The sequence below is a fragment of the Colias philodice genome, chromosome 1 (genome assembly GCF_061535455.1).
Source record: "Colias philodice isolate Cphi_HAF_F1 chromosome 1, ilColPhil1 Martin Lab GWU primary, whole genome shotgun sequence".
NCBI classification, from domain to species: domain Eukaryota; kingdom Metazoa; phylum Arthropoda; class Insecta; order Lepidoptera; family Pieridae; genus Colias; species Colias philodice.
The window spans coordinates 11,926,591-12,051,042 of record NC_143086.1 but is presented as its reverse complement, the minus strand read 5'-3'; the positions used below and the strand labels follow the sequence as shown (position 1 = coordinate 12,051,042).

At 32.9% G+C, this 124,452-nt stretch overlaps 2 protein-coding genes across 3 annotated transcripts; one reads left to right on the top strand and one right to left on the bottom strand.

Moving 5' to 3' along the window:
• Positions 1 to 6,550: 6,550 nt before the first annotated feature.
• LOC149491381 (uncharacterized) lies at positions 6,551 to 124,203 on the bottom strand. 2 transcript variants are annotated; one of them, XM_089697226.1, is made up of 17 exons: positions 123,458 to 124,203; positions 77,830 to 77,976; positions 48,385 to 48,447; positions 46,660 to 46,796; positions 44,745 to 44,923; positions 39,016 to 39,144; positions 37,295 to 37,415; positions 30,979 to 31,281; positions 30,091 to 30,271; positions 26,667 to 26,792; positions 24,723 to 24,957; positions 18,522 to 18,707; positions 17,629 to 17,819; positions 15,008 to 15,123; positions 12,538 to 12,624; positions 10,716 to 10,871; positions 6,551 to 9,839 (listed from the first exon to the last, which is right to left on the bottom strand). In XM_089697226.1, exons 1-16 carry the CDS (start codon positions 123,933 to 123,935, stop codon positions 10,725 to 10,727), a joined length of 2,826 nt encoding a protein of 941 aa, XP_089553352.1. In that variant the 5' UTR covers positions 123,936 to 124,203; the 3' UTR covers positions 6,551 to 9,839; positions 10,716 to 10,724. The 2 variants fall into 2 exon arrangements, with proteins under 2 accessions (XP_089553352.1, XP_089553360.1); XM_089697234.1 differs by having other exon boundaries at positions 10,797 to 10,871.
• Positions 106,352 to 107,569, top strand: LOC149491382 (lipase 1-like). Its single transcript, XM_089699513.1, has one exon. The coding sequence runs from the start codon at positions 106,352 to 106,354 to the stop codon at positions 107,567 to 107,569; it is 1,218 nt and encodes a 405-aa protein (XP_089555639.1).
• Positions 124,204 to 124,452: the final 249 nt, after the last annotated feature.

The following is a 124,452-nucleotide window of genomic DNA, read 5'->3' as shown; positions in this document are numbered from 1 at the left end:
TAACATGATCTCGCCCACGTGTTGGTGTTTTAAAAAATTCAATCAAAAACTGAGGTTAACTTTAAATACAATTTTAGAAAAATAAATACCACAATCAACATTCAAGTATTAGAAAAAAATGATACCATAATTCCACCCACGTGTTAGTGTATTGAAAAATACAATCAAAAAGTGAGGTTACTCATAAATAACTTAGAAAAATAAATACCATTATTACACCTAAGTATTAGAAAAATAGATATAATTACTTATTTACTTTTTTTAGAAATTCACTGGAATTAGAATTAAAACAAACCCTTTGATTTTGCTGATCACTTTAATATAACATGTATATAGTCACGAGTACGGCGTAACGCAAAAATGTCACGCGCGCGGCGTAACGTAACGCAAAAATGTTACACAAAATTTTTGTCCACCCCCGATAAAGAAGTTTCACTTCAATAAGTAAGATAAATAAGTTCTACTTTTTAACATAATATTGACATTTTGGGGAAAAAGATATGCTTTAAATGCACTTAATATATTCTAATAAGTGGAATACTTATATATTTCGACGTAGATTACGTAAAATTTGTTAGAATTAATAATATTATCTTGGGAATTTTTATCAAATATATTAATTAAGTTTTTATTCCTCGGCAATACAATGAAATATCATTCTAGTTCAAGTATTATAGGAGTATTCAATCAAAATATATCAATTCTTTGTAATAGAGTTTTATATATCGATTTTTCAATCGAATAAAAAATCGAAAGGTTTGATTCACTTGTACGGTACGTCACTAACGTTCACGCTCAGGCACACGTGAGAGCGAGTGCGGAAAGGGACACACGTATAACTCCCTCTCTATTTGAACTGATCTATGCACATGGCACGAGAACGTGTAGTACGTTTGAATGGCGATCAAGATCCAATAGACTGTACCATGACTGTACTATTTTATTTGTATCATTTTATAGATTTACTATTTTTACGGATAGATAGGTAATTTGTATGAAAATATATAAACTGAATCAGTTATAAAAAATCCCAAAAAGCCCCCAATAAAGAATAATAATATGCCTAAAGTAGGTATAGGTACACGAATAAAGTAGATATTAACTATCGTGTTAATTAATTATTAATGAATACTAGGTATACAATATACATACTATGCTGAGTTTATAACTTTCAAATTTTCGAAATATGTTTTCTCCAGGCGAAAACAAATATGTACCTACAACACACCAAAAAATATAGCTATCATTCTACCACAAATTCTACCGTCACAGATTAAATAATATCTAATTAATAGGTACCTAGTTACATCACTGGCCGTTTTTTCTTGAATCTAACTTGACTTTCTTGTTTCGATTAAATTATATTTATTACATAATAATCTCAAATCTGTAAGTATCCTTAGAATATAATCCTTCTTAACATTATAAAATAAAATTTTGTAAAATGCCTAGGTACCTATTTATCCTACCTCTTTTCAAAATCCAAAAACTTATTTGAATTATTGACTAAATAGTAGGTAAGTACCTCAATGCTATTATTAATTATCACCTTATTTTAATTACCCATTAAACAATAATACATATTTTATTAACGTAGAAGCCTAGCATAAAATCCCAAGATGGTAGGTACCTACTCGATAATCCAACGGAAAATAAACTGGCTGAATCGTTATTGAAAAATGAAATTGATCAAATTGTAGAGAAAGTACCTACAATATGTAGGTAGACTTCTTAGAGTACATATTATGTTTATTCTAATCATACAAAAAGTTTTTAAAATATTTTTAATTAATCATTCATAAAAAGAAACTAGTAAAAAGTAACTATTTATAAGTAGGTGACTATTAACCTACTTTTAAATATCACAACAGGAATAAAGTAATAAATTTTAATTAGGCTAGGTAATTAATTTCCCCAATAATGTTTGACATATAAAAGTTCTAGTCAAGTAAATTCTAGACTTTCAAGCTTGTAGTTATTATAGGCATTTAGGTAATCGCCACGTGGATGACGCCTTCGCAGTATCTAGATTAATGGTAGTCACGTTTTGCCTGTGTAATCGATAAGTGGTGGCTACGTAGTTTCATCGCTCTTACCTATCTTACGAATTATATTGTAACACTAGCGGTCCGCCCCGGCTTCGCCCGTGGTACCTACATGTTTAAACTATCCTATCTCTCAAGTTGGATCGAACTGCACATGGTGTGCGAATTTTATTATAATCGGTTAAGTGGTTTAGGAGTCCATTGAGGACAAACATTGTGACACGAGATTTATATAATATATTAAGATAATTTACAATCATCACAACATATAATCGGTAAATTAGCATGAATGAACACCTAAATAATAGTAGGTTGTAAGTTATGTTTATTGTCTCCATAACATAAAAAATAGTTACTTTACAGATAAAAAGTTTATTAAAAGGTCCCTTTGCCATGCACGATCTAAGGCGCACACATCGCTAAAGCCCAACGGAACTTTTCAAAGTTAGATGACCCCAAACGTCGCCCTTATAATATCAATGGGTACAAAAAATAGTTGACAACGTATTCTCACTTCTCAGATCTACCGAATATAATATATACCTATACAAAAAATATAATAAAAATTAATTTGAAAGAATTTGGTTACAAACGCTGTAACACGAAAATTCTTTAAAATTAGATTTTTAATAACAATTTTATCTATTAGGAATAAGGAGTATAATTTCCTAAATGCTGGTCTAGAAAATTCGTAAATATTAAAGGATAGTAGCTTGGTACCTACTGACCAATGGTAACGATGAATATTCGTTTACGTAACACTGGATTACTTAAGACCTAATTAGATAGGTAGTGTGGATAGCTAGGTACTTGAAATGTAAACAGACTAGGTACCTACCTACGTAATAGTTTAATAGATAGTAGCGCAGAATTCATAAAACAATAATTCAAGGAACGCGAACGCAACGAAACTCCAAATTTTTTTAAGACTTTTCAATTTTTTCTAATAACTTTTATTGTTGTAAAATTTTAAGTAGTATGTAATAGTATAATAAATATTTTAAAAATATATAATGTCTACGTATTTTCTATAGGTAGGTGTAGCTCTCAGGAATCACGTAGGTACCTATGCAACCATTAACTTTTCAATTTGGTCCAGTTGTTCCCGATGATAGTGTGTTCAAACAAACAATCAAACTTAAAGCTAGTTATACCTATCTAGGCTATTATCAAGAATATTAGTAAAAATATATTACTTTTTATTTAAAATCATTAATCATAACTACCAAAGGAATGTGTCTGTAGATTTCAATAGCATATTCGTAACTAAGTGTTATCGTATAGTATATTATTATTAGTCTGTGGTATTATGTATGAACCTTTTTAGTTATTCAATGGTTTTCCAAATAACGTAAGATGATGAGTACCTAGTGGTGCGTTAGTGACTCGGAACTTACACTTAAAAAATGTGTTCTTAAATTTTAATCAATCCCAATAATTCATGTACCTTATTCATCACAGCTGTTCCAACCAGTGAAAGAAAACATTTCGAGTAAATCGAAGTACTTAGTTATCTATCAAAATGTTCAAAACATGTGACATAATTTAAGCTACACGTGACCACTCCTAATGCATAATATCCCCTGATCGCTTACAAGTGGTCTTCGTCCCCTTAAAAGGTATATAATACATGATTATATGTGGTAACTGGTGCTGATATGAATTCTTTACATATTCTTGAAGGCAAGAAGAATCAAGCAAGGGAGCTAGGTAAATAAAACATAGTGTTACAATGGTATCTTTATTTAAAATGCTCTATCTGCTTACAGAAAGTATAACATAAAACATAATATCGAGTCTGTTGTATGGTCACGCATCACTACTAAACAAACATAACAAATACAGTAAATTGTTTTCAACATTCACTATAATGGTCACATTAAGTCCGTGTACCTTATTTCATTACATAATAGGTATATCTGTTTATACTTAATTAGCTAAAGCAAATAAGATAAATATTCACAATAGTAATTCTGAAATTTTTCAAAAAATTTAATACTTTTTTTCGACCTACAGGCATTTTAATTTACACGGCATTTTTGCCCACTATGCATTAAATATATAATGTAAACATATATCATATATTCCTATGGTATGAAAACTATGGAAATATTTTAAATTTTGACAAAATGTATCCCTGTCTAACACGCATCAGTCGTCCCGGCATCCACTCAGCGCTCTTGCGGCGATTACACCTAACGAGTACAGTGGCGAGTCAGTGTCCTCGGCCGAGTGCTCGGTTGGTATAAACACTTCAACGAGTGCTCGGCCGAGTACTCGGCCGAGAAGAGCGGCGAGACAGTCACTAGAATCCCAATTTGTTTACTCGGCCGAGTACCTACTCGCTATCCCGCTCGGCAGGTATAAACACGCACTCGTCGCGTCACTCGGCCACTCGCCACTCGTTCGTTTCGTCATTGTATTTTTTCAAAGAATTATTATTTTTATTTATTATTTCTAATAAATCCCACAATTCGTTAATAATATCTGGTAACAGCCGATTTAAAACCCGTTTAAATTCTTTTTTTTTTTCGATCCATTGCAGACGTCCGCGTCGTGATCAAAACTGAACTGACTCGCCACTAGTGAAATACGTGTAAACACCCACTCGGTTCGGCAACTGTCTCGGCCGAGAGCGTATTTACTGACTCGCCACTGTACTCGTTAGGTGTAATCAGCGCATCTCCTACACACTGCTAGCGTCAACTTTGCAATTGACCTTCTCTGTACATATTCGTTGCAAATATGATTTTTTTTAATGAGTGAAATTTAACAATAACTATAATTACATGTAATAAGTAGTGCCCGTATATTTATGGGGATAAATAAAATTTAACGCATCCATCAAAATTAGAGATGTATTTCAACAATAATGCAATACTGATCTGTTGCCGAGATGACGACAACGTGGCATTATGTATATCTGAAAAACTCTATTTATTGGTCAAGATGGTAAAAATTTTAACGTCAATCTAAACTTTCTGAAAGTTACAAATTCAATGGATTATGTCCATTTATTAAATTCACAAGTACTTCAAAATCGCTACTTACAATGATTTTTTTTATTATTTTTAACGTTCTTTTTTATGTGGATGTTTACAAACTTTTATTAGAAATGCGTTAATAGACAGTTAAATATCTTACACTATTAAATTATCTACTACTCACAACATCCTTGTATGCTTAATAATTCACAGGCTTAATTAGTAGGTATGGTTAAGTCGAAAATATTTTGGAATGTGTCTTTATTAACGAGTTTCCACAAAAATATTGAGACAAATCCGGGTTACCGAACGACATAGACCAGTAAATAGCATACGTCATACAATATATTGGAAACATGTTTACGCAACGACGCTATTTCTGGAATCCGATCTGAAGGGCAGCCTTGTCTGTCTGTCCATGCAACCAACCGTACAAGCCATACGTAATACGTTACCGAATATTAATGCCCATATTCCATAATCGTGTGGTTGACATTTGAAAACATCAATTCACAATAGGTAGTCAGATTCTTTGATCAATAAAAACGATTGTACCTACAAGTAATAAAGTTATTTCACAGACAAGATATTGTTTTTAACACAGAAGTATTATTTGGTTTGTGTCTGAAGCTTTATTGCTCATATATTCTACATTTGTGGAAATTCTATTAACGTATTAATATTAACAACTGCGACATCTGTAAATATCTCAACAGCGCATCCATCTTACTAACATAAATGATATTTATCATTGCAATGTAAGTTTAACATTGATACGATTTCTTTGAACTAATAAATATCAACGATTCAACGGATTGTGTTTAAAATATGACACATAGTTTACTGGAAACAATTTACATAGGTATTCCTATTAAATACATATTGTTTTATTTAAAACTAGCGGTCCGCCCCGGCTTCGCCCGTGGTACATGTTTACGTTTTCTCTACATAAGAACCATCCTCGTACTTCAAGGAATAGGTATAATAAAAAAAGAATTATCGAAATCGGTTCAGCCGTTCTCGAGTTATGCGCTTACCAACACATTTTGCGATTCATTTTTATATATGTACTAGCGGTCCGCCCCGGCTTCGCCCGTGGTACATATTTTCGTTTTCTCTACATAAAAACCATCCTCGTACTTCAAGGAATATAATAAAAAAAGAATTATCGAAATCGGTTCAGCCATTCTCGAGTTATGCGCTTACCAACACATTTTGCGATTCATTTTTATATATAAGATTATAAACATATAATCAACTAAAACTGCCACGCAGCAAAACAATATCACAAGTTTATAAATAAGACATGTATGTATAGATAATTAGATATTTAAATCATACGATATAGGTACTTAAAAAACGAATAATAGTTAGTTAATTATTATTATGGCATAATTTTTCATAATCGTTTTATGTATGTACACACGTGTGTTATAGCGACGTTATGATACAAAAATAACAACAAAACTTACAACATGAAAAAGTTTTATAAAAACCAAAAAAAAAATCAACAGAGAGACACTAAAACTTATGAGGATATTTATTTAAAAAAAAGGGCGCCACAACTGTACCTACTTAATTTTTAATTTTCTCTCCGTTAGTACCTAGATAGTCCGTATCGTGGCGCTATTCGCTTACAAGTCGAGCATTACCGTAGCTACAGGCTTCAATTCAACAAGCTCAGTCTTATCAAACATCGAGATTCAAGTGCTGGGAAGAAGCCGTGTTGAAGAACGAACAGATGGACGGACGCCTGTCCTAGTAGCTACGGCATGTAACTGAACACGTTAAAATCCCTTATTTACCCTTACTAATACTGTTCCATTACACGTAGGTACACCGCTTATTCTAATATTTGGTTTCTATCGACGCACAAAATACATTATCGATTACAAATACGTATGTTAACCTGTCCTCTATTCGTTTATTTACAGACCTTTTCTAAATATTTACAGCATTTACAAAATAAAATATCTAATCGCTTAATTGCACATTTATGAAAACGTAACATGCGTATTTTGACTAATAACTCTATGGAATTCATCATGCATGTTGGTAACATACATAACAGGCTAATATAATATATATAGACATATATGTACTAACATTTCTGGACTAGAGTATATAACATAGCTGAAAAACTCGCTTTACATTTCCAGTTTTCATTTTGCAGAATTGGCCTATATCCTTAGTGTAGTTGCACACTGAAAATGCTTCGATGTAAAATTTCAAGGGCAAAAAATGAACAGCTTTTAAAAAACCCCTGTCAGTTCCTCGTGTAAGATGATCGATAAATTGTCTAATATGTTTGAAAATAATCTAATCAATAGAAGAAGAAATCTTAAAATTCGTTACAGTAACGATAAATTTAAAATTTTGATATTGCCTCTGGCTATAAAATTTAAAACATTTTTTTAGATTTTAGATACAGCATAAATCACATTGACCAATTTTATTTTTCTAACACGTAACATTTTTAAAATTTACGTTATAATAAATAATTTTATTATTAGATTTGCGGATATGAATAGATATCGTAAAGTAAATTTATTATTCTTTGAGCCATAGGCGATAATAAATAGTATTTAGTATTTTTTAAGACTGTGAGCCTCAATTTAAATGATACCTAATAATTGTGCGAATAATATAGTAAATCACATTTTGAATTACTTATATATGTATTTTTGATCAGCCCAATTTATATAAAGTAAGAGTATGCGTTGCTAATAATTATTATGAACACGAGAATATATTTTTTCTTAAATTTTACAGAAATTATTATCAGCCGAATTATTATTCATACTAGGAATTTTTGCAACTATTCGATGGTATTGTGATTTGCGCAAAAGATGTTACAAAAACACAACTTCGCAATATGCAAATTGCTCCGAAACAAAATATTCATTCTGCATTATAGACTATGATTTTTATTATTCATTAATTAAGTTATAAATTAGACCAAACATTGAAAAACATAGAAATTAGAAACCAATATTGAAAATAATACAAATAATCGAAACATAGGATCCAACAATTAAAGCTATCCTATCCGAAAAATAATATTTCCGAAAAGTCTGACTCATAGTATTTCTATCTATTCCGACTTATTGATTGGAACACTTTTACTTATCATAATTCATAACTACAATATCAAACAATTCAGTCTGTACCACTGTTATAACCGAAAACCAATTGACCGATAATTCACTATGTGCGTTTTTCCTTTTAATGTATTTAATATTTAATTAAAATCATTTTCTAGTTTGTTCTAGGCCGTTTGAAGCACGAACTATGAATACTTTGGCACTATACAATATTTGGTATAAAATATTTGGCTCAATGAACGAATGAGCTGATCACAATATACTTAAGTACTAAACGATATTTATAATACTAATATAATTTTATAATTAATATTAATATTCAATTAATTAACACAATATTAATATTAATTAACAATAGATAGATATTATCTATATAGGCCTGATTATAGCTCTATTAACGGAAGGGTTGTGAGGTATAGAAATGAATTAGTTATGGAAGATTTTCAATAAGCGTGGGTGAGAAAAAATATTCAGATATATGTGTTTTTTCCTATGAAAAAACCAGTATAAGTGAAGTCCCTCTATGGTTTTTAAAATCAAATGCATTTCACGACTATTTCACAGATCAATTTTCTTTAAGTAGGCGATAAGCCTTCAGTGTTCTGTCTGATCGAGACATTTTTAAACTCTTGCAGGAAACGAACCCATGCCCTGTCAACTCTATGCCCATGCGTTAACCACTGGGCCTAGGAAACCATTATAATATTATAACATACACACAATACAATAACAAATAAAATAAATTATAAACATCACGTTCCCAGATATTTGATACAACGCCATCTAGTTTATAAACTAGTAAACCTTGTACATAATATGGGACTAGAACACTGGTAAATATATATATTTTATCTTAAACACATACAAATTATAATAATATATAAACCCAAAAGGGAGGAAAACAAATTTACAGTACTTTGACAATAATACTGATCAAATATCATCTTTAATTACCGCCCCAAACATTATTTCGGGTTTAAAATGGTAATTTTTACCATTTACTCCAAAATAGCCTTTTTATCCTTGAAAATGCTTGTTAACAAATAATACACTCTTACATTTTTTCTTTACATTACCGGGAAGAACTTGAACCGCGCCTGAATCGAAATTTTTAACTTAAAGAAATGGTTCTGATCAAGATTCGTACGCTCATATGAACGTTTTTATCGAGGCAATATACATATTTATTTATTGTGACAAATCTACAACGCTAACATCTATAATTGGAAGAACCGGCAAAGATGATAAATATTTACAAAAAATATTTATCATTTAGTATCTACATCTTTGGCTATAAAATATGGAACAATACTTTTGATCACGACATTAGTTAAAAATTTCGAAGTGGGGAATGAACCTCAATAAACCAACATATATTCATCCTAATGACAATGTTTAGAACGAAGCTAAATATATTGAGACAATAATTTCTTAGAATAACAGACCACAATTTCTAAAAGGGAGTATTTTAAGTGTGTTATCGCTCATCCAGTTGCAGTAATTCTTTCAATTTCAGAGCAAAATAGTTTCTAGTCAAGTCCTGTATAGTTTTGTATAGTTTAGTCCTGGGTTTTGCAATTTTGAGTATATAAAATAATTTCCAGCTTAGGCGTTGTAGAAACACAATTATATGAGATTCTTCTTGACTTGTTCTTCAGCTTGAGGCTTCTGGTTTAGTTCCTGAGGTTCAGATTCGACCCAGTTATCTGAAACATATAAATATTTTATGTAAAATCAGTTAGGAATAAAAATAAAATATTAAAGAAGCGATAGGGTATTTCCCGGCTACTAAGGGACATACAATGCATTAGAGGCTTTTAAAGGGTTTTATCGGGTTGCCACCTTTCTTTTAATGCTGTTAACACTATTAAAATATTATACTGAATAATAAAGAGTTTATTATAAGTAATTTACTATTTGTCATAAACATATTTTTACAATTTATCACAGCGACTTTCAATTGATGAATTTGCTAAGCAAAAATATTAGACGCTATGGAAATAATACTACATAATTTTTATCTAACTGTCATTTTCTAGGCTCTAATAAAATTGATTTAAATCACTAAACTAACCCCCCTGAACTAAACTTAAACATTTTATATTGCTCTGTCATTTTCCACAATTGAAATAAACTGCTTTATTACATCATGGTCCCCCCTTAACTGAACTATACTTTTTATCTAACTGTGTCATTTTCCAGATAAGGTTTAAAAGACATTTATTCCCATTAAGACAATAAGTCACTTACATGAGAAACTTAATTTTAAACATAGTTATGTATAAAAAATAACATTCGTTAGTTAAATAATATTATTCTGAATAATACTGATTAAGTCACCAAAGTAAACCACCTAAACTTGAACTAAATTATAATTAATCGCTGTCATATTCCACACTGGAAATTATACTGCTTTATGTCACCAAAGTGGCCCTGAACTAACCTATACTTTATATGTATATAGCTGTTCGAAAAAATACTGCTAAAATATCATTATAATATATTCTAGCCCTGAACTATACCCAAAGCCGTGAGCGTCCATCCACGGCGTAGGTGGCAACCGTAGAACAAATGCGCCTCACCTATTCCTATCAGACATTCATGGCATAATATATAGGGTTTGGTGGTACGGCCATTGGCGAAGTAGCACTGGGGGCATTTACCGATGGCGCGCCCTCCGGGGCGGTGCGCGCGCGGGACGGGGACCCCGGCGCCGGCTGGTACAGCGGCGGCGGCACCTACACCCGGGAACCAAGTTGTCTTAACCCACTCATAATTTGCGCAATTATGAATTAACACATAAAATAAAAGAGAGCATGTGTGCTGATCAAAGGTCAGAATTGAAACTTATTTGGCAAGATTAAAAAATACCAAAATCGTCGCCTAACTCCATGATGTGACTGTATTGCCATGCGACCTTGAATTTTTCTATCAACACGCATAAAGAAGTTTCACTTCTTAAACTATGAAATTTCACTTGAATATTATCGCCATATAAAAACTATTACATATATTCAATAAGGAATAGGATTGTCATAATATTATGTCGAAGCCAAGCACAATAATGATAAAAGATCGTTTAATATCATATACCATAAAACAAAAACAGAAACAAGCAAAGAAATCCTAAAATTTTGGTAACTGAATTAGACATAGGTGCAATTAGTTTAATAATTCTATGTGATTTTTATTTAGGTACCTATATATTTTAACCTTATGATTGTTTAATATTGCATCGATAATTAATCATTGTTATTATAATTGCCTTTTAATTAGAAGGTTTGTAATTTGAATAACTTCTAAATTTAATTTCTGTACATTTTATTGATAGAATAAACGGTTAACATTCAATACGATTGATTTCTTACCATATTATTAGCTAGATATTAAAAAACTCATTAATAATATTTATAATTAATTATAAATTATATTTAATATTTTGTCAAAAGATCATAAACCTAAAAGTATCAGATTGATTTGAGTGCATTCTATGTTTTAAAGTATGTAATACGTAGTGGCGATATTTGCATCGAGGACCAAACAGAACGCCATCTAGGCGGCTCGTAGTAAAGTGCATCCTAGGATACAGTTTGCAAGGACTGAAGGCTGTGCTAGGTTCGCTGAAAATTTTCTCTCTCAGTCAATATAGATGACGTTAGTTGCACCAGTAAATATATTGAGGGGGTGATGGGTGGTGCTATAAATAGTGGGCTATAAATAGACCCACGTGCTCGGGAAGTTAGTGCGCCGTCGCAACACGTGGTGAAAGTTTTGAGTTCATTGAACTTTACGATAATAGTAAACTTTTAAAGTTGTAAACACTTCGCGGAAAAAAAATATTTTGCGAGTTATATCGTCATTTTTGGGTTGTTTATGAGTGGAATACATGGAATGTGATGGAAATTAATAAGTTTTGAGCGTTTTACGAACTTTTGCGCGATCTTTTTTGCGATGTTTACAAAGTTTTGCGATTTGTTGTTTGGTGAAAATTTTACACTTTTTTGGTCATGTTTGGGTTAAATTAGAATTGTTAGGACATTTTGACTACATTCGAGTATATGTTATGATTTTTTATTGTTTGTTAAGTTATGTACATGGTAATCGAGTACCAACTGGGATACTTAATTCTGTTTTTATTATAATTTTGAAGTAGAATAAAGAACATATTTTTTTTTAGTTAAACAGAAAAAGTTTTACAGCAGTTGTACGAAAACTAACGAATTGGACAAATTGTTGCCGATAGCGATTTGCAAATTTTTACAAGTTTTTACTTTTACATATTAATTGTAAACTTTTTACGATCGTATTAAATCAGTATTAAATTAAAAAAAATACACAACACACAAAAATTACCAAAAAAAAAACATGAACGAAAAAAAGAAATAATTATCACATAGAAAATACCTTCTCAGAATAGCAGATCATTTGTTTTCCACCGCCAGGCTGCGGCGCGGGCACTGTCCGGTATCTAGCGGGCGCTGGGCAGAGAGTCTGGAATAATATACGCACAACATTTTTGGAAGTTGTTTTAAGTATTTTTGGAGGGAATAAGAAGAAGCACTTAATCATTATGTGTAACAGTTAAATTTGCAACATTTCTGGAAAATGTGTAGCTGGTAGGACAGAGAGTATGAATACGATACGCACATTTTTGAAAGTTGTTATAGGTAGGTAGGTAATGTTTTGGTGAAGGTCTATTAACTTCAGATTAGTAAGAAGACACACTTGGTTATTTTTAAAAGTATATTGAAGATATAGATATGTTACTAAAATGAAGACAGAAGAATTTGGAAATACTACGAACTTTTTTACGGGAGAAAAAGTTGTAGAGCAATGCTCTCTATAATTATGATAATTAAAATAACTTTTTTATATTTTTTATAATAATAATCGACGTTTTCTAGTCGAATGCAATAATTATTGTTAAATTTCTTAAAAAGTTTTACCGTAGATTTCCTGAAAAAAGTTTTGGTCAAGTTTTTGGAAATTCCACAAACTTTTTAGTGGTGTAATTTGTAATGTAATTTGTAATTATTCATTATAATCTGTGAATTATGTGCAAAACTCGACACGCGTAAAAGTTTGTACGTAGTTTAGAACTTCAATTTCTAAAAAGTGTTTCCTGAATAGAGCGTCTGAAATGCGAAATGGATAGGTAAGATTTTTGAAAATTCTACGAACTTTTTTGAGGAAAAGGATCAATGTGTACTTTGAAACATTATAAGTAAAAGCTTTTAGTTATGCGTAATGTCGATGTTTGTGTAGAACTCAGGCTAGAATTATATTTGAAACTTTAAAATATTTTCTTGGTCGGAAAATATTTTAAACGTGAAATGGACAAGTTTTTGAATTTCTTCAAAGATTTACGCGGGAATGGTTATTGTGCATTGAAATATGAGAAGTTCAAGCATTTAAGTAGGTATGCGTAAAATTTTTGGGCAGAGTGCCTTCTTTAAATTTTATGAAGATTTGTACGCTGAACGAAAGTAAAAGTTATGGTAGAAACGCAATCGTTATAGCTAAACTTTACGAGTAGATACGTATAGTAACAAAAATAGAGAGATGTGTATTCTACAGTCAGATTGGAAACTTTATACACATATTTTCATACTTACAATATGTAATTACGTGTGATGTTTTGTACCTACAATTTTCGACACTCCCGCTGTTGGATCGTTATTAAAATTGGACCAATTATGTCCGCAGTGGCGAAAATTTCGGGTAAAACTACTGTTCTCAATTTTTTAAATTAAAAATTGTAGCTTTCTGGATATCGGGAAATTTTTAATATGCTCTGTTGGCTTATGCGTTTTAAATACTTTTATAGATGAGTAGTTAACTTTTAAGATGTAGTGAACTTTTTGAAACTCTTCAGGTTTAGTTCCTTATGTATTGCTACTGAGAATACTTTTACTGCATACCTACCTATTTTAACTCCACACTGCGTTATAATGAAATTGAGGATTTTAGTGAGATCGGTAACAATAATAATGAAAAGCAAAGATTTCGTTTTGCAATTTTTTAATAATTATGTACTAGCTTCCGCCCACGACTTTGTACGTGCATCCCCGTTTTTCCCCGTTCCCGCAAGAATTTCGGGAAATCCTTTCTTAGCGGATGCCTAAGTCCTAACATCTACCTGCATGCCAAATTTCATCCCGATACGTCCAGTGGTTTAGGCTGTGCGTTGATAGATCACTATATCAGTCACCTATGAGTTTTATATATACAATATACATATAGATTTTGGAGTATTGCATTGCATTTTTCATTGCTATAGGTACCGGTCTACGTAACATGGAGTAGGTACTTACACCGAGTCGATGATCATTTTTTTTAGTAGTTAGTTACTATAAAGTGGAGTTAAAGTTTGTCTAACTTTATTAAATATAATATACCTATCCTAAGACACGAATAAAACAAATTTTCAACCTTGGCCACCTTATTCCCACAAAAACTAGTAAAACAAAAAAGCTATTACAAGTTATCCCTATTTCCCTTGGTCACGGCATCACGTGTGAAAAAGTCCACCCAAACCAATTTCGCACATTATTTTTTGTTCCGTTCCTGTCATGAGATTATTCTCTCACTAGCTGTGCTCCGCGGTTTTACCCGCAGTGCTCCGCTCCTGTTGGTCTTAGCGAGATGATATTAAAAAGAGATGATATTATTAGAAATTTATGCCACAAATTGAAGAAAAAAAATAAAATAGCTTACGTATAAAATACATAAAGCCTAAACTTCACGCGCTTTTAACAGTTCGTTCGAAACGTCGGTCGAATCATCAAAAAATTGCTTCAAGAATCCATTACCTAAAAAAGTCAAACTAAAAATAAAAACCTAAGTATAAAAAATGTTAAATATGTATACTTACTTGTAATTGCAAGGGGTGCGTATAATGAGCGCGTTGCGGTTGCGGCGCCGCGGGCTGCGGCGTGCTGGCCCCGCTTCGACTCTGCTGTTGGTAGTATGGTTGCTGCATGCGACCGTCTATAGCGTCAACATTTTATTACACGAAAAAAAGAATAAATTTGACTTTTTTTTTAAATACCATATATGTTTATCGCTACAAAAAAAACACAGTTTTTAGTATAAAAAAATAGTTTTCATAAAGATAACTATGTACAATTTAAAGATATACCTATATATTCGTAAAAGAATTAATACCTATTATAGTAGAGCCATTTTAATAGGCAACATTTGACAGTTCAACAAAATTCAACAACGTAACCTAGTAACCACGACATAGAATAACATGATAGTTCGTTTTGTTAGAACTGCACATTTGTTTAACTTTTTTTCAATTACGATTACATATTTATAATAATAATGACCGATACAAGTAATTTTAGGATTTGATTTTACCGATAAACCATTCTAATTCTAAACATAATAAACAATTTCTGATTTAAAGAACTGACGTCGCTACAATTTTGTGTCAATAAACCTTTTTTCTTTTTAAATACCAGAGACGTTACTCTAAAAATCGAAATCTGACATCTAGAATCGAATGCATTGATTACTTGGGAATAAAAGTTATCATAAATTATTGACATGTGTTTCAAGTTCGATTGACAAATGTTTCAAGTCCGTATCGATTAATTCACTTTAATCGATGTTTTTAAGCAGGTTACCACCCTATGAAGATAAAATTGATAGACGTCAAATGTTGCCTATTAAATTGGCTCTACTATAAATAATGACATTGTGAATTGGTAGAGAAAAATTGATCTTTTGTTTTTCAAATTTATTATCAGTTAAAAATAAAGTAATTTTTGGTCGCATATTTTATATGGTCATTCTTGGGTCGTTTTATCAATTTCTTACTTAGATAGTACACCACCACAAAGGAGTTAATGCGTCGATTTTTCAATGAATATTTTAAAGCACAATATATCACTGTCCGTTCAAAATTTATGAAATAAAAACATGGCGCAATTTTTATCATCGTTATCTAAAAATATAGCCTGCGTATAATTTATTTAAGCAAGGGTCGGTTTCTAAACTACACAATAAATATTCGACCGCCCCGCCGCGCTTTTCTAATAGGAGATAGAAATAATTTCAAATTTAAAAAATTACAACCTGCAAAAACAATAAATGTATTTATTACCAAGCAAAGAAATTAATTAGTTAATTGTGACAAATCACATACTAAACTTATGGTTTACATTGGGGAATAATAAGAAACGATTACGAGTATATTACACGTGCGTACACACGTATTAGTAAGAATATATTATTTTAATGAAACCACAAGGGACAATAAATAAATTAATTGGTTAAAATAAATCACTATTTTTCTTCTTATAATAATCACTAAGTTAATTTCAATAATAATATATAATTAATTTCATAAAACCTGATATTTCTATTGTATCATAACGTCGTGTAAGTTATAATTAGGTATCTGAAAAAAATATAAATTTCAAGCGATTCTTTACTTAATTATTCTCTTATTAAGTTAAAAGATAATGAAACTTAAATGCTCTTTTTGCCATTTACCAAAGAACTTTTCAAAAGTTTCACTACTTTAACTTCTAAAGTAATTAATTACTAAATTCGTACATCTAGTTCGGAGTTAAATAGTGAATATATAATTTTATAATGGAACGCGAGAAAACTTTAAATTAATTAAAAAACGTAAGAATTATTAATGAAAGCGAAACCTGATATACATATATAGTCAGTCATCAGTCTATTATTTTCAATAGCTTCATCAATCTGCAATTTTTTAGGTCAGGTCAGGCTAGTTGATTATTTATATTTATTAGTATTATGATTGAAAAAATGAGGAAATATTAATCAGCGGTATACTTTAAATAATGAGTATAAAATCATTTGAGTTGATACAAGTTTAATTTAATTTGTGTTTTAACGAAATCTAATGGCATTTTACCAATCTTCTGGATTTTTTGGATTTACACTTTTTTAAGTTAATTACTTTTTCAAAATAGATTTAAAAAATATCCGATACTTAACTTTTGATGTTTTCGAAATAACACTTAACCATTTATGTCAAACAAAATGAAATTTTAAAAACTTGATAGACTGTTGTAATTACAAGCCGCGTTAAAGCGGTGATAATAATAATATAATATCTACATACACTTAAGAGGGGGTAAAATTACCAATCTTCTATTAAATGACACGTGTAATATTCAAAAACCAAATCTAAAAAATAAAATATATATCAAACTAGATGATATTTTCCAGGATTCTGTTTGATCAAAAACAAAATATTAAAATTAACTCGATAAAAAAAATCACGAAGTTACCTCTAATTTTTACACTTTTACAATTTCTACTTGACATGGTAATTAATACCTATTATGATTTTTTTTTTCATAAACAATTATATTAAAACATTTGCGAGGACTTTGTCAAATTATTTTGTGTACTTATTTTTAGTTGGTTTTATCACGAGAAATCACTTTTATAAAACCAAACGTTTTATCACGCGAAAAAAAGAAAGCCAAAAGTGTTTTCACTCACAGTCATTCCCCGTCCAGTGCTGGTTGTACTCGTGCTGGTAGTGGTAGTGCGTGCTATACGGCACGTACAGCAGCTGGTGGTGGCTGCGGATCGGCGGCGGTGACTCCGGCCGCCGGCACCGGGACCGCACCGGTGACGTTTGTTCGGAACTCGTTTGCGAACTGTACAGCTCTTGGCTACTGTCCGAACAACTGGAAGTGTCCCAAATATACGTCATGTGCGAGTTGGATTCATAATGGTTAAGGGTTCCGTATGTATGATAATGTACAACAATGTAAAATGTGTGAGGATGTAAAATATATGATTGTCGTAGAATTTTATTATTATTTTTTTAATTTTTTTAAGTCCGAGATCTTCACCACTGAGCCACCATTGCAATAATATAATAATTATACCCTTTAGGTACGGAGCCTTAAGAACAACAATGTTAACTAACTGAAAAAGTTTCTCCATAACGGCCGGTGCAAAATTCACCGCCGCACCATTAAGCGGAAACTCGCGTTATATTAGCAGGAAATTTATTTGACGCGAGCTAAATGCGTTCAACACGATGTCAGTAATTAACGATTTACATGGTAATTTTAGAACAGTTATTGGTTTAACTTCTGCAAATTGCTACGCTGTGTTTGTGGTTTATTTGCTCTCGTTGCATTGACATTTGGGATTCACTTTTAATCTCGATTTATGTTCGTCTTTTGGAATGTTTTATTCTTTTCTATTTTTAGGAAATACGTTTCTAAATAGAGTTCCTTTTATACACTTTAGAATTTGTATAACTAGAACGCATCACGTTATGTGTGTCGAACTTTTTGACCCACATTTAGAAACGTTCTGAAGAGGTGGATCGTTTTACTCTTCGCTAGCGAGGCCCCTAAGCATGGAGAAAAACTCACCCAATGTTTGCGTAGAGAGAACAATTTCTGTACATATTTTCCTGTTGCTGTTGTTGCCGGTGTTGTTGATAGTGTGTGTACGTGGCCATGTTTTGAGCGTGTGCGTAACATGCGTCCGTGTGTTGTTGGGGTACCGGCGTAGTGCTGCATTGTCGACCTGTGACGTAATCTGAAGATTTCGTAGACCTGAAAGGAATGAAATGTGAGACATCTACGCAAGTTATGGCTGTGTTTTTTGAGCAGTTACCGTAAAATATCGTCATAATAATGGACAAAGTACGCTATTACTTACATACGAGGATTTCTGTATCTCTATAGTACGGATAAAATAAAAAGAGACAGGTTACAATGGACCTTGAAGATATTATGAATATATGCTTATAACTTATATACATTATTACCTTAATAATATTACGTTTCGAAATCGTAGCCAAAACTACTTTCTTCTTTACCTTAACAAAGTATTACATCGTTAACATTGAATTAGGTGTAGCAAAAATTTTAGCATGATTTGATTTCATAAAACGAAAGATAACATCGTATATTTTTATCCAGTACAATTCCGTCGGGAAAAAGGATGAAAGGCTAAGAGTATACTTAGATTAAATCCATTAAGGCCTAGTCTGATTTTATTAATAAATTTATAGTATTTATTATACATATAAAAATAATCAATTATTTTATTATTCACAAATTACAGACGTCTCGACAATTCTAATTGCCAACCTGTAAATAATAGGTACTAAGGCAACCCATTTAACTTGAAACCCGGAATGTACGGGATCCTTTGAAGAGCTTATCGTAAGCGCATTTAGTGAATTAATATAGGCCTAATGGACATTGGAAAGGTAAGTCTCGACGTCCGTCTGTAGACTGTAACGTTTACACTTGAAATAACTAATTACTAGCAGACTGGAATAGTCATCGATATAGGCTTACCTTTTTTATTTATTTCGCATCAAAACAAAAATACAGTATGGAAACGAAAAATGTTGACAAAATAGTATAAAAGTTCCCCACATCTATATGTATAAGTTACTAGGAACTTTATAGAAATTGAAGTGACAGCTGATATTATAATAAAGGTTATGTTTTTCCCAAAAACAAACACAAAAAATGTTTAATCGTGTTGAAATTGCTAACTGATAATAGAAAGAAATTCACGTGGAGCAGCGTGGAAATATCTAGCTTAACAATAATTATACAAGTAACTTTCAACGCAGCGTTTGGCAGATTTTACGAATGCTTAAAAGTTCAGGCAATATTGGCGAAAGATAGCCTTTTTTGACAGAGTTTTTGAGTTGTTTTGCAGTAAATTTAATATATTATGAAATATGAATGTTGTATTATGAATTTTCCGAAATCTGTAACGTCTCAAATATTATACGGTTTAGTGAATCAATATACAAATATCACACTTACTGCCTGAAAACTTTTCATGAATCTTATTAGGACGAGACAAAGCTCCACAGTCTGTGCAAAGCTCATAGCGACTGTGAACAAAATGTGTGGTTTAAAAAGTAATAAACGTGGCACTTTTATCTCGCATTAAAAGATAAGCTAGTTTTTTGAACCGTATTATCGAATTAATTGGAGACAACGACCTACGCATTTCAAACTGTCTAGACGCTATGATCAAAACTTTATTATACTTACCTTTATATTTATTTAAGTTAAACAAACCTATTATTTTCTCATCTTTTGTTTATCCTTATGATCTTTGTATTAAGATAAAATAATAAAAAAGGTTCTTTGTATAATCACGTTTATTTTTGTGTAAAAAATCTAGATTCCGATTAAGATTCACAATAATAATGTAATTACCGCTTTTAACGGATTATGTCAGATAAATACATTATAACAACGCATGGACTGAATTAATTTTCATCTCAAGAGATAATATCGCTAATATGAACTCATCTAAGTGCGTAAGTTATATGCAAATTATAATTTGCGAATACATACATTCAAATATATTTTATTAAGACAATTCATATTAAATGAAAAAAGGCTCATGTTTCAGCCATAGTAATAGCTAAATTGAGTACTTTGCTCGAAGTTACCCATGGCTTCGAAATATTACCCAAGTATTTCATATAAACCTTTAAAATCAGATTCTCAAAGAGCCCAAAACAATTTTCTCAAGCTCTTGAATTTCACTAATAAAACCTCAAAATGTGTCAAAGAAAATGTTAATCAAAATCGATTGCAAGTTATTGTAACTTTGGAGTTTGAACTATCATTTTCAATAAAACACATTTATATTTTTGATTTTCAGAGAATCTTGTTATATTTATTAATGAAAGCTTAAATATAATATTTATTCATTTCCGATAAAATTGTTAAAAGTGTTAAGAGCAAATAAAAGAGCCGTTTTTCCATACATCCTCTGTTTCCTCCCTGTATTGTGCCACTATTAGAGCAATATATTTTTTACTATTAATCTATGGTAACTTTAGCCATGTTCCTACGTTTTCCTTTTTGTCATATCTTAATTATTAAAAAAGATATGAATCTTTCAAAACGTAAGAAATAGGACAGATTTTCTGTCATGTTCCGTCTTCCATAAAACTTATTTTTGAACATTATATAAAAAAAAGCAAAACGTAGGAACATATAGCCTATACTTTTCTCTACTAAATTATAAAAAAAGTAATTAAATCGGTATAGTATTGGAGGAAGTAACAGGGGATTACGGAACGACGAATTTGCGTAATTTTCCTAGGTATTTTCAGCCCGAGCTGCAGTTGTCCCTTTCGCGCTCTACGGGGGAAATACGGGAGGCTTGAGGCATAGCGCGACAGCAATAGATAATAGGAAAACTTAATTTTGAATTCTCTCACTCGTTTTGTTCCGATATTTCCATGAACTGATAATTATCGTTTACACGTATTTTATTTTACAAAATAATTAACAAAATAGCTGTCGGTATAATAAAAACATTTACAGGAAAACCGCACGTACAACCCTAACCGGTTTATTTAATTGAAGTTAAACGCCTGTATTGTAAACAACTTTTTGATTCGTAGAAAACGTTGCAATAAATAAAATATCGGCACATATTTGTGGACTTTTCTTCGTTTACATTTTAAAAATGTTCGCTTATTTATTGGTTTTTAAGTGAACGTAGCTAAAGTAGATTGATATGTGTAAAACAAATAATACAAAGTGTTTCACTCGAGTCTAATGGATTACTTCACGTAGTTGCTGCAAAACTGGTTTTTCTATTTTGTCAAGTCTAGTTTCATATACGCCGGCTCAGCGTTGCTTTTAATTGAATAACGTAGGAGTTTTCTATCTGTATATCAGGGTTTTAACTGTATTAAGAGCGTAAGGTAAATTTTCCGGCGCAAGCTTGACACAATCCGTGGCGAAGCTCTCCACCTCTGTAAGTATTTGTCGCTTTTTAGCCCAGCAGCGCTTTTTACGGGACTTAATTATAAGGTTAAAATATATCTCGTAATAAAAAATATTCATTAAATTCTTGCCTCTGAGTTGAAAATCAACAAAATCTTAATTACAAATTGATGTTATTCTGGACGAGGGGAAAAACGATTTGGAAGTTTGTTTTCACAAAATATTTTGCTATCTCATTTATTTATTTCACACTAAAACAACTCGTAAACTGAAAGTCATTACGAAAATATTCGGTATGTATGTACGGAATGACTCTACATTTTTTTTAAAAACCGTGTCTAAGTAATCCCGGTATACTTGTCAAGTGCAAGTCATTCAATCCCATTGTGCCGGGGTGTGTCCCTTTTTAGGTGAACAAAAATGACTCGTTTTACTATAGGGCGATAATATCAAAGCACCTGCTATAAAACGTTTATTCTATTCTACTTTACGTAAATGAATACTTACTTAAAAATGCGCAAATTAAAGTGCTCTTTAATATCCAAAGCAAACTTTGCTGTATACTGCTTAAATTTAACATTAAAACTATTACCATGGACGTATAAAAAAAGACGGACGCCGTATTACGAACAAACAACGTGAAGCCACCATAGTAAGCTAGCGATCGTGTAAAGACAATAAACACGCACACACTCTCACCATAGTAAGCTAGTCGGCCACCATTACGTCGTGAACTACCGACTGATTAACTGCGTCACTGTTTCACAAAAAATATTTAAAATGCCGTCTTGCGTGGTTAAATGGTGTCGCAACAGTACAATTTTAAATAACAAAACACAAGGGATTACATTCCACAGGGAAGCAAGTTATTTCTTTTATGTTTTAATGACAAAATTATTACGGCAAAATTTATAGAAAAAAATACAGCCGCCATTGTCATCAGGACAGCTGTTGCCATGGCAACATGGCACACACACATGGATGTTTCGCCGCCATTACTAGGCTTCACTCAATGTTTAGGCGATATACCGTCCGTCTTTTTTTATACGTCCATGACTATTACAAAGTAATAATAAGAGCACATGTAGGTACATTAACGCAGCAGCTAATAACACACAAAAATCATAAAGCTTAAAACTTGTTAGTTTGTATTCAGTGGAGATTTACATCGGACTAAGGCAAAATTTATTTAAGGTTACATTGTTTGGCGCACAAGTAAAGCATTTAGTAATTGTTTAAATTGGTTTAAACACAGCGCCCAGTTCGAACGTCGAAGTGTACTCTTAAGCTTAAACTACGGACACAGGTTGTTTGGTCTACATGTAACTTTATATCGGCAAGCTGTACACTTTCAATATTTAATTACTTTAACCCAATTATATTAAATCGGTGTATTAAATATATCAAAAGTATAACTTATATCGAGTTTAGAATAATAATTCTTCCTTGAAGCATATACGCAGAATAAAAATAACATACTATTTTCGCAATTCCACTAGCTACTACGCTTCTAATACCCGTTTAACCCATATTTTTTCTCGCATTGGCCATATGCGTGGGCGATATAAAACGAGCCAGTTTTATTGTGACGGAACGTTTTCAGTTTTCAGCCCTAGCGCGGATCCGGAAGGTTTCACACGCGGATTGACTCTGATTACGTATTTGACAGCGCAACTGCGGATGTTCACTTTTTACTAAAAAACGTTTTGTTACGAAAAAAATACGTGCATCCAGCGACGTAAATATATCCGAGCATAGTTCAAGGCTTTGTGAAGCAAAAAACATATACATGCGATAAAATTTTACATTTTGTATTAATTTTAGTCAAAAGCTAGTGAAAAACCACTTAAGCGATTATGAAAATTCCTTTACCAGTGTAGTACAGCGTCATTATTCTCGAATGACAGGCTAATTTATTTAGCCTTTGTCCCGGTTCAACTAACAGCGCTTGTTAATAATAATGCATCCAATATGTTTGACTTGGCTTAACGACTGCCGACAGCCATCGAATTTTAGCTCGAGCACGAAGACGCTTTGTTCAAACATGCATAGACTTTGTATCAATATTTGCGTCATTATAATGTAGTGATCATTAAAGTAGCTGCCCGTATAATAACTAATAGTTAACCAGTTAGTTACTTTTTATAACAAAATCATATAAAAACATTTTATTTATGTTCGGTACACCATAAAAAGAGCAAACAATTTATAAACATATAAAATAGAATGTGTTTTCATTGCAAAACAAACAAATCTATTTATTTTTTACTAGCTGACTCGGCGCACTTCCTACCGACTCATGAATTTTTATCAAAATATTTGTCGATGTTTTATTGATAGTAAAATCGCGTTTTGGATCAAAGTCGAATTCAGCACACAAGAAAGCATAGAGCACAGTAGTTTAGTTTGTAGGTTTTGCTTAGATAGTAGGCGCTAGTATGGGGATATTGCCGCGCTTCGCCATTATAATACATAAAATATGCTAAGTATGTAAAAAATTACAAAGAAAAATATTTTTTTTATTTTTCTAAAGAATTTAGAAATAAATTCGAAATTAAAATTATGAGGTTAAAAGCTTATTTAATGTGGTTTATTTTTCAGTCATCAATTTATTTAAATATTCCTTTTCTTGAACTGATAATTACATTCGAAGTCGCGCATGCCTCGCGCTTACTGACATCTTCAAAGTCCTGTATTTTGAAAACTAAGCTTCTAAAAGCAAAAATATTTCGTATACATACAGAGGATATATACAGGTGTAACATACTAAAATATAACCGAAATCTGAAACCTGAACTTGAAATCTGTGTCCGCTTCGCGTGAAATGCCCCATATAAAACTTACCAATTAGTATTAACACTGGCTCTGCTCTGCGGTCGCGAGTTCAAGTTCGCCTCCGAGTAGTACGGCCACGCGTAGTTCGCGCTAGTGGTCCGCTGGCAAGCGTGCGCCGGCATCTGCATGGGCGTCGAACTGGGCGTGGGCTGCAGTTCGTTCTGCATCTGCTGCAGGATGTCGTCAGAGGCTCCCAGCTGTTGCTTCACCGCTATACCGCGGACAGCTGGCCGCCGGTGGAAACCTATACGTAGTTTAAAAGTATTAAGACTTTCTCCTGTTTCTTGTATGTACAAAAAAAAATCCTAATCCATATTTGTTAACTTTGTTAGTAAGTTACGCTGAGAAAAGAACTATAAAAGTTGTGTCAAACAGGTTTTCTTGAATTCGACCTCTGTATAGTGTGTTATAAGTTTAAATCAGTTCGGAACGCGATGGAGAACAGCGGATAAAACAGGGCAAAGTAAAGTTGGAATCGAACTAACGAATTTTGATATGGAATAATGTGAATATAGTTGTTGACGACAATACGCCAAGTAAAGTTCGGGGAATTGAGATGAGTAAAACTCAATAAATCTTTAATTAATATTTACTACATTCGAACCTGTTAACTCTTTGGTAAATATGTGAATTAGTAGAAATTGATTAAAAATGGATTAACTAGCTTTTTACCTTAGAAAAGTAATTATATCGAATACTTAATTAATTCTGTGAATTTGAACTCGATCCTAAAAATGAAACATTTAATAAAAACGTTTGAAAACTTTTCTAATTTCTTACCTTTGCGGCCAAGAAGTTTGCGGCAAACATTCAAGTTACAAAAGAGTTCCTATAAAATTAGATTGAGTTGTATCCGTAAGTCACCATTAGATTGGACTCGATCGAGTATCGGACGATGAAAAGACATCCATTTGATCTGTTCAAAAGTTCAGCTTGCACAAAGAAGGTTTTTGTAACGTCGAAAGAGAAATCTTATCTCGTCTAGAACTGGAACACAAAAACAACAAAGAGTCGATTCTAAAGGATGATCAGGGTCACCGAGAAGTTAATTAGTTAGTTGACTTCGAGAGAGTTGTAAAGTAAATTATTCGATTGTCCTTTTGCCCGATCACTTTTCCTACGACTCGAAGTAAGAAATACATTTCCTGAATGGATAGTGCAAAAGAAAGACGAGTGGAAGACGAGTCGACCCTCCGTGATCGGTCCGCATTACATCATTGTAGGTGATCAATTATGTTCCGACGTATTGTATATCGAAGAAGATTGAACGTGAAGTATTCGATCTGTATTATGTTATACGATACGTGTTACATTGACATAAGGCTAATTATTCCGAGATCAAGTATATTATTGGCACTTTTATAAATGTAGCATTATATTTTATATTGTACAGTCGTATTGTGAAACGTGCGTTGGTTGGTTGCTAAGAGACGCGCCGGAAATGAGGATTGATTAGAAAAAGCCTTTGAACATTCAGCACAGAATTCCCTGCGTATACGTAAAAATATACAATGATAAAAGAAATACATGAAAGCAAGATGAAAGCTTATTATAACCAAAGAATATTTAGTTCATACGTAACATACATGATACACAATTACACAATACATCCAACCTACATTTTGCTCATTATATCAAAAATGTATCTCGAAATATTCCAATGCTATATTGGGCGTAAAGTTGTGCGTAATAAGTACTTTTAATAAAGATTGGAATAACTTTCATATACTACGATAAGGTACGTAAGCAAGAAGAAAAATAGAACACAATTTTGATTATATATTTTGGTAAGGTAAGGCAAATCTTAAATTAGAACCAACCATACTTATGTATTAATTACTGCACACAAACCAGGAGTGCCAATTTATAATTTATTGGTAATTCATTCAAAAGTATGATAATATTAAATAAACAGATACGTCCTAACTATTTATCTACTGCAAAACAACTTACCATAGTCATCATGTTCATCGTCACTACTAACAGGCTGCGACTCTTGCCCGTACCGCTGCCGTAGCCTTTCAGTCCGCGGCGCCGATGCCCGCGCAAACGCTGCTAAACTATCATCGTCTGTAGCACCTAGTGAATAAAATTCAATTTCCAATATCATTCTGTCACCAATAAGTCTAAGACGTCAGAACCTTTTCAGAACCCATTATACCAAATATTATACTACAAAATAAAACATGGCCCTTTATTTATTTAATAGAATCAATGATATGACATTTCAAATTCAATGCCAAAATAAGGCGGTACGCCTACGGCCAACCTACGGCGTATTATTGCGGAAAGTATTTATTCACATCAAACGAACCAAAATAATTATATATTATATCTAGTGTTATCTTCTTATGATTGACATTATTATATTTGAGGTAAAATTATTATAATAGAGAGTAGGTAGATGAGAAGCTATATAATAGGTTGTATTTCAATTTCGTTTAGAATTGTTACCATTGTTTAGATAAGAAATACGAATTATATGAATTTTAATCGGATGAAAACGGGAACTGGACTGGAATAGTCTTTTTGTAGTAGATCGATTTAATAATTAAATACACGCATAAATCGCATTCATCCAATAATTACTAATTGAAGAGCTTCACGTCGGAATTTGGTCGGATTATATCATTTCAAACGAGTCCATCGAGTATAACAGATCCTTGTATCGAGCAGTAATTAAACGGATCGCTCCACGGTTGCGCTTCAATGCAATAGATTAGTGGTTCGTTACATTTGCTGCGAATTCAATAGCAAATTATTAATTCGCTTCATCACCCTTCATTTATCTATTGCTATCTTATACCACATTACGTATTTATCATACAAAATAGAAGTTAATGTTAAAAGAATATTTATTAGAACTTTCTTTTCAAACTTTTTTATGCATACATTTATTGCAAGGTTCTGTTTCACTGTTCTTTGTAAAACATAAAAAAGACATTAAGCAATATAGCACAGGTCTAGTACCTAGTTTAGTCGATTGTCGTGTCTCATTCATGTAAACTTTTTATAATGTGGGTCCAAATAAATATTTTTTCATTTCATTTTTCATTTCAATTACCAAAAGCAAAGTGGCGCAAATCTTAAAATACATACAATTTACATTCTTAGAATAGAGATTCTAAGAGGGGTAGAGACCCGCATTTATGTTCAAGTTGCACCTTCGAACGTTCAGGTTGTAATTAAAAAGTGAAGCTTACAAAGGAAATATTAAATCACTAGATGTAGCCGCAGAGCCTGAACGAATAAGACTAGTTTTAAATTAATCCCGCGCGTTCCAGGTCTAGTATTTACCGCACACCGTGAAGTATTTTCTTCGGTTTAAACTTCGACGCATACTTTGATCTTTGAATTAAATACAGAAAAGCGAATGCTTTTGTCGAGAATAAACAATTTAAATGGAATAAACACAATTGTAAATTTCAAATTAACTTACAACGCAAAGGTTGGATTATTTTACAACAATTGTTTTCAACAAAATGACTGTCTCAGTTTATAAATGTAGATACACAGTGTTAAAAATATTATTTCGAGTTTATCAATGAACGTTCAGAATTCATCTTAATCATCATCATGAGCCCATAATTATTATAATATGCTCCCATTGCAAAGACACATATTCCACTAAGAGGATACAATACGTTCAGTATAATTGTTAAAAATTTATCGAGAATACTTCAAAATGTTCGAAATAATCAAATATTCAAGCTTTATAAATATATCGCAATATTGATACCGGCGTCTGAAATTGAAATAAAGAAATACTGGACTGCATCAGCGTACTTTATACATATTTGAAGACGTACTGACATAATACTCTTTTCCTTTATATTTTGGAATTCGTTCGGCGCATTGGGCTCAATACGAGTTATGACCAAGTTCCCAATAATTGATTTCGACAAAGCTCATCAAAATCCTAATGAATCAAGCAGCTTTGTCCCCGAAACGGAATCCAAAACGTTATAGAATTTGCTAGGCCGTAATTTTACATTTGCAAATTCCGACTAAATGGATTACTGTTATTACGTAATCAGATTTTATTCCAATGTAATGCACAATGCATTAATAAATAAAATATTATATAAATTCCTCGATGGCTTTAGAAATATAGCCAAAAAATAAAATTAATCACACCATTTAAAACACAATTAGGCTTTTTTAAAATTCTTAATAGTTTTCCATATCTATTTTTTAAAGTCCATCGAAAAACTATAATATTTTATCGACGTTATGTTTACCGTTTTATTGAAGTTTCACGTGTTAAAATTGGTTATAGCTGTCAGAGGAACAAAGGTTACTAAAATATATTTTTTTAATATGTTCGCATTGAAATATGAATCACGTTCATAGATACTTAGTTGATAAACAGTTGATATATTTTATCGATTAATAAAACAAACATTTCCCAGGGTAAATATTACCCCTACCTTGTATTTATTAGACCTTTCATTACGTAGTATATTATTATTAGTCTGTGCTTTCATTATTCGATTATCCAATAGAGATATATTTCTGAGAATCGATTTAGTAGGAGTATATATATACAGACGTGATAGTAATTCAGTATTTGTTTTAATAAACGAAATCCCCTTGCAAGACGTAATAAACTAAAAACATTTGTCTCCAGTCGGGAGTAATACACGCATTATACGGTCTTTGTCCGTAAGTCGAGACAATTGTAGCATCGCGATAGAACATCGTACGTGAAGAATAACCACTATTTGTCTGCACTCCTACGTGTTTCACGCTATTTTAAATAGAATCTACTATCACATAATATTTTTATATAACACGAAAATGTCAAATGAATTTTCTTTGTATTTATAGCAATAGTGCCTTTCAAACGCCTACTCATAAACGCGTGCTCTCTATACAAGTACTTTAGCAAAATTCAATAACATAACAGACATAATTTAATATCGTTATTGATACAAACAAACCCACTGAATAACACTTCAAAGAAATTTATTTACTCGAGAGAATTACAACAAATATTTGAACATCAAATTATATATATTTTTGTAAGTCATTGATGTAGATATAGTAGATACAGTTGATACGAAAACAAATGGAGATTGGAGAGGTATATTAAAATTTGCTTTTTATGAATCTCTGAATAGCTTTACATATATGTATCCTTATCATATACCTACTTATTATAGTAATGTGAAATTGTATTTGTTTTCTTTCACGTCGCAACGGATCAAGTTTATGTTTTGATATATTTTATGGTTGGAGTATGGTACTCGCGACTTTTGTGTTTGGTGATTAATGATTATTAAGAAGCTTCTAAAGAATTCGAAGGTTGGCTATTCTTACCGCGATAAGACGAATTTCCTTAGCAAGTAAGAACATCTAGTCTAGTATTACCCACCTGGTGTCCCAGCGACCACATCGGGTGCTGGGGCGTCATTAGTCTCGTGTATGTCCAGTTCAGTGTTGGATGTTGTGTTCCCAGGAGGCACGTAGTAGAAGCCCTCGTAGTGAGCGTTGCCCACACACGCTGTGAGAGGCGCTAGTGTTGAGAGGAACTGACGACGAGGCTCTGGCCGCGGCTGCGGACAATTATATTGTATTACCACAAAACAATTTAAACACAGGCTAACTTTATACCAGGGATCTGTCACTTTAATAGTTGTTTATGTGAAATACAATAAAACTAGATTAAAGAGAACACGCGCTTAAAGCTAAAACCTGTCTTAAGTTTTTTGTGGTAAGACAGATAATGTTCAGGATATCGATTTGGAAATTTGTTTCGAAATAGAGTTGAAATAAAGTGAATGTGGATAATCAAGTAATTATCGAGTTGTAAGATATTATTTTTATGATGATAAATTTTTAGTTGTAGTGTATAAAAACAACTCATAGAGTCGCACACTGTAGAAATGCTCGGTGAAAAATTTAGATTCAGTTATATTTTACTGTTGTTTTTGTTGTATCTTTTAAGACACTGTAGGTACCTACGGTCGAAAGCATCTATGTTTTTGACGTGACAACGTCTTATAATTCGATAGAGCCGGTTGCACGCACGAAAAAACATGACTCATGCGGCGTTACCTCGCTCTGAGGCGTTCCATGTAAGGCTTGAAGTGCAAGCGAGAGCGCGGAACGAGCGACAAAGAAGCACAATCGGACGTTGTCACGTTCAACTATCGTCAGTAAACCGACTTTACAGACAACCAATTTTTTCAGTATATTATAATTAAATGAAGTAAGATCATCTTTTAAATGACTCATACAAATAAATCATAAAACAACCCACCTTATGCGGCTCTTGATGTACATCTCCCAAATCAGGGCGTCGCGTCGGCACCGGCGCCGACAGCGTCGATGACGACGAGCTCGACGACCCGCTGCCGAACGCCTTCTCGTTACTCTTGTCGACTCCGTTGAACGACTTGTCGAACGACTTGTCGAACGACTTGTCGCTCGACTTGTCGCTCGACTTGTCGCTGTTCGAGAACTTGTCCACGCTCGAGCCAGCGGGCGACGATCGTTCCTCCGGCTCGTCCTCTACGTCACACGTTAGCAAGCGTATTCGCTCAGCTAGCGACGCTCCTTCTTGCTGTTGTAGCGAAATAACGGTATGTTATTGAGCAAGAGTCATTTGTAACAGGATGGCGGTTCTACAGGGGTCTTAGTACGCAATGACAAAAAGAAAAATGATGGTGTGAACGCTGGTACCGGCGGCTTAGTCGCGTGGGCGTAAGTCGAACTTGTCGGAAAAATAGCGAAAGTCAAACGATTTGTAACACAAAAATTTTAGAATTTACCGATAGCCCATAAAAAAGAAGTAGGCGGTAGTGTCATGCCATACTTTTCCGGTGTGACTTACAGCCCGCCATACCGACGCGAATGTGTTGATTTAAATAAAACAATTATTCAACCATTTGTACCAGGCTAACTTTTGCACAGGTAACCATCGTCGTGCAGCCATTTACGAAAATCGCCATGCCATACTTTTCGGACGATTCCAAATGGTCGCCATACCGCCAAAAAACAACGACAAAGCCGCCGGTACCAGCGTTCACACCATCATTTTTCTTTTTGTCATTGCGTACTAAGAACCCTGTAGAACCGCCATCCTGTTACAAATGACTCGAAATTTTGTGTCAATATCTCCCGGTCTATATAGCAAAATAACTGAAAACGTTATTTAGAACAGAACAGGAACGTAATAGGAATTTTTAATTGAAAACAGAGCCATTGTCTTTGGTTAAAAAATTAATAATCTATCAGGTGCATTGAATTTGAAAGGTTTCGTAGCGCTGAAAGAAACTTGTAATTCCTGTGCAAAAACCTTTAACATTCTTTCTTTACCGGCACGTGTACGCGTGGTTTTAAAAAATAAAAAACGTTAAACTTTTCTGATCAAAATTGAAGTATCTCGTGTAGCTAGAAGAGCAACTTATAACTTTTAATTGGGGACATATTGCATAATTGTTTCTTAACAAGTTTGATATTTTATATTACAAATAATTTTTTTATATTGAAAACATTATCGCATCTAAAACTGTTATTTTTGCGTAACTGTATCTTCATTGGTATTTTACAGAGTTAAAAGCATTCGCCTGTAGGATCGCACGCCTATATATTTCAACAGTGGTTTAAAATTCAACGCGGTTTATTGCGCGATTTTAGTAGGTAGTTACATTAATAAACAGAGGATTATAAAGATTCCTTTTTCAAAAAGTTGGATGAAATTTTTATTAATTCTGCACAAGCTCGAATCTTAAAAATAATATTTAGCCACGAGTAAAAACGTCAAGGGATTTTGAGATCAACATTTATTGTGTTCATAAAAATAAAGATGAAAATTCTGGGGAAAGCTTTTAAAGAATTTCAATAAATATGACTGAAAAATGGAGCACCAAACTATTGTTTGTGGTGGAATTTTATTTTTCGTTCCTCACCTGCGTCGTCTCAATTGCATTAAATATTCGAAAATGAACGTTTGCTCTATAGCGAGATCATCCAACCGATTGTTTTCAGCTCTTCAGCTCGCAAATGTTTTATCGGAGTTTTTTCACGTTTAAAAGTGTCCCATAACAATAGTTAGGTATGTAAAGTTAATCCAAAAATAACAATAGGTACTATCATAGTTTCGAGTGAAAAGGCAAAAACACAGAATACAAAGTTAACAAGGCAGCTTTAATTGTTCCCTTTACATGCATCGCTGCCAGGTATTACGTATGTAGCTCGTTAGACCCTTTTCATGTAAGTGAAATTTCTCAAGTCCCTGAGGAATAATAATTTAAAATAGTGAGCAAAGTTGCCCTTGTAGAATGCTGGAATATTTTCTGTAAATTGAATAAACCGCTATCGTCTTCAACGCCTTGAGGCAACTTGTGTTATTTAGAAAGAAAAATACTCTCTTATTTTATTCTTTTACATGTAACTAGTTGTGATATTTCATGGAAAAACGCTGACCTTAATTTCGAGAACACGAACAATGTTAAAACATGTATTCGTCGAGAAATGGAAATTTATTCCGTGGAATATGTTTGATTTTCGTATTTGTAGATGTGTCATCCATAAAATTTATTCTTTTATAAACAAACACAAATCCCACTTGATAAAAAAGAAACTAACCGCGTATTTTTCTGATATATTCCTTGAAGAAACTTTATACTATAACTAGCTTCCGCCCACGACTTTGTACGTGCATCCCCGTTTTTCCCCGTTCCCGCAAGAATTTCGGGAAATCCTTTCTTAGCGGATGCCTACGTCCTAACATCTACCTGCATGCCAAATTTCAGCCCGATCCGTCCAGTGGTTTGGGCTGTGCGTTGTAGATCACTATATCAGTCACCTTTGAGTTTTATATTTATAGATACATTAGCTCACTTTCCGAATATTAATCATATTGTACTATAAAATAAAACGTGAAATGTGTTTCAACACAAACGCTAGCGCTTATACTTCCTTTAGTATATAATCTAAAAGATCGTATGTTAGGAACGATTTTCGTTTGAACCTGGAAAATGTTTAGAAATCGCATTGTAGAGCTATCAATATTGATTTCCTGCACAGAGAATACTCGAAGACTCGATAACATATTTCCGAGACTCAAGGATGCACTTTCTTACGAAGTTACGACAAGATACCTTTCATTTTATTCATTCACAAAGAGTATGCAAACGATAAAATGGTTTCATTTAAATTAATACTTATTTCACCAATAGAGAAGTCAATAATGTTTTTTTTTTAATGTGTTTAAGGTATAATCGACTGAATTAAAAGTAAAAACACCATAAACCTTGTAAATAACAGCGGATGTATAAAATAAAATAAAACAATGAACGTTTTTAAATAAAAAGTTGCACGGCGTTAAATACAATTCAAATAAAAAAGAAATAACAAATGGAATGTAACTGTTTTTATTGTGAGGTTTTTTGTTGGGTGGTTGATTAAATACAAACGAAGAACAATCAAGTGCCGTTAAAGTGTAAAAAAGGATTTACAATTGTAAATAAAACAAAAAAGAAAGAAAAAATGTTGACAAACAAATGCCTACGCGTTTTATTGAGATCAGTTTATATAGCAATTATTGGGAGAATAATCCGCTTATTCACAGTTACCGGTCGCACCTTTCACTCTCGATTTCTGTCGGAAAATAAATTTACTCGCAATGGAACAATTTCAAGCGAGAAAATGTCACATATTTCTGATGAAAACTTACAAGAGTATAAATCCGATACTGAGCTCTCTTTGCTCAATACAATTTGGTAATGTAATGCTCATTTTGTATTTAATAATAATATTCATTTTACGTGATTCAAAGGCAGCGAAAATACGCACAAATGTGAATAACTTATAAAAAGAACTTTTATATTATTTTCCAGTGATACAGGTTTGAATTTGAGATGTAACAATAGGACTTAAAAAGTAAGTTGTAGTACTTTCTTTATACCGGCAGCTAAAGTTTGACTTTAAATACTCTCGAATACGTAGTTCTTTTGCAGCCCCGTAGAGCAATATTTATAATTATTCTGTAAAACTTTGCGACGTAATAAAAATAATTTTCTTCCTAGACGCTATATGGCATGTTAATGTATATTATGTGTGAGGTTAATCAATTATAATTTAAAAGCTAAATGTTGAGTTATGGTTAAAACCTTTATTTAGTCGGAGAATATATTAAAGTCGGTAATGGTTAATCTGAGTAGCTTTTCATCGCGTCAAACTTTAAGGCTGAAACTAATAACGAACGTCAATGCTTTCGAAGTTTGTTTAGGGTGTTTGAGATTAAGTCCAAACATTTGACCATTCTACATTTTAATTGCAGTCAATAGGATTTTAAAACTAAGCCGCTTAAGCCTTTATAAAGTAGAGCGTGTATGCACGCGATAACTGTAGGTATATTACTATGTAATGGCTTTTCATTCGGGAGTATTGTTGAACAATTTTCAGGAAATATGTGTGTCTCCCGGGTACATTTTTATTGCACGCCTCATAAGCGAAGCGTTGAGGTGGGTACTACTGTCACTTCGCGCAAAACATCTGATTTTTCAAACTTAAAATGTCTTTATGTATCATACATTGCACTCGTAAGATAATACATACACACACATATTAAGAAAAAACACTATTTTTAACGTTCATGATATTTTTGATGTAATTTTTGTTATTTAAACTAGTTAAAAAACAGTTTAAAAAAGTTCTGTCTTGGACGTCCGTGTGTCTGTATGTGCGGATCCTTTTTCTTGTTAACACGATAGCGACCGAAATACTTTACTAATCGAGTCTTTTTTTTTCTCTTACGCTTGAGTATGCTCAGGAATAGAACCCTTTCATTTTTCAGGGTCTGATTCGATGTGGTTTAATTGTTATTAAATAAACAAAAATAATAATTAATAAATATTTATTAAAAAAAAATTATGAGGCGTGCACTTTTGGATTTTCCAAATTATTTTTAATATATAAAAGAAAATTCTTCTCTACTTGTAATGAATTATGAATTTCCTAATATAACTTTGTACAACAGATTTTATTTTAAGCAGATTTCATTATATCGCCCTACGGGCTACGGACTCCTGAATATTAAGAAAGATTTCCTTAAAGCCTTCTGTCAATAAATGTAAAATTATAAATGAAACGCGTATTTCGACTTAATCGAAATTTAATATCAGCCCATTAGGAAGGTTATAAAAGAAATACTCGAAACCATAAACTTTTAGTAATGTTGTAAAATAATTAATTTTCTTTGTTGTACTTCGCAAAGACGGATTCCATTTTGTTAAATATTGATGTCTGAAAGACTTAATTACGAGTAAGTTAAATTAATATTGCGATACGATTGCATAAGTCTCTTGTAGTGTGTATGTTAAGAACAAAACTTAATAATAAATATGACATAGACTTGCTTTCATGTGCTCATCCAATTAACGGAATGACGCTGAAGGTCGCTGTGGAGCATCTGAATATCAAAGCCTTCTGTTGCCAACAGCTGTAAACTTCATTCGCAAACGTCCACGTTTGCGAATGAAGTTTATTTTGTAAACATTACTACGATGTTATATTAATTTTTTCGTGCATCGTTTATTAACTTGTACCTACATTTTAAATCTTATATAATTACAGTAATATTGCAATTTCTCGATGCCGGAATAATTCAAAATTGACTTCAATAGAAATGGAAAAATTAGCAAATCGGTAAGCAGTAGTTTAGTTTCCGAATTTACGATATAATACCTTTGACAGAAATAGGCAGACGGCGCCGCGGAGCTGACGGCACTTTATATAAATAAAATCAATAAATGCATTAAAAATTACGGCACTTTATATAAATAAATTCATGCATTAAAATGCATTTTAGTTTGACCCAGACCAGACATCACTGTTACAAATTTAACTCAGACAGGAACCATGTACGAATATATTTGTTTCAATAATATTTGGTAGATATTTAAGTAAGATTAAATTAATAAATTCAATGTATATGAAAATGTACATCTCAGGAATATTGTGTGTTTGTTCCTCGGCAATTACCTAAAAGAAATTTTGCTATGCTCTTCCAAGTTCCCGTTTCAGTAACAATCGGTAAATTAATAAAGTTCACTGATTTCCATTTAAAATCCATTCGTCGGTCAAACGCTAATGAAAAGAAAATAAACAAACAATAAAAGGACAGAACAAGTCGAATAAATAAAATTAATAAAGTACGTCAATAGAATCGACTTCTAATGGATGCAAAAATGGAATAAAAACTATCTGTTACTTATGGAAGGCGGTGTTCGTTAAATGTGCAAATAATGTTTGCGGTTCATATTGGAAATGTTATAAAGCGAAATGAAAACTAAACTGAATTTGTGCAGTATATCAAAACTTTATAACTGTTTCGCTGAAGGTTAAGGGTTAAGGCTAAGATACATTGCATCATATTTCCGGGTTTGTACTTGATCTTTATTAAATAGCGTCTGATTAACTTTTCTTATAGACGTGGCTTTTTATATTACATTATTATCGAATGAATATAATTAAAGTATTTAAGCGACGCTGTAAAATAAAAACACAGGATATTAATAAAACGGCTTATTTAAATTACATTGAACCGGGTTATTATTTATAAAATTTACCTTTGGTTGTTGTTTCTTCCTTGCTTCGCTCCGAAGTAGGGAACACCTCAGAGCGTTTCGTTCCGCGACCCGCCGCACCGCTGTTTCTTCGCTTTTTGGCCTGACTCCGGCGTCCCATGCACTAGTATAATCATTTTCATACAATAATTAATAAAAGCAAAACATGAAAATAAATACTATTATAATTTACACAAGTTTTGGAAACGGATTTTAAATTAAATAATGACTTTTCCTATAAAATGATTTAACATGTTAAAATCATATTAATTTTAATCGGCCTTCATAAACGGGGATAAGGTTACAAAAAAACTACCTATGGGCTTTTAAGTCATTATCAACAACGTGCTACAAATGCATGTTGCGATTTAATCATTATATTTTCTGACACGTTTTTTACTAATGTAACATAAAAGTTGAAATATTCATATTTTTTATAAGCAGATTAACTATTGATTTAATTGAGTATTTGAATGAAATTTTTTTTTGTGATAAATGGAAAGATTATATATTAGTTTTATAACAAAACTGTTTTTATTTTTATTTTTTTTGCAATAATTCAAAAGTTATTTCAAAATAAAAATTAGTCTTTGAATCCAGTACCGAAGACACGCCGACAACTCCCGAAGCGTCACCTGACCGCGTGTGACGTCATAATGTTAGTTTTCACTTTTCACTCATTGCAGTTGATAGAAAAATAAATATAGTTTGAAAAACTAAACAGGATAATAAGATAAATTCATGAAATTATTGTATTGTTACCGGGTTTTTATAAGTACTATACAAAATTTAAATTAAATCCGTCTGTTTATAGTGGGTCTAAATAGAATCGAAAGGAGAATTGGTTACATACAAACATATGTTTTAAGCTGATCCTGGCGATCCTTATCAGGATAAATTTATGATATTATTGTATTGTCATCGGACCTTGATAAGTGTTCAAAATTTGAACAAAATCCGTCGGTTTTAAGTGGGTCAAAATCGAGTCGAAACTTCGAAGGAGTCGGTTACATACAAACATACAGGTGAAGCTAATAAAAGCGTGTTAATAATAAATACAGTGTTTTGATCTATTTAATTTTTTTGTCATTATTAAATTACATATTAATTATATTAATTGTTAATTATATTATTTAAATTTATATTAAAAATGGCGAACCTCAAAAGTTATCGTTTTGTACCATTATGTATGAATACTACAAAGGCAACTCCTGACAAAAATCGGTGATCATAAATATATCAACATCAAGAATATTATTCGTAACTAACTAACTAATTCGGAACCAACTAACAAATCGTATGTAAACGCTATGTACTGCAGTTAATAATAGCTATAACATTATGACGTCACAACTGTGGTGACCAGTCATGGCGCGTTTTTAGTCACGTGATTCTAACTTAAATTTCATCAATTTTTAATTGCTTATAATTAACGGAAAAATTGTTTTTTGTAAGTTATTTGCATTAAATATCAATATTATTAATAATAAAGTTTCAAAATACATAAAAAAAATCAATAATTTTTTTTTATTCAAATACTCAATTGCAAACCAAATCCTTCAAAAGTTATAAGTAATCGAGTTACTTATAACTTCGAAGAAATATACTTTTACAAAAGGATCTATGAAACCGCACTGCCATTGCTAATTATAACGAACGAGCGCGCAACGTTAGCCACTTTCGTCCTCGAGTAACCGAGGGCAATTGCACAAAAGTGTACTTACCGTAAAGTTTCCGAGGTGATTAATTGCGGCTCAATGGCCGGCGGCGGTGGCCGGTTGCTGTTAAACAGCTGTTGGACCGCCGAATTACTTTTCGGCGCGTTTAACGTGAGTATCAAGGGCGTTTCCAATCTGCAACCAAACCCCATCTTAGTTCGGACAATGTATACTAATATTATAAAGCTAAATAGTTTGTTTGTTTGTTTGAACGTGCTAATCTCAAGAACTATACAGGTCTGATTTGAAAAATTATTTCGGTGTAAGATAGCCCATTTATCGAGGAAGGCTGTAGGCTATATAATATCATCACGCTAAGACCATCAAGAGGGGAGTTATGCGGGTAAAGCTGCGGCACACAGCTAGTGGTTCATTAAAAGTTCGGTAGCGTGTGCGAGACGGCGCGGCGTCTTTGTAAAATATCGCACTTCGTTACGAATAAGAATGGGACCAAGTAAACAATTAGTGCTCTGCGCTAAGAATTCATGATTTATACGCTACTTTTGACCCCATATTTTTAAGTTTTTTCAGATATATTGTTGGTGGTGTTTTCTGTATTTTGTTTTATGTTAAACCGCTATCGATCAATTAAAATAAAATATTTATATAATTAGAGAAAAGATTAAAAATAGAATGTAGAGCTATAAAAGCTTATACAGATATACAATATTGAACCTAGCAATTAAAACTGGATACACATACACTATAAAGTACCTATCCATACTAATATTATAAATGCGAAAGTAACTCTGTCTGTCTGTTACTCAATCACGCCTTAACTACTGAACCAATTTGCATGAAATTTGGTATAGAGATATTTTGATACCCGAGAAAGGACATAGGATAGGTTTTATCCCGGAAATCCCACGGGAACGGGAACTATGCGGGTTCTTCTTTGACTGCGCGGGCGATGCCGCGGGTGGAAAGCTAGTTAAGAATAAATGGCAACTACATATACGAGTTTACGGTGACAATGACCTTTTGACATCAGTTAATCCAGCTTAGAATTTGCTAGAACTGAAATTGAAAACCGTGTGGTAGCCAGACGATACGTCTAGATCTAACGTCGGCTAATCCGATGCAAATATTATATTATTACATCGATCGCATTTTATGGTGATAAAGTATAGATAAACATGTAAGATATACTTATATTTAAGAATTTATAATACATATAAAAGGTCTGTAGGCTAAGTGTAGGTCCAGCGCGGTCGCGCGGCTAGCGGTGATAACTGATAACAAACCATTTCAATCCTGTCGCTCGACTTCTTATATTATATTCTTTATTGTTTTTCGTAAAATAGCGGTAAATACTTAATTGTTTATACGTGCGATTCAATCTAAAACACCTATATACACCACAGTAATTTTGTAGGGTATAATCTCAATTCTTCATATTATAAGATCACCCGTTATTCCTCTGTTGAAGTAAAACTTCTTTAGGCGCGACTAGGGAGTAACTCAGATTTTTTTTCTGACGGAAGTAACGCTTACTATAGTCTGTGTAGTTTCCGCCATTTAAAAATAATAATTCTGATTGGTTGTAAGTATATGTCATATACTACACGCTTCTTGACTTATACGCCAGCTAGTGGCAAATATCATAATCAATTAGGATTATTTATTTTCAAATTTTCAAACGGATCAATTGTGAATAGCAAAGTGAATGAAAAATTCAACAGTTTTAAAAACATTATTTTAAATTGCAAAATTTTTTGAAAATCTCTAAATATACTTGTTTATTTATTACTTTTAAAATAAGTAAATTAAAAATAAAAATAAACATGTTGCGGATTATAATCAATCTATTTTAAATATTGCTGAAGACAAAGTAGTATCCATAGCAACAGATATGTATATAGGTTGTCATTCAGTTGAACAAGAAGCATATGTACGCCAACAATTTCATAAAATGTCAGTTATTGATACAGGAGGATCGCCTTATGAAATCATATTAGTTCTTAACAAATTTTACATTATTACAACCAATATTGATGTATCTGATGGCTTAGCCAACGGTTGTGTTGGAAAGTTAGTGTATATTGAACGTGATGACAGTGATAACATCATACGCTTATGGCTTGAGTTTCCTGGTAAGATAGGAGAGAAAATTAGGAAAAAAGCTGCCCATCATATTCAAACTCTAAACATTAGTAGAACAGCAGTCCCAATTTTACGAAGATCGTCATCTGTACCAATGAATAGAAATAAGACAATATTTGCAAAGAGAAATCACTTTCCATTAGTATCTGCTTGTGCGCTTACAATACATAAGTCTCAAGGTGGTACTTTTGATCAAATCGTTTATGAATACAATAAAAGTCACAGTCAGCAGCTGTTATATGTAGCATTATCACGAGTAACTGATATAAATGGATTGTTCATTGTCTCAAACACCGATGACAACAAATTTTATCATGGAAGAAAGCGTCCAGGGGGAATAGTTGATTTACAGTGTGAATTTGAAAGACTTTCAAATTCTCGCCTAATAACACAACAGGAAGAATTATATAACCTTGTAAATGAGAGTAACATTACACTATTTTCCTTCAACTGCCAAAGTTTACGTGCTCATGTTTCTGATCTGAATGATAAAGTATTAAAAAGGTCCACATTGCTGTTATTTTCCGAAACTTGGATGAAAAATGACGAACAAATTCTTATTGAAAATTTTTATTGCGTTACCCAATACAAACGACCCAACTCAACTGCTGGTGGAGTAGCTGTATATCATTCATCTACAGATACACTGAACAATGTAACACCAATTCAAAATATTTCACCAACTATATTATCACAAATTTCCGATGAGGTTTCACAAATTGGTGACATCGCCTTGGTTCGATGTGTTAATACGAATGACCAACCTGTGATTATCGTTGTTATTTATATTTCTACAAATACTAGCCTGACAAATATCATAAAATTTATTCATCAGCAATTACTTCACTTCACAATTGAAGGTTCTCGACTTTTAAATAGTAATTATCATGAATTACCGATGATTCTAACTGGAGATTTTAATGTTAATTTTCGCTCTCAGGAATCTCAGCCGTTAATTGATTTTTTAGAAGAAAAATTTGATTTATCTATGAATACTTCTCGACTTCATTCAACAACGCGTTTCGGTACAACGATAGATGCTGTATTTTCAAGAAAAGTAGCAAATTTAGAGAGTAAAATTTATGTTTCACATTATAGTTACCACAAACCTATAATTTCGTACGTAAGAAATTATTATGACATTCAATTACCTGTTTCGAATGAATAATATTAATATAACATTTAAATAATCTTTGTAAAGCACATGAATAATAAATATAATTAAATTATAATATAATATTTATTTATTTAAGTTAATATTTAATCATTTCAGTGATATATGTCGTCAACGCCAAAGAAGTTTTACTTCAATCGCGCGTAAAGGTTACACGCACACACTTTTTTTTTTATTTATTTCGTGCACAACATCTATAATGTACAATACCTCCCATCTCAAAATCGGACTGTTCAGTAAAAATAGCAAATCGTCCAAAGTTTGCAACACCCGATATACGTCGAATCGCTACATGAGCTCGCGCGTCGGTGTGGCCACCGCGAGCGCCCGCTCGTCGGGCCGCCACAGGCTCTAGCCACTGCGCATTCAGTGTGGACGCACATAATATGTTCTATCCATATACTATCTAATACGCTAGTTGCATCAATTTTGATGACATGTCTACCATTGGGCCACCTATCTCTTTACAAATGCAGGTCATATTTTAACGTTTCCGTCCAGAATATTCTGGGCAAAAGGAGACCGTCTCTCCAATTTCGGAGATTAAAAATTTATATTTCACAAAATGAACAATTTATTATGTATTGGGTTTCGATATTATCTCTTTTATAAATATTTAAGGTATTCGATGTAAGAGTATCATAAATCCAGAAGGTAAATAGCTCCACAGAGAACCTAGTTACTAACAATGCAAAATTAAAAGCAAGATCTAAGATACAACGCTAAATTACTCGTAGAAGAAACTGTAAACATACACAAGTTAATGTTTATACAGTCTGGCCACGGGAAAAAATCACTACAATTTATTTCCCCCGCTATATTTCACTGAAGCACAAAAGAAACAACGCTGTGCAACCTCTCCCCGGCTTGCGGCCAATTAGTTCGATCAAGCAAATCACAGCAAATACAATGGAGTTGACTCAATTAAACGCTGCTCATTTCCGATACGTTGTATGTTCATAACACTCGTTTAATAACATATTGGAAAAATCCCGAACAATTACTGTCCTTGACCATGCACGATTCAATATTGCTCAAATGAAAAGTTTCCGCTGAAAGAACTGTTTCAACATTCATTCCGTTTTCAGGAAAAAATTCATACATCAATTATTATTTTTGTTGGATAGTGCCTCGACCGTTTAAATATAAACGAGTAACAATTCTTTGTAATAATATTTTTGAATGTTTTATTGTGCATAAAGACCGATATATTTTATATCAACATCAACATAGTGTCACATCTATTCAGAACTTCAATACGAGTTCTTGATTCATACTCTTAATATAATGAGTCGGTCGCGTTTTTATTATAGTACAAATATAGAGATTTAATATTAAACGCAATTTAAAAATAATCTTAAAACCAAGAATATATAAAATTAAGGAATGAAAACCTATCTGTTGCTTGATTTAGCCAAAGCCTTGTTATTACCAACAATCTATTTTTAGGTGAGTAATCGAGTACTGAATTAAAAAAGACATTTTTAGCGTTATATTTCCGTTAGTCTGATATGATTTTTAAAAATAATATTCTATTATACAGAGAGGGAAACCATGAATGAGTAATCGAATTTAGAGTTACATATTAATAATTATCCACGGTATGTAGGTATAACAATAACATGGTGTTGTATTGAAATCTATACTAATATTATAAAGCTGAAGTGTTTGTTTGTTTGTTTGAACGCGCTAATCTCAAGAACTATTGGTCCGATTTGAAAAATTCTTTCGGTGTTAGATAGCCCATTTATCGAGGAAGGTTATAGGCTATAATATATCATCACTGATCACGCTAAGACCAACAGAAGCGGGGCCACGCGGGTGAATCCGCGGAGCGCAGCTAGTATATAATATTATTTAGCTTATAATTTACAGTATTAAATTAGATTCACGTCATCTTTGCTTGCGGCATAAAATTAACCATTAAATTTCATGTAAATAGCAGCAGAGGTTTTAGAGCGGCGTTGATAAATCAGTTCAGTTAGGACCCATGTGTATGAATAATGTATATATAACATATTGCTCAGTTATCTGGGTTTGCAACTTTGCAATTATAAGCAAGCAATTAAAGTTGCAATGCAAGTTTTACGGGACGATAAAGTAGACACGTACCGGCGAGAGCGAAGGAGCTAGAACTTCGCTTCGACTTAAACATTATTCCAGAGTTGAATCTGTAACTCGGATTGAGTTAATATTGCCAACTTAACTTATATAAAGTTGGCACATGGGACGTATGTACGTAACTTTGCTATTTCTTCTGGGCGAGCGAGCGTGAACAGTGTTGGGGTTTAGTTATACCAAACACGCTGAGTTTATTGGAGATATCGATATCGAGCTATGAATACCGTCGTGTTAAGTTGTTGAGCCGTCTCTGTTTACCCGACTCCGAGGGAAGCAATAACAATATATTGGTTTGATATCGGTCAATTCGAAGCTGGCAATGTGAGCTAATACTCACCGGTGTGCGGCGGTCGTGTTGTCCTTCTGCATCGTCTCGTCCATTGTTTGCGTTTGTTCCGTTGCAGTCTTCTGTTTGTCTTCATCCTCTTGTTCCTTGGCTCGTTCCACAAATCGCACCGACCTTGGTGTGACGGAGCCGTCTTCGTCGCTCGCTGTTGTTGAGCGTTGGTCATCGTTCTGAGAACATAGTTTCTTTTTAGCATAATGTAAGAACTTTATTAACAATATGTATGCTGAAAGTATTGTGTAGGTATCGTGTATACTTCAGTGCTACGCATAACTTAGTAACGCAAATGCATAGTAGCAATAGTTAGATAATAACATTATAGGGAAATTGTTTAATACGTAGAATTAGTACGTATTAACGTGGTATTAACTCTTACTAGTTAGTTTCCTTTGAAACCTTTCATAATAATAAGCTGAGTTCATGTAAAATATGACGTTAAATTTGCATAATATTCAGAAATTATCTTGACAAGTTTGATCAGAGTTTCCTGTATGTTGTGTGAGTCACGTAACTATGTGTACGGAATAATAAAATATTTCTTATTGTAGAGACAAGCAAATATGACAATACGTACATAAACAATTTAACGATGATGGGCTTTAGAGATAGAAGACAAATATTTTGAGGATAACTACATTTATATAAGGGTTTGTTTTATCCTTGTTACCTCTGTTAGCTACCACAATCGAGAGTTTCGTACAGGAAATTATTGGGCGTCTCATCAAAATAAAGCTACTCACGGAAAATTGAACTAACGACATCTTGCTATTTGAATGAAACAGAGTTTAGAAATACGCACACGCTGTCTGCGTCATTTATAGTGTTAATGTGTGAGTTTTTAAATTTAATCATGTTGCTTTTTTCTTTTATCATGATCTTTGAACCGCAATATATATTTAGAAATTTTTATTTTTAACCCATATGGATAAAATAATCATCACAAAAAAACTTAACAAGCTTGAAGCTAATTCATTAAGCTATGACATTTTTCATTGTAAATACACTTCTTTTCTTATAAAATAATAGTTTATTACTTTATAATTTTATAATGAGGTACGCAAGAGGTCATTCGCAACGCGGTTAAGAAGGCTAATCTGCTAATTTTAATACCCTGCATACAATAAGAGCGGCTCAGTAGGTCGTCAACTCTTGTTCTATAGACATAGCGCGTATAATCCATGCGAGATCTAAAGAAACTTTAAGTAACCTAAAAAGCGGGTTCAACGAAGCTTTATAGGACACTTTTGAAATATACAAAATTTAAAAATGTTCTATGAGAACGAATGAAAAATACGAAAGAATTTAGCATCTGAGAAACAGATTTGAAGTCACAGAGTCAGAATTCAAAAGCGAAAAATATCCCTCGGAATATCGGTATCCCACAGTGGCCTTAGAGTCTATCCACAATTGTATTATTGTACACAGAAATGTGATATCTCATTCTTATTCAAGGGAACGAGAAGTTTGATAAAATATACAATTGCAGCCATAAAACGTGTATTGAGGTTTTATATCTTGCATAAGTCGATGTGAAAACATTTTATACGCACATTACAAAAATGTAGAGGCTAGAAAAATGAAGGCAGAATTTATACTCGCGTCTTCGTATCGACGTCTAAACCAATTTAGCCACTTACGTCGCTTCATTCAACCGATCTGCCACTTTACATATGTAGCTTGGCATTTTAACATCAAAACAGATTTGTTCAATCGTTTGTGAGAGATAAATAGAACTATAATGTATCCTTTAATAAAAATATACTAATAGCCTGAAAAATACAATACAAGCAAAAGCCCAGAATCGACTCGACTGGAAATAGTTTACTGAGGCTCTATGCTTCTCGAGGAGTTAAAGGAACAATCATCATCAATAGCATGGAAGGAGTTTTAAAATAGTGGTAATTACCTGTTCACTACTATCTTTATCGTTGTCCAAAGATTTCCACAATCTGCCGCCCTTCAGGATGCCGGCACGTCGTTGTCGTAAAGGCGAGCTCTCTGACGATATTCGACCTTCCGTGTCACCTGTGTCGCTCTCTTCACCTGGTATCGACATAAAAACAATATTATTAAAACAATCAACTTATAAAGAAAATATTTCTTAAGTATATTTAATGATACAATATATTATTTTGCGGCCTACGTGATTAATTACTGTTTATTAAACAATTACTTATTACACCCGTGTAACCAGGTAATGATCTAATTAATGAAGAAACAATATTGGAGCAAATATTTTTCTATATATTCGCCCGAAAATGATATCAAATAATAATTTATTTATGAAGGTCTTTAGGTAATAATTTTATATTATAGCTTTATCAGAAATACAATAGTAATGGGAATAATGCACATGTATTTTTCTAAGTAAAAGCTGTGAATGAAAACTAAGATGACAAAAAATTCAAATTTTAAAGGAACTTTAACACATCGTGTTTTACAATCAATCTTTGTTCAGAAATGATTACTCTATTTGTTTCAGCCTATTCAAAACATTCTTTATAGCTCTCAATATGTTCGTAACACATCCAGTAACAAAGAAACTATTGCTAACTTTATTACAACAGTTGCTCGTACAACGGTTCTATTTAAAATGGAAAAACATTTCTATTTTTATGCGAATAAAGCCTGCATTCCTGGATTTATAAATATGTGGAAATGTCGAAGATCTTTACGCTATTTACTGGAAGAACCCTCTCATATCTACACCCGTCTGGGCCGACAGCAGCTTTAAATGTAATAATCTGAGGGCTTCTCAGGGAGACATCAGACGGCTGTCTGGGGCTTATGAGAAATGAAAATATTACAATATTATGGTTTTCATTTGGCACCGCTTGAATTTGAACCCAAATATTCAAAGTCAAGTAAATAAAGTCAAAGGTTACTTTAAATAAGACGAGCTGCATAGTTATTACAATATCTCATGGAAAATATATTGGAGAAAGTCGCACATGCTCGCATACAGCCAAGCCGCTCGGACATAATGCAATTATCTACTATATTTAATTATATTCTAATAGATACTAGCTCGTTATTATTCAATCTTCAAATGGAAGGACACAATCTAGTTAATTTAAGACTAAAAATAGAACGAAGCATTAGTAATATTAAAGCCTCGTAGATGTGCATCTAGATAATTAAGTAGACATTCATTAGTTAAGACTTTGCGTGGGTAGACTAGACATTAGTGCATTACTAAACACCTGGTAATGTGTGACAGAGAAAACAAAGAGGAGGATGGGTTACCGCAAACTTTTAGGTGGAAATATTATTTATGTTATAGACCTTACAAAAAGGTATTTAATTTACATGTTGAATGATTATTGTATTAATGGTGCAGGATAATCTATTGCAACCGCGACGTGGTTCGCTGCGGCCTGCGAATGGTAATGTTTTGTGTATTTTAATTAAGTTTTAACCACACTGTTAGATGTTAAATTCATTTTGCATACTTTATTAATCCCGATGTGTTAAAATGAGGGATTGAAAAACATTTTTAAATCACGGTTTTATAAACACAATCCAATACAATAGCTTTGTTTTACCACTACGGATAATTGAAATGTGAAATACGTAACATAGACGTTTATATCGCAAATTCTGTTTGTAGATGTAAAAATAAAATACTGACTCGTTAGTGGCGCCGTCCCCAACTCGGCTCTGATCTCCTCGATGCATATATCTGGGGGACAATCTGTAACAAACAAAAATATAAAAATTTGTTGCGCAAATAAACACCCAGTTATACATTCCTGACTTGTATGAACGACTCGCAATAACATCAAATTAGAGCGACTGAGTCGCCAGCGACTGGTCGACAGTGCGTAATAGCTCTTACTAGTGTCACTACTATTTTACCACTAGTTTGATTTTACTTATATATTTGGCAATCGTATTAGGGGGTATTATTCGGTTATTGTAGTTTAAGAATTGTAGAATACGATGCAGAATAAAATTCAATTTTCATAATGTATTCGTTAACAATAGATAAGATTTTGCGCGAAGTGACGCCGCGACCATTAGTTAAATTGTATGCAAAATAAATTCGATTCTACGACCTGATTTTTAGTAGCGGAATTTCCGACAACTCGCGACAACGGCACTACCGCGCGGCGCTTATGTAAACCTCTATCAGTCAACTGGGACTTCGCGTAAATATACAATGCGGCAAACTCAAAATATCATCAAAAATCGTGTTTTAAGATACACAAGAGAAATATAAACATTGTCATAATTAAAAAAGCGTATGTTCCGTTTAACTTCATTTCGTTGAAAAATATGCTAATGTTCGAGCGCAAAGTAAAGATAAGTTGAGTAAAGTTGTGAAACCAGCTGTTACCCTGCAACAGAATGCACTGCTAAAATAATGATGGAAGTGTAAAAATTTTCCGCAACATTTGAGGCTATACAACATGTATCCATCATTCTTCAGACTGCGCAAAATAGGAAACATTTTCCAGTGACATCACGGAATAAATAATGGTTATATAGATGCAGTGCAATTCGCGACATGAGCGATACAACATTGGAAATGATGTTCCTATTACTCTTCCTGCATTCTATATGTAAGGGAAATTTTCCGTGAAACAATTTCACGTGTGAAAAGAAATAAATACTAAGCGAGTGGTTCGTGCATTTTGCCACAGTGAACGAGATACGAGTAAAAAGTCTGTGGGGCCAGTTTGAATGCAATTTGTCTTATAGGAAAGAACTCACATATTATTCTAATGGACTTCGTACGTTTTTTCCTTTTATATTTACTTATTTTGCATTTTACTTTACACGGATGATAAAAAGCTTCATTTTCACTAAATTAAACGGATTAAAGAGAAAATAATATAAAATTGTGCGACAAATAAGAAGTGCATTTTATTTCACATGTTTTCAAAGTACAGTTTTTCTCATTTTACTTTTGTGCAAGAATAAAACGATACAAACTGTCAACATTAGGTTAATGGTTAGTTATTAACATATTAGACTTTATTTAATAACAGACCAAATAATTACACAATAGTGGATAATTGTAAACGCAACCAAAATCCACGTGTCAAATAAAATTGCTTTAATGTTAAATCAGAAGCAAACATACTGAAATCCTCTTTAACAAAGGGGTAATATATTGTTTGCAAATTATTTGGTCAATAGCGGCTCACGCATTATACGTTCAATCCGTTGATTGCAAACTGTAAACAAAGTTTTATTCAACAAATAAATTTCAATCAGTGTGACCTGAGTTTAAAAATAAAAATGCATATTACAATTTCCTTAGTATAAAAAGAGTTTATAATTAGATGAAATTGTCCGCTTTCTTCTTTGCGATATATTTACGTCATACTAATTTCATTAATCATTCCTTTCTTCTTTATTACCCCGTTTAATGAGTGATATTATTCTCTTGTATGAAAGAGAGTAAGGTTAATTTTAACCAGCGCTTGAGCGTCTGTGCAATTTGTTGGTTATCACTTATCACTGTGTCAGCCAATTAACCTTTGTTCCGTACAAAATATAATTTCCACCTTATACTATTACATATTAATAATTGTAATATCTTCTGTCTCTGTACAATCCGTGCACAAATGTCTTCAAACTGAATCTCTACGTATTACAAAATTACGTATTGATTCTCTTATTTTACAGTTCCAAATAACATCGATTTTAACTAAGTACTCAGTCTCAGTGTATTGCCCCTTACCACACAATAAGGAAGTATAGCTTTACTAAAAACCTTTAAAAACATTTATCTTCTACGAGATTCAAAAAAGTTAAAGATAAAGTAAAGAAACTCCTCCGACGAAAAAGCTGGGCTTATTTTTCAATGAATATTCGGAACATTTTCGGTGTGAAAATATGTCGCTAACTATTTTACCCCAAAATTGTTTTGAAATAACTTACATAACAAACAACGCTTACCGGGTCAGCGATTAAATAATATTTAAAATCTCTTGGTTATGAAACATTATGTTTTATCTGTAGAAGACATGTATGTATGCTTCTGGCTTTCTAACAAAACTAGGAAACTCTCGTGTGGAATGTGTATTATTTTAACTACGCGATACAAATGCAGATACGCTACGTTGAAAAAAAATTGTCTTGAGAATACGTACCAATATAAAAACTGTTTACAATGCGATTCGAAATATATTTTACACTATAATTTCGATACACCAGTAAATTAAAAAAAAATCAAACCGTTTTATAAGCTCTTAAATTTATTCAAAAGCCTACGAATATTCGTAAATGTAGTTACAAATTACACCGCATGCATAATCCAAGTTCTTAGCATGCGCACTTATTTCGTACCCTAGTAAAAAGATTAAATTTTCACAATACATAAGTATTTCGACTGCAATCATCATTGAAATAAAAGCTTTAAGTTTAGGCATTTTGCCAAGCGGCGTATCGACCCATCGCAATGTTTGTTGAAACTTCATATCAACAGAAAGGCGTGAATTAGCAATAAACCAATATAGCTGTTTTATTGAACGTCAATTCCCCTCAACAATAGTGAGCCGTGAGCGAACGGTTTCCGGGAATAAACCCGATATTCCTTCGTCATTTTGGAGAGCATGGAGTGGAATCATTTTGTCTCAAACGGCTATAAACCAAATATTGAGATTCGCATGGAATATAACCTTTAATTGGATGTTATGAACATTCTCATGCACAATATAATTTTGATGTTACTTACCTACATCATTCTGAATAAATAGTATCATTTAAATGCTCAAAAAATGGGTGCACTGTAAATAAAAACCTAGTTAAGAAGATTCAACCTTTTTCATATACGGTATTTTAATCGGATTTTAAAGTATATTGGGGCGTAATTAACTTACTATATAAATGAAAAATGCAAATTATTGTCGGTTCCCAATATAATTAACGCTGTTTATCTTGCGTATTATAATTTACTGTATGGTAATTAATGGATAGTCTGGCTCTTCAGCAAATTACAAAATATTGTTAAAATCCCGATAACTAATTATTATTGTATTTTTATTTTTAAAACGATTGCTTGTATACTGCAACGGAGTTAAATTACAGTGCATAATTAGACTGTACTAGGTATATTTAATAATTGAAGTGGGTGGTTGTTTCATGTTTTGTACAAAATCTCGATCGTGGACGGGAATTATTTATTTATGTAATACGACTTATACAAATACATTTTCTCGTTTTTTTGGATTCCTATACAACGATAGGCGATTTTCTTTTGCCAGGACTAGCACTCTTAATGTTCAAAGTTTTCATTGAAAATTCTTTAATAGACCCCTTCTAAAATGTAAAAACACCTAGCCTTACGTAATTAGTTAAAAATGATGAAAAAAATGAAATCATTTTATTTATTTATTTTTCAGGAACGCTGAAAAGTGGATGTTTCAACAGAGGAACGATGGATTTGGAGACTTAAGCCATGAAACATGAAGCATTTGTTTTGTACAAACATAAATATATTCATATGTTTATGAATAATATTGATTCACCATGACCCAACTTCCAGAAACAAAAATGAGTGTTCTAGTACCACAAGTCCCATTGCAATATGTGCGAGGTTAAAGTTCGTTAAACCGTAAAGCATTTTAAATAGTTAATGTAATTGAATGACATCAATGAATCAGTTAACGAATGACATCCCTTGACGTATCGGTCAATACAAATTGAATGAACTAAATAAATTATTTGGCTTTATTTAGTGTTGCAATGAAACTTTTCAGTTTCAACCGTTTAATAAGATTACTAATGATGTTTTGAAACTAGTTAAAGAGAAATTTGCAATGCAGAAAGTACTCAAGCTTGTAATAGCTTAAAGCGACTTACGACTAAGTTATTACTTCTATAACTTACGGGCTACCTGTTATCCGCGCGGATAACACATAAAGGTCGCGTTAATTAAGTTTTCTGTGATAATAATTGCACCGAGAGTCACACGAGCGTGGATTTCCTAATGGAAGTTTAATATGCTTCGACAAGATGTCACACCGGGAAACTACGTGACTTTGTGTACAGGGAAATTAGAAATCACTATTTTCCTTTGAAATTAAACTACCTTGACGTGAAAGTAATTAATTGTTTTAAACTCTAAGGAATGAAAAACAAAAGTTCAATTAGTTATAGCAAATATTTAATATATATGTATGTTATTGAATCACCCACAAAAAACACTAGTAAAAAATGGAACAAAATAAATAAGTCTACCAACCAACCTATTTAAATAAACGTTACATAGAAAACATTAAAACCAGTTGATTACATTTCTAATTAACCTTAGTCACAGCGCATGCCCTAGCTCGTATTATACAACGAAAGGAAGGGTAGAGCCAGCACGTAGCTCCCTAGAGACTGGTGTTAGACGGATGAATCTCGACTTCTAGTTTCTCCAAGGTACCTATCAACTATCTCAACGCTGAAAGGACCTTCCCTTGAATGAACCCGTAATAAAGCCAGTACGAGACGATAAAATGGAAAAAAATGAATGGAGATAAAAAAGCATTTCCATTACAAGTACGCTATAGTCTGATAAACGTGTTTTATTCAGCGTATGCTGCAATGAAACTCGCAGTTTAATATTCTGTCTCCGTTTTGCGAAAAATATTTAGGTGCGATGAATTTCGTAGGAGACTTTGAAGTTCAAAGTCAAAGTTTGAACTAATTAGGTGCTGTGTTTGCATTTTTGCGAGCTTGTGTCTACATATTTAAGATTTTGTGTGATTTCTAGGTCTCTACGGAACGTATGAAATGGTTTTTCTTATAAGTACGGGATTGTGTAATAAGCATTTTATTAATATAATTCAAAAAGTATAACATTAATGCAATACTAAGCGATTCAGTAATATAAGTTTGCTACTTTATAAACAAAGCTGTTATTAAATACGTAATAATTTCATAGTTTACTACAGAATAGAATACCTTTGAAAAAATAATATCCACATTTTTAATCCACGGCATACCTGACGCCTGCAGCGGAAACAGTTTTTAATAACTTGTTAGTGTAAAATCCCCAACGACTGATAACACAATGAAAAATGATTGGGAATATGGAACAGAGCGAATAAATAACGGCTACAAGAATATGGAAAATATTTTTCTTTTACATTTAATTGGCTTCTAATATAAACATAATTATTATTAGATTTTTTCTATTTCATCGGATAAATTACGTTTATTTACGAACGAAATATGTTCTATATAGTATTTACTATTTACACATTAATACATAATTGAGTGGGTAATCGAGAGGTAATCGACAGGAAAAATATTGTTTTCTGTTTATTTATGATAATGTTTCATGAAATGGAATACTAACAATCACAATTTTCCCTTTGTAGCCTGTAGGTACTGTACGATAATATCTGTACAATTATAAGATATTATCATGAATTACTATTATTTTCGGGACGTAGGTAAGCACAGTAAAGATAAATACTTTTAGTATACTTTTCGAAATATATCAAACACAAAAATTTGTTACTATGTCTATGTCGTGGCCATATCGTAGATTTGCTCATTTCATGAAATGGCCAACATAGTTTGGCCAGATCGTTAAATCGTCAACGTTTCACGATTTGGTCATCGACATTTGGCCAGATCGTATAAAATATCTTAGAAAGTCCATAAAACATTAAAAAATTCAGAATATTTTAAGAACTTGTTTATTGTCATTTAAGTTAGTGCCGCGGTAGCGCCGGCCGCGGCGAATACCAGAAGCGAATGGTTTTTTCAATAGAAAACAGTTAGGTTAGGTTAGGTTAGACTGTAATAAACAACGCACGAGCCGAGCGAGCAAAGCGAGCGTGCCGCGGCAGCGGCCGGCGAGTGCCAGAAGCGAATCGCTTTTTAAAAAAGAAACAAAAATGGTCGCATTTCGTGAAATGGCCATCCACGTTTGGCCAGATCGACGATCCGGCCAAATGTGGATGACCAAATCGTGAAACGTTGACAATTTAACGATCTGGCCAAACTAAATTGGCCATTTCATGAAATGAGCAAATCTACGATATGGCCACAACATCTATATCTCGTTACTGTATCCAATGTAGGCGATGAATCATTTGAGTGAGCCTTTCTGTAGATTGTGTTATGCCTGGCCGTTGAAATGTATTTATTGTTAGTTTAAATATCAAATTTGATTAAAGTGTAGTGTAAATTGCATAAGAAAGATGTACCTACCTATATTTATAAGATGATGTAAAATGGAGCTACATCTGCCATCAAACTGTTTTACAGTTTGGCAGAGTACTAAGTTATTATGTATGTGTTTTTTGTACTGAAATGAAAAATAAAAAAATATAAAAAAATAAAAATATAATTTTAAATGTTAGTTTAGCTTCTATCAATTTTATCGCCCAATACAAAAGTTCATATATTCCATCACTACGCCTAACTTTGTTATGTTTTAAACTACCTTATTATCATCGCATATTTCTATTCAATAAATTGCCTAACCATCCACGTGTAAAGCACCGTGATTGTAACAACACTATTGAGTAATTTCCTAAGCTCCTACCGCATCATTAATCCAGTCCGACCGCGTTTCCTCTGGTTACAGGACTGAGATAACCTAGGTTGAGGTATCCGACAGCTTCTGTATAACAAGTCCAATGGTTCCGTCTTACGATTGTATACACATAATTATTGTAATGCTAGATTTTCTGTGTTCTATTGACGTAACCTTGCGTATAATGTGTATATGGCTTCGCGGTGATATGATGCGGCAGTATCGTCATAACCTAGTCTACTTAAAATTGATCCTAGCTGTATAAATTGTCATAAATCTTTATACCCTAATTAATAATCGTAATATAATAATCACTTAACCCAATCCCTTGAAATTCCACCGAAATTATGACTAAAGTAATACAAGCTTAATTTCATTATGCCTTCATTCCATCTCTTCAAAACTTAAGAAGTTCTCTAACTAGGTTAATGAAATTATCAGTAATGAAATAAGGACCAAAAATGTTATTACTTTTTGTCCTAATATCAAGACGTCTCAGTCTTCATTATGTAACTGTAAATTAACCTCTCCTTTTTCCGATCCTCTACATTCCTAAAATTAATTATTTCTTTAATTAACACTAAGAAGTTTGATTCTTATAAAAGTTTCATATATTGGCCTTCGTATGTAATAAAATTACGATCATGTTTCCTAATTTTGTTATACATTGAAGGTGAGTGAGAAAAATGAGAACCTTTCCTCTGTTATTATGTTTCATTTTATCCGAAAATTATGTGACAAACAGACCTTTATCTTAAAGAAAGATATGTTCTAGGCTGCTCAAATGGAACCTCTTGTTACGTATCTTGATAAATGTACCCATTGTGTAAAGGTACGAATTCAAAAAAACCTTTCACAATTTTTTCCACATCTTCAATCTTATTTTATGAATCAAATCCCTTTTATAACATTGATAAAATAATATTAAAGCACAAAAAAGGCTTTTAGTTCGAATGCATTTGGGTTTATTTTAAGTAAGCTCATAATGGGTAACGTAATGGAAATTCTCTATTCAAATATACCAGTCAATTTTAATGGAAAATTTAACCCATCTGTTCATTTGTCCAACATTCATAATTTACTTAGTTCATAATTCTGTTTTGAACGTAAAATATTTTTTTGTTAAAAATTATAGGTACGCAGTAGGTACGTACCTATAATTTTTAACAAAAAAAAACCGTTATTGAGTGTAATGTAGGTACATTACACTCAATAACGGATCACTTTTTAATTAATTAATTTTTTACGTAGGTATTTGCATCAAATATTAAAAATTGAAATATATACGAAAATCTAAATAAAAGCTCTTTATTGAATACATTTGAAAGTAACTAACTAAAAGTAGCAGTAACAAAACAAATGATAACATTTTTGAAATACTTATTATCGTTAATGTCTAACGAATCATTCGTTACAAATTCGATTCATAAATCGAATTACGTCTACGTGTCAATTTAACCATATGATTATTTCAAATTTCAAACACGCTAGTACAAAATCATATTTAAAAACTGCACTATCCAAAATGCATTCCATAACCGCAATATGGGGGTCTTCAAGCGAAGAGTGAACCGGTACCTACTAGGGAAGCGCGTACCATCTTAGACCGCATCTAGCTTTCCATCAGGCGAGATTGTGGTCAAGCGCTTCCCTATCTAGAGTAAAAAAAAAAAAAAAAATTCGAAAATTGTCAACCACACCATATTCTCGACGAGGTTAGTTTCGTGCAATAGAGCATTGTGAAACTCAATATGTCGATTTCCGCAGGGTAAATAGATAATAATTGCTGCTACACCGAGCTATTACCGGGTGACAGCCGACGGTTGACACGGTCACCCCGACTTTGTGGCGTCAATCACTGCTTCGCATCAATGCCTTAGGTCAGATGCAGACTGGAATTAATTTCCAATGCGGCTACTTCGAGCAATTGTAACGTGAGTGGTGAGCGTTTGCCACTATTGTGTCAAGCCAATTAATGTGTTTCCGTACTTCGATTTATCTCTAACTGAATATAAATTTGCTATGAAGTATGTACTTTTTTTCTAACTATGTTTTCTGTAGCAATCTTCGAACTGAAAGCCTATGCGACTCGTTCATAAAGGCTAAAAAATGATGTTCGTTTGAATCGAATAGAAAACATTGTTACAGAGCAAAACACTTTAATTTATAAACGTAGTAGGTGATGTTGTACAGTGTACTAAGCCGGAGCCAACCTAGTTCTTTTCTATCGAACGATTGCATGAGACACAAATAGTGCGGGAAAAACATTTTCCATTTGTACACCTATACATTCGAGTTGTTAGTTTAAAATATTTAGCTGTTGTATACAGGGGGTATTTAGACGTTATAGTATATAATAAATATATATTTAACTAGCGGTCCGCCCCGGCTTCGCCCGTGGTACATTTTTACGTTTTTTCTACATAAGAACCATCCTCGTACTTCAAGGAATATAATAAAAAAAGAATTATCGAAATCGGTTCAGCCGTTCTCGAGTTATGCGCTTACCAACACATTTTGCGATTCATTTTTATATATAAGATTATAGTATATAATCAAAACGACATAGATCTTCGATTCGATTAATTCACAAGTCGAATGAGGTAATACACCGAGCGCTGGATGCTTATTAAGCAACAATAGCTGATGTCAGATAGGAACATTAATTATATTGATTTTAATGAATATTGAAAGCACGCTCCTAGATTAAACTCATAATCCATATTGGTATTTAAATCTAAACGTAATTGAGTCAAATTCTAATGAATTTAATTTATATTTACCTAATAATCAGTTTATCAATGTTTTGTGGTAATATTATGCTTGCTTATATTATGCTTTAAAATTTCTTGTGAACCAATATAAGGCAAAGTGTCGAGCACACGTGTTCGCGGCACATACGCTCTTTTTTTGTATTATATTTTTATAAAAAAATAATCAATCATCCTTCATCCTTAATTGCACTCCCTTTTGAATCCAATAAAACTTGATAGGATTAATTTTTGAAGCTCTTAAATGTCAATCATTTAAAAGCCTCAAATAAAATCGTACAATAAAAAACGATAAAAAATCTCGATGTCAGAACCAGCTAGCGTAACTCAGCAATAATTCGTTTACGAAAAAAAATCCTTTTGCAATCAGTGTGCTAAGTGTGAGTTTTTGCTCGCACTCGATCGCGATAAAGTTAACTCGGATTTCTATAGCGCCGCCTAGCTTCCCCATACGTCCGCTAGGGGCGCTGTTCGATTTCCCATACTAATTCGGCTGTGACGCAGACGCGATAGTAACGTTTCGTACTCGATCAAACTCACACTAGGGGTACAGAAGACATTTATACGTTCTATCCTATCCTACTAATATTATAAATGCGAAAGTTTGTGAGGATGTGTGAGTGTTTGTTACTCTTTCACGCAAATTCTACTGAATCGATTACAATGAAATTTAGCACACATATAGAGGGTAACTTGGATTAACACATAGGATAGGTTTTTCCCGGAAATCCCACGGAAACGGGAACTATGCAAGTTTTCCTTTGAAAACGCGGCCGAAGCCGCGGGCGGAAATCTAGTATAAAATAAAATTTTAATATATAAAACGATACAAAATTATCAGGAACTCGTTTTCAGTGACGAATTTTATTTAAAGAGATCTATTATTCACAAATATGCATGGATATTTCACAAGCAATTTATTTTAATTCATTCTCCGTTGTGTGTTCAGATCCCATTGTTCATAATTAAAGACGAATATACGAACGAATATCTGCATTTTGTATTGTTAAATACAAATATGAATTCCGGTAAAATGATAAATCTTACAAATTCCCGTAAAGCGATAAATTTGAAACGACATACAATTTAACATATTGTGAACATCTCATACCATGCAAGTCCTTAACTACTCGTAATTTTGTTTAATTCCGTAGTATGAGTAATTGAAGTATTCAAATGAATGCATCGCTCGTGAAGTGGCCAGTAATTCAAGCGTTCATGCAGATTGCATTATTCATGATTCGCGACATGAGTCCTAATCGAGTTTTATAATTTCAGCGCATGTCAAGTGTTCGTGGAACGGGAGGTTGTGAATGCGCGTGCTGTCGTGATGTAACTAATATTGCGCATCATGCGACTCAACGGAAACTCATTTATAACTAGCGCTCCGTTCTCGATTTGCCTCATTCATAGAATTATACGAACCAATGTCGATAGAACTACGTGTTGTTTAGCAGTACTCCCGTCACGGAGACCAGTAATACCGGGACTTATAGAGCCTTAATTAAACTTACGTTTCTCAGAAATTAAACATTTTGCAGCGGGTTGGAATCGCAATTAATTAATTAGTTATTTAAACTTGAATTTTACAGTGAGCGTGATCACAAATACACTGATTGCAATTTAATTTCAACACAGTATCGGCAATTGATTTTCAAATTTTTGTAAATAAAAATTAATCATCTCACGATTTCCAAAACAACATGCGTTCCGCATTTTTATATTTGTAGTATACGGACTACTAACTGTATCTGAGATTATTATTATTTTGTGTAATAACCATGGCACGTACAAGAACGACACAAAAGGGAACGATGTTATTAACAGCGCGGCTGATCACGTATAGTGTTAAATATTCATGCTTCATACAAACGGGGAACTGCTATTGACAAACTTATTAAAAAGTGAACAGAGAAGATAGTAGGTTCACATGATTTTCAAAATGTTAATTATATCATATTACACGCTAAGGGCAATCAATCATGGTATTAATCGAGTTTACTTAAAATTAACGGCTCTGTTTATACCATTATTTTTTCATTACTCTTTATTATCGATGATATTAAATATACGATAATCAAGTAACAGCATTAAAATTAACAAACTCATGTGCATCTTTATTATACATATAAAATTGATTGGTTAAAATGAATAACCGTTTCTCAGGATTTTGAAAGTTTGAATATATAGGTATTGTATTACGAAAACTGAATTTCCTAAAATAATAGACGGTTAGTTTACCTTCTAGTTAAACGCGGGTAATATCAGATTGCATTCAAGTTGAAAGTTTTGTTACGTGCACTTACTGTTTTAATCAAGCTCGTTAATCATCGTGAGTTATTAAGCCTTTAAATTTTAGGTAACATTTAAGTAATTTTACATAGAATTGTTTATTTAAGAGAGAATTAAATCGCTGATTAATCTATTAAAAGCAATAAAAGCTATTTATACAGTTATACAAAACAGTAGAAATATCACATAAGTAAATACAATAAATCTTTTTTTATTTGAAATAAAATAAATCAAAACATTTTTATCGCAATAAAATCTAAAGCAAAGAAAATGCAGTGCGACCTCAGCAGCTACGTATAGCGTAGCTGTCTCAGGCGATTCGTAGCGGTGCTACAAACCTTGTAGCACTAATAAGGACTGTTGTAGACGCTAAATTGTAATTGTATTAGTTAGTAGCGCCCCTGCACAGTGACAATTATTGTTACTTAGGAATTAAGCCAATGTCAAGCCAATCAAGCTAATAGCACCTTGACAAATACTAGCATCCAACATTGGTTTAGTTAAGACATCTTGATTTGACAAACATTAAACTGATTAGTGAATGTGCTTATAAATTAAACACATGTTAATTTATAAACTACATATAGAAGAGGCTATTTTGTTCTTTGTTTTAGTGTTATATTTTTATAATTTGGTCTTATTTAAAAGTGAAAGAAATCATGGAAATGAAATACAATCCAGTTTCTAATTTACAGTTAATTACCAAGGTATTTATTTTATTATTTTATTTTTATTTTTATTTTGAATTTCCAACAAAGAATACATAGTTTGAAAACTCTTAATTCTAAAATTGCTTACGACAAAAATCATTTATGTATGTATTTAGGTATTGCAATATAACATATCTATTTACGATACAAATTGGTAATATCATATTGCTAATTCAGAATATAGATTTTAACTAACGTTATGAAGTTGAAAGCTTTAGCCTCCAGCAATGTTAATGTAAACCCTAATAATTATTATTAATGATGCTATTACCGCACCAACGCTATTCAATACACAACAATTATTTACATGCGAATGCAAAAAGTATCAAATAACATCAAATAATACTTGTTAAGCGGTAAGTAGTTGTAGTAGTTGAATTTATGCCATTGGGTAACCTCTTATTCAAATTATTACTATGTATATATATAAAATTCAAAGGTGACTGATATAGTGATCTATCAACGCACAACCCAAACCACTGGACGTATCGGGCTGAAATTTGGCATGCAGGTAGATGTTAGGACGTAGGCATCCGCTAAGAAAGGATTTCCCGAAATTCTTGCGGGAACGGGGAAAAACGGGGATGCACGCACAAAGTCGTGGGCGGAAGCTAGTTCAAGATAAAATAAAAAGATCATAAACGAACCAGAGAAGTTTATCCTCGTCCGGCTCATGCAATTTAGATTAAGAAAATTACAATATTAGCAGGTACCGTGAAAATTTATGCGAATGAATTCATTTTACAATTTACACCAATTAATAAAACCCTTCACATTTCCTACGACACTGCTGACAAGGCTTGGATCTTGGATATAATTACGAATCTATTATATTGCTGCTTTCCTGACATTGTCTAACTGCGTCCGTGATAATTTTATTGTATTTGGCTATATTGGCTTCTCCTTGCTGCACTTATTAACAAGGCATGAAGAATTTCATTAATGTAAAATTATATAAATTTTATATATTATGCATTGCTTATTGGTTAATTTTTTATTTTATTTGTTAAGTATGTATAAATTATTATTAATGATTGTTTAAAAGATATATTTTATCACTACATATCATATTATAACAAAGTCGGCGCTCGCGTCGTTCTGTACTTTCATTATTTTTCACCAATAAATAGCGTAATACTCCACGAAGGTTTAAGTACATAATTTGCAAAGTTGTAGAAAAAGCGAGCGAACCCACGGGCAGGAAGCTAGTTAATAAAATTAAGCTAGTTATAAAGTAAAAAATAAGTCTAAAGTTAGAGCTCAGAAGTGCATTTGTGTAAGGATAAAAAACCTAGTACGAGCCACGTTACTTTACCAGAAGTTTCCGATCAAACCTTTTACTGAACTGATAGAAACAATGTCGGAGTTGAAATCGAGGTGGTGAAGCGCACTGAACTCTTTTCACTGTTTCCTTTTATATAACACCAAGGCGCTTTCTATCTAGTTTTACGAATACAATGTTAACGTATTTTTGTATTTGTGTCAGCGCTATTGCTTAAAAATACAATGTTTCAATTGAACATGTTTAAGTTTTTATTTTAAGCGATGATAATATACCTATTGATGAATATATACGCCATATTTGGCGCAGATATATTATGTTAAAATCTCGTTTATTTTAATTGTATACATTTTCGAGCAATTTCTTCACCGTATCATTTATCGCGAAATAATTAGCCTTTTACCTTTTTCTATGAATGTATATGCTTATACTCGCCTTAAATCATAATATAATATTTTAATTGTATTAACCCGAATCTAATTAAAAAAACAGTTCTATCGTAATCATCTTGCCGACCTGAATGGGCGTGGATAAATTTTTGCACATGGATCGAAATTCGCCCGTATATAGGTACCTTCCCTTGGCGCAGCTTGAAAATTAAAAAGATTAATCCGCACCTCACCGTATAAGGATATCCTGCGAAAAAAGTATTCGACGAGCAATATCACGAATCGCGAGGGTATAAGTGCCTCCCTCACACACGAGAAGATTTAGGTTACGCAAGGCCACGTACTCTTAATACCTCATTCGTAACAAAATTTATGTTCACTATTTTTACTCTCTCACGCTTATCTCTCGCAATCTCTGTAATAAAATGTAAATAACGCTGAAGTATTTTCGCGTAGGTGTATCTTGAACTCTATTACCTTCAACCGATCGTGTATTCGTGATAAATAATTGTAAATATAGACATAATACGATTAAGTTAATAAGATTTAATTATTAGATTACAGATTAATATTAATACATTAATAAATCCTATATTAGGACTACATTGTTAACCTATTGATTATTTTTTTTATAATTAAAGAGAGCAGTGGCGGCTCAGTGGTGAGACCTCGGACTTCGAATCGATAAGTCCGGGGTTCGAGACCGGGCGAGCGCGCAGGAAATAAATTGATTTTTCAATTTATCTGCGCATGTTGTAACATCACCACTGCTCGAACGGTGAAGGAAAACATCGTGAGGAAACCGACATGTCGAAGAATCAAAAGTTCGACGATATGTGTCATCTGCCAACCCGCACTTGGCCAGGGTGGTGGATTATGGCCTGTACCCTCATAGGAGGCCCGTGTCCCAGCAGTGGGAACATATATGGGCTGATGATGATGATGATGATGAATTAAAGTGAAACTTTTATTACATCATCTCAAACTTTTTGGTCTGTGTAGCGCATGTCGCGTGTATCGCGGCTGCCGAGTAGGTATACCTACTCGGCAGCCGACCGTCACGCGACATGCGCTACACAAAGCCACTGCTTTGTTCTTGCTTCCGAACACTTTCGGAACCGTTCGAACAGTTTCACTTTTACCATGGTTTCATAAAACCACACAACATTTTTATTATATTACAAGGTTTCCGCCCTCGGCTTCGACCGCGTTTTTAAAGAAAAACCCGCATAGTTCCCGTTCCCGTGTGATTTCCGGGATAAAACCTCTAGATAAAAATCTTATGTGTTAATCCAAGTTATCCTATATATGTGTGCTAAAGGAGAATGGGCAAATTGGGCCTGAAACTTGGGCTAGGACCAATACACACGAAATATTGTTTTTGTGATATATCATTACACATACCTTACGAAAAAAAAAAATAAATCAACCGGGTTCTTGTAGTCAAGGCAAAAAGTTTTATTTATTTGGCTATTATTTTGCGCACAATATGGTACGGGAGCTATTAACGTTAAAAAAAAAGTCATTTTAGTATAGTTGGTTTTTTGATATACTGTTCCTCTTGCTATTTCGGTTAGAGTCCGGGCTGTCTGGCTGGTCGCAGTGGTTGCGTTTTTTAGTGCGCATCTTATCTGCACAGGATAATTTCCTTAATTTTAAGTCATTTTTTAACGCGTAATTTTTAATATTTTGCCTTTAGATAGATCCATCAGACATAATTTTTTTATTGCAAGACGTTTTTTTCGTTGTTAAATAGGTGCCAGACGCAATTTTTTATTTCGTTTTTATAAAAAATTCAAATTATTTTAGAATGTCTGTAAATTTCATATTATGTTCTTCAAACATAATATAATCTAAAATTAATTAGCCAGACGCTAATTCGATTGTTAAGTATTAAATATGTACAAATAAAAACGTAGTGAAAGTAGGTAAGTGTAACAAAGGTGATTGTGTATATGGAGAGATAGTTTAAAGTGCAAGAGAGATAGAAAGGGTCGGCCGCGAAAATTAAATAACAATAAAAAATAACTTTTTTTTTTCGAAAATATACGATGCATAGAAATTGAATTGTTCCTACTAGAGTAGGATTCCCTGTGTTGTGGGAACAAGTACCTTCCATTGGTACATTTTATTCCTTAGGCTAAAAAATAAACTATTAGGGTACATCAACAATCTTCTATACAAAACAATTTTTTTTATAACTAACTAGCGCCCCGCCTGGCCCTGGCTTCGCACGGGTGCAATGCTGATACTAAATACACTACAGAAAAACTGTGAACGTTGAATATAAAAACATAGCGGCCCGCTCCGGCTTCGCACGGGTATAAAATATATAGCCGGGCGGCCGGCCGGTACCGCCGCAAACGCTACGTCCCGCAATTTTTAAATCTGTAATATCTTCGAAAATATTCACTTAAATCATACGGTGTAAAGGGCCACATAGATCTATATTAAATGAACAATGTATTCAAGGTCTTTAATTGGTTAAGGATTAATGCTGTTAGCTGTACCTATTGGTTAAAATCACTTCGAAAATTAGCCATTATTATTTGTCGTAAAAAGTAAATGACAAAAAAAAGTTATTGTGGGTTATCCATAAGAGATAGACATATATACCATCACGGACTTTTCTGTAGACCTTTTCAATGTGTACTATTATAGTTAGTACCTACATTATTTTGATAAAACTCGTAGGGTTCAGCCTGCGTTTGCACTGTATGTGGAAAAAATGTAATTATTTACGACATCACATTAGAAACCTCAAAAATAACAGTACTTTTCCACTATTTAATGGGTGTTATTATACATATAAACCTTCCTCTTGAATCACTCTATCTATTAAAAAAACCGCCTCAAAATCCGTTGCGTAGTTTCAAAGATTTAAAGGGACATAGGGACAGAGAAAGCGACTTTGTTTTATACCATGTAGTGATGATGATAACAATATTAATTCATTAATCTTAATATATATACATAAATCTCGTGTCATAATGTTTGTCCTCAATGGACTCCTAAACCACTTAACCGATTATAATAAAATTCGCACACCATGTGCAGTTCGATCAAACTTGAGAGATAGGATAGTTTAAACATGTAGGTACCACGGGCGAAGCCGGGGCGGACCGTTAGTATACTAGCTATATAAATTCATGCTAACTACTTTAGTTAAATTCAATACAAACTTAAACATGCGAGTGTGTACTGTGTGTGTGTGTTCACGTGTGTGTGTCTTGTGTGGTGCGGTGTGTGTGTGTTGTGTGTGTGTATGTGTGTACATCATTATTGAAACTAATTTTCTAGTTGTTTACAGATGATGGATTATTGGAAAACAATAACAATTCCTTAGAGTTTAGACGATAACATAAATAATTCTGACAGTGTGAGGGAAGATGATGATGATTATGAAGATGGCTTTTTAAATTTAACAATGTAATTGTTTAACCTTCATTGATATAGATTTTATTCTATTTTCAATGTATGGTAACTTTAATATTTTATTTTTCACTTTTATGTTTTTTTTTCATTTTAGCTTTTATTTATAAGAACAAGTGTAAATAATATTGTATTCTTGCAATTATTTAATGTCGCATAATTAAAATACACTAGCTGATGAGCTGCATGCTTCATTACTTTTTTTTATTTATACACATTATTTAATACTTAACAATCGAATTAGCGTCTGGCTAATTAATTTTAGATTATATTATGTTTGAAGAACATAATATGAAATTTACAGACATTCTAAAATAATTTGAATTTTTTATAAAAACGAAATAAAAAATTGCGTCTGGCACCTATTTAACAACGAAATAAACGTCTTGCAATAAAAAAACTATGTCTGATGGATCTATCTAAAGGCAAAATATTAAAAATTACGCGTTAAAAAATGACTTAAAATTAAGGAAATTATCCTGTACAGATAAGATGCGCACTACTAAACGCAACCACTGCGACCAGCCAGACAGCCCGGACTCTAACCGAAATAGCAAGAGGAACAGTATATCAAAGAACCAACTATACTAAAATTCTCACTTGTCAACGTCGGTAGCTCCTATACGAATAACGGTGTTTTTAATTCGAGTGAAGTAAATATAAATCAAAATGTCACTGGAGTGACTGAGTCACAAAAAACGACTACGTTGAATTATAATAAACACGGTATAGGTACCTGTTACAAAACATAATATTATATAGTGTATACTGTATTTCGTTTATAAGTCTTAAGATTAGTACGTATTTGTTAGTGAAAGTGAATTGGAGTAACATAAAGATATTGTCATTGTCTTATAACAGTTATTTATTGCAAAAAATATTATACACAAAGAAATAAAACTTGATGTGACTGTACAAAAACCCGGTTGATTATTTTTTTATATATATTTTTCCCGTTATGTATGTGTTATGATCTATTATAAAAACAATATCTCATGTGTATTGGTCCAACTCAAGGGTTCAGGCCCAACTTCCATAGTAAAATGCCCATTCTCCTTTCATTGTAATCGGTCAAATTACTACTGTTGCATGAAAGAGTAACAAACACACATATACACATCCTCACAAACTTTCGCATTTATAATATTAGTAGGATATTAGAGTTAGTCTGTAGAAGATAAAAATATCATTAAGGAATATTGATATTAATAATGTTTAAATAATAATTATTATAATATGTATCACGTTAAAAACCCATACTTAATAAGAAAGAAAAGCAGTTTACGTTCTCCTTGAAAGAGCTCTTTACCTGAGTGTCGACCTAAAAACGTCGCTTTGAACACATACGAGATAATCTGTACCGAGGCATACTGGCATAGTTCTAATGACGAAAACAAAAGCCTGAAAATAGCAGTGTTCGTCCATTGAAGCGAGACCCCTGCGTCCTCGCCGCTACGCATCCTCCGGCACCGCAGCCGGAGCGCCCGCGGGGGGCGGGGGAGCCTGCGCTAACTGGCAGATGAAAATTTGTGATGGAGGAGCTTGGCATCGCGCCAGTTTCTAGTTACGCCGTATTTTTTCACATACAAAATATTGCGCCAGTCGAAAATATAAGGGACTATTCCTTGAGCGCTGTTTATTTGATGTTCGTATTTGTACTGTGAAGTGTGAACACAATTTGAATGTGAAATGTATTCAAATTTTAGCTATACCGACGTACCCACAAGGATACTTTGGAATATAATCCCCATCGATAACGAGTGCCTTTTTATATTATATACAAAGTTGTACGTAATATGTGAACGTAATATTATTGGTCATTTGATATAGGCCTTAACGAGGTCAAAAGCTTACAAGAGAGAATCTTTATGAGTAGATGTTAAGTGTAAAACTTTGCTCGAGTGGTCGGTTACGAGAGAATGATTTGTTGCGACTCGATCCATTGTTTCAGAATGAGAAATAAATATAAAATACGAGTAAGTGGATGTTATTCGATGGCAGTCAGAGTCGTTAAAGAAAACGCTTTATTTTTAAATATATCTCACTTCTGTTATAAAAAATATAACCGTAAAAGTTAACAATAGTTCTTAAGTAGTTCCATTTTATCACATTTATTGTGCGGTAATGATCAGGGTAAACAATTTCCATTTATTCGTGACCCAGTTATCTCGGTCAAGGACAGAGCCCGTCGCCCAAACCGCCCTAGCCGTAAATCGTAAAACAAGGAAACATTTATGTGAGTAGGCGATCTATTCTCCGACATCAAATTTTTATGTAAATTCGATTTTACATTGTTAACGACCATTAAACCTCATACTATTATCGGCACGTACATACTCTCGTTCAAAACGCATATTTGAGAAGGGATAATTATTTTGGGTGTGATGTTCAGCTCATTTATTAAAATATTGATATATACTATGTCCTACGTACTACGTAGTTTAACTAATAGCATTACGAGACAAAAAATATTATGAAGCTCAATAAATGATATTAATAAATTATTACCTTTTTATAGTTAGTAGTATATTCTTTTTCAGTATTGTTAATCTACATTTTTATTGAAAACATATCATCTTTATTGTGAAACCGAGATCCATCGAGATATAAGCTCTTTTCTTATAATGAGATGTTTAATTGTGAAGTATCGTTTCGTAGTAAAAATATCACAAAGTACACAAATACAAGAAATTATATTGTTGTAGTCGAGGATTGTTGTATTGTTGTAGTTGAGGAAATGAAAGTCCGTTCAAATTCGTGATTAAAATTCTTAAAAGTCACCGTGAAATGTGTCGCACTTTCTTAACAAACTTTAATTAAAGCGATGATGAGCGCACCTATTAGTTTCGAGAACGTTTGACTGCAAGACGATGGAACAATGAATTTCAAAATATTCTATGAAACTTTGTACACTCGGCAGCAGACGGTCGAATGCTTGTCGAATGTAACTAAGGAGTATTACTTATTCGCTCGCTGTATCGGATACTAAAATTGATATTCCACGCTGTTAACGGTTTTGTGATTAAACGCTTGTCCGACCTGAAAGCGCGCTATATTCAGTATTCTGAGCATCATCAGCTTATCCGATACACCAATCGCATACCTATCGGGTGTGAGTAAATTTATCTCGACTGACCTCCTGCGAGCGACAAAGCTTCTAAAGCCAGCCAATAACGACTCGCTCTGTATTCACAATCGAATGCTTTAAATCAGTTCCACTTTTATGGCTCTTGGCTTTATAACTTTTCCGATCCCTTCCAATTTTACAACACAAATAAGTAATTAAAACCTACTTTAAATCTCAAGGAAACAATAAACGAGGCGAAATGTAATAAAGATTACTTAGTCAATCGTTCTAATAATGAAATAGTCCGAGAACGTTAAATAGCTCATGCTTGTTTAAAATTGTTTAATTGGCAGCAATACCCCGACCTCATATTTCCAATAACGATACAACAAAACAGAATTATTAGCTAATATGACTCGTTAGTTTTGTCAAATTGGATGGACCGCAAATTACGACAAACTATTATTCACGGAGAAAGTTCATAACGAGGAAATTGGTTCAAACTACAACATACGAGTACCTACATCCCGTTACTTACTCTCTATTGACAAAGCAAATTAATTCGCCTGGGTATAGTTTAGAAAATTTAATACAAAATTTAACAATAAAAATTGAATATAAATGATAAATTTTTTTATTGTTTAGCAGCACATCACTGACAATAATTTCTTTTTTTACAAATATGATTATACAGAAAATATTTTCTTCTCCTTATTCAGTACAATAATCAGAAGGAAGGATTCGATAAAATATATATTATGCAATAGAGTATAATAATATAGTATATAATTAATTACAGCAAAACTAAAGTAAAGCAGTATAAAAGTTTTGACTCGTTTTTGCGCGGAACATAGGTACATAAAAGTTTATTGCGGCCATAATAAGCTAGTAGCGAGTAAGTGCACTATAAACTACTGCTCCGCGAGTCACATCACCTTTATACCTGTCATATATTCAATACAAATGTGTCAGCAATTAAGATGGAGCCTAGCACTTCATTCATCTTCCCAACACCCCATACTCACCGGAGAATGTCCGGCCGTTTATCACCCATGGTGTTGGATGGGCAATCAATCTTAAATGCCCAGTAAAATATACACTTTAGATTTTAAAGTACCTCATTCACCACCGAGCGACCCTATAACTCTTATAAGCTCTAATCACTTGTAGTACAAATACTGAGCTCGCGAAGAAATATTTTTCATAGTGACAAAATAGCTTACAGGATATAGAAAAATTGGACGAGTCCCAAATCTTATGGTTTGTTCATAATTCAGAGACAACTTAGTTTTAAAATTAACCTCGATAGACTATTATCATTTGTTATTTGACTTTGGCCGGAATATACGCTAGCTCTACTTGTATAATTAAATTAAAAGTTTAATCGCAAAGCTTCCTAAACACTCGTCCATAAATATCCAGTACAGTGCCATAAAAAAAGTGTCCAGATAGTCGCAGACAAATAAAATATTTCATCGCATTATGTGAACAATCGACGTCCCGACGTGTGGATGAAATGACTAAATTACCCTGAAAAGTTTTTCTGACTCTACTAGGTACCTACATTTGTTTCCAAATTTTTGTTTTACTCTCTATTTTGCTATATTCGTTCAATTCACATGTTTTATACTGTTTGCATAAAGGAATATATGGAATATATTTTTTTAGATTGTAAAATTCAATTTTTGAAAAAGTTGTTAAACATAGCTTCCAAATTTTTATCTGAGAGTATTTGGCGGATAAAAAATTGGAAATATGAAAAGTTTCCTCTACTACGAGCAATAAATAGTAAATAAAACGTATTTTATTAATGCTCACAGCAATATTCAATATTTGTTGAATGGCCGTTATGATCTATGGATAATCCCTTCCAATCAAGCCGGACATATTAGAGTCGATTGAGGAATATATTGCACCCACTATTCGTGCAAATACTAAACCAATACGCTGTATAATAATATTATTAATGTGAAGTTCTCACGAATATTTACCTCTATTTATCTTATACTGGCACAGCATTTTTATATTCATTAAAAAGCCATTATAGCGTTAAGAAATCTGCATTAAAAAGGATAAACAAGCGGGGAAGTAGTTACTTTCTACATTGAACACGACGCCGTCCGCCGTCCCAGGTTACAGCTCATAAACGCGGTATCGTCTTTACCAGGAAAGCAGAAGATTAAACACTTTCAGCGCTTTTATTTTTCACTCTCAATTATGGTACCAGGGATGTTAATTAGTTACTAAACTAACATCACATGTAAGTAATTACATTACGGTATGAATCGGCGAACGTGGGAGCTCCAATCAAGGTAACTACGTTACATAAGCCTGTTACTTCACTGTAACTGTTCAGATAGTTAATCGTTGTTCCCATCAGAAACGACTCATATCCGTAATAATTTCCTCGCTGGTGTCCTACTTGCAGCACACGTATTATGTGAGGGATAATTCGAATGTGTTCAGTGTTCACATGCGACTAAGCACCATAATCAAGTAGCTAACTAAAGGTTTCTTTCGTTTGCTTTTCTTTTTAGATCTTTTTTTTTAAAAATATCCTTATAATTAGATATAACAAGAAAGATTATCTCGCCAAAATCCATCAATCGGTCAAAAATGCATCCACCGTTTCACCTCTAATCCTGACAAACTCATAATATCTCACTTGAAACTCACAGATCACATTAAATCAAGAAATCCCTAACTTTACCTGAAATCAATTTTCGAAAGAAGAATCCACTTTGAAGTACAAATACCATCACAAGCACACAGATCGATCGGATACACTAATTTCCAGGATTGCGTTTGGATCGTTTTGACTGGCCGCCGCCGGTGCACGGGCGAGCGTGTAAACATAGAATCCCTACTAGGAAATCATTTAGGCAATGTTTGTCGACCACTCGGAAAGTAATTTGACAGAGGGCACTTTGTCCCATCCCAAACGCACCACAAACAGAATCATTTGTAATGATTTGCACAAACTGTACTGCTGAACAAAATATCCATTAAAATTCTAAAATCTGTAACTAGGGTAAATTAATTTAAAAACCTTTCCCTTCATAATTTCTGCAAGCACAACCCCTAATATTTAAATAAGTTACTCCCTGTATGTAGGTCAGACATTTGTTCCTAAATAAAACATTGCTGATAACTTTCCTAAACGATTAAATATGAAAATTTAAGGGTTCAAATTATTCTATAAGCGCCGTTAATACGTAAGGAATAAAAGCTACTCTCGCTTCACTATTAATAACCTATCCATCATTTTCGCCAAGTCATGATATTATAATTTGAAGCGCTCGTAATTTTTCTACATGATATTTTTATTCAAACGAGGCGACCTTTAAAATATCTTCGTCATTACCGTGAAAACGCTTGAACTGTCTCTTACGTAATATCCATTCTATTAAGGTAATATTATGATGCTTCAGGTTTACATAAGTGAACATGTAACATGTTCTAATGCAATTATAAAATAGCATTTGTTTAATATAAATAATATTTTGTAGCAGACTTCACAAGCCGGTTTCAACGTAAGAGCATCGTTTATTCGTTGTGTCCGTCCATCTAAATAGTAATGAAGCGTAGTCGAGAAACCTTTATATATATATTAATGATGCAGTTCTATATTACAAATATTACAATTATTTACCAATAACACCCAAACACCCTGTTTCGGTAGATTCATTTTTGGACAAAGCTAGTCGTCCGCTAAACGGATGAATAAAATAAATTAGTCGTCCGATTACCGGATGAATAAAATAATTTAATCGTCCGATAACATCTATTTATCTATATAGTTAGGTTATCGGGGTTTCTTTAGAGAACTGCCGCACGTATTATAGGTTTTTTGTGGGGGGAGGAGGGGGGAGGAGGGCACACGTTGGTATTTGATTTTTTTTTTGCGCTATTTCTGTGTAGTTTTTTTTTAAGAAACCTAACCTAACCTAACCTAACGGCTAACCTAACCTAAACTTGATTTTTTTTTTGCGTCGACGGAGCCCCGCTTCGCGGGGCTCCTATTTCTGTGTAGTTTTTTTTTTAAGAAACCTAACCTAACCTAAACTTGATTTTTTTTGCGCGTCGACGGAGCCCCGCTTCGCGGGGCTCCTATTTCTGTTTAGTTTTTTTTTTAAGAAACCTAACCTAACCTAACCTAACGGCTAACCTAACCTAAACTTGATTTTTTTTGCGCGTCGACGGAGCTCCGCGAAGCGGGGCTCCTATTTCTGTGTAGTTTTTTTTTAAGAAACTTAACCTAACCTAAACTTGATTTTTTTTGCGCGTCGACGGAGCCCCGCTTCGCGGGGCTCCTATTTCTGTTTAGTTTTTTTTTTAAGAAACCTAACCTAACGTAACCTAACGGCTAACCTAACCTAAACTTGATTATTTTTTTGCGCGTCGACGGAGCCCCGCTTCGCGGGTCTCCTATTTCTGTGTAGTTTTTTTTTTAAGAAACCTAACCTAACCTAACCTAACGGCTAACCTAACCTAAACTTGATTTTTTTTTGCGCGGCGATGGAGCTCCGCGAAGCGGGGCTCCTATTTCTGTGTAGTTTTTTTTTAAGAAACCTAACCTAACCTAACCTAAAGGCTAACCTAACCTAAACCTAACCTAACAAATTAAGGGCGAATATCTCGGCCATTTTTGATTTTAGAGAAAAGTTGTTCCTATAAAACATGCTTATATAAGCGTAATCTTTACGATAAAACAATAATAAATAGGTGTTATAATGACACCAACTCCATCAAAAATTGTCTAAGTCCTGCGCCCCCTTTGCTTTAGACCAACCCAACTAGCTTTAGTGTTAAAAGGTTATCTATTAATCCGAATAATCGGACGATTAAATTATTTTGTTCATCCGGTAATCGGACGATTAAATTATTTTATTCATCCGGTAATCGGACGACTAATTTATTTTATTCATCCGTTTAGCGGACGACTAGACACTTCGTTCATTTTTTCATCATTTTTATTTCATTTAGCTACTTTAAAAATATCCGTATACTTCAAATTGAAATTGGATATCACCTACCAATTTTACGTGCACACATCAAACACCCCATAGCATGCAAAAGGTAGACTTTAATTCAATTCTGTCAGTTCCAAAAAAAGGTGCTAAAACACGTATGGGGTGAACGCCAAAGTGACTTTTTGCCTCTGCTTGCCTGTGACGGCAACATCAGTTAAATCGTATTTGCACCGTCGACGCACGTTTCATCATTTATTCCGCCTGTTTTGAATTTCAACATAAAATTGTAACCAGATTATAGATTTTAAATTAATCCCGTTGTGCGACACGTTTTAGCTTTTATGCTTTATATTCACAGACTGATCGAATCATTCTTTATGCACGTGATAAATGGAATACATTATCTGTGTACAGAGAATGAAACAATATTATGCAACTTTTGAAACATCCATTTATCAGTTATAAAACCCATTACTGCATAATCAAACGGGAAAGCTCACAAAAGTATACTTATATTGTTTTATTTACGTATGCATGTAGTAATACAGCATTAAATAAAAACTACAGCGTGATACAAATATACGCAAGCCGCAGCTTTACCCACTTGACAATTTAATGCCTCACGGGAGCGCAATATTAAACACGTTATTTTCTTAATAACTGCAAAAACATTTTAATGCGGTGAATACATGATATTTACAATATAAAATTTTCCTTTGTGAGAGTTGACAGTGCATTAGTGTTAATGACAAGGGATCGCATGTTCACTGCCCATCGCAAGCAATAGGTACAATGCACTCGCTCAGTCGAGCATGCAACACTGACCTAACTAACCCATCTCTAGAAGATCAAATCCACTGATGTAATGTGATGTATCCTAAACCTACGCTGAAGAAGACCATTCAGGTCACAATTCCTTATCCAATTAAAATTTGATCTAGAATATATAGATATAGAAAACTTAGTTATTTCTACATTTTTTAAAGTAAAATACCAAATGAATTTTGCATTCGATGGACTTTTTTCATAAACGGCTATTAAATAAAGGGAAAGAGGAAACGGGAAAATTCGATTCAGCGATATCGAGATGGTCTTTTTGGCACAGAGCACGTAGGTAGAGAGAACTCCACATTGAACGTACGCTTTTCAATCCCAAAACAAATTATAATCTTATAAATTATAAACGTTGGGAAACCTTTGTTAACATTATCACCCTCATGACAGGTAACAAACGACCCGTTTCGAAACGTTTGTTTGGTACAGATAAAGAAAACTCAGTACAAAGTATATTTTTATACTTTTTAATGTTCCTATACAATCAGTGACGGTGAGTTACATTCAAAATTTTCGTTTTTTTTTTTGAGTTACAATCAACATTTAAATATTGAGTTCACTTCTAGGAATCCGCAATTTTTACTATAACAGCCAAAATCATTAAAATATAATAATGCCATTTTCAGCCAAACTAAATTGACGGTGAAATAAGAGATCAGTAAAAATGTAAAATGTTTGATCAAATTAAATTTGTGAAAATTATAACATTTAACATCATTATACAAAGTAAGCAGTAAATAACCATTAGTAAGCAGTGTTTGTTCTAGAAATTGATCGTCATAATATTATTACCGCAATTTCAAGCAGAAAAATACTATATGTATACGGCTGTACTACTGTACACGTTGCAAGTTTCATTAGAAACACATATTTAATTCTACGTACATGCAACTATTTTAGAAAATGTATGTACTGCTTCCGTGCATTTCTTTAAAAGCTAGGTGCGGTTTCTAACTTGTGGTGCTGCTAAATAAGGTTATCTTGAAGTAAATTGGTGTTGGTGCGGTAAAATATCATTTCAGCATTTGTATTGTCGGCGACGTAACTTGCTTAGACCGGTATGAAATGGGTAAATAATATATTTAAACTAAATATACATTATCTGATGTAAATCTACGAATTCATTTCTATAATTTCTAATAAACAATAACATGAACGAAAATACTAAATAATACTTTGATTAATTTAGATATTTAAAAAAGATTTGTGGCTGAAAAGACGATTTGATAACAGTGATCAAACGAGCCCTTTGAGCCCATGCGTCACAAAGTTTTCAAACTTATGTGTGTCGTTTTTTATAACACGAAATTCTGTTTTATAAATAAACTGTGTCTCTGAAACCTTATAAACCAAACATGCTATATTGCCACATTTAAATAAGATTACAATAAAATAGTTCTGTTTGCGGTCTGCGGAATACCAATCTAGAGCTATCCAACGCTTTGCGAGGCTTGGAATTCCCTGGGTTGAAGTATATTATAAGTACATGTAACTATTGTAGATTTTTATTATTTGTAAAAAACTAGATAATCATACAAGGGAGCGAAGATTTCTGTGTAATTTCTTCTAATTAAAAAAAATATGAATCTCAATTTATATGATTTGTATACTTTGCTTCAACTCTTCTATATATAAAGGAAGTAGTATAACAAACCGCTGGAACTTTTATTTTAGAGGAAGATTGAAGTTTAGAATAACAACATACTTTAGCGCCTGCAGAGAGAATTGCAAAGTCAACTTTTATGAGAAGTCGGTGTTGCAGTTGAGAATCTATTGTCGAAGTGACCATTATAGATTAGAATGGCCACTGATATTTTAGAACTTTCTGTTAGTATTAAAGCTGTGTTAAGGGGTAGAAAAATTGAGATTAAAAGCTCGATCGAGATAAATATACTGTTTTTGTCAAAAAAACATTGCGGAGATTAAAAATAAAATCTTAATTTTGTATAAGCCGTAATGTGCCGTGAATAAAGCAAATGTGATTTCATTATTAAACAAACAGTGATAGATGTCTATGTAAATACATCGGACCAAAAATATTGTTGAAGTTCAGAGTAAATCCACATCGGTGTAATTGCTTTTACGAGATTATATTCGGCGTGCAGCTGCGGCGTTGAGCCGTGGTATTTATGTTTGGTTATCCGTTGACATTTGAGGGCTGCCCGCACAATAAAAGTGAAGACGTAAAATTTAAATGTAATCTATTTTATTGGCTTGTCCGTTACCGAAGTGTCACCAACGGCTAAGGTTTTATAGATTGATTTCGAAAGTGATGTTCTTGTGAAACAACATTAATATACTTGAACAAATAAATTTGTCTCGCAAGTCATCAGGAACCTACGCACCTTTTATAAGGTTTCCAGGAAAGCCGACATCTTACCCACAAAATACAGCGAATAAACAACTATCCGATTTTATTGCCAAGTTACAGGACACCGTGTAGTACCTAATATAATCTTGTTTTAGAAAATGTTTTTCTGCATGTACCTACAAGTATCCGCAAACATTCAACGCCTTTAATTTATAAAATGGAAATCATTGCTTTAAACTACGCGATGATATTATTTAATGCTATGATAATTTCCCTACTTAACGTGGTCTGATTCTATAAAAAGTTATATGAAAGCATTTCATAACGCGCAACCATTTTCCGAAACAACAACTGAAGGATTAAGCATTCACGGTGCTACGGATCTGGCCACGCGTAATAAAACAAGCCATCAAAATAGTGGTTGGAATACAACAACGGATGAAAACCGAGGTCTCTCTAGTCGAGGGTCTGTTGACGTGAAATGCCATGGAGTTATGAATTGTACATTTTGTAGGCGACTTACCGTCGATTGGTGTGGTTTGTTGACTAGAATTAATCCTTGGCCGTTCTTCGCCGGCTGCAATGTGCTTGCCGGTTCGCCGTGCCAAGGGCCGGAGTTCGCGGTCCGCGTCGCTGCAGCTTTCTTCCTCCTCGTGTGTGTATTCCATACCTGTAACAATCATATTAGACTTAAGCTCTACGGTTAAACTATGGGTACTAGTATGGGAATGGAGGGTGCGTGCTCTTGTGTCTATGAACTATGGTTAGATAGCTGAGTTTTCTTAAAATATTATGGGGTTTTAGCAGAGTTCTAACAAGTAGCGCCATTTAGTGCGGCATTTATGAATATGTATAAAATGAAATGTACCTGTACCTGTTCAATATAGCATAAATATTCTAAAACGTATACAATCCAGCCCTAAAGACTGTTTAATATAATATATTATTAACGTTAAATGTCTCCAGACTAAGCATTGGTTGTTTGATTTAATTATAAATCACCTCCATTCGAAGCTGATTGCAGAATTATCAAGTTTCCCGTAAACGCTTCTGCTTTATATTGAATTAAACGAAGTGAGAACATGGTTAATTCATGCTATTGATTTCGCACTATCAATGAATGGTATTGTAGAGCATCTCGAGTTTCTACGATATTGAAAGTAAAATTGAACGTTAACTACACTTTATAAGGTGAATGATTTGTGTTAATAAATATTGAATCGTTAAACTTAATAATTTTCTTGCGTTAAAAGTGTGTGCATTGACTTTATTTACTTGTTTGAAATTATTTAAGGACGATTTATGCTGAACGATTGGCTAGATAAGCGATATAATTCCCTAGCGTTCAGAAAGGCAGGTGCATCAAACAAAGTAATACAAGTTATCAGTGCGCGCGGTCGTGCGGACAAAACGTTAGAGCGGTGAAGCTCGAAATTGATCTCACGACACACGAGTTTCAAAGACTTCATAAATATATGCATAGCTCATTGTGATCGACGATCAAGGTATCGCTGGTATCGCTACAGACTTTGATGTTTCGTTCACAATGCAATTATGACGAGCCTCAAACAAAATATTGACATTGAACAAAGAGCCTGCATACTGCTGTATGGCAAGCTTGCAATATTCGAATCTTTATAAAGATTTTGTTCTGGTATTGAAATTTCGAGTATGCTACGTTACATTGTTAACATTGGAAGAAGAAAATATGTATAGTAAAATCTATATTGTCTGTCTGATTTTAAATTGGAGCAAGATTGAGAATGATGTTGCCATAATATTTGGTATGGTATATTGCTATGTTATGGAACCATTAAATAATACGCAATAGTTAGATTTTTGTTTGATACATATCGAAAAATATTTTTTTTTTACTCTTAAACTCTTGTGTCTTATAATTTTGTACAAAAGTATTGCGTATTAATGAAATGCATATAACGTGGGTTAAGTGGGTCGACAAGTAACCATTAACATATATGTTTGCTGATAATAATTATTAATATTGCACGTGCAATAATGTTATTAATTAATTATTGTCAAGTCATAATCTAAACGCAAACATTCTCAGGCGACTAGCCACACACTAGAAGCCGGAGTTCAAGTAAATAATAAACAACAAGAAGCGGGCAAATATACTTAATTGGACTTAGAATCAATAGTGACATAAACTTCGAATGAATGAAAAGTATTCGGTCTTTTCCAGGAACAGGTTTATTCCACTTTTTTATTTTAAAATGAACGCCACGAAGTTTTTGAGAACTTTTTAACGGAAAAAACGCAATCCGCGGTACCTATCACGATGAGCCATTGTATTCAATAGAGCTTAAAGTAGTCTTACTGAGAGGTTTAATTGAAAAGGAAATATTTAAGAAAACTTCCTTTTTAAGCAAATATTTGCTTTATGGGTTTTGCAGAACTTTTCTATGCATATCAAATTATAGTTCGTTCTCAATCAATTTAATAGAAGCCGTGCGAACGTAATTTATTAAAACTCAAGAGGTAAAACAATACCTCAAAAGTTTACAATTTCAGCAATCAAGACATTCAAAGGTTTCACAGGTGCCTTTTATTTCACAATACTTCCTTCCTTGTTTATACAAACAACAATAAGAAAGTAAACTTTGTAAACTTCTTTGTGTAGATACAATTTTTCCTGCTTGAAAATGATTTCTTGTGAACAAAATTATGTTATATAAATTTTAATTAAAAAGTAACTACTTCAGTCGGCAAGTTCTTCAGTCTACGTGAAGCCGGCGTGAAGATAAAATATAGAAAAGAACATCATGTACGGTTTAAGATCCCGACGGGTTTAATTCTCGACATTTGTGCTTTGGATTTAGATCCAATAAACATCGGTTCGACAGGCTGCAGGCAACGGCCTCAATGTTTATTTAACTTGGAGTAAGCCATTTACGTGATACGGTGATCCTGTTTTCGATGGACACGGGAAAAATCTGTCTGCCTGGAGGATTAAAGAGAAAACTCAATTAATGAAGCAAACAGGCCGAACGGGTTATATCCATACGCGAAACGAGACTTTCAACCTGATTAAGATTAAAACACGAAGCAGACTTGTCACCATTCATTTTTATTGCACAATTGCACATGTCTCGCACCCTATATCAAGATCACTGTAAATATTTACATATCCACACTCGTGTGTGAGAATACGTGAAGAAATAAACGCGAGAATTGAGCAAAAATATGTCGACTAAACTAAATGTGAATCTCATTTTCCATCCTACGGAAAGTTGGCGTCTAAACTATTCCAACGCTCCACAAACAATTTAATAAAGTAATGTTCAATTCTCAAGATCAATATTAGACAGGAACACAGGCTTAACCTAACCATATTAGTAATAAGTTGAAGCGAAGTTTGATTACATTTGATTTAACTGTAATTATAACATTTCCAATTTAAATTTTGTAAAATGTAATTTAATTATCTCTTTAAGGTAAGGAAATAGGTACGCGTAATACGCCTTTTTACGCAATGCGCAAAACATTAAGTTTGAGATGAATGTCTCTAGAACTTTAGGGTTTATAGCTTGTCGGTTACATTGCGGCATTTTACAGAGGTATTGTGAACGGTCATAATTACATTAAATTAATTTTCGGGAGCATACGGTATAATATATTGTGTTTGGTAATTTTTGAACTTTAAAGGTGAGTTCTACCGTTGATTTCGGTTTAAAGAACTTTATTTATCTCATAAAATAAACAAGAACAATACAATGATCTTTTACACATATGAGAAATAACAATTTTGCAGTTAGTATAACACAATCAGCTATCGAAATTAGTTAAGTATGTCTTTAACTTATTTTTAAAAATAGTAATTGATGAGGATTCTTTAATTGCTTTAGGCAAGCTATTGTACAATTGTGCTCCCTCAAATCTTAAGTTTCTCTTACCGTATAGAGTTCTTATAAATGGTAATTCAAGGTTATCACTCTTTCGTGTGTGGTATTTGTGGGATTTTTTGTTTAGTGTTATTTGTGTTTTTATATTATTAGATAGAATATTTTTAATCAGTATGCATGTGTGATATTTATATAATTTATTTAAATCAAACAATTTGGTACGGGAGTATAGATCCTTAGTTGGCGTTAAAAAATCAAAGTTAAAAAGGATTTTTACTAGTTTGTTTTGCGTAATTTGTAGTTTTTTTAAATTAGTAGGCGCCGATTGCCCCCAAACTGGGATAAGATAATCTAGATGTGGTTTAACAAGCGTGTTATAGATACTATATCGTAATTTAAATGGTATATATTTAGCAGCATTTCTTAAAGCCCCTGTAAGTGGTATTAACTTAGATCTCACGTGGTTTATGTGTGATTTAAATGTTAATTTATTATCCAAGATTAGGCCAAGATATTTTTCTTCGTTAGATCTGTTTAATGGTTGCGAGTCTATTGAAAGAGGTGGAAAATAAGATATTTTTTTATTTTTGGCTGCATAGATTACATATGATGTCTTTTTAACATTAATTGTCAATAAATTTAACTTTAACCAGCTATTTAATAAATTAAGATCATTTTGAGCAACTTTAGTTAAGTTGACTGCTGAATCCCCGAAGTAGAAGAGACAGGTATCATCAGCATACAGTGATATGTTCCCTGACAATCCAGCGCTACTAATATCATTGATATATACCAAAAAAAGCAACGGTCCTAAGACAGAGCCCTGAGGGACTCCATATTTGATTTCTATGGGATTTGATACATAATTATTAATTTTTACTATTTGATACCTGTTGTTTAGGTATGAATCAAATATTTTATACGCTGAGTCAGTTATACCTATATTTTTTAATTTATTTAATAGAATGGGATGGCTGACGGTGTCGAATGCCTTTTTAAGATCTACAAATATTCCTAAGGCCAAGTGCTTCTTATCTATATTGTCTTTAATTTTGGAAACAAGATCAATTGTAGCTGATAGTGTATTTGATTTAGGACGAAAACCGTATTGATATTCAATTAGAAAATTTATTTTATTTAGGTATTTGAGCAGACGAGTGTATAAAACCTTTTCGAAAATTTTAGATACAATAGGCAGTACTGAAATAGGTCGATAATTTCCAGGGTCAGATTTAGGTCCAGATTTATAGATAGGTGTCACTTTAGCAACTTTTAAACTGTCGGGAAAGACACCATCAGCTAGGCATTTGTTTATAGAATTAGTGAGGTCACCTATTATAAGATTCTTTATACATTTTATAATTTTGGTAGTAACGCCGTCTATTCCAGCAGCTGCATTGTTGTCTAATTTATCTATAATTTTAGATATTTCATTTTTTGTACATAATTCAAATTTATCGAGCCTAATTGCAGTAGAAGTCTGATAATTTTTAATAGTATTTTGCGACAGTGTTGATGTGGTGTTATTATTTTGTAATTTACTAGCTAAAAGAGTGCCTATAGTAGCAAAATAATGATTGAAACAGTTACAGATTTCAGTTCCTTTTTGGATTGTTTTACCGTCAATAATTAGATTTGGAGGAACACAATTATAGTCTATTTTATTTTTTACCAAGGTATTGATTAGCTGCCACATCTTTTTTGGATTATTTTTACATTTATTGAAAGAATCGTAATAATATTTTTTCTTTGTGTTATGTATGGTTGTACGAACATTCAGTTTTGCAGCATTATGTTGCATGTGCAGAGCGGTATTATGTGGGTCTCTGAGATATGAATGCCATATTCTGTTTCTATCTTCAATCAAATTGAGTATTGTTTTATTAATCCAGTCAGATTTAGGTAAATTGGCCATTTTGTATTTTGTTATTTCAGCACTTCCTATTTTTTCTTTAATAAACGTCTTTAAATTAGTATAGTTATTATCTTCATTTTTCCAGTTACTTAATTCAATGCTTTTATATAATTTATTATAATCAATTGCTATGTATTTATTTTTTTTGTTTCATGGGCGTTTTGTGTTTTTTAAGTTCGATGAACACTTGTTTGTGGTCAGACAGTGATGAACTAATCAGCGCCATATGTATTTGAGCTTGTTGCAAGTTTGTGCAAACATGATCTATAATACTTTTTGTTAATGTTGTTTGTCTGGTAGCATAGTTTTCACTTAAATTATTTATAATGTGATAGCCTGATTCGCTAATGGTGTCAACATAATCCATACTTCTTCCATTCTTTTTCATAAGGTCTATATTAAAATCACCAAATATAATTGATTTTTGTTTTGTTTTATCTAATAATAGAGAGTATGTTTGAATAAAATCATTTATATTGGAACTAGGGGGTTTGTATACTAAGCCGATTAACATAGAAAACTTAATGAGTTCTATAAATAAAAAATGATTTCCCTGTTTATAAACGGTTTCCTTTATTTTAAATTTAATATTATTGTGAATATATATAGATATGCCACCACCCAAGCTTCCAGTTCGGATATTGTAAATATGTACATAATTTGGTATTTCTAAGAAATCTGCTTCGGTTTTCGATTTTATCCAAGTCTCCGTAAGTAAAATAATGTGAATCAAACAATTAAATGATTTTAAAATGCATTTTAATTCTTCAAGCTTTCCAGGTTTGACGAGGCTACGCATATTTGCATAAAAAAAGCGTAAGGATGAAGCAGTAGTGCGTATACCTGTATAAGTATTTACGTTCTGGTAACTTATATCTATAGAGGAGAAATCATTGCATATGTTGACGTTGTCGGTTAGTTTTTTGAAATTTTAATAATTTTTGGCACACCTTTTACATATTTAATTACTAAATCTGACTCACCATTGTTCAATCGCCGTGCCATTTCGTCGCGCAAATCATGCATATACTTTATTTGCATTGGCGTTTGGTCCGCATAAATGCGAATATTTTCACTGGATTGATTTGTTGATGTTTTGTTGCGCAATAATTTTAAAACAGTGTTTTTATTTTCGAAACATACCTTAATATGCCTATTATAGCCCGGACGATATTTACCCAAGCGTATGCATTTTACTGGAGACGGACATTCTTTATATATAGTCTGAATTGCAGTACATACACATTTAAAATCATATTCACGCCTTTCAGATGATTTTTTATTATTTAACTCGGGTATTCCTACAATAATTATATTGTGTTGCCGTTGACTCCGTTCTTGCAATTCTAAGGCCATGTTCTCATACACGCGCTGGGGTGAGTCCGAAGTTGCAGGAATCAGTGAATTATTTTTTGACATAGTGTCTTCTAAATATTTAATTCGCTCGTGGAAGTCCAAATTTTGATTTCCGTTTTGCTTCTTATCTAACATAACAGAAAATTATCTTAAACAACGGTGACTACCATGTAGGTAATATATTTACTAATTACCTTACGGAATAAGGAATAATCATATTTGTAGAGTATTAATGTAACTTTGGTTTCTATTCAAACTTCTGAATATATCTAACAATTGGTTTTAGCTGAAACATTCACAATTAATTAGAGCGCACATAATAGAGACCAGAAATTTGTCATCTACAATTATTTTCGAATAAATATTTATACAATTTTCTCGTTACTACGGAGTTTCTTTTTCTACGTTAAATATATTTATAAAAGATACTAAGCATGGTTTACGATTTTTCTGAACTTCCAATTGATTATTTACTTCTCAGATGAAATAAACATTTTGCAAATATTATTCAACAAATAGGAACACAGTAAGAATTGAATATTTTTCTTTAGTGCTAATGAAGTAAAATTTTATTATTCTTATATTATATGCATTAAATTTGCTTATATGGGTGTCTGTGATAATCCTCAACTAGTCAAACCGAAGGTAAGTAGTCCGTTGCATTAATAAATACTGGCATAATGCATAATACATATATTATATTGTATGTGCAAATTCCCCTTAAACAAAATATTATCGGCTATTTATACATGTTTTATACTTTTTAATAAACACTTATTTTTTATAATTTAAATCTAATTCACAATGTTTTCATTAAAAGTTTCTCCGTATTGGATTCAATACGTCTAGATAATATTTATTGGTAAAATATACACATTTAACACATTAATTGTATCAACTTATTTGTATTCAAGTTAATAAAATAAATAAGCAATCTCTTTGAGATTGTCTCATATTTAATGATACATTTATCGTATTTATAGTTTACACGTGATTTTATAAAATTTCTCAGTAGGTATATAAAAATTCAATTTACAATTTTCGATCGGAGTAAATTTATTTTTCCGAAAAGTAGGCATTCGTTGTGCGAAATACCTGCATTGCAGTGGACCCTTTAAAGGCATTCACATCACCGTGTAAAAGCTGAAATAGGCTGTCCGTATTTATATAATTGTTTACATACAAAGAGATTTTGTTATTTTGTTTTCCATTTTTCATTTCTCTTTTTAAAAAGCTCAACAATATAAGAAGAAAACAATAGTGATGTCCTAATAATTTATAGTAGTAAAGTCTATGATGCACATAAAATAAAATAAAAAAAGTTTTACATAATTTAATATATAACATGTACTTAATAAGTAATGAATATTAAGGCTTTTACATGCGCTAATAACCTTGAGGATACTTGACGGATCTCAAACCTCTCCCGCTGCACCTTCTTTTTTCCTCGCATTTTGTATTTAAAAAGATACTAATCAGTGAAACAAAAATCCTCGTCAGGGACTGTTGTGTAACTGATAATTTATTAAACATAAAATTTTCAGAGCTCTAAGTCAGCAGGTTACGAAGTTTATAGAGTATTTGCGGAAAAATCGATGACCACGGCACATTTTTTTTCTAGAAATCTATTAACTTTGGAAAAAAGTCCTCGCGAGCAATTAAAGATCAAAGACCTATTTTATTTATTTTTTTTATTTTTTTCGGTAATGTGCTTTATGTTGTACCAGACTTTATAGAGGTTGAACATATAGTCGAAATTGCCGGGTGACGCCTTAAACGAATTCGAAATTATAATATTTCGCTTGACGACGAAAGCGAATACTTTAATCATTATAGCGGAACAATTGCGGAATATGCTTCTGAATTAATCGGGTTAATTAAGGACTTATAGGCACTTTGAATGCCCACCTATTATATGCATGCAATTTTAATTGAATTGCAAACCGTCAGCCGGCGTAAGTTAAGCTTCAATGAAACCTTTGAATAACCACCATAATTACAGTCACAGAATAACGTTTTATTGTTTTTATATTTTAAATTATTCTCTTTTACGCACAACGAGGGTCTGCCTTTAATGAATAAATACAATGACCAGATTTGAGTACACTACCTACTGAGTGAAACAGACATACCTATTAATCTCACTAGCTGAAGTAGAAAAGACAATACGGAGCCGAAAGCGGAAACTGTAAATCGTTTTTCCTGACAATGCCGTGCCATTTTGTACACGCATTTAAAACCAATCTCCAATAAATATTATCTGCATAAAGAGAGCCGTTGCAGTCGCGGTGCTCTTGATAATATTCTCTGGAGAAAAATGCGCGGGAAAACTTTTGAAAGGTTTATTGATGCGACTGTGGAGTAATCCGTTTCAATAGTGAGTTCTAAGAAATGTAAATTTATTTTTATTGTAAAATATTGAAATATGCATATTCAATTGAAAGGAAATTTTAAATATATATTTTATAATACAAATAGAATACGTCCTTCATGTTTTAAAAGGAAAAGAAATTCTATATAAATGTTACCAGGAAAATTGCATTTGAATAAGAAATAATTTTCAATGAGTAGTGAAGTGGAAAAAACAACGCCCTCGCGAAGTATTATGCAGCATTTATAATAATAAACCACTTGAAAATATTTCCTCTCACCGTCATAATAAATCAAGATAGAAGCAAATAGACAATAATAAGAAAATAAAGATGCAACGAAGAGGCACTTGTAATATAATAGCTACCAGTATCACTTAGGTTCTATCTATCTAATATCATTGATCAAATTTGATAGAACCAGAAAGTTTTTCACGTATCCAATTATACAAGGATGCTATAATCGAATAGGAGAACCATTACAAAGCACGGTTCACTCTGCTCTTACCCTAATAAATGTTACCTTCTTGTGCAGCGTCAGCCACAACGGCCGGTCAAATTGATGAAATTCAGAAGGTATATTTAACGTGTACGTAGACATGTGGCTCTATTCAATCATACTCATATTCTCTTCGAGCGGAGATCCGAACGTAACGGGGACCTATCAGGCGCATAACGTTATACTGAAAGATAGCTTTATCGGCGAGCAAAAGCGTGTTTCAATCCTTCCTTCGGATTGAGACTGATTTATTTTAGGGATCCCGATAACATTTGAAGGTCTCTCTTTGGTAAAGAGACACTTACCTAATACCACAGACTAATAATAATATACTGCTAATACCATACTAATACTAAACACACGAGATTCCAGAACGCATATTAGGTACACATAATCTTCTCAAATAACGCCACCCATCCACAGCACATCAATATTCAATGATATTGAATCCAGTTTTAAGCTCTAATTTACAACACAATGAGTTTATCTAGAATACAATATATCACGATATCGGCAGTAATGTCTTTAACATTAATAGATGAGAGTATGTTCGTGTTCAAATTACACTTTAGATATTACTTGAAATCTACACATTATAAGCATTAAGCAAATAATCCATTTCTTGCTCCAAAAATATTTGCAAAATCCTTGACAAGTTTTAAAATCGCATCAATAATAATTAATCAAAGACATTTAATTTATTATATGTTACTACTGTAAAAACCAGTTTAGGTACTGATAAATCTTAAGTTTCACTAGAAAGCAATTTACTACGACGACGTTTTCGGATCTTTACTATAAGAATTTAGTAGCTACTTGTTAAATATCTATTTAAAGAAATGTCAGTCTTAACCTTACATAATTATAATAAAACCTTACATATTATTATCAATGAAATCCCTTCGATGTGTCGGAGGAAAACGCGTGGTACGTCTTTTGTTACGTGGGACGACAACATTCGTAGGCAATTATCGATTTTAATTCATGACAAATGTAGCGTAACGAAGAAGAAAATATTAGGGAAGGTCGAAAAGTAATGTCAATGAATTATAAAACTTATTATGTATTCAATATAAAATTGACGAAGTTGAATTGCCTCTTTGAGTAACTTATTGAGTGTTGCCTTTAGGTTAATAGAAACAAATTTTGTGAGATGTCATTTAAACATTTGAAATATTATTATGGTCATGGAAAAAATAATGAGAGATATTTATTTACCAACATTTAAATTTTTGCGAATATACCGCAGCAGCGATCAGTGAGTTTCAGAATCGAATTCTGTCTACTGCATGTGAAGGTATATCTTAAGATTTACTTAGTGAATCAATATTAAAGTTTTTTTTTGTTATAACCATCTGCTTCGCGGCAATCTGTTTAAGTTAGTTTTTTGCGAATTGAAATGAACAATGATAAATTGGTAAATCTTCGGTTCTACTTGAAATTCTTAGGATTTTCCTCGGGCCTTTACAATAACATAATATACATGGTGTATGAATCATTCATGTCTGCAAATCGTAGCCCGCAAACCGAAACCTGAGCTATGTGTGAAACTACGCAGACTGACTGACCGAATAACAGTGATTGTATTATAGGAATTGCACACATCATACTAATAATTTAACTAGGTATACCACTAAGATTTTCGAAACTATTTCGAGACTTTGATTATCGATAATTATATTTATGAACTTATAGTTATTAATCGGCATTATCATTACATATATTTAAGTTATATGAAGCGTTTATATATTTTATATTACCTCGTAGAAACATTTAAATATTTATTGCTCATAAGAGAAATATTTCGGAAGCAATAAACGGTCTAATCAGCAAAAATTCGAAATTACACTGTATATAACTAAAGAATCGCTGAACTATTTTTATAATATGGAATTCGTTAGATTTTAACTATCTAAACATAGAAGAATGTCTCGAAAAGAGAATATATGAGGAAAAAATTCACGAAGCGCTACGAAGTTCACTAGGTCAGCTGGTAAAAAGTAGAATGAAAGTGTTGATTTTGCATTCTTTTCCGTTTTTCTTCATAAAAATTCATAGGATATTTGCTTTTTGCTATTTATGAATTCAAAATAATATAATTAGTAGAAAGTAAGATAAACTTTATCAATTAATATTATTGACTTTAGGCACGAATGAACAATTTTATTCGTATACAAGTTTACATCGAAATGAAACAGAAAGTAATAAATAAGTAATTTTTTTAATCTTTTAGGGTCTGATATAGTAGTGTCTATAGAGTTTTTTGTAAAAGTAACCGTGGAAAATTCTTCTAGGTATATCAATATAATAAAATTTTCTTTTGATGTAGGCACGGAAAACTTAAAACGAGCTCAACAATTACACGATTCCAACCCCTGTGGGTACTTTAATGTTTAATATTTTTCCTTAGGGCTCGTTCAGGTCGTTCAGTGAAGGTATGTGTAGACTGTAGACTGTAAAGAGCGAGTCCCCCATGTGACGGTCACCTTAGACTTAGGGTGCACTGACACTCACACGGTCTAGGTGTCGTTGAACCGTAGGCTAGACGCCGTGTGTGAATTTACTTTTCACAATGTTCCAGCTCTTTAAGCACGGTAATCCACGTCGTTTACTGTATTTAAATCTGCTTCAGATTTAAACACAGATTTAAGAAAGTAATACGAAAACTTTTATGTCGTAGGTACCTATAAGTTAATACTTATAGGTACCTACGACAAAAAATTTTTCGTATTACTTTACGTAATCGTAACCATAAACAAAACAATTAATACTTATATGTATCGTATAATATAATGGGTATATATATCATACTGCTATTTTCAACATAAGTTTAAACCATTAAAACTATTTTCATCAAAGTGAGGTCAAACTGTAATTAAAAACAAGGAAAGTATTGTACTCTGTCTCAATGATGAGTAATTCTATACCGTTACTGCATAAAAGTGCTGCATAGCATAACTCTTTTTAATGGCTCTTTGTCTTTTAGAATCGGAATAAAGTACAATATATATGTTTCAAAGGACTATAACATTTCTTTGGTTTTCTTTAAAAATTCTGTCTAAGTCTGTTGAATGTTGTTTTACTTTTTTTTTTATTTAAACAACTCTTTCGTTTAAAACTGTGTCAGAAAGAGAAATGAATTTATATTGTTTTTGTATAAAACATCCTGTATGAACAAGAAATCATTTTAAATCGAAATCAATAAAACCTTAGTTATATTATCCTGCACAAAGATTATTTTAAACAACCGCATGCTTTTCTTATCATAAACAACGTATTGCCTACTAATAAACAAAGTATTATGATTCGAAGTAGGTATATCCTATTTAAGTAATTAGCAGGTAAAGACAGACAGTCTGTATTTTTACCCGACTACGGCAAAGCAAAAGGAGGGTTATGATTTTGACAGGCTATGTATGTATGTATGTATGTATGTATGTATGTATGTATGTATGTATGTATGTATGTATGTTCAAAGTCTAATCTCGGTGACGTATCGCACGTCACAGTCATATAGCGTGCATATAGCATAGCATTTGAGGCCGTGGAGGCAATCTGTTCCCTCGTAACTTCTAAACTACTTATCAGAATTCGACAAATGACATATCATTAGAAGCGTCTTAATTGTCCGCTGGTTATAGGCTATATGGGGTTTCACAAAATCTAATGTGGCGCCCTCTAGCGGACAAAACATACAGAGTAAAAAAATAAAGTTAAGATAAATATGCCGTGTTTGGTATCATTTGAAAGCTTTTTATTTGCATATTTTGAATATATATATACATATATTACTAGCATTTGCTTGTGACTTTACCTGTATTCATGGGCTGATTGCATATAATTCACATCTTTTCGTTGATAGCTTCTTTATTAGTTCATCAATTTAACTTTTGTTAATATTATGCGCCACAAATACACTTTAACACCAAAATAGTACAAATAATAAAAAGTAAAAAAACTAAAACACAACTACGACAAAAAACGACGCTGAAAAAGTATAAAACAAGATTTTCAGAATTCCACTATGTAGAGATAAATTTTCATGTTTGGAAAGGCGTAGTCACACGTTACATATATCTACCGTAGCACTTTGACAACGTGTGACTACGCCTTTCCAAACATGAAAATTTATCTCTACATAGTGGAATTCTGAAAATCTTGTTTTATACTTTTTCAGCGTCGTTTTTTGTCGTAGTTGGGTTTTAGTTTTTTTACTTTTTATTATTGTCGTATCTCTTTGGTATATGAATGGAATAGCTAATTACCTACTTCATTCCCAACAGAATGACTTACTCTGGTTACCTCAAGTACGCATTACATTGAATAAAGGCTGTATATTATCAACAATCATCCAAAGGCTAATAATATAAGATACGCGGAAGCTTAAACTATTTGTATAAATAAATCTCATTCTCAGATCCACCGTTAGTTTTAATATAATAGGCACGTAGTATAATATGTGTGCGCTATTCCAATTTATAAAACAACATGAGCGTCTTGACTTTTAATTTTCAAGGCGGAACTAGGGTAAGGTTGCTCAAGTCGTACCCCCTAAGGAAATTATGCTATAATATTCACGACAATTGAAATAATACAAAATAATCCACATTTACTGAATCTTTATTTAGTTGTCTATTATTAAAAAATCACAGAAACTTACAATGTTAATATTAAAATATATATTTTAACGTTTTTCAAAAACATACCTTCGGTACGATTAAGGCGCCTAGTTGCCTAATTCGTACCACATACAGCCTAAGTCGTACTTAGAACTTTACTTAGAACTTTTTACTTTAGTGAAGATATAATAAACTATATAGAAAAATTCTTAATAATAAGAGGTCAATTTTAAGTAAGTTAAAATTACAAATAATTCAGTCTGAGATTAACTTAAGCATATTATTTGGTAATTATTTTAGTGAATAACAAAATCTTAGACCTAAATAGAAGTACGACTAAAGAATTTTTAACAGGTACGACTTAAGCATACTTATCTTTGAGGTTGAAAAATAAAATTACTAACACAACCTAAAAATTTTCTCCTGTTTGAGTATGCCCAAACAATTGACAGATAAGCATTAAAAATCGTTGTAAACAAAGACAAAATATAAAGATAACATTCCTGCCGTAAAAAGCTTATGAATGAGTCGTTAATTTTACATGAAAAGTGATAAAAAACTTAATTTTTGAATTATTTTCGCTGCACGAAGCCGACCGCCTGACCACTTGTTTACGCTTGCTCGCGCGACTAAATAGTTCACGTTAACAACACTAGATGGCCCAATTCAATGGTATCAGACGAGATATTGGTGGGGTACGACTAACGCCGTGGTACGACTTGAGCAACCTTACCCTACCTGTCGAGTAAAACGAGAAAAATTTAAGCTCACTACCTTAATACTTACATGTAGCAAGAATTTTAATTTCAAGATGAAATACCAACTCCGGAAATTTGTAACATGGCAGCCTTCACTTAAGCAGTTTCTTAGTACGCTCACAAAAAAGTGACATAAACATACAAAATAATACACGTAAAGATAATAAGTGATTAATCAAATATCTGCAGATGATAACAATGCGCTTATTGAATTCCAAAACCGATTGTTGTATCAGCATTTCAGGTCCGTCCAATTTGCATTCATTTGGATTAGCTTGATGACAGGCTTTCACAGAACAATTTCATTATTAAATTAAGCCGCATAATACGGTCTACGCTTCGAACACGTTAAATCGGTGGCATTCTAAATACACTGTTTACTGAATTCCATAAATAGCGTATGATAGTTCGCATATATTTTGAACAGAACACACAATGCATAATTATAGTAAACTAGGTTTCTGCCCGCGGCTTCGCCCGCGCAGTTAAAGAAAAACCCGCATAGTGCCCGTTCCCGTGGGATTTCCGGGAATGCGTCATTTTCCCGGGATAAAAAGTAGCCTATGTCCTTTCTCGGGTATCAAAATATCTCCATACCAAATTTCATGAAAATTGGTTCAGTATAGTTTAGGCGTGATTGACAGACAGAGTTACTTTCGCATTTATAATATTAAATAATATAGTATGGATGACAAATGTATGTTCTCGAACATTTAGTCGAATGGAACTGCGATTGGGCACAGATGGCGATTTGGAACTAAGACGAGGGATTAATATGCTGTTATAGCTTATTCTGCAAGGAAGCTCTCAATTTAAGCATGAAGGTTAATTACTTTCAAAGCAGAAAAATATCTAGTATTTACTTTGCTTTTCGATTTTTTTATCATAATAATTGATAGCCTGGTAGTTTTGTCGAAAATAAATTAAAATACATATGTATTTGTAAAAGTGATATTGGAAGAGTACCGTGTTTATTATACTTTAAAAATTACTTTCAGATAAAAAAATAAATGTAGCAGAGTTTAATAATCTAATCAAATGTCTCCTATTGCCATAAACATGAAGGGATTCTCTTTAATTTTCGATCATAAGTTGATTGAATTTTAAGCTTCTGCTTTGATCGATTGCTTACTTTTTCGATGCTTCAGTTAAATACAATTTCATCTCGGGAGCGATGAATCGACTTCAGACGACACGCAGCAGAACAACAGAGTTGACAACAAAGGCCTAACTGCATCATGCCCAGACACTGGTCTATTGATGCTCTTGCAATTACACCCAGGTGCTTTGACGAAATCTAGTTACTCAACAAGCTTCAGAAATCCTGTGTAGCTTCGAACCTTAGCTTCGAACGTATTGTCCACGAAACCTCTACATAACGGAACGTCAATTTGAATATTGCAGCCCCTGCCGCAAGTATGTGTAATCTCCATTAGTGTATTTAGAACTGCATTCGAAACGAATTCAATCAATTTTGGATACACTGGTTTAGTGGTTTATTTTTATTAAAATTGACTTTTATACTCTGTCCATTATATTATTTGCTTTTTGACAGCTTCACGCCTATGAAGGATTGTATTGTCTATGTTAAAATGTCATACAAATAATTATTATTGTACTTCATGGACAGGCCCCGCCCACTTTGTGATGTCTACACAGAATTATTCAATATTGGGTCGATAGATTATAATAATCGATAGAAATACTCTGTAAAATATATCGAATACAGAAAAACTCTTCTATTATGTTATATAATTTAAACATAAAGACAACCAAATTGTAAGATAGAAACCAATAAATAATAAAATAATAGTTTAGTTTAGTTTTCACATAAAATGCATAGATATGTATGTGGTCTTATTTTTACATATCTTATAAGTACGTTTACGTTGTAATTATTATTTACGTACCTGGTTCGATTTATGATAATATTTTGAATTTATAATTGAAATGGTATCACAATCGATAATCTTTTGGTCATCACTTCAGTCTATACAAGAGAAAAGATCTATAAGATTAGATGGATTTATCATTTAGGTCTAAACACAGTTAACCTATAAAACCCAATCGAGATAACAAGACCACACGGCTTACTTGTTAAGAGCTATTGTGAGCGGCGCTGGTTATCTATTGTTTAATTATAGTATTCCATGATTAGATGCTTATGCTAACTACATAATAGTGTATTGTAATATTGAATTCCTAATGCGCTTTGAATGAATTTACGCTTAATGGCCAGTTTAATTTATAATTACCGATTCATAATGTGTTAATTGCTTAACGCTATTAATGCGTGCATTTGGCAATTCCGGCGCTGTGGCGTGAACTACATAGGTCTTTGTAATTAATGCTATTAAATACATTATTAGAATTCGATCATTCAATATAAGGGCTCTTTCAATTGATGCGTTTCGTATCGGACCGCTACAGTGCCGAAGCGGTGCGTTTGTCGTACGGCGCACGGCCGGTCGTTTATTTTCATACAAAATGCACGGTGCGGCAACAGCGCGGCGTCCGTACCGCGAACGCTCGACAGCAGGACGGCAATGTCGCAAGTCCCATAGGGATGTCGGAAATGCAATAAAGTATCGATATATATCGTATCGATGTTTTTTGAAAATATCAATATCGATATTGATATTTTTATTAAAAAATATCGATATATCGGTATGATTTGACAGAGAATATTCGTGCTCTAAAAATTAATTTTTTGGTCTAATCTAATTCAATCATCTTACATTTCTACGGGTACTCAAGTACAGAAATACGCGCGTTTTGAGGTTATAATATAGTTAGTGGTGGTAATATGTAATACGGTTTATTTTTTTGTTTGATGTTTTTCAACAAGAGCACTAACAGTAATGTTACTTCGTCAGAGTCCATGGCTTAACTGGTGTCAAATAAATTTAAAACAGCACTAGCATACAAACGCACAGCAGTCTGATACGTTTTCAATTTAAGCGTTTGGTAACGGACTGCTACCGTACTGCAACGGCACGGCAGCGGGTTATAACTAGCGGCACGGAAAACGTGCGGCAGCGCTCCGATACGAAACGCATAAATTGAAAGAGCCCTTAGTATTACCTATACTAACTGTGCCCGCGACTTCGTCCGCGTGGAATAGTGACTGCATAGTAGTAACTACTTAACTTTTATTGAATAAACGCGTACTCCCATAAATAATTAAAAGAACTCTTAGTAAAATGTATTACTAAACTGAGCTAAAAAATAAAAAAATAAATGCCTAATTAATTTTCTACGTAAAATTTATTTTAAATTATGTCATATTATTTTTAGGCACCAGGGGGGAAGGGAGCAAATTTATTTTCCTTCCTTCCTTGTATAGATGTTTTTGACAATATATCGTGCAGCATCTTACGCCTGTAGTAACTAAACCGTTTAGACCGTGCAATAAAAATTAAATTAAAAAAAAAACCAACGCAACGAAGAAAAGTGCATAGAAAAGGGAATAAATAATTTCACAAACTTCCCGAAGATCTTTAAAAATAAATACGATTTTAAATATTTATAAAAATAAAAAAAGACGGGTTGCACAGTGCACTCCGGGAGTGCCGGCAGAAGTGAAAACTTGATTATTAACGTTGAGTTGAGCATGTTTGATATTTTGGAATGGTATCCGTCTTACGCTTTTTCGATCAGGTCACGTGTCCTGACGCGAGTTTAAGATTTTATACCCATTACAGAAAAAGTGCTCAACGCCGCTAAAGAAGTTTTCACTTCAAAAACAAAGTCGTCGGGGCTGCCATACCATCATTATCATAATATATCATATATTTTTTTTTATAATGGTACTTAATTTTAAAGATCGTCGGGAAGTTTGTAAAATTATTTATTCCTTTTCCTTCATTGCGTTGGGTTTTTTTTAATTATTAAATTTTTAAACTTCGGTTTCTTATTTTCATGTAGGTAATATTTTCAAGTGAGCGAGACCTACCTACCTACCTCCATATTACATTGCTACATCATATTGATATCTATAAGTTTGTTGCTCCTTGACATCTATTAAGTTGGGCTGTAATTACCGTGCACAAATTGTAATGGACCACAGTGGCAAAAGAAGTGGTATATTTAGGAAAAAAAATTGCCAAGGGCCAGGCCTATGTGGCTTTGAGTAGAGTTCAAAATTTCCAGGGGGTGGCTATCCTCTCGCTCCCATATTTCTTATATATACTTATACTTCCCTTTCCACCCCTAGTAAATGGCAGAACCGATTTTGATGTAAACCATATTATCTAATTGTACCTATAGGCTATATGTACACGTCATATCCTGTCGTTTGATGCTCCATTTGGTTTATTTATCTAACCACTGTCACCCCTAAAGTGCCCTATATGTAATAAACGGATGAACCGATTTCGATAAAACATTACTAATTGTAATTCACACGTTGCTCTTTCATATTTTGATATGCCGCTTGAGTATATTATTTGACCACATTCGATTATTGTTAATTCCCACTTTTACCGCTGTAATCTGTGCTGTAATTTAATAAATGGATAAACCGAATTGGATAAAAATATAACTGACTGTACTTCACCCGTTATGCACTTTCATTTGATATGTCACTTAGTTAGGTATATTTGACATTCGTTTTTTTCATTCCCACTTTTACCCATATATAGGAATAGTAAATGGATGAACCGATTTTGATTAAATATTATGTCTAATTATACTTTACACGTCATGCCCTTTCATTTCATATGTCACTTGAGTCAAAATTCATTTTTTTTTCATTCCCACTTTTACCCCTATATACCTAGGTATAATAAATGGATGAACCGATTTTGATACAGTTTATCTAAGAACCAGCGTCGGAAAATATGCTGCCTAACAAAAAAACCGCATCTAATTCGGATAACCTGCTAGCGAGCTACGGTGGCACAAACAGATACACACACAGACACACATAGCGGTCAAACACTTATCACCCATCTTTGCGTCGGGGGTTAAAAATATAATACGACATAATTTAAAGGACATTTTATGTATAAAATTTACCTAGAAGTAATTTTAATTTGACAAAATGTTAAATGAAGATTACCACAATATATTAGTGAAAACCGCATCTAAATCGGATAAGCCGTTTTTGAGATTAGCGTGCACAAACATACAGACAAACAGACAATTTTTTTTTATAACTACAGTTTTGGGTTTGGGATCTATTTAATAATAACCCCTGCTAATTTTTTTTACATATTTTCATTGACATCTGTATGTCGAACATAGCAACGTTTTATTTTACAACCTTTACAACTTAATCATTAGGAATTTATTACCTCTATTGTTCGAACAAAAATAAGTTACCGACTTTAAGAACGTGCCGACAATGTAAGTACACTATTGTTTCTTAGAAAACATTTAAGGAGTATACGATAATAAATCTATGACTCACGTAAACACGTGTTTGCTGGATTGGTCTCAGGTGTTTAATGTTGATTTCCTTTGAAATTTAGCTAAGCAAGTCATTTGTTTTCGACTTAAATACTGTCAGAAGTAGTTTTGTTCTACTACAATACACATCAGTTAGTACAACAGTTAACATGAGTGCTGTGAAACGTAAACTTAGGTTGCTTGTAGATAGGTCGAGTAGCGCGAACTGGAGGTAATTGACGTAAGTCTCCGATGAAAATAATATCTAATCCACCAATGATCATGCTTATCTCATCAATAATAATAACTTTAACATATTTAAACAATGTTGTATATTGCTGCGCAGCTGTATGTACAGATAATAAAAGCCTCTTATAAAACTATCAAATTTAACTTTATTTAAGGTGATTGCAACGATCTGTTCCCAGCCAATATCCCGCTAGATGGCGCTGAATTCTACATTTCTAGTTTATTTGAGTTTTTGCGTAATTGGAATAGTCATCAAACCTAGGAATAGTCATGGCGGTTACTGAATATTATATTTTATTGAAATATGTTATATCATTGCCTTAAAATCCACCCAATTCGGTAAAATTATGCGTTTTAACATCTGTCATTGCATACAGGGTCGTTTACACACACAGACGTATACAAAAATGATAAAGATTTAACTCTAGATGGCGTGAATGTAAAGCGCGTCACACACGGTGAAGATACTACCTATAATATTTTATCTAATCTAGTAATATTTTATATTACAGTATCTTAAGGTATCCGGTATCAGCGTTCTGACCATCATTTTTCTTTTTTCGCTGTAGAACCGCCATCCTGTTACAAATGACCCACAAAGGAGAATGACCACGGGTGGTATCGGTAAAATTTTAGTTGTGCCACGTATTCGTTATATTGTTAATTCCTATTTGTATTTATAATGATCATATGTATCAATATTAAGTCTTAATTAAACCGGATAAATTGAAATAATAGTAAAAGTAAAAGTTTTTCTTTTGAAACATGTATGAACTTTCGCATTAGTAGGAAGTAGGATTGTTATAAAAATAAAAGTTATATTTGTTGGCGTAATCTATTTTATTGTAATTTTGGGAAATAAATAATGTCAAAATTGATTACCTACAATAAAACGCAGTTTTATTTTATTACCTACATTACACTATTGTTTTTTTTTTATCAAAACATGTATTTGAAGTAGCAAATATGATATTATGCTGATCCAAGCATTTTCACTCAAAACTAATATCACTAATGATTTGTAAAAGTAAATTATTTCAAAATACATTTCATAACCAACAAGTAAGAATAATTATTCATACAACAACAAATCAAAAACACTATTTACTATGGAAAAAAAACCAGGAAGGTGAAAAACATATTTACGATTTCGATGCACTCGACTTTTAGTAAAATAATAGGTAAAAATATTATTATGGTTTTGATCACAGACATATCTGTGGTTTTGATTTTAGCTACTAGTATCAGAAAGCTGCGTGTTCAATGCACGTCGGGGTCCCACAACTGTGGAGGAAGGAAGGTAGAATACCTCCATCGAATAAGTGAAGTTTCTCGACATACTCGATTTGCCGGCCGGCCTCAATGAAGATTGTCCGAAAGTTGTATATGTGCTCTGTAACGAAAAAATTTCGCTAGCGCGATTCAGAGTGAGGTGTCGTACAATATACCTAATGAAGTTTTTCATCTTTTTATTTTACTGCAAATACAAAATAAAAATTAAACAATGGTAATGTAAATTCTAAACAAACTACTACCAAAATACAATTAGAACAAAAATCATTTGACTTGTTTATTTCACCCAGAGGCCAGAGGCGGCTCGTGACAAAATTGTATAGGTGTTCACTTGAAATAAAACAACGAAAATACAATAGCGTTCGGGATGATTTATTACAAAAAAATGAGCACCACATTTTATAAATGTCTATAACACTAAAAATTACAAAGTACAGGCTATTTCAAAACGAATTCAATGACTAGGTATCAATAATTAGTAAATCACCGAATTTGCATTCGCGAGCGTAGGTATCCATAGTGTTTGTCACTGACGGTCACTGACCTCTATAACTTATAGTTATAGAGGTCACTGACCTCTATAACTTATAGTTATAGAGGTCAGTGGTGTTTGTTGTGTAAACATGTATGTATTTGAGTAGTTAGTAGCATTCTGAATTTCTGATCCATGCCTATTCACTCAAAACTAATAACACTAATGATTTGTAACAGTAAATTATTTCAATAGGTAGGTATTTGAACATTTCCCAACAAGACGTAAGAATAATTATTCGTAGGTATACAAGATACAATAACAAATCTAATACACTATTTATTATTTTATTATTTACTAGCGGTCCGCCCCGGCTTCGCCCGTGGTACATGTTTACGTTTTCTCTCCATAAGAAGTAATAGCTAGAGAGCTAGCGCAAAGCTACCTGTATGTATTTGACCAGACCTGGATTTTTGTGTGTTGATTCCCCTATACCTACTATACATGAGATGAGGAGTCACTAAGCCCAGAGTGGTGGACGGGGCGCGCGCTTAGGTAAGACAGGTGGAAATTTTTGGCGAACTTTGAAACCATTTGACCACGTCTGCCATTTTGATATTTGAAAATAGATTATTATTACTATCGGAAAATAACAATGGCAGACCATTATCACGCGGATAACATTCTGGCAGACACTTATGAAAGTGCTGAAAAAAATACAATTTTGAAAGTATTTGACCAGATCTGCCATTCATATATTTTATTTATTAGGGTCTTAAAAACTTATTTTCGAAACGGCAGACATTTTCATTGCGTACAGACTTCAGCAGACGACAAAACTTTACAGACTTCAGCAGTCAACAAGACTTAGCTTCTACATGGTCAGATGTATATATGTATTACGTTCCCTGACCTTACATCAATGATTTACTTTATTAATGTTTTTATGGTCATTTACATTTAATTTTGAAAACTATGGAATAAAATTTATAAATTTGATGATACAAAACTAAATATACATTTGTAAAGAATCTCAAATATAAAGTTGTGTTGCAAATAACAAATCATCATTTAAATATTTAGTTTATTTCTTTATTTAAGAAACAATTAACAATTACAAAACAACATAAAAAAACACGCATGCATTTATTGAAATGTTCATTCATCATCACTATCGTATGGCGTTGTGTGACTCGTCTTCATAATCCATTGAATCGGATTCTGTAAAAGTAAAACGTAAATTATATAATAAATGAAATGAGTCATTATAAACTTACCTAGTAAGGCAATGCCTTTGATGTCGCACGATGCCGCCGCGCCGCCAGTGTAGGTACTTCTGCTGCTACATGAAAATATGCTAGGGTTGCAACAAATGGGAAATAAAACAATTGTGATTATTACTATTATGATGTAATCATTTATTCATATTATGTGCATTCAAAACAATTGCTATTATTAAATCTGATGTAATTATTTTTTCATAAATATATAATTATTATTAATTACATAATATATTGCACTGTGAAATATTTACGTATCACTTTATTTTTGATGTTCTTAATTGTCTTTTATAAAATTTAAGTGACGCATTCGCATTGGGATCAACAATCCGATAAGAAAAGAATGGAGACAACATATACATAGCTTTGATTTCAATTCTACAGATACAAAATATACAATCTATCTAAAATGATACAACGGATGTTTCCTGCGTTTTCTCGTCAAAATACCGAAACAACGTAATTATTGTATAGTAGTTGGGCGTGAAAGTAAAAAAACAAATGAAAAGTGTTTTCCATATGATTATTTATTAAATTTACGCGATTAAGAATAATTTCAACGATACAATTTAGTAACCGAGAATTCAGAGGATTAAAGAAAATACCTGCCTGATCATTTTATCAAACTCTAAAAGAATTATGGTTATTTCGCATCACTCGGTTTATTAGTTTGGTAATAATTATTAAAGGTAGTTACAACCCTAGCCATTGAGTCGAACGGTAGGCAACACAATATCGACTTTGTGCGGGTACATATGGTACATTTCTTCTTGCTGTGAAGCGTAATTATTATTATTAAGATTTTTTAGGCTATTTTGAATCAGCTGTTCTAATTTAATTCTAGAAATTTATTAAAACGTGATTTTTTTAAAAGTATATTATGAGTTTATAAATACCTCAACCAATAGTTATTGTGTCCTATCCTCATTTCTTTATATCTTGGTAGTTAACTAAAGTGTTAAATTTACATAACCTCAACAACAACATTTACACTGCCACTGCACTAAAACTAAACTAACTAGCTCTCTAGCTATAAGAACCATCCTCGTACTTCAAGGGATATAATAAAAAAAGAATTATCGAAATCGGTTCAGCCGTTCTCGAGTTATGCGCTTACCAACACATTTTGCGATTCATTTTTATATATAAGACTAGCGGTCCGCCCCGGCTTCGCCCGTGGTACATAATATTTACGTTTTCTCTACATAAAAACCATCCTCGTACTTCAAGGAATATAATAAAAAAAGAATGATCGAAATCGGTTCAGCCGTTCTCGAGTTATGCGCTTACCAACACATTTTGCGATTCATTTTTATATATAAGATAAGATTATGTGAAAATAACCAGGAAGGTGAAAAACATATTTACGAAAACATAGTAACATAATATGGCTGTCGCTACAATAATTATATTTCAATTTTATCTTTTTATACCTAGTAGAACTGGCCGACGAATAAAAAAAATCGTATTAGAATAAATACAATAAATTACGGAACAAAAAAAGGATTGTAACTGAATTAGGTATGTTTGTTTCTGGGCGCACCGTTTTCGACGACGCGACGCGCGACGTAAGCGTATAGGTATAGGTACCTACTTTGCTAAAACAAACTAATAAAATTGTGTGTCTGTCTGAAAATTCGGAAAAGCATATTTTGCAAGTTTGTAATTACTTTGATAGTTTACCGATTTATAATAATTGTAATTGTAATTGTATAATATATAATTTGCAATGTGGTGAAATTTCATAAAAATCACGGGCCAATTTTTTGTTTTGAATCCCACCGAAAATATAATTGCGTTATTAGAATAATTAATTACTATACCTACCCACGATCAATTATTACAATATAGTCTCAAATGCATACTAGAGAAATATTGCAATTTGATTCAATTAAAATGCATAGCATACAAAAATAAATTCACAACACAAGAAATTCCGCGCGCAAATCATAGCGCGTGTCAATGAAATCAAGAATGTTTTATATCAAGCCGACGCGGACGACGACGCGACGCCGAACAAAAGTACCTACGACGGACGACCACGCTTCGAGTTGCCAAACAACATGAGTAATAAATTGTTTACAAAAAAAACAAGTTTTCCATTTTTCTGTATGAGTAGACAGAACTTCAAAACGCCACCTGCTACGGTTTATATTATGAACGATTGTTATAAAAATAAAAGTTATATTTGTTGGTGTAAACTATTTTATTGATCAATAATTTTGGAATTTAAAATTGTCAACATTGATTACAATAAAACGCAGTTTTATTTTATTACACTATTGTTTTTTTTATCAAAACATGTATTTGAAGTACCATATAATATTATGCTGATCCAAGCATTTTCACTCAAAACTTATATCACTAATGATTTGTAAAAGTAAATTATTTCAATATACATTTCATAACCAACATGTAAGAATAATTATTATTATTCCTACCTACAACAACAAACCTAAAACACTATTTACTATGGGAAAATAACCAGAAAGGTGAAAAACATATTATTATTTACGATTTCGACGCACTCGACTTTTAGTAAAATATAGTAGGGAAACATAATATTATGGTTTTGATTTTTGCTACTAGTATAAGAAAACTGCGTGTTCAAACTACTTGTTTGTCTGTCTGAAAATTCGGAAGTACTTTGGTAGTTTACCGATTTATAATAATATTGTATATATCGTTGTTTAAAAAATATTCAAACACAATAAAATATGATATATGTACTGATTTATCACTGGTTTCAGTGATGAACTGATGAGTCAATTATAGCCACTATACTTTCGTCATACGTGTGTATGATTGATGTGATTTGCAACGTGGTGATATTTCAGAAAAATCACGGGTCAAATTGTCCCACCGAAAATATAACTGCGTTATAAGAATAACTATACCTACGATAAATTATACATAATACAATATAGTCTCAAATGCATACTAGTGAAATATTTTATTTGAATCAATAAAATAAAAAAATAAATAAAAAATAATAATAATACAAAAATAAATTCACAACACAAGAAAATCCGCGCGCAAATCATAGCGCGTGACAATGAAATCAAGAACTTTCGAGCCGACGCGGACGACGAAGGAGCCTAACAAAAGTACCTACAATCATAGGCGGCTCGTGACAAAATTGTATGGCCGTGTTCACTTGAAATAAAACAACGAAAATAGGTACCTACAATAGCGTTAGCAGTACAAAAAAAATGAGCACCACATTATAAATGTCTATTTATACACTAAAAATTATAGAGTATTTCAAAACGAATTCAATTATTATTTAGCAATAATTAGAAAATCCCCGAATTTGCATTCGTGATCGTATTCATAGTGTTTGTCTACACTAATATTATAAAGAGGAAAACTTTGTTTGTTTGTTTGATTGTAATGAATAGGCTCATAAACTACTGGACATTTTACCAATGTTTGCAAGTTTGTGATTACTTTGATAGTTTACCGATTTATAATAATTGTATACTTATATCATTGTTTAAAAATATTCAAACACAATATGATATAGGTACTGATTTATCACTGGTTTCAGTGATGAACTGATGAGTCAATGTTAGCCACAATACTAATCACTTTCGTCATACATGTGTATGAACTATGATTGATGTGATTTGCAATGTGGTGAAATTTCATAAAAATCACGGGCCAATTTTTTGTTTTGAATCCCACCGAAAATACATATATTACTAATTGCGTTATTAGAATAATTAATTACTATACCCACGATCAATTATTACAATTTACAATATAGTCTCAAATGCATACTAGAGAAACATTGCAATTTGAATCAATTAAAATGCATAGTATACAAAAATAAATTCACAACACAAGAAATTCCGCGCGCAAATCATAGCGCGTGTCAATGAAATCAAGAATGTAATTTTATATCAAGCCGACGAGCGACGACGCCGAACTAAAGTACCTACAGTACCATTTACCTTCAGTGTACAATACAGTTTACAGACCTACGACGGACGAACAATAATGAGTAATAAATAAAAAAAAACATAGTTTCTAAGGTCATTAGTTTTATTTTATTTTATTGTTATTTTCTTTGAACGATTGGAAATGAAATTACTCAATTTTTACACAGAACTTTGATTTATTAGATGCTCATTATGCATAAGGTAACGAACGCGAATGCACGACATCTAGCGCGTCAATGTCTAAACATCGCCTTTCGTTTCGACATTGACGCGCTAGATCTGTAATAAGTATATAGTCTATGCGCTAGATGTCGTGCTTTATGTCGTGTTTCGCTTGGCAAAAGTCACGCACACTACTGTAGAAGTGTCAAATTTTTCCGGTATTTTACTGTTGTTTTTCTAAGTAAATATTGTAAATTATTGATTAAAAAGGTCGAACGCGCACACATTTCATTATAGAGAAGTGATAAAATGATTAGTTTTAAAGAAATAGTGTCTGTGTTAAGTGTTTAGAGGTAATCAAAAATGTATGGAGGGACGGTCGGAACATCAACCTTAACCAATTTCTGTAAAGTTGCATATAGTAAATTCTTTTTTGAAAAATAAGGTCATCAAGAAGTTTCACTTCTTACGTGTGTATACGCATACATTTTTTTGTTAGTTAATTTATGTATTTTTACGAATTATTCATGAATCGCTTATAATTTAGATGTTACTAAATTAGACTAAACTAATTAAACTAACTAATTAAAAATGAAGATAATAAGTCATTATCAAACACATTAATGTAACACGCGAGTTTTTAACTATTGCTTCATTTTAGTGCCATCACTAGGTATATATATATGTTAAAGATCGAATAATTGTGTGGTATAATAAAATATTTAATAGTATACTTTGGATATATTAAGAAATATTAAGATCACAAATACAAAAGTAATTAATAAATAAAACAAACAAAAAACATAAACAGTTTCGGATCGATCTTGCCATAGAAGAAGACATATTATTATTATTCTTATCGCAGTGGAACAAAAATGGTTACCAAAAAAAGTATTTCCGAGAAAACGAAACGTATTTATCAAATGCTTATCATAAACGCTGCTATAAGCAATGTGACCACTCTGGATATCATTCCCCATAATATATTAACAAATACCGGAAAACTCAGTACTTCGGAAATGGCTGCAAAATTCGGTCATCCTGCGGAGGAACACGTGGTTACAACAGAAGATGGATACATGCTAGCCTTGCATCATCTCCCTGGTAAAGGCATGCCTATTCTCTTGATGCATGGCGTAGCAGACACCAGCCAGGATTGGCTGATAAGAGGCAACACGTCGTTGGGAATCACACTCGCAGAAATGGGCCACGACATTTGGATAGGAGATTGTCGAGGCAACAAGTACTCCAGGAGACACGTGTCTTTAGACCCAGATATCGACGCTGAAAAGTTTTGGAACTTCACCTTTACCGAAATCGGCTACTACGACCTGCCTGCATTCATTGATTACATTCTGCAAGAAACGGGCTATGAGAAGCTGAATGCAATAGGACACTCGCAAGGTACAACAATATTCTTCGTGATGGGTTCAACGAGAACCGAGTATAATGATAAAGTGAACGCGTTTATAGCGCTAGCGCCGATAGCATACCTCACAAACGTCCCACAGCCTTTTTCGACAATCATTGCTGCTGGACCCATTATCTATAATGTAGCTGTGAAAACACGTCAGTACGAGGTCTTCGGTGAGTCTTTATCGGGTAAAACAATACGTCGCCTGTGTTTGAAGCCAGTAATTGGCTACTCTACATGTGCGTTTGAATTACTTTTCCCAATAAATGGTTATGACGCTGCAGAATACGAGTACTCATTTCACTACGAAGCTTTCCAAACATTTCCAGCAAGCACTGCAATAAAGAATCTTTATCATTTCGCACAAGTGGGTATACGGGATAGTTTCTCGCATTTTGATTATGGAAAAGAGGAAAATTTGAAACGCTATGGGACGGAGTTGCCTCCAGACTTCGATTTGAGCAAAGTGACATTGCCTGTAGCGCTGATATCCGGTATAAATGATAAGGTGTCGACTTTGGAGGATGTAGCTAAACTGCGACCAGCATTACCAAACGTTATTCAGTACACCGTGGTAGAGAGGAGAAAATGTAATCACATTGATTTTATATGGGGAAGAACGAATTACAAATATTTATATCCGATAATATTTGATATTATCGAAAAATATTTTTATTGATGTATTAAATGATCGTGGACCGCTAGTTTAAAATATAAAGCTATTTTTACACCCCAATATGAAACTGATTAATTAAATTAACTTTAAAGATTGTAAACTTAAATTTAGTATGTTTATGTAGGTATATACTGTATATGTATATATTATATTGTAGTTATATACATATAGTGTTTTATGTATTATGATTTGTTTTAATTCAGTTTTTTCTTCTTTTTTTTTAAAGTTATTATTGCTAATTGGCTACCTTAAGTTATAATCTGTCCTTTGCCTAAAGGTTGCCTGGCAGAGATGGCTTTGAGCCATAAGGCCGCCATTTGTACATTTTAAATGGTTTTGTTTTATGTACTTTTATTTTAATATGTTGTACAATAAAGAGTAAATAAATAAATAAATCAACTTCTGTCTTCCCATATAATATTAGCAGATTTGTATTTGTATTTTTCTCATAATTTTAGTTGTTAAACAATTAAACAATGGAGAATGTTCACTAATTTTGATTATTAGCACTCCATATTCTCTGTCAAAAATAAATAATACTAGTGAAAAAATTACTTCGATACGTCAATTATTTTCCGATTTAGCAGTAAAACAAGTTGTAAACGCCCGGTGATGGTGTGACGTCACACCACAACACGCTCAATCTGGCTCACTCAGTCCGCTAGAGATCGCGCGCCCGCGCCGTCGAAATTATAATTAAATACTTTTAAAAATGTCCAATCCAAATACCAGAAAATCATGTGTTGTTCCTAAATGTAAAAATACAACTACCAATTCGCCGGATAAGTTGTTTTTTATAGTTGCAAAGGAAGTAAGCTACATATTATAATATTTTGAGAACATTGCAGCTGTTTTGCGTTATCCTTTGTTTTCTATACCTACAAGTTTTAATCTATACTAGACTGTGCTTCTGCTCTGCTCGTATGGGCTAAGTATAGGTAGATGGCTAGTAAGATTTTTTCTTGTTTTAAGTTGAGAATGATATGGAGAACTATACTAAAATATAAGTTGGTCGGGGGAAGAATTAAACAAAAACAGGGTATAGTTCCACACAAATTCAAATGTCAACAGGAAAATGAAGATAAACCTCAGAGATCAGCAGTGCAAAAACGCAATCGTATAGAATATTTTGAGAAACTATTAAATAAAGATGAAACTTTGGCATGACTGTTATTTTATTAAACGAATAATAATTACTATTATTGGACTATTAACGAAATTCGCGGACGAAAACCCATCAAAATACTGCGCAAGCTATAACACCTACTACAGCGCTGCCGACTTGATACTAGGGTGCGTATAGGGCATGCAGAACCGAGTCCGGTTCCAAGTTTCTGAAACCCGGTTCCAAATCGAGCTCAGAACCGGGTAGAACCGGGTTACCCGGTTCTTTTATAATACCTCGGAAAAAAATACGAAATAAAAAAAAGTATCTGTAAAAGTACCTGATGGACCTTTTATTTTACGCGGCTTGTGTCTTATTTTAAAGAAACAAAATTTCAATACTTCTCTTTATTTATCAGTCTTATAAAAGTGCCTTGTTATCATAATTAATATCACATAATATAAACTTTAACCTTATTCATTAACTGCAAGCTGTAAAGCAAAAAACCGGCCAAGTGCGAGTTGGACTCGTGCTCCGAGGGCTCCGAACAAACTAGACCGGACTCTCAGTGGAGTTTCGTTTGCAAAAATCGCGGACCTAAATCTGACTTCTGATATATATTGTATAGATCCCAGACATCCTATAGACAGATGTTGCCAACCAGTTTTGTGGTCCCCCTGCCCGCACCCCGGTAATTAAATATGGCATACAAAGAAAAAAATAAAAATTTCCAAAATTGAATCATAAACAATGGACTGTTGTTAATTATTTAAAATAATAATTTAAAAAATATATTCATGAGTTTTCAATCTATAGTGGTTTAAAGTTAACTCAAAAATGGACTTTTTTCGTAAATTTTCTAAAAAATCTTAGAGAAAGTGTAAGAAATGTATATAGTATGCTACATATTCGTGATCTACTCAATAAGTTTTTTCATTTGATACCCCACACGGCATGTTTTGGAAATTTTTATTTTTTTCTTTGTATGCCATATTTAATTACCGGGGTGCGGGCAGGGGGACCACAAAACTGGTTGGCAACATCTGTCTATAGGATGTCTGGGATCTATACAATATATATCAGAAGTCAGATTTAGGTCCGCGATTTTTGCAAACGAACATCTCATTGGAGCCTGCTCTAAACCTATTTTTTATAATGTTGTAACTTTAAAATTTATGTTTCTAGCAATTTTTCCTTTATCTGTGTTGACGTTACTTTTACCAAATTTCAAGGCTCTGGGTTCATGAGAAGTACCCTGTAGGTTTTGAGTTTCATGCGAATGTCGAAATTTGCGAAAATTTTCATCATTTCCGGCTGTATCTTTGATGCGTTGGCTTGTGAGTTTGACTTTTTCACAGTATCAAGGGACCGTAGACTTGAGTATTCGATATAAATTTCAGCTTGATACCAAAAACAACCCGTCCGATTAGGGCCCTTCTGGCCTCCTCCACTCAAGCGACAGCTCAAGCCGAGGTTCGTGGTCCCCGTAAAGGGGGGACGCCCTTGTGCATGTCGCTACCAGGGTGAACCTTCAGTTCACCCCCGCGTCCGCGTTAAAATGTAGAAACCCTTCTGGCTAACATTGAGAGACACCAACCAAAAAAAAAAAACAAAAACAAAAATATGACTGGATCATTATGTGAAACAGTAAAATCAACAGATTTTCAAATTCACGACAAATCTAATAAAAATATTTCTGTAGCCTAATTTTTGTCATTTTCGAAGCCTAATATTTTTTTTGGTAATACAACCGTAGGAAACTTATAGCATCTAAGGTTAGACAACCAATCAGAGCCACGCTTGAGGCGTGGCACGAAAATTCGCGATGCACGTGAGTCTGACGTTGCCAGATAGAATAAATTTGTTAAAATAATGCAGCAAAATAAAAATAATACTTTATATTTTAATATTTTGGTTGGAACCGGGAGAACCGGGTTTCATATTATTCAGACCCGGTTCTCAAGATCATCAAAAAACCCGGGTTTACCCGGGTTTTTCGGAACCGGGTAAACCCGGGTGCATGCCCTAGGTGCGTATAAAGCAAAATTACCAATCTTCTATTAGATGATACGTGTAATATTCAAGACCAAATCTAAAAAATAAAATATATAACAAACTAGATGATAATTATGTTCAACGATTCTGTTCAATCAAAAACATAAAATATTAAAATTGACTCGATAAAAAAAAATCACCAAGTTAGCTCTAATTTTCACACTTTTACGTTTTCTACTTGACATGGTAATACTTATTATGATTTTTTTTTTCATAAACAATTATATTAAAACATTTGCAAGATATTTGTCAGAGCATTTTGAGTAATTACTTTTAGTTTTGGTTTTATCTGCGATAAACCACTTTTATCGTGACAAAACCAAACGTTTATCTCGAGAAAAAAAGAGCGCCAAAAATGAAACCAAAACTAAAAGTAATTACACAAAATGATCTGACAAATATCTTGCAAATGTTTTAATATAATTGTTTATTAAAAAAAAAATCATAATAAGTATTACCATGTCAAGTAGAAAACGTAAAAGTGTGGAAATTAGAGCTAACTTGGTAATTTTTTTTTATCGAGTAAATTTTAATATTTTATGTTTTTGATTAAACAGGATCGTTCAACATATCATCTAGTTTGATATATATTTTATTTTTTAGATTTGGTCTTGAATATTACACGTATCATCCAATAGAAGATTGGTAATTTTGCTTTATACACACCGCGCGGGGACGCGGCCGCGCGGTGCGTTGTGACGTGACGTCACAAGCGGTCACGTGACTATTAGCGGGACTCGATATTTTTCGAAACTTTGAATGCGTATAAAATCAAAACTACTTGGTATTTTTGACTACGACAAAAACTAGTGTATTTGTATACATACAGGCTTTACTGAGACACAATTTCAAGGGATTTGGCATACCTAGTAACATTCTTCATTAAACAATTTATTTATTGTTCAGCATGGCGGTGTGGTCACAATCATTTGGAACTTCCCTTTTAAGTCATATAGACCTGTAGTAGGGAAGTTCCCTCTTCCTTACTGAAATATAGCTACATGCTAACAATACAACACAAAAATTATTTAATTTATATGGTACTAAGTAATAATAAATATATAAATATATTATATAAGTAATAAGTAAATAAATACAATAAATAAAATCAGAATATTTTATATTAAGATATACAATATACATACATATATATAAATAAAATACATACATATATATACAGATATATAAATAAAATAGAATAATTTATATAAACAAAATCATGTTAATTTTATTATTATTATATTTTTTTTTTTTTTTTTACAATAGCAAATCTTCCGCATCATCATAAGTGATAGTTTTGAGCCATTTATGCACTGTTTTTTTACAGTCTGCAAAGGACATTGTGTAGAAATTTAGAGTTCTATTCATTTTGTTATATAATTTAATTGATTGCGAATAAAATTGTCTGGAGGCAAATAGTGTTTTATTATTTATTTGTGGTAGAACGGAGAATGGTATTCTTTTTTTTAGAATGTTTGGGTCGACTTTTATGTTTTTATGAGTTTTAAGTATACATTGCTGAATATATAGTTTTCTTACCGTAAGGACATTTGCTTCTTTATATAGGGTATCGGTTCTATATCTCTTTTTCTTAAATAGCGCAATTTTAATAATAGATCTTTGTGCCCGTTCTATACTAATGAATTTTGATTTAAAAGTGCCACCCCAAATCGTAATGCAGTAAAGTAAAAGAGATTCGACTAACGTTCTATATATGTACATAATTAGTTCCTTATCTGCAATATCACGTAATTTTATAAAGACCCCAATTAGTTTTCTGGCGCGTACAGTGACAAGATTTATTTGCGGTTGCCAACTTAAATTTTTGTCCAAGATGATACCTAAGTATTTGATTGTATTTACTCGTTTAAGAGGGGGGCAATTTGATGAGCAAGATTTATAATCCGTGCAGTGGTGAAGAGTTAATGTTAAATTAGGATCTGGTTGCATATTGTCTCTTATTGAAAATGTAATGTAATGTGTTTTTGACGTGTTAAGTGTTAGCAGATTCATATTTAACCAGTTCGATATCTTAAATAACGCAGAATTTGCTAGATTAAATACTTCGATCCAGTTAGAGCCGTGGATGAAAATAGCGGTATCGTCGGCATATGAAAAAATTTTTCCGTTTTTAATTTTAATATTTGTTAAGTCGTTAATATATGCTAAAAATAATGTGGGTCCAAGGACGCTTCCTTGGGGTACGCCGAAGTTGGAACAATTTTCATCATCACTTATGATGTCATTGTTCAGCTTTACCCTTTGAGTTCTGTTATAGAGGTAATCCGTTATTAATGAATGAAAAGTACCCCTAACGCCCATTTTATTTAACTTTTCTAGAAGAGTGGAGACAGAGACGGTATCGAAAGCTTTTTTTAAATCCAAGAATATGCATAAAACTTTGCGCTTTGCATCTAATTGTTCTGTAATATTATTTGTAAGGCTGGAGATAGCGTCTTCAGTACTGATTCCTCTTCGAAAGCCAAATTGTGAATTAGAGAGAAGGTTGTATTTGTTTATAAAACTTGATAATCGTGAATTTATTAATTTTTCCATTATTTTTGATAGTGCTGTCAGGACCGAGATCGGCCTGTAATTGTTAATGTCGTCTCTGTCTCCACTTTTATATATGGGAACAATAATAGAGCGCTTCAGTTCAAACGGGAAGATTCCGTGGTGGAAGCACAATACAGCAAGATGAGTAATGCTAGGTAAAAAGTAGCTTTTAGCTAGTTTAAGGAAATGTGTAGGAATGTTATCCCAACCGGCCGCAGAATCAGACTTAAGATTATTTATGATAGTTTCTATCTCATTTATATTCGGTACAATAATACCTATCGAGTTTATTTGGGAGGGAAGTGAAGCAATGTATTCTTTTTCTAAAATTGGGTCACTTTTTATTTTTTGAGCCAAGTCTATTCCTATGTTGTTAAAATGTTTATTAATGTAATTTGCAGATTGTAATGGAGTGGTTTTTATATTTAATAGTTCAGTATTAATTGATTTTTGTTTATTTATATTAGTTAGATTTTTTATGCATTTCCACAAGGTCTTGTTATCATCTTTAGATTTATTGAGTAACATTCTTTCATATTGTTTTTTTAATTTTTTAATTAAGTTATTGCAAAAATTGCGATATCGTCGATATGTAATTTGCAAAATATTATTATTCTGGTCAAGCCGAGCTTTTTTTTGTAGTTTATTTCTGTTATTAATACATTTTAAAACACCTGGAGTAATCCAGGGCTTTAGAATTCGTTTGTTGGATGAAATTTTGTAGGTTTTTGTAAATTTATTTAGACATTTTGTTATTAAATCAACTAAGCTACTACATAAAATGTTAGGATCGTTTATATTATTTAAATATGTAAGATCAGTTTTTTCTAGGTCAGAAACCGCTTCTGAAAAGTTAGTAACTGTTTTAGTGAAATTCCTTTTTTTTATTATTATTTTATGAAATATACTTATTAAAATCATTTTATGGTCAGTTATCGTTGTGTCTAATACTGCAACTATTATCTTAACATTAGCAGAAGAAAAGTTAGTGAAAACATGGTCCAGACAGCTATTTATCCTTGTATCATATTTATGTCCAGGTAATAAGTTGTGCGAGGCCAACATGTCCATATAAGTTTCTGAAAATTTATCGCTATGTCCTTCAATTATGTTAATATTTATATCGCCAGTTAAAATAATGTTTTTGGAGGGGTGTAGTGAATTCAGATATGTATCAAGTGAATTTATGAATGAAGTCGGATTTCTTTCAGATGGAGAACGATAGATAGCAATAATGTTCAGATTAGGAGTAGTGATTTCTAAACATGAAGCACCGTGAATTGTAATTTCCTTTATTGTATGTGTGATCGATGATTTGATAAATATTACGACGCCATCATTTTGATTTATTTTGTTAATGGAGCTATGAGTGGTGTACGATGGTTTAATAGGTAGCGGTTTGTTTTGATTAATTCTGCATTCTGTTAAGACAATTATATCGATAGAATGGTGTAACATACTAAGATTAATATCTAGGTCGTCCAAATTGTTACTGCTATGAATACTTCTAATATTTTGGTGAACGATGGAACAGTTAGGTTTATCCGGTGACATATGCTTATATAACTCTGATATGGAGCAATTAACAGCGGTGGTATTATATAAATCGTCTAATTCATCTAAAACTGTATTACGATCATCCATTATCTGAATAAAAGAGATGGGGGGTGTAGTTTATTAACAAATACATAAGTATACTAATATAGATTGTGTAGTAGCAGTTGTATAATAGTAATATTTGAATTAAATTAATATTTGAATTAAAATAATAATAGTTGTATAATAGTAATATTTGAATTAATATAATATGTGGTAAGTTCAAGGTAAGACAATACTCAATAAAACATTTTTTATAGGTACGTTTGCAGTATGTAGATAGTAATAAAAATACTTGTTTGTAAGTTGTATAACATGGTAGGATATAAATAAAGTAAATATAAAATATAATATGATATAAATAGAAAATATTAGTAGAGTAATAATAATAAACTACATAAAAATATAATTGATAAAATATAATGTGTTTTAATTTAACTAGCTTACTATATTCTAATATTATAATATGTATGATATTAACAAACATAAGACATAGGTATAGTCATTTCTTTAGAAGATCCTGTAGTTGAGTTTCTTTGTGAATTGCAATTATAGGCGAGTCGTCATCACGTCTCAAGTACACCTTTCCATAGTTAGTCCAGCAATATTTAAAATCATTCGATTGTTTGAAGTCTCTAGCCAGAAAGTATAATCTAGAGCAGTGGGGTGTAAGATTTTCGGAAATAAAGATTGGTATGTCTTGATTAGTTGAAATGCCCAATTGTTTGGCACTTAATTTATTCGATTTGTTTTTATAGTTATAACTTTTTGCCGTTCTCAGTATGTTATCTTTTATAAATGTATTCGTGAATTCTACGATTAGGGTACTTCTTTCCTGTTTTTGTTTCTTAGTTCGAATTATGTCCTTTATTTCAGTTTTATCCATTTTTAATTTAAGACAATCAGATAAGGTGTGAATCATTTGTAATAGATCGGTTTTCTTTTCTTTTCCTGTTATGGGAACATTTCGTATTTCTATGTTGGCTTAAGTTGTGTCTCATATTTTGTATAGTTCGTGTCTTGTTTAGTTATAATTTTATTATATTTTACTTCTACATAATATTCTATAGCTTTCACATATTTTTCACACTATTGTTTACCTTACATATATGTCATATTGTTTCTCTTTCCTCTCGCTCCGAACTTTCGGAGTGATCGGACGTGTCTCGTGTTAAATTAAATTCTTATTTAAAATTCAATAATTCGTTGCGATAAAGACTACGCAGTACGAGGCTCAAATAAATCATAGGCAGTGCAGTAGTGAGCGCGATAAAGACGGAGTGATTGGAACAGATATATTTGTGTCGCATCCTAGCGTGTCTCACCGCATTTCTCGGTATCATCGTATTTGCTACCACGAAAACTGTGAACCTCACAAAAAAAATGTCAAATTTATTAAGAACTCCTCCGGGTGTCCAACAAGTATCCTCAGAAAACGACATTGTCAATCTGGATCCTGATAACCCTGTTAGTTACGTGGGCCGAAGAACTAAACGACCTCGTAGTGGAGAAAAGCTTACATCCGACTGCTGGACACTGAAGGATGAACTTCTTACGTTGCTATATACCTAATTGGAAGAGGGAACAAGATCAAACCCTCAAAACATTGAGCTCAGATAAGGCAATACTAAAACTACAAAATACAAAAATACAAGAAACCACTTCTGAGCTTGAAAAGTCAATGCAATTTATTTCCACTCAATATGAGGACATTTTAAATAAAATAACGGGTCTTGAAAGTCGGTGCAAAGACAATAATAACTACATTAATTCATTGGAAAATAAAATTGATGACTTGGAAAAAAAGCTTAAGTCCACAGTTATCGAGTTTCGTAACATTCCATTACAAAGTACATCACATCAAGTAAAGGAGGTGACACAACCTTTGTGAATTCGTTCAAAAAACCTGCAATGTTCTAAATGTAAACTTACAATCCACTGAGATCAGAGATATATATGGTATGGTATGGTATACAAATCAAAGACAGGAAGTTCTACTATCTTTTTGGAGTTAACGTCGACAATCACAAAAAATAGGATCCTAAACAACATGAAGAATTATAACAAAACTAACTCAGCCAATAAATTATCTTCGGCAACTCTTGGTTTACCGGGCCCAATAGCACAAATTTATATATCTGAGAGTTTGACCAATAAGAACAGAAAGTTATTTGCCTTAGCACGCGAAATAGCTAAAGCTGGTGGATATAAATTTGTTTGGACATTAAATGGGAAAATCTATGTCAGAAAATCTGAGGGCACTCAACGAAACGAGATAGAACGAGGTGGTACATATTTACGTTTTCTCTACATAAGAACCATCCTCGTACTTCAACGAATATTATAAAAAAAGAATTATCGAAATCGGTTCAGCCGTTCACACGTGATGCCGCGAAACGACAACGCGAAACGGGTGCGGACGCGCCGCCTTTTATAGCTCCCGCCGCGAAGCGCGTCGAACGCGGCAACTGATACACAAAAATAATCCTTATGGCTGCATGATTCTGTATTCACGCGCGATGACTTATAGCGTATTTCATGTATAACTTTGGTGTTTCTACACCGATTTACATGATTCTTTTTTTATTGAATAGGTAATAATGTTAATTTTTTTAATTAATTTTAATTAGGGATGAGTGAGAGTAGACAAATATAATCAGAAAGCTCCGAATTGCTAAGCTATTGAAGTATCACGTGAGTCAATTTTAAAAGATAGACATATGCTGTCTAGGAATTTATTTTTTTATAATAATAATAATTTAAGAACATTTGTGTCGTACATGATTTCTATGTAGCTTTAACCATTAAGGCTGCACACGCGACGGAAGCTTTAAAAATGGAGTAACTTCTCCCGTTTTCCCAATATTTCCCTTCACTGCTCTGCTCATATTGATCGTAGCGTAATAAAAAGTATACTATAACCTGCCCAGGAGTATGAAGAATAATTGTGCCAAATTTCGTAAAAAATCCGTCGTGTAGTTTTTGTTTCTATATCGAATATACAGACAGACAGACAGACAGACAAAAATTTTACTGATTGCATTTTTGGCATCAGTAGCGATCCCTTATCACCCCTTCATAGTTTTTTTTAAATATATTTCATGTACAGAATTGGCCTCTCTATGGCCTCTCTACAGATTTATTATAAGTATAGATGAGATTCGCATATTCGCATCATTTAACTTGTGCAATTCTATCCATTCAAGTTAATTAATCAAACACCCCATCAGTTGATATGGTCTGCTCATTTATTGTTGTTTTCTTTTTGCGATTGGTCGACGAGCGTTATGAAGGTAGATTAAAAACATCCGCTTTGCAATTCCATATACTGAGTGGAATTTATTGAACAGATTGAGCCGATATCTTTTTATTAATTCAACACTTCAGATTGTAAACACGTTCATTTGTACGCGACTTAAAGCTTGTTTGTCTTTCTTTGAGAGAGTGTATATAAAGTGAAAGGATTTTTGGGCATTTTCGCCAAAATGTCTACAATCCAATTCACGGGATGTCCCACACATAAAAATTGCAAAAAAACTCAGGATTTTATGATTTAGAAGTGTTGAATTAATTTTAAATAGTTTAGAATTACTTAAGATTTCTTGTTTTAATTTTACTTAAGAGAAAATTAAACCAAAGTTCCAAAATTTAATCCTGAAAATTGACATCTTACGGATTGCAGTACTGTCCCCTTTCCGAAATGTGATCATTATTTAACAATTTCTCAGCAATTTCGCTATTTATAACTTACTGCAAACGTTTAAATTATTGTAATTTCGTTGTAGTTTTCAAGTGTAATAAACTCATAATACATTTTATTACAATTATATTATTTTAAATTAGTTTTAATCGTGTCCCCTTGGTATCTGTTAACTGGACATGTCCTGCACCGTTACCATAAATGCTCAATAATTTCGTTCGGTTTTTTTTCTACCTTCCACAATTTTTTTATAAAAATAGCAACACCAAATCGAACACGAGCTATGTCTTATTGCTCTGAGATGTCAGCAGCCATTTGAAGTGTCAGCCATTTTAGCGTTCATTTTTGACAGTGTTGTGAGCGGTAACGGTCATTTTGCAAAGTTTTCACCTCATACTGAGCGGTAAATGTTTCACGATTCTAGAACGATTTTGTAATGTTAATGTTAAAACAAAGGTAGTTTCACATGGTGACATTATTTGTGGTTTTATATAGTTTAAAGATATTCAATTATCTTAACATATATTTAGTTAATGATTAGAAATCTAAGAAAAGATGTGCGACCGTTACGTCCTTTTCGTTACCAAATGGCTGGTAACGTATTAGCTGGACCAAAAATGTAACGAACAGGACAGCGTAAACATATGGATACACTGAGAGAATTTTAGTACCTACTATAAAATTGCTCTGCTTATTAGCCACCTGCCAAATTTAACTTGAGGTTTATAAATTTGCTTTTGTTCTGAATTTAAATTTAAAACAAATTGCATGTCAACTATGAGATAAATATGCTAGCTACAAAACTACATCAAGTAAAAGCTTTAAGTAGTCATTCTTAATTAGTCCCAGTATGTCCTCAACTTTACTATGTTAGGACCGTTACTGATTGGTCAGATATACGTGACTGTCCCCTGAAATATTGATGAGTTTTGATAGTTTATTTTGTGAAAAAAAATTAATATTTTTTTATATAATTTCGAAACAAATGCATTCTCAAGTACTGATTGGTATTGTAATTCTAGATTTGCCCCTAGTTATTTCATTAATAAAATAAAAGTTAAGTATTGCATTTTCGTAAAAGCACAGAATACATAATAGTAGCTAAACGCTACAGAACGGACACTCTCCGCCTCCCGCCAAAATTATACACTTACCTCACCCCGCACGATCGTGATTAAAATGGGCCATATTTTTCTGCAAGGACGATACGCAACGAAGATTGACAACATTAATCAAATTGACTTAAAGTAATTTTATTATTTTGGATTTGTGATTGTCGTTTTTCGTAGAAAATGATTAGATATTGTGCTGTTTACGGATGTATTTCATCAGAAAAACGCGAATTTTTTTTTTACGCTAGTCACAAATGTGCCAACCATAAAGCGTTAACACACACATTTGCAGTCTCTACAGTGTGACTGTCAAAACGATAATTTTGTATGGAGTGTCCGGGGTGTGGTAAAAGTAACGGTCATGACAATTTGTTACAAGTTACAATAAGTAATTATTTCGTTTTTAACTAGAGTTTATGTTCATTTGCTAGACAAGACAATTATTAAGCTACTACATGCCAAAAAACCCAATTCTAACTTTAGTTTTATTTCAAAAGCAAAATATTCTTAGGTAACGTTCTGGACCAAAAAACGTGCCTAAGTTACTATTTTTCACTATTTCATATAAAATCGGGGTTTAATTTATCTATTACTCTAATAAACCAACAATTACCCAAAATACTGAAAAAAATATTCAGTAGCATATTTTGAGAGGTGGTACCAATTGAAAAAAAAATGCCCTTTTATCGTGCAAGTTTAGCTGCGTAAAGTGGTTACATACTGTAATAGAAACAAACCCATTCCGATAGATTATCCACACTATCAACTCTCATACAAAAACAAACGATATAGGAGTTTGTGTAATGTAATGATCAAGTAATCGAACAGGTAAAACACCATAAATTCTTAGGTGTTCTGGTAGACGAAGGTCTAAAATGGGACAGTCATATTGAATATATGTATTTGTGATAGGATAAATCGTTTCGTTTACGTATTACGTCGCCTAAGAGATACTGTATCTATGAATGCTGCAATAAATGCCTACCATGCATATATATCGTCGATACTATCTTACGGAATAATTCTTTGGGGACAGTCTTGCGAGGTGCGTAAAGTATTTGTGGCACAAAAGAAATGTATCCGAGCCCTGTGCGGATTACATCAAAGGGACAGTTGCAAACCAATGTTCGGTAAATTACGTATCCTTACACTGACCTGCATATATATAAGAGAAGTATGTTTATTTGTTAAATACCACCCAGAATATTTTAAAAAGAAAGGAGAAGTAAATTCGCATATGTTAACGAGGTATCAAAATAAACTGCACTTTCCAACGTGTAGAATAAATCAAGCAAAAAATAGTGTGATATTTATGACTATTACAATATATAATAAAATACCGGATAACTTTAAGGATCTCCCAGTAAATATATTTAAGAAGAAACTGACGAAATTGTTAATGGAGAAACAATTTTATGATATTCAAGAACTTATTACATTGCGGAATCTGTGACAAGGAAGAATTAGTGACGTTTAACAATAGTGATTAGTGACGCGAAGAAATTTGTGTAGTGTTGGTGTAGTGTAATTTAACTTATTTCCATTTAAATATTTGCACACCCAGAAAGTGGGTAGAATGTATTAGCGCGTTAACATTGTAATAACACCTTTTTTGTAACTACATTCTTGTAAATAAATGAAATTTGAATTTGAATTTTGTGGACTTTTAGCTCAAATGTCTATATATATTTTTGGTAATTTTTATTCGCTTAGTGGAGACCCGCGTGATCCCCATGCTACAATTTACAAAAGGCTTTAATGTTATAAGGCCTTTATTCTGAAGTGTTTTTAACTCGTCTCATAAACAGCCGAGTGAGATGCATATCTAGAGATACAATATTATACATATACCTTACCTATGTACTATGCACCGAAAGTATTCGGTGCATAGTACATAGGTAAGGTATCTACTAAGTCGAAATGCCACTTGCTGAGCAACAAACGGCGCCCGTAGCAAGGGCCAGCTGTTTGTTTAGCCTGACTTCTGTTTCCACATGCATAGTTTTATGAAAAAACATTTAAATAACTAAATGTTAAATGTTTTTCAACGGATTATCTTTATATCTTTATATGAAAGAAAACAGAATATTTTCAACGTCAATTTATTTCATTGTTATTCAAGAAACTTGTGCAATTAATTAATTATTTAAATACGAAAAATGACATTGAATAATTAGACCTTGGAAAAAACATGTGTTTCTACTGAACACATGAAATATAATATTTGTATTTCCAAAATGAAATAGATGCGTGTAAGAAATGGTGAAAGAAATTTCTTTCATGATTTGTAATGTTTTGTAAACATTTTAACCGATGATTGTCATAACATCACACCATTTCGTACTCTTTCAATTACTGACATTATTGTTCTTTAAAAAGCGTTTATACTTTATTTCATAGGCTATAACTTAGGGCTATAGTTATAGCCTGCTTCGAAAAATTACAGCTATACGAGTAATGCTACGTTTATGGCTTTACTTAAGTTAAGTATTTCAAATGTTTGTCAACGATTATGATGGCTTGATTGTGAAAGTTATTATTTAGTTGCCTACATACAGAATACGGAAGCTCAATTTAGATGTTAAAATATACATCAGACTGAAACTGAATCTGTCAGAAGCTGCTCCGCATGCCAATATAAATTTTTAATTAAATCTGCCACGTTGGCAATTTGTGCGACTATCTCAATTAGTTGTTTGTTGCCGCGTTGTCTGTATATTGCCTTTTTTACAACAGACCGAATAGTCAGCCATTGTATAAAAATTTTTATTCATGTTTTATTGTTTACTTGAATTCAACAACATTCAAATATCATAAGGGTTCCATATCGAAAGTCTCTTTTTTATTTTGTGATACATGGTGTTAGTTTGGTTGGTACACGCTGGTTAATATTTGTAACTACAATCTATTTAATTTAAACTAATTGTTCGTTAGTTGTTTGTTACCGTGTTGACCGTATAATGATTTTTTACAACAGTGCATCCCTTGTATAAAATGTTTTTTTGTTTAAATTTAAATCAAATATCATATAGGGTTCCATATCGAAAGTCTCATTTTTATTTTTCGATAGGTACATAGCGTTAGTTTGGTTGGTACACGCTGTTTAATATTTGTGACTTCAATCTATTTAAATTGTTAACTGTGTTTTAAAATAAGCATTTATTGACATCCGGAGGCGGTGTGTCTCGGTGTATGTTTGTTTTGGTTTATCAAATATTCATTATTACTATAATATCCTTTTCAGAGTGTGTTTCGTGTAAAATATAAGAAACAGGCAGCGTCGGTGGTAATTTGTTATAAGGTTATAACGTCAACAAAATCTTGTTATTGTTTAAAGTTTTGACATTTATCAATTACTTCTTAATTAATTGACATCCATTCTTTACCGCAGAATTTTAAAAAGGTTTTTATAAACCGTTTCTCTCCTATTTAGGACTCTTCGTTATTAAATAATTAATATTGGGTTTCTAAAAATGTTATTTAAAGAAAACACGCTATAATTATGTTATCGCTGGGCTTATATTTTCGCTGATAGCACCTAAATTCTAAATTCGCTTGGCTAGTAAAAATCGCAGAAGCATTCGAGTTTACAATAAAGTATTGTTTAATTTTTAAACACAATAGTGGTCGAAATTTTCGTCGTTTGGAGCATATTTATTTAAACCGTTTCTGCCGAAGTCCTGCCTGAAATTGGAGACGTATACGGCGCCAAGGTCGACCGGACGGCATCCGTCTTCGGCAAGGACGTAAGGACGAAGGTGACTCACCGAGAGGCTGATGAACGGTCGTGTGAGCGTCGCAGTCAGCGCACACCGCCGACCGCAGCATCCTCTCTCTTTGCAAGCGACGGAGAAGTTGCAGGTGTTGAGGAGTGAACACCGTGCCGGATCTCTCGCCGACCAAAACAACATCTCCCGCTTCCCACCAAGCCTGTTCCCGCAGAGTCCCGTCTCTATTAAAAAGCCCCATATCTTTGTACCCTTCTGGCGGGCTGAGCGCCCCAGGCTCCGGCTCCTGGAAGCGCTCGCACGCCCCGCAACCCGAACATTCCTCGCTTTCTCCCTCATCGGAATACCCGCATTCATCCCGGACTACAATAATATAATCGGCCTCAAAAAATTCATTAGCACTCTCGTCGAAGACAACCCGGTGCTTTTTTGATTTATTGCCCTTTTTAAGTGATGACTTTAAGTTATCGTGATCTTTGTTGTGCCGCGTGTCACGAGCGGCGCGATCGCCGCGCATCGTCGCGTGTGTGCACGGCGCGGGAAGTCGCCGGAGTGCCGGAGTGACGGAGTGGCGGTGGCGGAGTGGAGAGGAGAAAGCGAGTGGTGTTCGGTGCCCGAGCGGAGCGGAGGGTGGGAGCCCACGACGCCTAAAGCGCTGCGCCCGCCTATCGATCGAGCGGTTTTCACCGCAACTAAAGAAAACGGTTTTCCGACAGGCGAAGTGGTCACGCCCTGCACCGAACCTTGGCGAACCATGGACCACCTTTCAACTGTCACAAACCTTCAACGTCATGCCACTGAACATCATTGTCATAAAGACAGTTGAAGTCATGTTGAAGTACAGTGGCATGACGTTGAAGTACGGTGGCATGACGCATAAAATAGCGGGAAAAACTTTTTCGTAACTTTTATTTCAGCAGTTCTAGAAATTTAAATTATGCATTTGCAACAAGAACAATGTATCAATTAACCTGTTTTGTATTTTTCTTAGTAGAAAATATATACGTATGTACTTACAAAAAGGTATTTTTCAG

Bases quoted from the DNA above. Each gene is read 5' to 3' on its own strand.
- LOC149491382 (XM_089699513.1), top strand. From the start codon at position 106,352: ATGGTTACCAAAAAAAGTATTTCCGAGAAAACGAAACGTATTTATCAA.
- LOC149491381 (XM_089697226.1), bottom strand. From the start codon at position 123,935: ATGCGCGGCGATCGCGCCGCTCGTGACACGCGGCACAACAAAGATCAC. The intron at 46,797-48,384 runs GTCAGTATTTTA...TGTCGATACCAG, and splicing joins GGGGACGGCGCCACTAACGA to GTGAAGAGAGCGACACAGGT. The intron at 30,272-30,978 runs GTGGGTTGTTTT...AATTGTCCGCAG, and splicing joins TACATCAAGAGCCGCATAAG to CCGCGGCCAGAGCCTCGTCG.